We start from the raw sequence: 144,179 nt of genomic DNA, 5'->3' as shown, positions 1-144,179 counted from the left end.
TACCTTCCACAGTGTAAGCACTGGTTAAAAAGATGTCCACATATAGCACAATTTGATAGGGTAAAAATTTAAACAGAACATTTTTGGCAAAATTTCTCGATGAGTATATGGCAGAAAATTGCGATAATACTGCTGAGATTCAAACAACTCATACAAATGCCTTTGTTTAATAAGTAAATCAAATTTGTTACTGAAATAAGAATAAGGCAATTCGTCTTGCTCAGTAGAAATTTTTTCAAATTCTTCTTGCATTGTGTGCAGTATAGCTGAAATTGTGGATTTATAGTATTTTTCTCATCTTCTGAATTTTGGAATAGGTAGTTCTAATATGAATCTATGGACTTTGTTTGAAAATTGGAGTAGTATATTCGCCATTAATCATGTCGAAGCGTACTCGAACAAAAAATGAAGGAGTTTGTTGCTAAACTGAACTACAAAACAGACCCCTATAAATGTTTTTTTTTTCAAGTTTTATGGGCACTATTACAGTGCAATACACACTTTCTGAAGAAGAATATTCTAATCTCATTTTTGCGCATTGTTTACCACAGCTGCAAATGTGCTGGGCAAGAGATGCTTTTCTTTCTTTTTTTTTCTTCCTCACACTTTATGTAGTACTTTCTTGTACCACTTAAAACCTTTTCGTGAGAGAAAATTGGCAAAAGGATTGCAGCTTGTTGCTCTCAAATGGAATGGGATTAGTGCTGTCCTAATTTTTCAAAGGTCCATCATGAGTCAATGGGACATACACGTCCACTTTTCTCTTGTAAAGTAATAGTCTTATTTTGGTCAAAATTGCTTCACACTATTTCAGGCACATTCATTGGATATTCTGCAGGCATATTTTTTGTTACTATTTGAAAAATATAAATGAGCTCACAAAAGGTTATCTGGTATAATAACCTGTATCTCTTGAAACTTCCTATTGGCTGCACTGAGAGGTTTTTAGCACACTTAATTTTGGAATGAGATACTTGTTCAGTCAATATAAACTTTGCTGGACAGTTACTATAAACAAGGAGACAAATTAACTAATCATACCAATGATAGTACAGTCGAAACCCGCAATAACGAAATCGCCGAGGAAACAAAAAATTTCGTTTTTTCGAGAATTTCGTAGCCGCGAGTATGAGACATAAGAACAGTGATACGGCCAGCAGAACGAAAATTTATAGCCAGAAGTCGGTCAACTTACTTTTCCGACCCTTGCCATGCAACAACTTCAAAGCTCTCCCTTCGCACTGGAAAAAGTAGTCCATTGCTACATCGTCGACATGTGCACCGAACAAGGAGCGAAGGGTGCCCAGCGCATCCAAAACAACCCGCGGGTTGGGTTTCTCCGCATGCGTCTCTTCTTGGTCCTCGGTGTCATCAGCTTTGCACACGCTTTCGATAATGGCCTCGTCGGTCAATTCCTCGTACACGAGTACGTCGTCATTGGCGCGAACGAACGCATCAACGGTGAGTTCATCTGGGATGTCGATGGCTCGAAGTTCCCCCCAGGCGTTGGTCAGGGATAGAGGCACTGCACTGCCACCACTCTCGCCGTCAAGTGCGCCTTCGTCCAAATCTTGAGGCCGAAGCGCAATCCGTGCAAGACACTCGCACGGTGGTGATTAAGGCAGCGGGTTTGAAGCAGTTCTCAATCTGGCGGTACCCATGCTAGTGCGGCAAAAGCAGACGTTTACAAATTTTCAGTGCGCATAACACGCATACGGGCATATTTTCGACAGTTGACCTTTGGCGGGAAGGTGAAATAAGGCCCGCACCGTGGTAGAAAATTCGTTATTGCAGGATCGCTGTCCGAAAACATTTCATTGCCGCGAAATACGTAATACATGCGCTTCTATGAACGTTCGCCAGGGATCCGGAAATATTTCGTTGCCGCAGGGATTTCGTACTTGCAGGACTGTACATACATATTCACATAAGAAATAACTCAAGACTACATTAAAAGAAAATTGCTTCACAGCATACTTACTAGTATGTCTTTTTTACAATACATTACACAGAAAAACTGGTCATCTCTATACTGCACCGACGTAGGTACAATGAGCTCACAGAGAAGTCACATATAACAGTTTTAGGCAATATTATGACTTAAAAAAAAGCTTAGTTGCTTAGTTTATAATAAACATTATATTTGGCTCCCAATGTCAGTTTTAGGGAGCCATGAAATGCACAACATCAGTGTTTGTTACAATGGCACGAAATGTGTATCTTTCATCTGCGCTTGGCACAGTATCACCAGGATTCCAGCATTAACTGGATGTCATTTTTTTAAAGAGCCAAAACTCCGTGGAGACATGCACAAGTTGAAAGAAGTCAAATGTTTTGCACTTTAGTGCAGAGCGCACTCAAGAGTGTGATTGAAAGCTGGAGCTTGTCACTTGATGTCATCTGCACACCTTGGTCGAAACTCAGTGCCAATGCTTCATCCAAGAATGCCTGCCTGTTTTCCATCGGGATGCGTGCTACGAATGGGATGGCCCAGCCCAGAAACTCTGCACATAGCAGAAATTGCAGCTTTTCTCTCTTTCAGGCTGCTCAGCAAACTTGGCACTGCTCATTTTTAAAATTACTTATTTGTCTAGCATAAAATACAAGTGGTAGCTATTTAGCACCACTATGCCAAAAATACCTTCATTAAAAAGCTACTTCAATGATCTTGGCAAGTATCGATAGCTTTTCGAAGCAGATGTAAAAAAGTTAAGGAAAATGCTAGAACACAAGATAAAGATCACAATAGTTTCTTCAAAGTGACTGAAAAAAGGAAAAAAAGAATGTACTGCGTTTAAAGGTGAACCAGCCATCAATTGTTCATGATGTTCAATAACACTTTATTCAGAAATATTGGCCCTTCTTTAGAACCAAATCTGTTGCATAGCTTTCATTTCATCGCTTGTTGAAAGACACCAGGACATCCATGAACAAAGCTTTGCTTGGAAATGAGTTTTCTATTTGTTAAGTCAACATGTTTGGTAGTTCTTAGTTTCTTTGTTAAGTGTTTAAAATCTTTTAACAACCTGGTTCACCAATGAGGGTTATCATACTTTTTCATGTACATAAAGGGGGATTGTGAAGCCACTACTGTCAGTAAAGCCTCTTTTCATATCTGCATGGCAAGTCCAGATAAAACACTGTAAGTTTGCATGTCCAGCGTGGCACTGCAAACTTGAGTGTACACCTTCTTATAATATACATTATGTCAAATTTTTTTGCAAACATTCAAGGGGCATTCATAAAGTTTTATTATCTATATCATAAGTTTATAAACGGCATACACAGTGGGTATCAAAATGGATGTGCATCTGTCTAGCTTTAGCGTAATATAAAGCTTTTGTTCTTTATAATACCATGCGACACCACTGTGATATCAAAACAAAAATGGCAGCATCCATCGTGAATGTCCGGGCCACACAGGACAGGAGATAGTGATGCATGCAGCCTCCTAAGGCTAAAAAAATTTTTGCCTCACCAGCCATATCCACATCATCTTGAGCTAAGTGACTTATTTTTTTATTTTTTTTTTCTTAAAGAATACGCTTTGTGGGGACGTTTTCAGAACCATGAAGAAGTCATCGCTTCTCCGAGTTTTTAGACGTACAGGCAGGTTCCACCCAGAACTGGCACATGATGTGTCGAATTCGGTGTATTCAGCACCAAGCACCTTAACAACGAAGCTTATGTCAACCTATTCGGAAGTCTGAAGACGAAAAGTTCCACTTGAATGGTCTGCACTAGCACATGCATCATAGGCAGAAGTTTTGGGTGAAGATTATACACAGAAATAATAAATTTTCACTGAAATGTCATTTATTTGTTGCTCTTGTTTCATGCTAAGACAATGAGTGCTATGAATGAATTTTGTACTAGTCGAATTAGCTAGATGTTTTATTCTGTAATTCATCATGCACTAGACTGAAGGTCATACACATTAAAAAGAAAGAAATTCTTGGGTAACTGAGTATATGGCATGGTTATTTTGGATAATCACCTGGCTCCATGGCTGTGAAGTGAAAAACAGTAAAATTAATAGTTTAAAAAATTAACAAAATGGGCTAATTATTTGAAACATCACTTTGTTTAGAGTGCTAGTTACTTGAAATTGTTTCAAAGTGTATGGCTTTGTTCTTTTCTCTAGATTCTGTGCATACAAATTAAGACAATTAACAAAAGCTGGAATCTATCTTCAAGCTATTGCTCCATGCCAATTTCGAGCATGTAAGATTATATATTTTCAAAAGCTGCTTATAGATTTAGCATAACAGTACATCAGTCCACATTAATGACACTTTAAAATTGAGTGTTGCAACTATGTCACTTTGTTCTCTTCCATATACTATATGAAAACAAGCCCAATTAATCATAATATTTATTTCAGGCAACTATTTCTTTGCTGTCTTATATCCTGAGTACTTCCAACACATTGGCTGAGCATCTCTATTCTCGTGAGCATTGAGTCATGCAACTACTTTTTAAAAATATTCTTGATTCTTGTTACGTGGTAGGCCCTGTATATATATCTCAGTATAGCCCTTTTACCCGCAAGCCCATGATCTGTTATCTTGTTTCTATCGACAACGTGAACCTTTCGTATATGAGATGTCACCGATTCCTGGGCGTCATTATCAACAGAGATCTCTCGTGGAGTGCTCACATCTCGCACTTGAAGAAGAGGCTCAGCTCTATCACACACGTGATGAGATTTCTCGCTGGTAAAACGTGGGGCACATCAGTGTCATCTTTGCTTCAGCTGTACAGAGCGCTCTTTTTGGGATATTTGCGGTATAGCACGCCCGTGCTTTCCAACGCCGGAAAAACTAACATCAGGGTCCTGCAAAGCATTCAAGGCCAAGTCCTCCACACATGCTTGGGGCTACCTCGGTGCGCTAATACGTTGGTAACAATTGGTATTGCTAAAGACCATCCGATCACGACATATATAACTGTCGACACACTCCGGACACATATCCGTCACATATCCAGAGTGCCTAACCACCACCTCTCTAGCTTGCCACTAAAAAGACCAAAGGCAGCGTTTTCCAAAGTTGTTGCGGCTAACCAGAATTCCATCTCGTGGAGATTCTCGCCCGCAACCATACCACTATATCCAGAGTGGTGCATAAAAAGACCGACTGTGCACCTTGAAGTGCCGGGGATATCTAAAAAGGCAAGCCTGTCATCTGCAGCCCTCAAGCAGATCTCACTGGACCTTTTGCATTTGTCGTATGCTAACCGAATTCGTGTTTACACGGACGGTTCGGTCTCGGGAAGTTCGACAGGTGCCTATGTCTATCCATCTCGATCAATCACCGTCAAATTCAAGACATCACACGCCACGACATATACGGGATCCGAGCTCGCCGCTCTTCGAGCCGCTGTGGAGTTTGTTACGCAAGAATCCCCTAGTAGATGGGCCATTTTCTGCGACTCCAAGGCAGCTCTTCAATGCGTGCGAAGTCTACGACGTGAAAACTACCACCAGATGGTGTATCGTATTAATGAAATTTGTCATTGCGCTGCTGATCAAGGACACAACATTCTTTTACAATGGTTGCCGGGCCACTGTGGCATCAGTGGTAACCACCTCGCCGACGACGCTGCCCGATGTGCCCACGATGGAGCGCCCACACTGTTAATACTCTTGTCAAGAGTAGACGCAGCTAGAGAACTTCGTCACATCGCGCATAATGCTACGCTTGCGCACTGGAATTCTCCATTTAACTCCAATCATCGCCCTAAGAATCTTAAGTCATTACTCCAGAAACAACTGCCATCCAAGATTTCTCGACGTGACGCTACAATGCTGTGCCGGCTGTGGACTGGGGTAGCGTTTACTAAGTCATTCAGCCATCGCATTGGCATGGCGGATTCATCCATTTGTGAAAGCTGCAACTGTATAGAGACTATTGAACATCTCTTGTGCCACTGTACCCATTTGATGAAGATCGCCGGACTCTCCAGTGTGCCTTGAATAGACTCGATGACCGGCCATTTAATGAAGCAAAGATCTTAGGAGCCTGGTCGCGCAGCACATCAGCACAGAAAGCTACACGAGCCCTCCTGAGATACTTGTCAGCAACTTCATTGAGGGACCGCCTGTGAAACTGGGCATTGTGTGTGTGATGTGACATGTGTCTATCTTTCTCTCTCTCTTTTACTCCTCTCTCCCCCTCTTCATGTGTAGGGTAGCAAACTGGACCCACAGTCTAGTTAACCTCCCTACCTTTCCTACATTCCTTCTCTCTCTCTCTCTCCCTCTCTCAGTATAACACCCAACTTTTTTTTTTTTCAAGAAGGATATGCATATATTGACGTTTTGTTTTCTACCCGAATTTCGCAGCCAAATAATACTTTTTGGCCTGCATCACTCAATAAAACACTTGCCCTAGAGAAAAAAAATGAGAAAGCACAGTTGCATAAATACAGGAACAAGCTACTGTGCAGACATCCTATCAGACAGCCTATAAGTACAGACAAAGGAAGCAAACATTTGCATTAAGTGTTTTATTGAATAACACAGACCAGAGATTACGACCTTGCTGTGAAAGTGCTTAAAGACAAAGCAATGTAAGAGCTATAAAATTGTTTAGAATACAGACACATGCCACTGCAGCATTCCCCAGTCTTCCATTTTTTCAGAAAATATTCACAGAACATCATAAAAAAAAGCTTGTATGACCTCAAACATATAAAAATACCTACCTTGAAATTGCTTACTGCTGTCAAAAGTAGCCTCTGTGGTGTCAAGTTTAACGGTATTCACTTCCATGCCAGCTTCTTTTGCTGCTTTTTTAAACGTCTCCACAGGTTCCTGCCAGTGGCTCTGAGGTGGTACCAGCCGCATTGCATCCTTGTGAAGTTAGGAGAAAAAGCTCATGACGGCTACAAGTTTGCAATAATATATATATATATACTATCCTGCACAGAATAGTTTTAGCAGTCCAAAAACCATCAAGGCAGAAACTTGATTGATTGATTGAATGTGGGGTTTAACATCTCAAAACCACCATATGATTATGAGAGACGCCGTAATGGAGGGCTCCGGAAATTTTGACCACCTGGGGTTTTTTAACATGCACACAAATCTGAGCACACGGGCCTACAACATTTACGCCTCTGTTGGAAATGAAGGCAGAAACTTATCAATTTATTTACTCCTTAAGAATAAATTATCTACACTACCGCAAGAAATGTACCTGAAAACATGTTTGTTCTAAAATTTTCTGTAGCAGCCTTGAAAAAGCCTAGTCCACTTGTTGATATGACGTCTTCCACAATCATTGATATGTCGTTTTCCGTTCAAGAATTTTCATCCCTTCAAGCTTCCACCTTCCCCTGAACTTCGCCCTCTTTTGCATGAAATACAGCAGTGGCATAGCCAGAAGAGGTTCAACTCACCCTCATCCCCCTCACCACCCACTGTCACATAGTTTCTTCCTTGTGTGTCTTGTCTCGAGCACTGCCTCGCATGTAAGATGAACTCTCACCAATTCACCCGACTTTTAACTTTAATGTGCAGAGACAATTAAATCGGCTCAGTATTTGCTCAGAATCCTCCCGCTATGTCCATAACCGCCTCCCAGCAAAAACCCAAGTTCCGTTCCTGATGAATAATTGGTGGGCCACCCATCAGGTGTGGACCTGCACAGCCCCAAGCAATGACACCACAGCTAGTGCCTGATGCATCCACAAAGTTCATGGAGCTGTTTTCATTACACGCACTCATTCATTAGATGATACCAACACCAGATCAAGGATGATTCCACACAAAGATTTAAAATGGCTTTGGCAACATGCAGGCCCTATTTGGTATTTTCGCAAGCATATACAGTAAAACCTCGTTAATGCGAAGTCACTGGGGTCGTGAGAAAGCTTCGAATTAAGCGGGTTTTCGAATTAACAGAACATTCAAGAAGTGGGATGCAAGGAACTTAGAACTATTCAAAGTAATCGGTGTTCGTCGTTCAGCTCCAAAGGTTATGTTTTCCAGCAATAACTGGTCTTCATTTTGCTGCGAACATAGACGAACGGTGCGCCTCGCTGCTGCCAGCGAGAAAAAAAAAATAAAGAAAGCGGTCGTGATCGACTGAAACGTGCGCCAGCAGAAAACAAGACATCTTCACTGCAACACAGTAGCGACACGCGGGCAGCATATCGCTTGCTCCACGTTGCGTCAGCGCGTCATGATGCGACCATTCGCACATTCTTTCTATTATAATTATGAATTTATTAATCACCAGTATGACGAAGCGCACGATGTGTTTTGCCTGAAAAAAAAAAATAGCTTTGATACTTTCAAACTTAGTTTTCGAAGTAGGTGTTGCTGGCAAGAACTCCGCCAGCAGTGCAAAGACGCGAATTGCTGGAGCAACCGGCAATCGGGGGTTCGCATACATCGCCGTTTTCGCTAAACTGTCATTTATTAATTTCGTTACAATCCCAGAAATAATGGGTAAACCATGACCCGCTGACGTTGCGAGAAACATGCAATAAACTGCCCGCGTGTCACCACTGTGTTGCAGTGAAGCACAGCCCGTTTTCCGCAGGCGCACTTTTTGATTGACCACGAGACTGTTTTTTTCTTCTTTACTTTTTTTGCGCTGAAATTAGCGAGACTGGAGTGCTTTAGCTGCCACTCATTAGTATCGATAGCCTTGTGGTTATTAATAGCCGTGGTTCCGCAGATTCGCGGCGAAATCGGGATCTGGAACTGGCACATGGCACCCAAAGTTTTCGAATTAACCGGACTGGTGCCGGCCACCGCTTCAAATTATCCACCCAAACTTACATTGCAAAAATCTGGACCGCGGGACTCCTTCGAATTATGCGAAATTTTGAAATAACCGAGTGCAAATTAAGGACGTTTTACTGTAGAAGCGTTTCCTCGGAAAGGGACCAAGAGTTCAAAAAAGATGCAGTTCCTTGGACAATGCTCCACATAATCGTCCACTAATGGACAACTGAGTGCCAGCATTCTTTAATTGAGTTTATTTGAGAACATGGTGTACTGTACCAGAAGTATAGCACATGCAACAGTTGTGACTATCCACACATGTGATTCTGTGCAGATATTACTGTGCACTAGTAAATAGCAACAGCCGAGCTTCAGTCAACATAACAGTACTTCATGGCCTGGTCAGATCAAATGGACAGCTGAAAACTTAAGCATGCATCGACTGATATGTGGGGTTCAATGTTCCAAAACCACCATATGATTATGAGAGATGCCGTAGTGGAGGACTCCGGAAATTTCGACTACCTGGGGTTCTTTAACGTGCACCCAAATCTGAGCACATAGACCTACAGCATTTTCGCCTTCATCGAAAATGCAGCCGCCACAGCCGGGATTCGATCCGGCGACCTACGGGTCAGCCGCTGAGTATCTTAGCCACTAGACCACTGCGGCATGGCACTTAAGCATACATCTTAGTAATGTATGCTGGCAGTACAGCAAATCATTGGGTCAGCCCAGTGTCCTTTTATGGCTGTCCTGATAGAATGTGAAAGAAGGCTGGTAACAGGTAGTGAAAATATTAGTTTTATGCAGATGCCACCGGTGTGTGCCAGTTTTACCTCTGCATTATCTATTCGATTCTCTGCTATCAAACAATAATTTCAAATCCACTATGCAGTGATTATTAGTGTCCACTTCGTGAGACAATTCACTCAATACATAATGAAAATCTGCAGATGTGTGGGCAGAACAGAGTTAATGTTGCTGGGAACTTTTCAACTTGACTATGAATGAAAATAACTGTGAGTTGACGTGTTGAAAGTTATGTGCATAAGCACATTTGCTTGTAGTGAGAGTTCATGCATTTGCACTGATGCTTTTAGAGTCCTAGTCAGTATCACAATAGCAGTGAAGTAAAAGAACAACAACATTCACCGGTAAGTGCTTGAACACATGTTTGACTAAACATACTCGCATGTAGGCCTTCCAGCGGGGACTGCTTGAGAGCTGTTCGAGTACATCAAAGAGACAACAGCGCACAGGCAGGAGCAGAACACAGCTGCCTTTAATGTCTAGCAGTATTGATGCTTGGCTTAGTCCATTGCCTTCGGTGCACGGCAAAGCACCACCATAGTGGAAGAGCTTGTTGAATGCCCCTCGCATCTCTACAGGTACACTGCACAATAAGAGAAGACATTTTAGGACTGCAGCTGACAATGACTAAACACAGCTAAAATGAACAAGTAAGGGAAGGCCTCATGAGTGCTACATCTTTCTTTTTATATGCTATACTTTGCAGGTTACTGCACTTTTGAGTCAACTATCATTACTATACAAGCAATAAATTTTATTCACACAACAATTGCGTGCATCACACCTTTTATATACGACAAATCCTCACCAAGTCTGACAAAAAAGAAGGCATAATTAAATGTGTTATTTTGATTTATAAAACATTTATTGTCATCACAATATTTCATGTTTGCCTACTTGACTGAATCCTCAATCTAAACACCACACTTTTTGAGGTCCTCAAGAATTTTGTAACTGGCTGCTAATTACAATATGCACAAACTTTAAAGCTACAATGTGAGAATCACGGGTAAAAATACTTTCACTTTGTGTCATGAAAATTACAATCATACATAACAAGTGCTAGCTATGTTGGGAATAAAGGTCTAGCTATATTGTGAATCAGAGCCACTAAGCTAACTCGGATGCTTTCTGCTAATCAAATGCTGATGTATACTTGGCTAGCACTATTCACAAATCCGCAATCAATGATGCACATGTTCCTAGAATACTGACACCTTTTTTTTGTTATTCATCAGTACTAAATGATGCTCTGGGACAAAAAATCAAACAAAAAGTACTGTCAAATCTAAGAGAACCCTAAAAAATTTAATACAGCAACATTGCTGAAACCACTTTTGCTGCGGCTCTGAAGTTAGGTTGTACTGCAATCTCATGACCAGAAGGTGATTAAATGGTAGCAGCACACTGCAGCGTTTTGACCCTTGCTTTGGCTTGCTTGGTCCCAATATCAGTTGCATTAACGAATAACAGCATAAGATGCCACATCTTAAGTTTATCAAGAGAATAGAGAATTCAATCATGCAAAATTTATAAACACAATTATACTGTGCTCACTTTCTAAATTATTGTGTAGGCACAAAAACTACACAAAGAAAATGCAAGTGCCCTAATCGTGATAAAACACATTCTGACTGGTTGCACATTGAAAATTCCAAGCAGTTGTTTTCTATATGTAGGCCGTATTGAGCATTTTTTCAAAAATCTAGAAGACTGTCAAAAAACAAGCAACAGCCTTCCATGCATCAAAACATGTAATAAATTGCTGCTTGTTCATTTCTGTTTGATTCATGAAAAAAAGTTAAAGGGACCCTAAAGCTTCGCCTTTAGGAGTTGAACACGATAGTGACATGCTGTTCCTAGTGCGCACTTCAAACACTTAGTGCATGAAACCGTTTCGAATTTGCTATGCACCCACTACGTGGCCTCAAGGGAATAGGCGCAGTAGCGTGTGTGCCTTTTCTAATGGGGTACCGACTTTCAAGCACGGAGCCTTTAAAATCATCACATATTCTGACGCTATTTGCAATGGACGCTTGTACCATGCATTATTATAGCAATATTTCATGTTGCAATGTTGAGTTGAGTTGTTGGTTTGAATGAACTTTATTTGTCAAACAGTTGTTGCTCTGCCCGGGGCTAAGCTGTCAGGGACACATCGTTCGAGGAACATCTTCCGCGGACTTCAGCGATGGTCCTGGCCCACTGGACGGCCCACACCTGGTCTTCAAGGGCCTTGCTGAGAAGGGCGGCTTGCCATCGCTTAGCAAGACACCCCATGTTGCAATGTGAAGCATGTATACACGACGCATGTGTTTTTGAAGCATGAAAGCTACTTTCACTGCATTTTCAAGCACAGGAAGTTCTTTTCACTGTTTTCACAAGCAAAGGTGTGGCCGAGTGGTGGAACATCTGCTTTCCACACAAAACACCCGGGTCTGATCCCCGCTTGGATCCGAACAACCCTTGTTCAGTCTTCAGTATGCTCCAGCATTTTTTATCATTTATTTATTTTATTTCCATCATTCCCGGTTTTTCGATCATGCATAAGATGATGATTTTTCACCCACAACCAACAATGCTGACACCGGAATTCCTACGAAATGAGCTCTTTGATGCTATCGCGTTAAAGGACGTAGTTGCTATGTGAGTGCTCAGCTCAGTTGCAAATTAAATGCATATACATGGCCAGTAGGTAACACCCATGCTTCAGTCATGTACCCTGAAGAACCTAATATGAAAACTATTATACAGGCAGTTTCAGCTTCCTTTCCAAGGTTGTATGGTATTGTGGCGTCATGACTCGGAATGTGATCACATGAGAGGGCTGCTACTGCTGCTTGTTCTTCATAAACTAAACTGGTAGTAGAAAAGCTGTTATGTAAAAGTCTTATGTTTATTAGACATTAGCATCAGGGTCGACCGGTAGCTTGATAAACAGCTCAATTAACAAACTCCGAGCACAAGTGGCATCCACGAGCAATACATGATTGACAGACTCACTCGATGTTACTGGAGGGTGTGCCCCGACCACTATGGCATTCCTCTTTACTACAGTCATAAGAAATTATTGAGAGTGCTCCGAGGCATGACAGCAATTTTCTACAGTTCTCACGTCCTGAATAATCATTTAAAGCAAGAGAAAAAAAGCATGAAATATCTTTAAGGTATTTGTTTAAATCTGGCACCTTTATGAAATAGTTTGTATTACTCAAATGAGGCAATACAAACTCTATTAACACAATATCAGGACTGTATTATTTGCCCAAATAAGCATGGTTTTTAATTATAATGGTCATGCAGGTACAATTAGCAAAACAGAATATTTTTTTATAACCTTTACCCTAAAATGTCATCAGGTTAAAGGTAAGCATTAACCAATGCAGGGCTGCTTTATAGAGCTCTGCTAAAAGATGTTTAGTCTGAAATTGCTTGTATCCACATATTTGGACAGTGGCAAGGAACGTGCCACGGAGTGTGCATTACGGAGTGTGCAGTGGAAGTTGGAGGCAGGGTAGTTAGACAGGACACTGGCAAGCTTTCCCAGGAAACGAAGAATCTCATTAAGAAGCGTCAAATCATGAAAGTCTCAAGTACAACAGACAAAATAGAACTGGCAGAGCTTTCGAAGTTGATTAATAGGCGTAAAGTATGCGATGTAAGAAGGTATAACAGGGAGAGAATTGAACACGCTCTGAAAAACGGAGGAAGCGTCAAAGCAGTGGAGAGGAAACTTGGGATAGGCAAAAATCGGATGTATGCACTAAGGGACAAAGAAGGCAAAATAACTACCAATATGGATAGGATAGTTAAGATAGCGGAGGAGTTTTACAGAGATCTGTACAGTAGCCGGGACAACCACGACTTTAATACTATAAGAACTAGCAGTAACCCAGATGACAACCCACCAGTAATGATAGAAGAAGTCAGAAAAGCCTTGGAGAGCATGCAAAGAGGCAAAGCTGCTGGTGAGGATCAGGTAACATCAGATCTGCTGAAAGATGGAGGACAGATTGTGTTAGAAAAACTAGCCACCCTTTTTACGAGGTGTCTCCTGACGGGAAGAGTACCAGAGCCTTGGAAGAACGCTAACATCATCTTAATACATAAGAAAGGAGATGACAAAGACTTGAAGAATTACAGGCCGATTAGCTTGCTCTCTATAGTATACAAGCTATTTACAAAGGTAATTGCTGACAGAGTAAAGAAAACATTAAAATTCAATCAACCAAAGGAACAAGCAGGATTTCGAACAGGCTACTCAACAATCGACCACATTCATACTATCAATCAGGTAATAGAGAAATGCTCAGAATATAACCAACCACTATACATAGCCTTCATAGATTACGAGAAGGCGCTTGATTCAGTAGAAATATCAGCCGTCATGCAGACACTGCGGAATCAGGGCGTCGATGAAGTATATATAAACATCCTGGAAGAAATCTACAGGGGATCAACTGCTACTATAGTGCTTCATAAAGAAAGCAACAGAATACCAATCAAGAAGGGTGTAAGGCAGGGGGACACAATCTCCCCAATGCTATTTACCGCGTGCTTACAGGAGGTTTTCAGAAGCCTAGAATGAGAACAGTTAGGGGTAAGAGTTAATGGAGAGTACCTTAGTAACCTGCGCTTCGCCGATGACATTGCATTGCTGAGTAACTCAGGGGACGAATTGCAACTCATGATTACGAAGTTGGACAAGGAGAGCAGAAAGGTGTGTCTTAAAGTGAATCTGCAGAAAACGAAAGTAATGTACAACAACCTCGGAAAAGAGAAGCGCTTCAAGATAGGTAATAGTGCACTTCAAGTTGTAAAAGACTATGTCTACTTAGGGCATGTAATAACCACGGAGCCGAACCACGAAATAGAAGTAACTAGAAGAATAAGAATGGTGTGGAGCACATTTCGCAAGCACTCTCAAATTATGACAGGTAGATTGCCACTATCCTTCAAGAGGAAGGTATATAGCAGCTGTATCTTGCCGGTACTTAGCTACGGAGCAGAAACCTAGAGACTCACAAAGAGCGTTCACCTTAAATTGAGGACGACGCAACGAGCAATGGAAAGAAAAATGGTAAGTGTAACCTTAAAAGACAAAGGAGAGCAGAGTGGGTTAGGAAATAAACGGAACTAAGGATATCATAGCTTGAATCAAGAAGAAGAAATGGACATGGGCCGGGCATGTAGTGCGTAGACAGGATAACCGCTGGTCGTTAAGGGTAACTAACTGGATTCCCAGAGAAGGCAAGCGGGTTAGAGGGAAACAGAAGGTTACAGGTGGGCAGATGAGATTAAGAAGTTTGCAGGTATAAATTGGCAGCAGCAAGCACAGGACCGGGTTAACTGGCAGAACACGGAAGAGGCCTTTGTTCTGCAGTGGACGTAATCAGGCTGATGATGATGAAGGAATGTGCCTGGAATTCCCCCTTTTTATGAGTAGATAACACGCTGCTGAACCACTGCTGATCCTCCAAAGATACTGGCCAACTTTGTGCATCATCCTTTTACTCAGGCTTAGGACATGCCCCTTTTCAAAACCGAACAGAATCATCCTTTTTGTGTCACACCTTTCAATGTTTGACATAAGATTTATGTCGAACCATCAAAGGCCAAACATAGCTTGAAAAACCACAATGTAACATTCAGACTGCATAACTTCTGAACTCTAAAGCATTCATATTCTAAACAGACCTCTCACCAATCACAACAATGCTTTCTTGCTACTAAAGAATGTGCACAACACTATTATTTCATTATTAGGACCCGAGTGTTCCACACTACTACACTAAAAAATTTTAAAAACTGCAGAAAATCTTCAAATTCTTTTACCTTATGTGTAGATCAGGAACATGGCAGTATGAGATGTCTCTGTGGTGAGAATGCTGCTGAGCATACAGAATGGCCTCTGAAGCTCTGTCAACTGCGAGAAGGCGGGCAAAATGGGCCTCGCACAAGGGCTGTAATACTTGCCGGCTTATCAGGCCAGGACCACAACCAAGTTCCAGTACTTGCTCCTGAGGGACAAAAAATCTTGACTTTTTCATATGATAATGACAATTAAGGACCAAGACAGGCCTAGTTTTGGGTATAATAGCAAACAATAAATTTGGTGCCTAAAAGAAACATTTTTAGGCGATGGTAGCATTACATTTCTTTTCATTTCATCATTTCAGTACATTGAGTTGGTTTTAAAGGTATTAAAGCTGTATTATATCAATTTTATCTATTTTAGATATCTGGACAGATGCAGTTTACATATTTCAGATATTGTTCATCATTGCTCAGCTTCAGCTGTAAACTTGATAGTTATTTCCTTTCTTTGTATTTCAATTTTCAATAATTTTTATTAAACAAACAGTGCTCTATAAAGTCTGCTTCCAACAGGTAATACATTTTACTAGCTGTTTCATAAAAAAAAAACCTCTGTGTTTCCAACTTATCCTGAGAGTATCACAGTGGGTTAAACTTCCTCTTAACAGATGGGAAGGGCAGGAAAACTTGAAATTGCCATCTAATATATCTGAAAATCCGACTTTTCCATGTCTGCCATTATGGCGCAACCGTTACAGTGGTTGGCTGCTGATCTGAAGGTCGCAAGTTCAATTCCGACCATAGCAGTCGCATTTCATTGAAGTCAAAATGCTAGAGCCACGAGTACTGTACAGTGTCAGTGCATGTTTATAACAGCAGATGGTCAAAATCTCCTGAACCCTCCACTACGATTATTATTATTGCTCGCCTTGTCATCTTGGTGTATTTCAAACCCAAATACACACATAAAAAAGCAGATCCTACAATGACAAATTTGTATGAGCAAAGTATCTACAAGGACACTACAACATTATTGTTTGTTGACACTGGTTAATGACCTATTCTATAACGATACTTCAGCTAGGCCATGTGGCATCTACCAGCCTCTCACCTAAGCTGTGCATGTTTCCATAAGCAGGCTTTCCAACAAATACAACCCGCCTCAACAAAGGCAGCCACAATCTGTTTTAGCAATGTTAAAGTTGAGACATGCGTTGGGAAAACTTTGAACCACGCAGGGAACTGAGAGCAGCACAAATATTATAAGCTTGCATGTTTGACACCTTCAATATGATTCCAGCATAAGGACCTTCATCTTGGTTCAGTCAAACTAGAGCTGTGACAAAGCAGCCTTTTATGAGATTAGTTGTCTGTTTCAATGTAATCAGACGACTATTTATGAGCTTCAGTATTCTACACAGTGCGAGCAGGCTTCTTAAAACTAACCTGAAAAACCTCATTACTAACCTGAGAAATCCATGCCATCCTAGAAGCATAATTGGTGTACTCTTGTCGGATGTACTTTAAAGGCAGTGGAAATGAAGCTGCCTTGTCCATTCTTGCACACAATGTAGCTTCTGAAACCAGTAGAGATCTACTAATTCTAAAGAATCAGTGTAAGCTCCTATAACCAAGATACACTACGTCTTATATTAAATAAAAGGATAAAAATAATTTACTATGTCCTTGGCTGCCTAGAAACTGCATGCTTTTAAAAGCTAACATCAAAACTGATGCTAAATATTTTAACCAGGAACTACTAATATGCTGGATTACTTCCTGAAAGAAATGTCAAAGTAAACTGCTAAAGTTTAATACTGACCATATACACTCAAACTTCATTATAATGAAATTGCATCTTACACAAAAATTAATTTGTTATAACCAAACATTTGTTATAAATGTATATTCCTAACACTATATTTATTGAAAGACTATTCATTTACTTCAATATAACTAATATTTTTTATATATGGGTTCTATATATCGAGGTTTAAGTGTAGCTCTGTTAACTGTACATTAAAATCTCAGAGTGTGAACTTTTACATTCCACCTGTGTTGTAACTTATATCTTATGGTACATTAAAATAATGACATTTTTCCACATAGCTGAAGGCTGTGAGGTTTCTTTTTCACCAACATAAAAAATGTAAGCTGAACTACTGTGCATTTTACTCCTAAAAATGAAATCATTACTTGTGAATTTCTTTATAAACTGAATGAATTTTGAGTAACAGTAGAAACATGAACATGGATGCATTGTATGAACTAATAGACATTGCATGCATGAATTCATAACATTCAGCAAACATTTTGCTTCTGTGAATTGGAAATATCCTAAATACAAAGTTTAACAAATCATCAATACCAGAATGGCAATCATAACGATGTAGCACATGCTATATATTACACAGATAATTTAACGATGAATGGTCATATTTATGATGTCACCATCTGCCACATCTAGAAATTTGTTAATAGTAAAAATATGCACATTAATTACGTGCACATTGACATTACATGCACATTAACAAAGAAATACTTGCCATCTTTTAACAAATTAATACACAGCAGGATTTTAAATGATAGCTATCTCTAATTAGAAATAAGAAGTTTGAGACCTGGTAATTATTCCATTTAGCCAAAAAAATTATAGCACTAATTACCTTCAAGTAACCTAACAAACTTTCAGTTCAGCTTCTTTCAGTTAGCTTTCAATAATTTCAATTTTAGTTAACTTTCAATGTTTATTTTCTGTTTTGGTGAACTCCATCAATATTATATTCACATTTTGCAAATACTGAATATAAAAGAATTTTTGCACTATCTCTCTTTAATCTTACAAAGAAATGCACTGCTGTTTCATTTACCACATCTAGGTGCCTTTCTTGAACACTGTGGGAGGACACTCCAGTTTTCTAGGTTTTTTTTTTTTTTTTTACGTTGCCTCTTTTTATATTCTGCACAATCCACACCATTCTCTTTCACAGACATTAGCGTAGCAAGTGCTTCATACAGATTTTTTTTATTTAGCATGCTTATTTGCATCTCCGTTATTATTTGTAAACATACTGTTTCCATCTCTTACTTTTGTATGGCTGTTCCAGGCAATGAGATTCATAAATTGAATGCACCAACCTTATAATCAGCAATATAGTGCCCTAGTACAGAATCTCATGCACACATAATGTACAATTTGTTCTTATCAAGCAGTTTTTTGTTTAGCAATGCTAGTATGTATAGAATGCTAAATTATCAAAATGAATAGCACTCGACATCTACACAGTAAAATTTTGTTACAATACTTTCACATGGTCAATTATTTTGAATATAAGCATTATACAAGTTATTTTGTGTACAAACCATAGTTATTCTGCATGCAAGCATTAGTACTCATAATTTTTTATAGTGGCAAAAAAATTATTTACTAAGAAACCAACCCAAATGAATTAAGCAAAGCTGTGAACGGTCACCCATGAGGCATTAATACAGATGGAATCCCGAAGTTGTTATCAAAGGCCTTGTTATGTTATGCTACACATATGTGCCGAAGTGTGAAATAAACAAGGATTATGCGTAGAACACAGGAAGACGCTGTCTCGTGTCTCCACCAGCACTCTTCTTTTTCCACTGGTTTGTAGGGATGGAAATTTACCAAGTTATTTCCAACCGCGAGTGAACATGGTACACTATGAGCTCTAGTGTATACATATACTTGCTAAAGCAGCTCGTACAGATTCTATTTTAAAAAAATGATTTTATCGAGACAACTTACAACATCCCTGTAAGAAGATTACTAGAGTGATTTATGCCATTTATTCTTACAGGATGTAGCATTAACAGCAACAGTATTAAAAAGAACAGAACTTGCAAGCAGTCACATCCAACATACTGCATTGCAATAGATCAGAATAAATGTTCTAAGCACTTCAAGGTTTGATTAGTGCAGAAAATATTTTTACAACTATTTCAGTTACACGGCAATACTATTAAAATTTAAAAAATTGCCCGGTATACATACACTAAGCTGCTGAAGAATATATTTAATAATTGAATGTCATAAAAGACAGATAACCAGTGCTGATCATATTTGTGTGTGTTTTCTTGTGTCTTGACTTTCGTGAACTTTGCGAGATATCACACCAACTTGCCCAAATCAATGCATTCCCAAGCTGGAGAACATGCTCTTGGCTCAATTTGCCCAGGAGACAAAATTATACAGAGATGCTGCCACATTATGCAGAGATGATGCAAGTGTAGGCACATATCTGGTACTACCTACTCTAAATTAGAATTCTTCAATAACTTTAAAAATGGCTTTTAAACTAGTAAAAATGTCCTAGTATGTCAGTGCATGGCTACACTCATTGGTTATTTAAAATTACTAATTTCTGTAGGGTGCCTTGTTGAATTCATTTTTCAAGTCAGAAAGAACCTTTACTATAACTGTTTGGCTTGTGAAATCAGAGAAAATGGCATGTATTGTTCACAGAAAATACGAGTCTTTTTTTGATGAAGTTTTCATTACATGCACAGCAGAGGTTCAAGGCATATGCATCTTTACATTTTTAGAGCAACAATAAAATGTATAAGCACTTGAAATATGTTTAGCATTGCTAATGATTATTGTTCATTTCTAACACTTGTACTGGCGTTTACATACATAAGAAACACTTGCGCTCAAGCAGTAGCTATGAAATGAAATGTTCTTTTTTTTTTCCAAAATGTAAACCTACTGATTATAGCATTTTTGTCGTTTCGTAGCCGTACGCAAGTTCAAGTACGCATGCAGAAACGCTTCCACGCGATTATTTAAATTTTGTAACCACATATTTACATTCCTTCCAGTGAAATAAAAGTAAGAAATAAAGATGTACAAAGGAAGTTATTTGGCCCAGCACTTGTAGAAACAGCGCGTTATTCATTGGCCGGGCATAAGACCAGGCTCTCCCACGTGCGTCTTCGGGAGCGAGCGCCATAAGTGCCGACGGTTAACCAACTAATTTTGTGACGAACAGAATGCATGCCACACGGCTAATTACAGCCATGCTGCGATCTCTTAACACGCGTGTAATGCTGACTTCTAACATATCGGACAGCACTTATTGGCAACCACGCGCCGTCAGCTTTAAGAGTTGAAAGTTTGAAGGTCGAAGAACTCTTGGAACCAACCGACGGGCTCTATTTCAAGCTTATCCAGTGAAGATCTTGCAAAATATATAACGTACCTTCCGAGCTATGTCAAAGCACCTGGCCTTTTTTTTTTCTATCCACCCTGGAAAACGTAGAAACAGCTGCGTCTCAGAGAGCCACTTGTGCGTCTCAGTTTAGCGATTACTTCCTCAAGTAGATAGCAGGCACTACGAGCGTATGCGGTGATTACCTGACGCAAGCACCAGCAATCGCGCGTTTCGCGACTGTCGCGACGCGCGCTTTACTTGCAGCGCCTTGATGGCAGCTTCTAGGTCGCATATTGCAAAAGTGTTTTCTTGGTATCCTTTATCGCAGATTGCAATGCGAGCAGGCGCGCTGTATGCAAACCTACTGCTACCACACAGCAGTGTCTTAGCTACCGTCTCGTTTTCAATTGGATCAAATGTTGGATAATATATTGGCTAATTTTTCCCGCTTGAGACTATAGAGCTGTGGAATACGAGTGCAGAGGAGTGGACGATGCGCAGCAAACATCATTCGTTCAAGGTTGACACAGCGAACGCATGTGTGTACATGATATTGTCACAACTACCATGGCAACCAAATTAATTAGAAACAAAAACACACGCATATGCAAAAAGGAGACTACATTAAAAGTACAAATAAAGAAATTTAAAATTTATATATATATAAAATACAATCTTTGAGTGAATTGGGAAATTATTTGCTGCGGAGCTAATTAAAGCATTATTCAAGAAAAAGCGTTGTTCTAGCCAATAAAAAAAACGCAGTTTGGGGCACGTGACAAAATGTCAGCTAATCAGACACGGCCACCGGTACCGTTGTACTAGGAATCTTCGATTTGGCTTGCACTAGTTCAGAAAAGTGCAGGTGCAGAAAAAGCGGTGCCAAGCGGTGCAGTGAGCGTGCAGCGCCGGTCGAGCAAGTGCAGGTGCAGCCTCAACCACGCCTCGGCACTAGCCGACACTAGCGCGCGACGGCTACAGCCAAAACGAAGGCGTGAGTTGACGTGAGTGCAGGCCGGAGAACACCTTGTAGTGTAAGCCTAAAATAGCCGCCTCCGCCGCCTTGTCCGATCAATACACGGCCGTGATGGCACTTCTTGTGACTGCGATGGAATTGCTGGACTCGAGCAGCGACGACGATTCCGTCAGCGGTGCCGTTTGCAGTGACTGCGACGATGAGTACGACGATGCGTGCATCTTGGTCGCGTGCGCGTTGGTGCGCGACGATGCCAACCGTGTACCCGGGTACGAAAGCATTATCGGCAGGTACCATGAGTATGAATTCAAGCGCCTCTTCAGGCTGTCCAGGGAGACTTTTGATAGTTTCAGGGCCAAGTTCAAGACTTCAGCCTTCTACCCAAGGGCAGTGCAAGGCCGCCAACAAATCAGTGCCGAAAAAACATGCCTCATAGCGCTTGTGTACCTAGGCTCACAAATATCTATGTACGCCATAGGCGACAAATTCGATGTTACCGAGTCGTCTGTTCATGTTTGTGTGACACGGGTCGTTCACTTCTTACACGCTATTAGCGATGAGATAATTTGCTGGCCTAGTAGCGCGGAAGTGACCCGCATAAAGAACGGCTTCCTCGCCAAAAGTAAAGGCAAGGGCCCAAGAAACACCATCGGCTGTATCGATGGATCACACATCGGGATACTCACTCCAAGCGAATCTACGCAGTCTTACTTCAACCGGAAAAAGTGGCCTTCGATAATCCTGCAAGGAATCTGCGACGACAGGAACAAGTTGCTGAACGTGTTTATTGGGTTTCCAGGTTCGGTTCACGACGCCCGTGTCCTGAGGGAGAGCCCCTTCTTTGCACGCGCAATTCAGGAATGTGAAGACAATTATATACTGGGTGACAGTGCATATCCACTGATGCCATGGCTCATGACCCCATTCAAGGACAATGGAAGTTCTTTTCCTACGTGGAAAAAGAGCTTCAATAAACGACACAGTCAACAACGAGTGCTTATTGAGAACACCTTCGGCCTGCTTAAACAGCGTTTTAGGAGGCTCTACCTTGTTGATGCAAAAAGTGTGCAACAGTGCTGCTATATAGTTATGGCTGCGTGTGTGCTACACAACATGTGCAACGATGAAAGGGACTTCCTTGAGGAACTTGCAACGCTTCCCCAAGAAGAAGATGTGGGCAATGATGAAAGTGAAGGAGATTTTGATTGCAGTCTGCCAGGCTACAGTCAGTCTCTGCGAGAGTTCATTGCAAAGGAACAGTGCTAGAAGTTCATCTTTGCTTCGCGATTTATTCAGTGTGCAAATGTTTTGCGAAGTGGGGTGCCGCGTCTAGAAGCAATGTTTTTTTTTAACAAATTAGATGGAGTAGACACTGCTAGTGTTATAAAAGTTTATTGCCCATATTATAACCCGTCCTTATTTGAGAGTACGTCGATCAACCGATCGAATCGCTGCATGCGCTCATCATGCCGCTTTGCCTTTGCCTCTTCCCATTTTTTTCTTTCCTCCAGTTGTTTCACTGCTGCCTCCTCTTGCTTAGCTCTCGAAGCTTGCATTTTTTCTAATGCCTCCAAGAGCGGCGTGACTTGGGACCTACTCTGGCGCTTCCTTTTTGGCGTTGTGCTGCTCCGAACTTTGGATGCTGTGTTGCACTCGACTGGGACTGCTGCATCTTGAGGTGCTTCAGTGATGCTGGTGCTGTTGAAAGTAATTGTACAGGTGCCATGTCATTTCCAGGCTACAGCACAAATTAAGTAATTTTTACTTACTCTGGACTTGCACTAGGCAGGATTGTTTTTCCAGGCTCCAAGAGCAGCCTTGGATTTACACTATGTTCTTTTTCCAAGACTTCTGCCAGCTCTCTGTAATAGACACTATGAGAATCACTGAAGATATGAAGACACAATCGTAACTTACTCTTCATATTCACAGTTCACACGGTGGTGACCTGAAGAATTGTTGTCTTTTTTTGACTTTTTATATGCTCTGTCCAGCGACTTCCATTTGTTTTCCACTTGTGTGGCAGTCACGTTGCACAAGAACTCCGTATTGATGGCCTCAGCCAACTTCTTCCACAGAAGCCTTCTTGTGCTAAACAAAAAAGCAAAGCACAGTTAGTAGGAAAGAAGGAAGCGACGTAACGTGACCCAAGTCTTGCAGTAGCACATGAACCTTTCCTTAGTACTTCATATGTGTAGCTTTCAGGGATAATTGCTAGGGATGTTCGATTATTCGAAAATTTTGGATAATGAATCAAACAGCACTGTATTCGGTTCCTAAGTCGAATCGAATTGCACATATTCTAAGTAACAAATATTCTTTTAATAATCGGCACTGGCGGGAGAACCCCAAAACAACGAAACAGCTACAAGTCATTCTTTCAATCCCTAATGTGACCTGTACGCAGCCCAAGCTTTTGCAAGACTACCTACACTATATTGATTGTCGAATGAATGCGCTTCTGAAAGCTCCATTCTTGCTCAATTTTTACTGCACTTTAGCTGTATCGCATTTATCAGCTCCTGTCTTCGTCTTGTAATAACCAAAGGTGGGAACTACGAGTGCTTGCAGCTTCACGACTAGCAACAGATACAAGTTTTGCGTTTGCGTAAATTGTTCTTGCAGATGTAAATTTCAACGCCCATTGTTATCCGCTTTTAGTGCGCAGGCCATGTTGTGATGACGGGTTGATCTGCTCCGTTACATATTTAGTTGTATCTGCAATGTTTGGTTGTAAATTGTTTTGTTTTTGTGTCCCAATTTTATTTAAAGTGAGGTGACAAAGTCTCACGTTGATAACGCTAGTCAATGCCGTAGTTGAACCTACAATTACAAAATGTTACGAATATTCTAGTTCCTGCTGCATACGAGATTACCTTAGTTTTCGTAATTGTGGTATTTTGAGTAGATTCAAACTGACTGTAATGGCCTTTGTCGAAAGTTTGTGACTATTTGTTTCAAATAAAATGTTCTGTTCTAAGGCTGTTTTGAAAATGGTCTACTTACTATTCAAACAGTATTCAATTACTATTTGTATTCTATTTGGTGCCATTACTATTTGACTCTTACTTGATTAGGTTCCGAAATTCACTATTCACACACTTCTGATAACTGCGAACGTTCTTTTTGTGCGGGAAGCATTATGTTGGAGAAGTTGAACATTGTGTAAATCACTCTTTTGGATCATAAAGCTTCACTAAGGAGACAGCCATATTCTAACCTGTCTTTGCATTGTAAAACATGCAGCTGCGCAACCTTGTTTGCTGACACGACGGCGCAGTCTAGGTTCAAAGATAGGGTAGCACGTGTCAAGAAGCATATCTCTTTTAACAATGAGCTGCACCATCTTGAAAAGTGGCAGTGCGAGAGAAATGCGGACAGACAGTGAAGACACAAGGACTGCAGGGCGAGACTTGCTAGAGATGTGCCTCAGAATAACAACATGCAATTCCCTCTAGTGCAAATTCTCAAGGCAGCACTACACTTGCAACATGGCTTGAGCTTGGAGGTGCTGCACCTTTTCGGCAAGACAGCGGTTGTGCAATGCCCAACACAAAAGCACCGTCGCTGTTTTTGAAGATCACTTGACTTAATGAAACATTACGAATGCCTTCGTTGTGTATATATGTGCGTGACTATACATACTGTTTGTGTGTATATGTAAACGTATATGTCACAGTCAGGCGCATAGCCAAAATTTTTTTTCAGTGGGGGGGGGCAGTAAAATGTAAATTGCTGGCAGTAAAATGTAGGCAACAATAACCATCGCCATTGTGAACTTCATGCGCCCTTATCTTGTTGGTGCTTGCCTAGAGTGAAACGGAATAATAAAAAGCTGCAAATAATTTTGGACATAGGATGACATACCGAAGTGCCCTGGTTTTTCCCACCAAGTCCTTCATTTCCGAGTATTTGGCGATGAAGAACCTTGTTTTTCGGGCGCTCCAAAGCTCTTCCACATCTTCAGCCGACGCGGCTGCTGCTGGAAATGCGGCTAAAGCCCCATCGCTGTCAACGTCGCCGTCGCAGGCAGGAGAAGGCGTCGGCGGTTGTGCCGGAGGGGGGTCATTTTCACGATTCCCTGCCATGAACCGCAACGTAACGCGCTTGCCGTCTGCAAGGGCGAAAACCAAGATTAAAAATACCGACATAGCATAAGCAATGCTACGAGGCTGTTTGCTGACCGACTACGACTCCTGGCCGCTAACCACGTTTTTTGGCAATGCATGCAGCCTGACTTACCTGATGCCTCATAGACGTAACCGTTGGCGTCCGTCATAAATGACCCGTCGGGATTGTGAAGTGCCTTAACTTCCTTTTGAACGCCCTGAACAACTATTTGCAACGTCGTCTGCTCTGGCCTTGGGGGGACGCCCGCCATGCTGCACTACTCTGCACCTGCTTTGGAGTGCGTGCACGCCGGTACAGAACTCGTCAGGAACTAGGCTTACACCTAGACAAAACGAGGGAGCCAGTGCAGAGGGTGCGACAGAGGGCGCGCGCTGCTCCGGCAAAACGAGGACGAAGGTGCTGCACCCTTTGAACTGGTTCAGCCGGTGCAGCCAAAACGAAGAGACCAACTGTTTTCCTATCGCCCGCGTCGCTCGCTCTTGGCGCGTGTTTGATTCCAATTTATGCGAGTTACAGGCGTTAGTAGATCACATTTAGTCTTTCCGTGAACCTGGCAGGTGCGGGACCTCTGCCCTCCAAAGCCAACCGGAGACTGACAACTGTCACGTTTCTTGCAAGCGTTTACCATGAATCGCACCGGTGTCGCCTCGGCGTGAGTTTAATAAGCACCGCTCTTGGCGTCGTGTTTGGATTCGGTCGCTATGCCTAATGTCTTGTGCACTTTCAGGTTTAATTGCCCTGTCTGCCTAGGGCCGAGCCAGAGCCTGGTATTCGGCCTGTGCCAGCACTTCGTGTGCGCGTCCTGTCTGTACGAACCAGTCGACAAAAGTTTGAGGCCTGTGTTTTTTTTCTGTCCAATCTGCAAAGATGCGTTGGCATTCCCATTATCCTGGTAACTGATGGCGGTGACCTTGGATACGCCTGTTTCCGCTCACTAGTAGCTAATATAGTCGGACGTCTCAATTGCGTTAACGTGAGTTTCGTTTTCATGCAGCCCCCGCTTTCTGGACACCACTAAAGAGATGATGAAGATTGTTGGCGTCGTAAAGTGCCCCCGGAAACGGTGCGGCGAAGAAATGTGGGCTTCGGACAAGAAAGAACACGAGAAGTAAGTCGCACTTTAGCAGTGACAGTCTGTTAGCTCGCGTGTTGCTTATGCAAGCTACAGTTGCCTTGCCATTTGCTCTGATACAGACGCGTGTTGTGCGTTGACTTCGCTTTTCATTCATCAGGCGCCCCGTGCCTGCAGAGTATTTAGACGCGACTCTTGCCACTGCGCGATAAGCATCGGGGAAGAGAAAATTCCGATGCGCAAAGCAGGCATAACGCGAAACGCGGGGAAATCGTAGTGTTTGCGCGAGCCCACGATTTTGCGTTCACGTTTTCATTGTGTCGTGAGAATGCGTTTTGCAGTTTTGTTCTAACGAGAATTCGCGCTTGCTCGAAGAACTGCTGTTGACGGTGAACTGAAACACTTTGAACTTACGTGTTTTCGTTGGTTCCTGTCAATCATCTTATTGAACTCTGCTTTGCTGAAGTTCAGTTGGTGCTACGTAATGCTCCAGGAGCGAGGGTCGTCACCTTGGACAACTGCAGGAGTTGTCCAGCAGCTAATGCGTTGCGTTGCCGAGCACAAAGAGTGCCAGTTAGATTCCACACTTTAGGAACTGCCCTTCAGTGGAGTCGAAATACAAAAACAGTCGTGTTCTGTCGTGAGAATCTTGAAGGGGAACTCTGAAATTGCCTGATGGAGTCCATGCAGTGTCTACATGCAGGTGGAAAGCATGAAACTGCAAAGGGAAAGATGCCTTTCGCAAACCAATACTGCAAATTTGTATGTACAGTCGAGTGCATAATTTTAGAGACCACGGGAGCGCGTGCCGAGGCGCATCGCTACGCCTCTGGCGGCTGCACGGCTCTGCCCGGGAACGCGTGCTGCGAACGCTCGTACCATATCACCCAGCAGCCTGCCTTTTCGCTCGTTTCAACGGCGCGCATCTCCAAACGATGCGGACGACGCAAGGTGCCACTTCTGCAGTCGCTGTGCAAGCACCGGTACTCCCGAGCGATAATATAGCGGCGAAAATGCCTCTAATGTAATAGCATGGCTCTAGCGCGCCGTGCAATACCCTTTCTCCCTTGATGCAGCGCAGAAAACATGTAGTTTCTCAGCTTTTATCAAACGAAGTTGCGTGATATGCTCATCTTGCAGTGATGAATTTTGTGCTCTGTATGGAGACGTTATGCTAGCTCCATTTCTTGGTGCGAATATCGCGTGTCCAGAATGAATAGCCAAGAAATGCGATAAACAGTTTATTCTTATAAGCCAGGAAAAAAAAGAAAACGATAGCTATAACTGCTATCCAGGAAAGATCACTACTTTCAGTATTCATTCAAACGCCCATCGGCGGCAATCATTTGCGCCACACGAGATGGCATCGAATTGTAAAGCGCGGCCACGATCTCGGGGCAGGAACAAAGTGCTTCCCACTCCTCCTGTATGGCCGCGAAGAGGGTCTCCTTCGTTGAACTTCCGAGATTCCGCGCCGCAAGTCGGCGTTTCACGAGACCCCAGATATTTTCAATGGGGTTCAGGTCCGCTTCTACAGGTGGCCATTCCTATGTGCGAACAGCAAGGCCCTCAAGCAAAGATTTCACACTGCGAGCAGTTTGAATCGGGCTCCTGTCATGCTGGTACACGAAACAACCATCCTTGAACGGCCCATTCACGACATAAGGAAGCAATTCTCTCTCTATTATAAGGGAGTACGTGGAGGCTGAAAGGTTCCTATCGATAAGAAACCGTGGTCAAAGTCCTTCCCTGGTCATAGCGGCTCAGACACTCGTGGAGCATCGGCCACTGGCAAAGACCGACTGCGTGTACTGTGGTGAATACCTGCCGAAGAAGGAAATGCTTGATTGGTTACACGGATTTATAAGAACGACAATGGCACATAGTCACTTTATCCCCGAACAATTTCGTCTTACTTGAAGAACCATATAATGAAATTTTAATTATGCGAGATCGCCAAGATGGTGCGCAATATTCGACATGTTCGTAAGGCGCCCTCAGTGCGTTCCAGAAGGCTTCGCAAACTGAACTGCATTTTTCTAAGGTAATCAGGTACAATATACAAACATTGGCTAAGGTGCTTAAGTTTGGCGAGCTGCTCACGATAAGAAGTAACACAGCTTAAAGAGAATCAAAGCTAAGCAACGTTCTACAGCAAGTTCGAAGACAATAAAGTGCTGCGCTTTACTTGCCTTAACCACAACGTAATTAAGGCGCACTGTAGTGGGTGACCTGCCATTAATTTTTTCCAGCTGCCGTTACTTACCCTGTGCACTACTCTTTCAACACATTCAATGGTAAATAGTACAAGGATGACATTAATGTAGAAGACAAATCGCAAATGTTACCTCGAGTTCATTAGACGCCATACTCACCGTTCCTGATCCTAGCGACTTGAAAACGTCGATTCATTGCTGAACACGACTTCTCCCCACTCTTCCGATCCCCATGTCTGCACAGAACGTGCAAACTGCAGTCGCATGGATCTTTGCCTGTCCGTGATGTGGGGCTTCTGGGCCGCGACGCAGTTGGCAAGCCCTGCTTCTGCCAACCTCCTACGGATAGTCCAGACGGACGCGTTGAGATGCAACGCATCTTTATGACTTTCGCTGTTATATGGGGATCAGCTACTACGGCGGCGATAATTAGCCTGTCCACTTCATCTGTGTATCTTGACCTTCCTGCACGGTCTCTGTCACTGATCCCCCCCTGTTTGTCGGTACGCTTGGATGGCACGACTCGCCGCATTTCTTGACCTTTGAAGGAGCCGGCAGATGACCCGCTGAGAAAAGCCTTGGATGCTTAACTCTACGATGCGTCTCCTTCCATCAGCTGGTACTCGTGGCGACATTTTTGAAGACGAATGTGGGGGCCTTGAAACCCCCGATCTTGTACTCTTTCGAAAATGGCACTGTCCAATGGCTGTCTAATAGCTGGGCTGTGCCGCGATATGCTGCCATTCAACTTTTGCTGTACGAGATAATTTCTTATCGTCACCAAGCCCGAAAGACCACGAAACAAGGCAAAGAATTGACAAAAATGACAAAATGGTACTGCGCCTGCGTCGTAAGCACGCGTGAAACTGCTGAGTGCCCAATTTTTCTGAGAGTTATAATCGCATTTCCACGCAGTCAGTAATGTGTACAAAAGGAGCGGTGTGCCGCCGTGCGAGGTATTTGGTCGAACAGCTTAAGGAATTAACTTTTGTTTCCTTGTGGGGCCTCCAACATTTGAGCACTTTGAACTGAAATGTGCTCGCCTGTAATTCACTGCAGTAATTCACTCTGGTCCTTCTGGCTTGACTTAAGTTGATTGATTATGGTGTCGCCAGACCGAAAGCGCGTTGGTTGTGATGGTCCTTGCAGGTATTGCATCGCGAAACGGTCGTCGGCGCGGGGCGGTGGCTCCCCAGCAAGTGCTAGCACTAGCCAGAGGCCCACCACCCGCCAGAGCAAGTAGACGAGGAGCAAGTGCTCTCTCAGGGTCAAGAACTGAACGTAGCATCTGGCCTGCCTTACTTGAAAATTTCTTTTTAGGTAAGCAGCGTCTGAGAAAAGTTTGCAAATTTTAAGTATTTAACCTCTTCACTACCAGCGTCCACATTTGTAGACATGACTTCTTAAGGGGCACACTGCGTCTGAATACTTTATTAAAACTTCTTTATCTATTTGAATGAATCCAGCGAAATTTCGTATATTTGTGTGCCGATTTTAAATGTTTTTTCCAGTACAATACATAGTTTTTATATTTTGAGTGGGATTTCGGGAGCCATAGTTTTCCTAAACTGAGAGAATTAGAATAGAATGAAAGACATTGGTATGACCTGGAATGAGTATAAATGCAAGGAAACAAAAATTGATGATCTAAGCTCATTTAAACAAAAGTTGTGGTATGTTGAATATATGTGCGTACGAATGGCTAACATGCCCAGGACTATATGCACGTGAGTGCCAAATAAAGTGAACAGTGCCGTCTGTCTACAAGCCCATAAGCATGAACTGCCATGTTTTTTGGGGGACACAAAAACAAAACCATTCGTACCCCAGCCTCTCAGCTAATGGGTGCTGGCTTTTTATCTTCATTCTGTTATAGCCTATTTGGGGTCTTGATTGATGCACCACACTCTTGGAACTCACGAACTTTGTTCAACTGCACTTACAAACAATATCGCCAGCTGAAGCAAACACACTCAACCCTCGACATAATGAACGTGTATATAAGGAAATATTGGTTATAACCAAGTAAATAAAGAATAGTCTAGCAATGGTGTCGGATATACCTTTATAACACATTTTTGGATATAACACATTTTGAGGTAAGATGCAATTTTGTTATAAGAAGATCTTAGTGTACGTCACTAGTGACACGCTAAACAGCATTGTACAATATTTTAACATACTGGAAACACAGCACCGCGACCGCCAATTCGGTGTGGCCGATTCGCCACGAGGGACCCGTGGGAGTGGACAGACGGTCTGGCGTCCGTGGATCTTCTTCAGGAGACATTCATCCCCATCGCCGCCCCAAAGCCAGAGAGACTCCCCAACGTTTTCTGTGCGGCCAACTAGCCTTGCCGCCGGGCTGTACTGCTGGTTCTACTATGCTAATTATAATGATGATGATGAACCCACGTAGTCACTGCGTCACCCATTGCTCGGAGGCTGTTTAACCTAACTTGGCATATCTGCGAGAAGTGTGGGGGTGCTATCGCCCCCTGTAAAGTTGTTTGTGCCCCATGGTGAAAATGAATTTACTGGGAGAGGTGGTTGGCTCTTAAAGTCTGCATACTTATTTTTCAGTAAAAATGAAGTAATTTCTGTCTCAATGCAGTCGCAAACATAAGATACTCAATTCCAAGAAACGTTATGGATGCATTATGTCAAAAGTACAAAAAGATGCTTTCAATGGTTACCTAGTAATTTGGAGGCTTATCTTTTCACATGAAATCAAGACTATTTATTATTATTACATTAATGGAATGCTGACAAGATTTTGCAAAGCTGAGCTTACTCTGCCATACAAATCTCCTGTGTACAGAAATTGCTCTGAGCTAGTGCTACGTTATATGTTATGAGCAAGTGCTTATAACGTATTTTATTTTTGTATTAGTCGATTTTCCCGTGGCATATCGGCCAACATTGACAGCAACTTGACATCGGTGTACAGTATCGACTCCAGCGACTTCACACAGTGCTCCAGCTAGTTGTGATGACGTCTGGTACCTAAAGATTCAAAATTGGCCCTTGTGCATAGCCAAAACACTCAAAATTGCTGCCCATATGTCGCCAACAGAGCAGCCGTGCGGAGCGGCGGTTAAAATGTCACAATATGTTGCACGTGCCTGCCGTGACTGATGTCAAGGCACAGTTGGAACTGAAAAGTGTAAACCACACCGTGCACACATTTTAGTTGCGACCACAGGTTAGGCACTAAATGATTAGACAGGGCCTTGCTGAAATGGCGAATGTATGTGGTTACTTTGTTTTATGAGCTTTTAATGGCGTGTCAAATGGGAACTTCTGATCATAACAGTACTAGATAAGCATTGAATCCCCCGATCGATTCCTTTGCACAAGCTGTAAGAAGAGCCAATCACTTTATTGAATTTGACCACAGAACTACTGAAGCATCACAACAGCATCCAAGATGAAATGTCGATACTTCACAGAGTTCCAGACAGCTTGGAGTTCGCTGTAAATTTTATGTGTTTGCTATTGGCCACAGAGCGCTTCATTGACAGTTTGAGATCTTTACCAGTATAGTATGATATACGTCCATTATAGTGGAATCTTCAAGAAGTACCGAAGCACTTTCTCAATAAATCCAGTATTATGTTCAGGTGGATATTCATTTTTCTTTTATGTTATTGAGGAACATTTCACATGTATTGTTTTACGAGATGAAAATGAAATTCATAATTTGTTATATCCATGATTATTACTAGATTATTCTTATTTAAAACTTGAAGTGCAATGGAAAGATATTTTAGTTGATTTTATAGTAAAATCGCAATAATTTAAATGCTGATGATTCCATACCTTTAGTTAATTAATCGAAATTCGGTATTTTGGTTGGCCCTCTATTCTTTCAATGTACAGTAGACTCTCAGTAAACAGAACCTGAAGGGACCGGAAAAATATGTTCAATTTAACAGGAGTTCCGTGTACTAAGAGATGGACATGGCTGCTGATTACAAGCTGAAAACAAGCATTGCAGAGGCAATAGTTCCATTTAGGCAATAGTTACGTTTAACAGATTTCCATTTACTGAGTGTCTACTATATTTAAAAGCCTCTTAATTCAAACTCCAGTATTCTGTTAATTCACACTTTCTGCAGGTTCATTCCTGAAAATATCAAGTGCTTTTCCACTACTATTTAAAAATTAGTGTGCTTATATAAGCACAGTCTAAAAATGAAAAATAAGTATTGGAGGCTTTCAAAAAAAAAAAAAGGCTTTGCGAGTAAACAAATGTATAAAACGAAACACACCTTCGTTTTCAAAAGCAAACCAAACAGAAAAGCGTGTCTTGTTAGTCGGAACTATCATTACAAAACAGTCGTAAAATTGGCATGAGGTGCTTCAGCAACAGCTTCAAATTGCTGCTCCTGCTTTCGCCAATTACAGCTTAACATCCCCACTTTTTGTTTCATTACAACAAACTGCGGTCAATCTGAGGACACTAGGACGTTGGGTTTTTCGCAAGGAAATTACGGTGGAGCGAATGTCACGAGAAGTGCAAGCATTTAGAACACGTGCAGGATCAGTGCAAATGAATGTAGTGCACAAGTACACAACACTGACAGCGATAACATGGTCTCGGAGTGAAATCACCGACAAAAAATATTAAATATGCGCGCATTGGCAAAAATAATTTCCCGGTCATCACCGAGGAACTTGCCCAAAATGACGCCTTTGCCGGTATGGCTGTTCTCACAGCACTACGTTAACTAATAAAAACGTGCTAGAAAGAAAACGCACTGCAGAGGACCACGGCAATCATCGGATGAAAACTGCTAATATGCGCATCGGCTGCCCCCGTTGCTCCCGTCGAACCGCAGCAGCGCAGGGAACAAGCAGCGCATGTTTTCCGCTTCGTCACCGATAAGAGAATCCATAACGGAACTTGCATGGCACCACGATCGCTAAACAACTTTAGTGCTTAGAAGTACTGTGCACTACGTGAAATTCAAATTTCATCTTTTATCTATATAGAAACGAACACATTTTTGCGAAAATAGTGGCTCTCTTCACTTTAAATTTTGAGCTTTCTATGGTGCCGCTAGCGGATTTTTTGGTGTCCCCGAGGGCAGATTTGAACGGAGCCACTATGGTTGTTCTTTAGTTGGCGATTTTTTTCGCCCCCCATTGGCAATGGGTGGAACTTGAGACTTTCCCCGAGGCCTTGTAAACCGTGATGCTTCTCAGCTGGTATAGAGAGCTTTGTGCTGAAGACACATACCTGTAGCAATGAAGAAGTGGGCGATTCACGATTTCTTTAAAAGATCTGATCAGCAGAAAATGGCCTATAAACTTGTGGACTTTGTATCTCTGCTTTCTGTGCACTGCGTTCAGTAGCATTTAAAAACGCTTGAAAAATTTTTAAATTTGATAAAAGCAATGCGTAATCATATTGTGTGACGTCACGTCACCCAGAGTCATTTATCTGAGAACTTCTGATAATTCAAACTTCTTGATCATTCAAATGAAATTGAGAGGTCTCTTCGAGTTTGAATAAATGAGAGTGGACTGTACTTTGATATTCATAATGTCTGTGTGGTCTTGTGAGGGTCAACAGTATACAAGATGAGAATATTTGGTTGTGCCTACTGGATAAAAATATTGGGGCTGAATACTTTAAAAGCCCACCTCAAGTGTGTACGTTTATTCCATCTCTTCCAAATTATCTACAAGCTCTGTTTTCGGGGGCTAGAAATGGGCCATGTGTGTTTCTTTTAATAGGTGCGACTATTTTATCATGCATGTTTCTTTCATAGTTTCTTTTAAAAGTGGTTCCATGAGTTGAAATTATACTGAAATGCCTCAATAAAATAAATGTATATATAAAATGCTCCATAGCTAATAAAAAGTATGTTGTGCAATGCAAGGCAATGTATGTAGACACACATTCACAGGTATTGTAGTGTAAGTGTGCAACAATCCTACTGTTCAAGCATTATTAACATCCATATCTAATAAAAAAATAGGTTGTGCAATGCAAGGCAATGTATGTAGACACACATTCACAAGTACTGTAGTGTTAGCGTGCAGCAATCCTACAGTTCAAGCATTATTATCTCGTATATGCCCAAACTTGGGAAAATTGACAAAACTGATTTATTTCCCTAAAATGTTTGCGTCTACGACTTCAGAAAACAGAATAAAGCTTTTGTTAAAAAAAACTCGTTCGAATAATAGTTTTGGAGCCATCCTATATGTAGGACACCATTGTTTTACACACTGCGACCAAAAAAAAGTGCCTATCACTGTCATATGAAAGTTACTGCATACCCAATAACTGACGTACAATCTACAAAAATATCAGCTGCACTGAGAACAATTTGACTCTGTTTTTTTTTTTTTTTTTTTTTTTTTTTTTTTTGCGGTATGGCATTCAGTTACACGCACACGAAGTAGCCATTTTGTGACAGCAAGCTCCTAAGTATTTTTAGCCCAGCGATCACCTAGACACGCATTTGACGAGGTTAGGGCATCATAAAGACGCCCTTCGTGGTGTCCTTATGATGCTTTACGCATGGGAATCGCAATCGAAGACCTGCATGTCACTACTCTTTTAACATACTATATTAAGACCTCATTTTAGCATTCATCTTGCATGAAAATAAGTTTGTTATATCCGAAAATTTGTTATAAATGTATACTGTCTCTTGCAATTTTTCGCTTACTTTGTTATAACTGATATTTCGTTATAACTAGATTTGTTATGTTGGGGTTTGACCATATTGTGAAATTACCGTGTATAGAGTTATCGAAAAAAGAATATACCAGAAAGCTTTGTCACCTGAAACTGTCACAAATATTTAATTTCAGGTTCCTCTGCTGAAGTGTACCTGGAGAGGGAGCAAGAAGAGGAGGAGGTCTTCTTTGCATTTATAAAATAATTAATCAGCCAGTATTTTTTATTTTATATGCGTATGTACAAACAATTTTTTATTGTGGCAATTAGCGTTTTATGCTAGACTGTCTTCTATGTTTAGTTTCATTTCGAGGCTAGTCTCTTTTGTGCTAGTCAAGTGCATTACCATTTTAATGCACAATGTGTGAAATCTTGTTGGCGTTCTAAACGATTGTGATGTGTGAAAAAAAAAGTGTTAAACTGTGTGTTTTATGCGTACAAAATCGTACAACTGATATTGATTGTATCGCTCAATTTTTGTAGGAAAAAAAAGGTATGCTTCTGGCATTTTACTCTAGTCCTGAATGTACAAAGAGAAGAGTGCTTTACCTCCCTCCCAGCCGATGCCTCTAAAAACTCTTGTGATAAGGTACTGTGCTCACGGTACACAACTCAACATCAAAACTTGAATAGCAAGTAATTTGTGCAATTACATGAAACAACCACATCGTATCGCTACGAATCTGGCCCCCAAACAAGTTGTTAGCACAGATGTAAGTGTACAAGCCAGTAGTACGTAGATGTGCCACAAACTAAAGCCCATGAAAAATGAAGTATATGCATTTCATCATGTGAGCACTGTACAACCTCGCTTTGTGGGCGACCCACTTTGTAGCCAAGTTGCAAGTGGTATGTACGACTGTATCGTTGCGTTGTGATTTTATAAATAAATAGCTATTTTCCAGCATGTGATGGCTGTTTTCCAGCTGGCTGGCTGGTTTTGAGAGGGTGTATAGATCCACCACCAACGATCTGGTGCGTATCGAGGCAGAGATTCGAGACACTTTGGTCCACAAACGATATTCCTGGATATCGAGAAGGCTAACGACACAACATGGCATTTTTGCATATTAAGAGACTTGTCTCACCTGGGTGTGCGCGGTAGAATGCTTTCCATAATCGAGACTTACTTGTCCAATCGGACATTCTGTGTCCATGTGGGAAGTGTTCTCTCTCAAACATTTGTGCAAGAAACGGGAGTACCGCAAGGCGGTGTACCTAGTTGTGCACTTTTTATCAAAATGAATTCCTTGCACATTCCCATCCCCGCAATATGTTCTATTGTACGTATATCGATGACGTCCAGCTTGGCTTTAAGTCATGCAAACTGGCAATGTGTAATCGGCAGGTTCAAATAAGGTCTCTAAATGGGCAGAAGAAAATGGATTCCGACTGAACCCTCAAAAAAAGCACGTGTGTTGTTCTACCGAAAGAGAGGCATGCACTCGGAAGCTGACATTCAACTGAATGGTCAACGCCTGTCTGTTAATGCCGAGCATAAATTTTTGGGCCTAATCTTAGACCACAGGCTAACCTTCATACCACACATCAAGTACTGAAAAACAACGTGTAAAAGCCATCAATGTTCTAAATGTGTTCTCATATACTATGCCGGGTAATGACAGGCAAAGTCTTGTGAATTTGTATAGAAGCCTCATTCGCACACGCTTACATTATGGGGCCGTTGTTTATCAGTCTGCTACTCAAAGTGCTTTGAAGATGCTGGACCCCGTGCACCATTTGGGCATCCGCATTTCTACGGGTGCTTTTGCACCAGCCCCGTAGAAAGCCTTTACGTTGATTCAAATGAGTGGTCGCTTCATCTGCAGAAAACTTGCATGTCCTTTGTATATTACCTTAAGGTGAAAGCAGAAAAAAAGCACCCCTCGTACTCCACTAATAATGATTTGTCGAGCTCCATTCTGTTTCAAAAGAGACTTTTGATGAGGCAGCCCTACTCAATTCGCCTGAAAGGTCTAGTTGAAGAAACTGGTGTGTCACTTGAACACAGTTTAATGGCTCCTGTAGCATACCCGCCACCGTGGCAGACTATAGAGTGCCATGCGTCTTTCCTTGAAGTTGCAAAACACGCGGCCATTGCCCATATCCGAACATACTTGAACATACTTCCTGGAACTTCAACATAAATACACACGTCCTGAGTACTTTACAGATGCCTCTAAGTCTAACTTCTCTGTCCTACGCTGCTGTCGACCTATCTTTCTAGGATGCTCGCCCTCTACATCCAGACACAAGTATCTTCCAAGTGGAAGCTTACGCGATACTTGTGGCCGCTAAACACATCAAACAATTACAACTACAAGAAGCAGTAATGGACTCCCTCAGTGTAGTAACAGCTCTGCAAACTCTTAAAAAACAGAAAAACCCTGTCCTCATCTCACTTTACTCTATTTTATGCACACTCTACACACTCAAACATGTTCTAGTGGTCTGGGTGCCAGGGCACTGCGAGATCCAAGGCAATGTGATAGAGATTCAGCTTGCTGCATCCGTGCACAAAAGCACTTCCTCTACACCCATATCAATCCATGCCCTTGATCTTAAACCGTCTGTCAAACGAAAGCTCGGACTACTGCCAGAGCAAGTGGGATAGACACACACAAAACAAATTACACGTTATTAAGCCACACCTTGGTCATTGGCCGCCAGTATATGCGCATGATGGGAAGTTATCAGAAGAAGAGGAAGTGTGTGAGGACAGTTGTTACTGTCACTCGCATGATGATAAAAGTGATAATCTTTAGCGAACTATACTTTATAAGAAACCATCCAAAAGCATGAAAACAGTGAAAGAACCAAACAGGACAAGGGCAGGACTAACAACTAAATATTTGTTAAAGAAAGCCCCCACACACATGAACCATCAGCGCATGCCTAAGTGGGCTATCTGAGCCTATTGCGTTGCACATTTAACTATACAAAGCCAAGAATGAAGCATGTCAAGGTGTCGCAAACAGCGCATTTTCACAAATCCAAAGTATCGACACCACGTGCGCCCGTTAACTAAAAACTGAGGGTTCGCATCACATATGTCACGTTGCCTTTTTTTATTATATTGATAGGCTTCACAACTTGCATATTAATTTTTTTTATTTCTCAATTCCTTTTTTATGGCACCCTGATTTGAAGTCGGGGGCGCGCAGCTACAGCCTTAGATATATGGGGTTTAACATCCCAAAACCACCATATGATTATGAGAGACTCCGTAGTGGAGGGCTCCGGAAATTTTGACCACCTAGGGTTCTTTTACGTGCACCCAAATGTGAGCACACAGGCCTACAGTATTTCCGCCTCCATCGGAGCAGCTAGAGCCTTTGCAGCGCAGATGTACGTGAGTTTCGAAATTTTTTTGTCGTGCGGCCCTGTCTACAAAGGTCAGAAGAACCAATCAGCTTCAATGACAGACTGCATGAACACCACATTCTACTCCCTACAGGCACTGGTGGAAACTCGCCTCTGCACTGCAATGGCTCTACGTCCTTGATTTCAAATCATTAAGTGTCATTGCAAAGGAATAAAAAATAAACTTGAACGTAAAGTATTAAAAGCCTTCAGAATAAAATAAAACATGGCAAAGCGTCATGTGTAAATCATCCATCAGTTTTCCTTACAAATAAAGAATTCGCGTTGCTTCATAGTGATTGCACGGTAGCGTTTACTCTGTAGTGGTTTATGAAAATGTGCTGTTTGCAACACCTCAACACCTGTGCACTGTCAGGTGTTCAACTGTGAAATGACACAGATAGCATAATTTATGCACGCTTTGCTAGGTTGTGTGTGGGCTGGCTTTATGCAATAACCATTGTGAGTGAAGTCCAAGGCTTGCTATCTGTGGTTGTTCTCATTTGCTGTCTTGGTGTCTTTCGTTGGATTCCTCTTCCGTATATTCTGAAGCAACTCGCACAGCAAGCTGCGTTAGTGTTGTACTGTTTCAAACACCGTTGAGAAAAATCGGCATCTAGATATAGTTAGCCGAATTTAGTCGAAGATAGAACACGCGTGAAGTAAGGCGCAGATTACTCGCTTTTATTGTCTGACGAGTGCATGACAAAGTGGAGCAAACAGAAGAAATTACGTACTTAGTGTTTTATCTGCATGTATTCATGTTCTGTGCAGTACTTCACACGAAGTTGATGGTGATCCTAATCTTGTCCAACGGTCGACCTTGCTGAACCTGCCAACTGGATCAATTGTTTGATAGAGCATACTTCATCTGTTAACTGTGTTGATCGTCTCTTTCTCTCTTCATTGAAGGCTGTGATCCGATTACTTAACGGACTTTTTCTGAATACGCATGCCGCAAACAGCTGGATCTACTCGTTTATAAGGAACTATGAGCAACTGCTTTCATACGCATTCAGCTCAGTTCAGTTTATTACCTTAATGGTCCCCCTTTCTTGTCAGGGCATTACATTAGGAGGTTTCTACATTAACTAGTGCTGATCTTCCCCTTTGAACTGTAAATGTTCCTTCACTCGCTTTCACAGTCGTGTTGATTGCAATTCCAATACCGCCTATCCACACCTTTTATTCATACATGATTGTGTGCAAGGGAGCATGTAGACTCGATCGTCAGCCAGAATATGTTGGTATATATAGTCCTCGCCAAACACTGCCGTTTGCTGTCACTGACCTGTATTCACTAAATTAAAGTGAGCTTGAAAGTTGCTTAAAACTTACGTTTGAGTCCAACACTACCTTCCTACGTTGTTATAGGAGTACTGAACAAGTTTAATAGCGAAGCTAAGCTGTTATTAGATCACAACTCGGGTCACGCACAGTTGTCCGCCGCCACTGGTGTCCGTAACCACATTCCATGAAAATAAAAAAACAGCATTAATGGCACAATGAGGCTCGAACCCGGGTTGATGTCGGAAAGCAATTGTGTTAATATGACTTATAAAGCGTTTTCAAACAGCAAAAGATCATTTGAACAGTCGTTGCACAGTGCGAACAGCATAGTGTGTGGGTCATCCAATGCTCCAACCCATTACAAAAGATTGTTCTTGTTCAGCCATTAACTGTGGCGCATACCCACTTCAGGCATAATTCCTCATCGTCGTCAGCCACTGCATGAACAATTGCACAAATTTCCTTGCAAGTGTTTAAGACACTACGCTTATCAGAAAAATGATGAAAAATAGCACAGCGAATGCTGGCTTACCACCCTAAAATTTTTATTATTAATGCCGTAGTGGGTATCAAGCAAGTGTACTCGCAGCAGTTACGCAATGAGTGTTTAAAAAAGGCTCTGAAAGGCCGCTCTTCTAGCTTTCGCTGCGACTGTGCTGCGCCTTCCGCGCAGGCCTGACGTTTTTTCTGATCCAGTTATTTAACTGTAACCGGCAGACAAATTGATTGCGATGCGTTTACTAAAGGGCAGAATGAAGAAAGGACCAACAATTTACTGGTGACAGAATAAACTGCCAAAGAAAGCCATGTTTACTAAAAAAAAACTTGATCGTTGCGTCCAAAACGAAAAAAAAAAAAGAACAGCGACGGCGCGCCGACATTTCGGCGCACACCTCTATATACGGGCTCTGTATATAAATTGGCAGAGACTGCTGCACCGCGCACGAGCCACCCCCACGCAGAAACGGCTGCTGCGCCGCACGGAAGTGACGTCATGCATTTTTCGGTTAGGCACTTTGTTTCAATAGTCGGGAATGTCTAGCGGTACGTCTAGACATAACGATAAAAACCGGTAAAGTTACGTCCAAACAAAAAAGTGAAAAAAAAAAATATTTGTTAGGTTTACCGTGACGACAATACAAAATTGGCTTGTTTGCCATCTTGAACAGATCGGCAGCTGTGGCGTAGTTGGTTAAAGCAACACATCAACTGGCGAGGTCGGTGGTTCAAGTCCCATTGCAGTTTATCTTTCGTAGTTTTTCTTTTTTTGTTCACGCATGTATTGTTTTAACATTTGCGCCTCCTCATCAGCCCGACTTGCTGCTGCTGGTGGTCCCGTCCACAGGCCCTATAATATTGGATCTCCGATGACTCTTGCAGAATTGACTATATTTATTATGATAACGTGTTTTGCGAATTAGTGCTCTTAATCGGCGAGACGCAAAAAGACACAAGAAACTCTAATGCAGCTAGCTGCATTGGTTTCTTCGGCACAGGTGTCAGGAATATTGATTTCCACGGTTTATCGAAGTTTTGATGACAGGAAGGTGCACTGCAACGTAGTCTCGGGCAATTTTTTTTATGTCGCTCAGTGTACCATCACCTGACGAGGTAACCGGCAGGCCGCTTTCTTTAAAAATACTTACGTGTCACCGCAATGTTCTAGGCGATCAGCACTTGATAAACAATGCCCAAGGGCAAGTGCCGACGGCGTTAGCCCATCTAACTACAAAACAGCTTGTCTGCCTTGCTCAATAACACTCGCGGCCTGTGACAGCACGGGAGCATTCACGTAGCAACGGATGAGAACGGCCGTACGTGTTCGCACTTGACGAAACAGACAGCAATGCAGTAGCTCTGGCCTTCAGAGATCACAGGCTTCGTAAGAACAATACAATGAAGTTGGTGCCATCCACCGTATGAACACTTCGCCGACGCACTGGGGTTTCATGCATGTGCGTCCGGTCAGTCACACGTGAACTGTGCGAAAGCATGTATTTCATCGTCGACCTTGTCCTTCGCGACAAGCAAAACTCGGCAGCAAGAACACTTTCACCTTTGACAACACCACGCTTGGCATTGCAATCTAGAAAATGCAGTACGTCCAACAACTGTAATCCGCACATCATACTGAGAAACTTTATGGCGCACAACTGGCTAACCTCCCTGTCCTTCCTCATTTATTCCTCCTCCTCCTTTATGGCGCACACACTCAGATGAAGCTGCGGCGCGGTGGACGGCCGTGCTAGCTCCAACCACCAGGTTCAACTAAGCATCCAGCAATCACATGAAGCAGCGACGACACTCCAGACCTCCTTGGGAGTGGCCTAGGCCATGGCCACGATTTCATCGGAGTTCAGTAAAAACAGTAAATGCATGTGAATGCAATCAAAGCATTTGATTAAAAGCTCATGTGTGCATTCTTCATAGAGGCTCTTCTTCTGCCATTTTGAATTTTGGTCCACAATCGAGCAAAAGCTCACTTTCAAATCTTCTCTGTTTCACTATAGAAAGAGGGGGGGGGGGGGGGGGGGCTTGTTTCAAAATTTATGGTACTGCAATATGAATACTACAGGTAACAAATTTCTGAATCAAGTCGGGTAAAAGTTGATATGCCCTGCCAAACATTTTTCTTGTCCAGCTTTTCTTGCTGTTATATTATATTTGTACTTAATAGAATGGTACAGTGATCTCCCATTGATCATGTTAGGACAATAAAAACTGCCCTGCTGCGGTGGTATAGTGGCTAAATGCAGTCGACGCAGGTCGCGGGATCGAATCCCGGCTGCGGCGACTGCATTTTCTATGGAGGCAAAAATGCTGTATACCCGTGTGCTCAGATTTCGGTGCCCATTAAAGAACCCCAGGTGGCCAATATTTCTGGAGTTTTCCACTACGGTGTCTCTCATAATCATATGGTGGTTTTGGAACATTAAACCCCAAATATCAATCAATAGCATATCAATGAGGACAATAAAAACCGGTTAGATGTTAGAGCTCGAACTGTCTTTTAAGTAACTTGCAGACTAGCCATTTACAAACTTTAAATGACTAGATTGCAATAACTGCAACTGCCAACCTTGAAAGTCTACCTGAGCTAGAATATATTTTCAAACCGTGGGTAGTATAGTATCGTCGTGATGTGCAGACTGTTCTTTCAGTTTTATTAGTTCAGCTTTTAGAAAAGCTTAAACTACAGAGATATTGTCGACAACTCACAATTTGATTATACAAGTAAGCTACCATATAATATAGGTTGACCTTGTTTTTTTCCCGGTGAATGTTACCTATAATTAGCTATTGACCTTGACCAACAAAACTCTATATTTGTCGTCAATGGTAGCAAAAGTACCTAGCTAGTGAATTTTCACTGTTACATCCGCCGCTTTTCAAGCAGTTCCAACTTCACTGGTAAATTACTTAGGTATATTTTCAGTAAACCGCCACATCACAAAAAAAAGAAAGAGAGAGAAGAAAAAATATTAGGAACTCTAATAACATTCGGATATCACCATGAATGTTGCCAATTATAGTTCAGACTTAGCCACCACCATAGCTGCACACGATGGCACATTCTGCCAAGATATTTCTGTCAACATATGAAATTGTGCACATGAAAATGGCGTCATACATGGAGCCATAATCACTATGTGGTTCTGTCGCCAACAGCTGAAGGCATTAAATAACTAAATACAAGCAGCACACTTCATGACAACTGACAAACACAAGATATGCAAAAACAATGCAATCACATTGCAGGAAGCTTAAAGTAACCTCCAATCATGATGAGCCTATGCCAACACGAAAGCTTTTAGGTGGCTAAAAAAAAATGAAAAAGCTTCAAACAGCAAGACAATTGACACTTTTTCCTAACTCCTAGGGCCACATGTTCCTGATGAGCATTGTCAGGTTCTAATAGTAATAATATTCTGTTTATTTTTTTCTAAAAAATAGTCAAATAAAGATTAACAAATGGTCATGATGATCGGCTTACTGGTCGGTGCTATTTGTATGATCCTGAAAAAATGGAGAAAACAACTTTATGAATCATCGCCGCAAATTCTGGATGCCATTAATCTAGTCTCGCACGATGCCTTCAGAGTCCGATGCACAAGAATCTCAAACAGCAGCACCACTGCTTGTCAACAACAGCAGTGATCAAGATAATTTTCGAAGCACCTCTGTATCCCAATAGATTGTTAGAAGTGGCTTCAATATTGTGCTTCTTTTTCTTCTATTCATTCTTTTTTTGTTTAGAGTTATGAACTTACTAACAAACATTAGTGGCCAGAAAATATTTTTATCGCAAACTATACCTTCCACAGTTTAAGCACTGGTTACAAAGATGTCCACATATAGCACAATTCGATAGGGTAAAAATTTAAACAGAACATTTTTGGCAAAATTTCTCGATGAGCATATGGCAGAAAATTGCAATAATACTGCTGAGATTCAAAGAACTCATAAAAATGCCTTTGCTTAATAAGTAAACAAAATTTGTTACTGAAATAAGAAATGATACCCTTGGAATAAATTTTCAGACAAAAATCATTCAGATGAGACTGTGAAATTCAGAAGGCTCTTAAGTGACCAAAAATTGTTTTCTCCAAAATATTGCAGGGAATTCATTGTGTTCAATGCAATAAATCAGCATGACACTTTAGAATGTACTTGAGATGGTCGCCAAAATGGCTGGGACATTCGGCATGGAATGAACTTCTGCCTTGCCTTGCTTCTTTCTTCCTTTCCCTCTTCTCTAATTTCATGATGCTTTCTGTTTCTTATACTTCTCTGTATAAGCAGACGGAGCTATGCTTGGTGTTTGGATACCACAGTTTAGACAAGCACTAACACCTTTGACTGAACCCTCTGAGAAATAATGGGACGAATATGTCCCACTTTTTTCTCTTTAGTATAAGCTTCCTCTACTGCTGCGCCCTGCAATCAGAGCTATAATGTTCTGTTACCATAGGTAAGAAACATATAGAAAACAAAGAAAAAATATTTCACAAGTTTAAAATATGTCAGAGACACATTTAGTTGCAATTCGTCTTGCTCAGTAGAAATTTTTTCAAATTCTTCTTGCATTGTGTGCAGTATAGCTGAAATTGTGGATTTATAGTATTTTTCTCATCTTCTGAATTTTGGAATAGGTAGTTCTAATATGAATCTATGGACTTTGTTTGAAAATTGGAGTAGTATATTCGCCATTAATCATGTCGAAGCGTACTCGAACAAAAAATGAAGGAGTTTGTTGCTAAGCTGAACTACAAAACAGACCCCTATAAATGTTTTTTTTTTTTTCAAGTTTTATGGGCACTATTACAGTGCAATACACACTTTCTGAAGAAGAATATTCTAATCTCATTTTTGCGCATTGTTTACCACAGCTGCAAATGTGCTGGGCAAGAGATGCTTTTCTTTCTTTTTTTTTCTTCCTCACACTTTATGTAGTACTTTCTTGTACCACTTAAAACCTTTTCGTGAGAGAAAATTGGCAAAAGGATTGCAGCTTGTTGCACTCAAATGGAATGGGATCAGTGCTGTCCTAATTTTTCAAAGGTCCATCATGAGTCAATGGGACATACACGTCCACTTTTTTCTTGTAAAGTAATAGTCTTATTTTGGTCAAAATTGCTTCACACTATTTCAGGCACATTCATTGGATATTCTGCAGGCATATTTTTTGTTACTATTTGAAAAATATAAATGAGCTCACAAAAGGTTATCTGGTATAATAACCTGTATCTCTTGAAACTTCCTATTGGCTGCACTGAGAGGTTTTTAGCACACTTAATTTTGGAATGAGATACTTGTTCAGTCAATATAAACTTTGCTGGACAGTTACTATAAACAAGGAGACAAATTAACTAATCATACCAATGATAGTACAGTCGAAACCCGCAATAACGAAATCGCCGAGGAAACAAAAAATTTCGTTTTTTCGAGAATTTCGTAGCCGCGAGTATGAGACATAAGAACAGTGATACGGCCAGCAGAACGAAAATTTATTGCCAGAAGTCGGTCAACTTACTTTTCCGACCCTTGCCATGCAACAACTTCAAAGCTCTCCCTTCGCACTGGAAAAAGTAGTCCATTGCTACATCGTCGACATGTGCGCCGAACAAGGAGCGAAGGGTGCCCAGCGCATCCAAAACAACCCGCGGGTTGGGTTTCTCCGCATGCGTCTCTTCTTGGTCCTCGGTGTCATCAGCTTTGCACACGCTTTCGATAATGGCCTCGTCGGTCAATTCCTCGTACACGAGTACGTCGTCATTGGCGCGAACGAACGCATCAACGGTGAGTTCATCTGGGATGTCGAGGGCTCAAAGTTTCCCCCAGGCGTTGGTCAGGGATAGAGGCACTGCACGGCCACCACTCTCGCCGCCAAGTGCGCGTTCGTTCAAATCTTGAGGCCGAAGCGCAATCCGTGCGTGACGCTTGCACGGTGGTAGTTAAGGCAGCGGGTTTTAAGCACTTCTCAATCTGGCGGTACCCACGCTAGTGCGGCAAAAGCAGATGTTTACAAATTTTGAGTGCGCATAACAAGCATACGGGCATATTTTCGACAGTTAGCCTTTGGCGGGAAGGTGAAATAAGGCCCGCACCGTGGTAGAAAATTTGTTATGCGGGATCGCTGTCTGAAAACATTTCATTGCCGCGAGATACGTAATACATGGGCTTCTATGAGCGTTCGCCAGGGATCCCGAAATATTTCGTTTCCGCGGGGATTTCGTACTCGCGGGGTTTCGGTATTGCGGGTTTCGACTGTACATACATATTCACATAAGAAATAACTCAAGACTGCATTAAAAGAAGATAGCTTCACAGCATACTTACTAGTATGTCTTTTTTACTATACATTACACAGAAAAACTAGTCATCACTACACTGCACCAACGTAGGTACAATGAGCTCACAGAGAAGTCACATATAACAGTTTTAGGCAATATTATGACTAAAAAAAAAAGCTTAGTCGCTTAGTTTATAGTAAACATTATATTTGGCTCCCAATATCAGTTTTAGGGAGCCATGAAATGCACAACATCAGTGTTTTTTACAATGGCACGAAATGTGTATCTTTTATGTGTGCTTGGCACAGTATCACCAGGATTCCAGCATTAACTGGATGTCATTTTTTTAAAGAGCCAAAACTCCGTGGAGACATGCACAAGTTGAAAGAAGTCAAATGTTTTGCACTTTAGTGCAGAGCGCACTCAAGAGTGTGATTGAAAGCTGGAGCTTGCCACTTGATGTCATCTGCACACCTTGGTCGAAACTCAGTGCCAATGCTTCATCCAAGAATGCCTGCCTGTTTTCCATCGGGATGCGTGCTACGAATGGGATGGCCCAGCCCAGAAACTCTGCACATAGCAGAAATTGCAGCTTTTTTCTCTTCCAGGCTGCTCAGCAAACTTGGCACTCCTCAGTTTTAAAATTACTTATTTGTCTAGCATAAAATACAAGAGGTAGCTATGTTAATACCACTATGCCAAAAATATCTGCATTGAAAAGCTACTCCAATGATCTTGGCAAGCATCGATACCTTTTCGAAGCAGATGTAAAAACGTTAAGTAAAATGCTAGAACACAAGATAAAGATCACAATAGTTTCTTTAAGGTAACTGAAAAAAGGAAAAAAAGAATGTACTGCGTTTGAAGGTGAACCAGCTATGAATTGTCCGTGATGTTCAATTAACAATGAAGGAAACCAAGCATGAACAGTTGGTGTTCAATAACACTTTATTCAGAAATATTGGCCCTTCTTTAGAACCAAATCTGTTGCATAGCTTTCATTTCATCGCTTGTTGAAGGACACCAGGACATCCATGAACAAAGCTTTGCTTGGAAATGAGTTTCCTATTTGTTAAGTCAACATGTTTGGTAGTTCTTAGTTTCTTTGTTAAGTGTTTAAAATCTTTTAACACCCTGGTTCACCAATGATGGTTATCATACTTTTTCATGTACATAAAGGGGGATTGTGAAGCCACTACTGTCAGTAAAGCCTCTTTTCATATCTGCATGGCAAGTCCAGATAAAACACTGTAAGTTTGCATATCCAGCGTGGCACTGCAAACATGAGTGTACACCTTCTTATAATATACATTATGTCAAATTTTTTTGCAAACATTCAAGGGGCATTCATAAAGTTTTATTATCGATATCATAAGTTTATAAAAGGCATACACAGAGGATATCAATATGGGTGTGCATCTGTGTAGCTTTAGCGTAATATAAAGCTTTTGTTCTTTATAATACCATGCGACACCACTGTGATATAAAAACAAAAATGGCAGCATCCATCGTGAATGTCCGGGCCACACAGGATAGGAGATAGTGATGCATGCAGCCTCCTAAGGCTAAAAAAATTTTGTCTCACCAGCCATATCCACATCATCTTGAGCTAAGTGACTTCTTTTTTTTTTTTTTCATAAAAAATACGCTTTGTGGGGACGTTTTCAGAACCATGAAGAAGTCATCGCTTTTCCGAGTTTTTAGACGTACAGGCAGGTTCCATCCAGAACTGGCACATGATGTGTCGAATTAGGCGTATTCAGCACCAAGCACCTTAACAACGAAGCTTATGTCAACCTATTCGGAAGTCTGAAGACGAAAAGTTCCACTTGAATGGTCTGCACTAGCACATGCATCATAGGCAGAAGTTTTGGGTGAAGATTATACACAGAAATAATACATATTCACTGAAATGTCATTTATTTGTTGCTCTTGTTTCATGCTAAGACAATGAGTGCTATGAATGCCTTTTGTACTAGTCGAATAAGCTAGATCTTCTATTCTGTAATTCATCATGCACTAGACTGAAGGTCATACACAATAAAAAGAAATAAATTCTTGGGTAACTGAGTATATGGCATGTTTATTTTGGATAATCACCTGGCTCCATGGCTGTGAAGTGAAAAACAGTAAAATTAATAGTTTAAAAAAATTAACAAAATGGGCTAATCATTTGAAACATCACTTTGTTTAAAGTGCTAGTTACTTGAAATTGTTTCAAAGTGTATGGCTTTGTTCTTTTCTCTAGATTCTGTGCATACTAATTAAGACACTTAACAAAAGCTAGGAATCTATCTTCAAGCTATTGCTCCATGCCAATTTCGAGCATGTAAGATTATATATTTTCAAAAGCTACTTATAGATTTAGCATAACAGTACATCAGTCCACATTATAGACACTTCAAAATTGAGTGTTGCAACTTTCTCACTTTGTTCTCTTCCTTATACTATATGAAAACAAGCCCAATTAATCATAATATTTATTTCAGGCAACTATTTCTTTGCTGTCTTATATCCTGAGTACTTCCAACACATTGGCTGAGCATTTCTATTCTCCTGAGCATTGACTCATGCAACAAATGCCATCTACAGGTCAAGTGCTGTCTGCTGCACTGCCAACAAATCACACTATAAGCAGCTAAACTAAGATTACAGAATTTAGCATCACTAAACCATACTGCATTCAGTATGCAGAATGAACTGCAACTCTACCCATTGTAGGAATGCCCCTTTAGCTGTGACAACAACTCTCTGGTAGATTCACCGGTGCAGTCTATTTATTGCAACAGTATTCTTTACAAGTCCAGAGTGTAACACATTCACATCGCTAGATCGTGTTATTTAAACAATTTTGTATCTAGAGGCAAATTCACTAGCAGGTGCGACCAATGTCATTTATGAGTGCAATGCTACCTATTTCTGTTCCAAGCTATTCAAGGAAAAATTTTGTGCCTCACTTTGCGAAAATTATCAGGGTAAATCACTCTGAGAAACTTTATTTCTTGGTTATTATAATTAAAGTGAGAAGCAAAATTTCACAGGATACATGTGGCATGTATCAGCAAATCAACAGCATAAAAATCTTTTAATTATTCAGCTGACTGAACATCTGGTTGAGACAATCTGCTGACTTGCTAGCATAAGTCTGAAAATATCTAAGGCAGGCACAAAAAACTAATATTATAATACTAACATAATTATCCACATGCACATGAGAAAATGGCAGAGAGCTCATTCACAAATGCTGTTCCCCTTTTTTACAGCCATCAAGAGGGTAGGAGGTACCAGGCAATGCCTATTGTACAATTGCATTTGAAACTTTAAATGTAGAGCATAACTTAAGTGGTAAAAAACACACAGAACCAAATAATTATTGAAGATCAATAAATACATTACTTGAATTCAATTAATAGAGCTAAAGAATACACATAATACAGGTTACAGTGTGGGGGGATTATAAAGGGCCATGTTATGGTCAAGTTGCTAATTAGTAAGAGAAAAAAATATGAATAGCCAAAGAAGAAAAGGCATACTAATTATTAAATCAAATTTTAAAACTTATGTCATTAATAATTCAGAAAAAAGTTTCATGTTCTACATCAGAAGTTTTCAAGTAATACAGATGCAGGGCTGTCACTGGGAAGCAAGAAAGTGACATCTATGACAATTTCTTGGCAGATATGACAGAAAAATTGCAGTATAATTACTAAACTTCATAAACCTTACACAAACACATTTGCTTCTCATATGAAGCAAATTTGGCATTGAAACGTAAAACAATACTCTTAGAGTAAACATTCTTACAAGCAACATCCACACAACTTTCCAGGAAATTAAGAAGTATTCCATGTGACCAAAAAGTTTTTTTCTCTTAAAAATATTCTAACAAGTCTGTTTTCAATGAAATAAATAAGAAATATTTTTTAAGTACATTTAAGATGGTTGCCAAAATGGCTAGAATATTTTGCATGAAATACCCTTTCCAGTGTTGTGAAATGCACTTGGCCCTCAAGGAAATATTAAAAAGGTTGAATAATTTATTTTAATTATTTAATGAATTCAGTGCAATATAAAAAAACATCCAAGTGAGTGCCAAATGACTGCATACTATATGTCCTTGGTTTCATTTACCTGTGCTGAACTACTTTTTAAAAACATTCTTGATTCTTGTTACGTGGTAGGCCCTGTATATATATCTCAGTATAGCACCCAACTTTTTTTTTTTCAAGAAGGATATGCATATATTGACGTTTTGTTTTCAACCCGAATTTCGCAGCCAAATAATACTTTTTGGCCTGCATCACTCAATAAAACACTTGCCCTAGAGAAAAAAAATGAAAAAGCACAGTTGCATGAATACAAGAGCAAGCTACTGTGCAGACATTCTATCAGGCAGCCTATAAGTACAGACAAAGCAAGCAAACACTTGCATTAAGTGTTTTATTGAATAACACAGACCAGAGATTACAACCTTGCTGTGAAAGTGCTTAATGACAAAGCAATGTAAGAGCTATAAAATTGCTTAGAATACAGACACATGCCACTGCAGCATTCCCCAGTCTTCCATATTTTTCAGAAAATATTCACAGAACATCATAAAAAAAAGCTTGTATGACCTCAAACATATAAAAATACCTACCTTGAAATTGCTTACTGCTGTCAAAAGTAGCCTCTGTGGTGTCAAGTTTAACGGTATTCACTTCCATGCCAGCTTCTTTTGCTGCTTTTTTAAAAGTCTCCACAGGTTCCTGCCAGTGGCTCTGAGGTGGTACCAGCCACATTGCATCCTTGTGAAGTTAGGAGAAAAAGCTCATGACGGCTACAAGTTTGCAATAATATATATATATACTATCCTGCACAGAATAGTTTTAGCGGTCCAAAAACCATCAAGGCAGAAACTTGATTGATTGATTGAATGTGGGGTTTAACATCCCAAAACCACCATATGATTATGAGAGACGCCGTAATGGAGGGCTCCGGAAATTTTGACCACCTGGGGTTTTTTAACGTGCACCCAGATCTGAGCACACGGGCCTACAACATTTACGCCTCTGTTGGAAATGAAGGCAGAAACTTATCAATTTATTTACTCCTTAAGAATAAATTATCTACACTACCGCAAGAAATGGACCTGAAAACATGTTTGTTCTAAAATTTTCTGTAGCAGCCTTGAAGAAGCCTAGTCCACTTGTTGATATGACGTCTTCCACAATCATTGATATGTCGTCTTCCGTTCAAGAATTTTCATCCCTTCAAGCTTCCACCTTCCCCTGAACTTCGCCCTCTTTTGCATGAAATACAGCAGTGGCATAGCCAGAAGAGGTTCAACTCACCCTCATCCCCCTCACCACCCACTGTCACATAGTTTCTTCCTTGTGTGTCTTGTCTCGAGCACTGCCTCGCATGTAAGATGAACTCTCACCAATTCACCCGACTTTTAACTTTAATGTGCAGAGACAATTAAATCGGCTCAGTATTTGCTCAGAATCCTCCCGCTATGTCCATAACCGCCTCCCAGCAAAAACCCAAGTTCCGTTCCTGATGAATAATTGGTGGGCCACCCATCAGGTGTGGACCTGCACAGCCCCAAGCAATGACACCACAGCTAGTGCCTGATGCATCCACAAAGTTCATGGAGCTGTTTTCATTACACGCACTCATTCATTAGATGATACCAACACCAGATCAAGGATGATTCCACACAAAGATTTAAAATGGCTTTGGCAACATGCAGGCCCTATTTGGTATTTTCGCAAGCATATACAGTAAAACCTCGTTAATGCGAAGTCACTGGGGCCGTGAGAAAGCTTCGAATTAAGCGGGTTTTCGAATTAACAGAACATACAAGAAGTGGGATGCAAGGAACTTAGAACTATTCAAAGTAATCGGTGTTCGTCGTTCAGCTCCAAAGGTTATGTTTTCCAGCAATAACTGGTCTTCATTTTGCTGCGAACATAGACGAACGGTGCGCCTCGCTGCTGCCAGCGAGAAAAAAAAAATAAAGAAAGCGGTCGTGATCGACTGAAACGTGCGCCTGCAGAAAACAAGACATCTTCACTGCAACACAGTAGCGACACGCGGGCAGCATATCGCTTGCTCCACGTTGCGTCAGCGCGTCATGATGCGACCATTCGCACATTCTTTCTATTATAATTATGAATTTATTAATCACCAGTATGACGAAGCGCACGATGTGGTTTGCCTGAAAAAAAAGATAGCTTTGATACTTTCAAACTTAGTTTTCGAAGTAGGTGTTGCTGGCAAAAACTCCGCCAGCAGTGCAAAGACGCGAATTGCTAGAGCAACCGGCAATCGGGGGTTCGCATACATCGCCGTTTTCGCTAAACTGTCATTTATTAATTTCGTTACAATCCCAGAAATAATGGGTAAACCATGACCCGCTGACGTTGCGAGAAACATGCAATAAACTGCCCGCGTGTCACCACTGTGTTGCAGTGAAGCACAACCCGTTTTCCGCAGGCGCATGTTTTGATTGACCACGAGACTGTTTTTTTCTTCTTTTCTTTTTTTTGCGCTGAAATTAGCGAGACTGGAGTGCTTTAGCTGCCACTCATTAGTGTCGATAGCCTTGTGGTTATTAATAGCCGTGGTTCCGCAGATTCGCGGCGAAATCGGGATCTGGAACTGGCTCATGGCACCCAAACTTTTCGAATTAACCGGACTGGTGCCGGCCACCGCTTCAAATTATCTACCCAAACTTACATTGCAAAAATCTGGACCGCGGGACTCCTTCGAATTATGCGAAATTTTGAAATAACCGAGTGCAAATTAAGGACGTTTTACTGTAGAAGCGTTTCCTCGTAAAGGGACCAAGAGTTCAAAAAAGATGCAGTTACTTGGACAATGCTCCACTTAATCGTCCACTAATGGACAACTGAGTGCCAGCATTCTCTAATTGAGTATATTTGAGAACATGGTGTACTGTACCAGAAGTATAGCACATGCAACAGTTGTGACTATCCACACATGTGATTCTGTGCAGATATTACTGTGCACTAGTAAATAGCAACAGCCGAGCTTCAGTCAACATAACAGTACTTCATGGCCTGGTCAGATCAAATGGACAGCTGAAAACTTAAGCATGCATCGATTGATTGATTGATATGTGGGGTTCAATGTTCCAAAACCACCATATGATTATGAGAGATGCCGTAGTGGAGGACTCCGGAAATTTCGACTTCCTGGGGTTCTTTAACGTGCACCCAAATCTGAGCACATAGACCTACAGCATTTTCGCCTTCATCGAAAATGCAGCCGCCACAGCCGGGATTCGATCCGGCGACCTACGGGTCAGCGGCCGAGTATCTTAGCCACTAGACCACTGCGGCATGGCACTTAAGCATACATCTTAGTAATGTATGCTGGCAGTACAGCAAATCATTGGGTCAGCCCAGTGTCCTTTTATGGCTGTCCTGATAGAATGTGAAAGAAGGCTGGTAACAGGTAGTGAAAATATTAGTTTTATGCAGATGCCACAGGTGTGTGCCAGTTTTACCTCTGCATTATCTATTCGATTCTCTGCTAGCAAACAATAATTTCAAATCCACTATGCAGTGATTATTAGTGTCCACTTCGTGAGACAATTCACTCAATACATATTGAAAATCTGCAGATGTGTGGGCAGAACAGAGTTAATGTTGCTGGGAACTTTTCAACTTGACTATGAATGAAAATAACTGTGAGTTGACGTGTTGAAAGTTATGTGCATAAGCACATTTGCTTGTAGTGAGAGTTCATGCATTTGCACTGATGCTTTTAGAGTCCTAGTCAGTATCACAATAGCAGTGAAGTAAAAGAACAACAACATTCACCGGTAAGTGCTTGAACACATGTTTGACTAAACATACTCTCATGTAGGCCTTCCAGCGGGGACTGCTTGAGAGCTGTTCGAGTACATCAAAGAGACAACAGCGCACAGGCAGGAGCAGAACACAGCTGCCTTTAATGTCTAGCAGTATTGATGCTTGGCTTAGTCCATTGCCTTCGGTGCACGGCAAAGCACCACCATAGTGGAAGAGCTTGTTGAATGCCCCTCGCATCTCTACAGGTACACTGCACAATAAGAGAAGACATTTTAGGACTGCAGCTGACAATGACTAAACACAGCTAAAATGAACAAGTAAGGGAAGGCCTCATGAGTGCTACATCTTTCTTTTTATATGCTATACTTTGCAGGTTACTGCACTTTTGAGTCAACTATCATTACTATACAAGCAATAAATTTTATTCACACAACAATTGCGTGCATCACACCTTTTATATACGACAAATCCTCACCAAGTCTGACAAAAAAGAAGGCATAATTAAATGTGTTATTTTGATTTATAAAACATTTATTGTCATCACAATATTTCATGTTTGCCTACTTGACTGAATCCTCAATCTAAACACCACACTTTTTGAGGTCCTCAAGAATTTTGTAACTGGCTGCTAATTACAATATGCACAAACTTTAAAGCTACAATGTGAGAATCACGGGTAAAAATACTTTCACTTTGTGTCATGAAAATTACAATCATACATAACAAGTGCTAGCTATGTTGGGAATAAAGGTCTAGCTATATTGTGAATCAGAGCCACTAAGCTAACTCGGATGCTTTCTGCTAATCAAATGCTGATGTATACTTGGCTAGCACTATTCACAAATCCGCAATCAATGATGCACATGTTCCTAGAATACTGACACCTTTTTTTTGTTATTCATCAGTACTAAATGATGCTCTGGGACAAAAAATCAAACAAAAAGTACTGTCAAATCTAAGAGAACCCTAAAAAATTTAATACAGCAACATTGCTGAAACCACTTTTGCTGCGGCTCTGAAGTTAGGTTGTACTGCAATCTCATGACCAGAAGGTGATTAAATGGTAGCAGCACACTGCAGCGTTTTGACCCTTGCTTTGGCTTGCTTGGTCCCAATATCAGTTGCATTAACGAATAACAGCATAAGATGCCACATCTTAAGTTTATCAAGAGAATAGAGAATTCAATCATGCAAAATTTATAAACACAATTATACTGTGCTCACTTTCTAAATTATTGTGTAGGCACAAAAACTACACAAAGAAAATGCAAGTGCCCTAATCGTGATAAAACACATTCTGACTGGTTGCACATTGAAAATTCCAAGCAGTTGTTTTCTATATGTAGGCCGTATTGAGCATTTTTTCAAAAATCTAGAAGACTGTCAAAAAACAAGCAACAGCCTTCCATGCATCAAAACATGTAATAAATTGCTGCTTGTTCATTTCTGTTTGATTCATGAAAAAAAGTTAAAGGGACCCTAAAGCTTCGCCTTTAGGAGTTGAACACGATAGTGACATGCTGTTCCTAGTGCGCACTTCAAACACTTAGTGCATGAAACCGTTTCGAATTTGCTATGCACCCACTACGTGGCCTCAAGGGAATAGGCGCAGTAGCGTGTGTGCCTTTTCTAATGGGGTACCGACTTTCAAGCACGGAGCCTTTAAAATCATCACATATTCTGACGCTATTTGCAATGGACGCTTGTACCATGCATTATTATAGCAATATTTCATGTTGCAATGTTGAGTTGAGTTGTTGGTTTGAATGAACTTTATTTGTCAAACAGTTGTTGCTCTGCCCGGGGCTAAGCTGTCAGGGACACATCGTTCGAGGAACATCTTCCGCGGACTTCAGCGATGGTCCTGGCCCACTGGACGGCCCACACCTGGTCTTCAAGGGCCTTGCTGAGAAGGGCGGCTTGCCATCGCTTAGCAAGACACCCCATGTTGAAATGTGAAGCATGTATACACGACGCATGTGTTTTTGAAGCATGAAAGCTACTTTCACTGCATTTCCAAGCAGAGGAAGTTCTTTTCACTGTTTTCACAAGCAGAGGTGTGGCCAAGCGGTGGAACATCTGCTTTCCACACTAACAACCCGGGTCTGATCCCCGCTTGGATCCGAACAACCCTTGTTCAGTCTTCGGTATGCTCCAGGATTTTTTATCATTTACTTATTTTATTTCCATCATTCCCGATTTTTCGATCATGCATAAGATGATTTTTCACCCACAACCAACAATGCTGACACCGTAATTCCTACAAAACGAGCTCTTTGATGCTATCGCGTTAAAGGACGTAGTTGCTATGTGAGTGCTCAGCTCAGTTGCAAATTAAATGCATATACATGGGCAGTAGGTATAGTGTAGTGGGGAATTCGCAAGGCAATGACTAGTGGGACCATCGCTGAGTGCGAAGCGCGAGCGGGAGCACGAGCTGTAGACGCTGGACTGCCCGAGCATTTGTTTCCGTACCGGCTGTCGTTTAAGTCCTCGCATGTCTCCCGCCAATCTTATCGATGTAATCGTCAAAGGTGTACGAACACTCGCACTCATCGATACCGGTGCCGCGATATCTGTGATTAGTCAAAGACTCTGCCGCTCTCTTAGTAAAGTGACGATGCTTTCTCCCGTGGTTTCTTTTAGTACTGCGAGCGCCCAACAAATTGAGCCCGTCGCGGCATGTACAGCAAAAGTGGTTATTCGAGACGTGTTGTACATTATTGAATTTCACGTGTTGGCTTCATCTTCCCACGATGTCATCCTAGGATGGAATTTTTTATCACGTCATCACGCCGTCGTGGACTGCGCTCGGGCCGAAGTGGAGCTGTTACCGTTTCGTGATGCGCCTTCTGTTAATGCGGCCGTATCTAGTGTGGCTAACCTTGTCGTCGCGACGGACATAGACCTTCCTCCTTTCAGCGCCCAGTTTGTCCCTGCCTGCTGTGCTTCACTTTCTGACGCTACCGTCCTATTCACGCCATCTGACATCTTCGGTAGCCGCCACCACACATCGCTGCCATTCGCCGTTCTTGAGTTTTGTCAAGACACTACCGGGATATTTATTTCCAATCCCAACTCGCGCCACCTCAGTTTGCGCCGCAACGAGACGCTCGGCCACATTCAGCTTATCGATGAAGGTACTATTGTGCCTGCCGATTTCTTCGACACCAAGCCGAATATGGAGCTGAACGCGTTGGTTCCTCACTTCGCCTCGAACAGCGTGTCTACCGATGCATTTCACCGTTCTATTGACAGCCATCTCGCCCCGGCTCAACGAGAGCAGCTTGTTAACCTGCTGCACGAACTCAAGCGTTCGTTTGACTTTCCCCAAGCGGTGCTAGGAAGAACGAACACCGTTGTGCACACAATTGACACAGGAAAGAGTACTCCTTTGCGCCAGCGCCCTTATCGTGTGTCACCAGCGGAGCGTCGGGTAATCGCAGAACAAGTAGACGACATGCTACAGCGTGGAGTCATCGAGCCTTCTTGTAGCCCTTGGTCTTCCCCAGTTGTACTCGTCAAAAAAAAGGATGGTTCAATCCGATTCTGCGTAGACTATAGGCGCCTAAACAACATCACGAGGAAAGATGTTTACCCTCTTCCCCGCATAGACGACGCTCTTGATTGTCTCCAAGGTGCAGAATTCTTTTCCTCGCTTGACCTTCGCTCGGGTTATTGGCAGGTCCCAATGGCTGAGTCTGATCGTCCAAAAACAGCGTTTGTCACATCGGATAGCCTCTATGAATTTACCGTGATGCCATTCGGACTCTGCAATGCGCCTGCCACATTCGAGCGAATGATGGACAGCATTTTACGCGGTCTCAAATGGAACATTTGCTCGTGCTATCTTGATGACGTTGTGGTTTTTTCACCCAATTTCACTTCGTATCTCACTCGTCTGCGTAAGATTCTACAGTGCCTTACAAACACCAGGCTTCAGCTTAACCTGAAGAAGTGTCACTTCGGGGCTAAACAACTCACCATACTTGGTCATGTCGTCTCGAAAGCCGGCATTCTACCCGACCCTGACAAGCTTCGTGCTGTTGCTGAATTTCCTAAGTCGACTACTGTTAAAGAACTACAGAGCTTTGTGGGCCTGTGCTCCTATTTTCGTCGCTTTGTCCGGAACTTTGCTTCCATCATCGCTCCACTCACCAAACTCCTTGCTGGCCCTGCAGATCTTTCGAATTGGACAGCAGCCTGTGACGAATCCTTCGCAACACTGCGCCAACTCCTTACCTCACCACTCGTGCTGCGCCATTACAACCCTACTGCGCCAACCGAAGTACACACGGATGCAAGTGGCGTTGGCCTTGGTGCAGTACTGGCGCAACGCAAGCCAGGTTTTACGGAATATGTGGTCGCCTATGCCAGCCGCGCCCTAACTAAGGCAGAAGCCAACTATTCTGTTACAGAAAAAGAGTGCCTCGCGATTGTGTGGGCGTTAAACAAGTTTCGCCCCTATTTGTACGGCCAAACTTTTGATGTGGTAACTGACCATCACGCACTCTGTTGGTTGGCTTCGCTGAAAGATCCTTCCGGCCGCCTCGGACGTTGGGCACTACGCCTCCAGGAATTCGACATACGCGTCGTCTACCGATCGGGGCGAAAGCACTCTGACGCAGATGCGCTTTCACGATCACTCGTGAAATCTGATGATACGGATATATCAGCCCTGGACCTTCCCCTCTCTGCCGTCAGCGTCACAGACATGCCATCCAAACAGCGAAAGAACCCTTGGATTGCCTCGCTCTTGAATATGCTTTCTGACGCATCAACTTCCAGTTACCCGCGTGCTCTTCGCCGCCAAGCAACGCATTTCGCCATACGGGATGGCCTGTTATACCGTCGCAACTATCAAGTGGCGGGTCGTAAATGGCTGCTAGTCATACCCAGCCATATCCGGTCTGATATCTGCAAATATTTTCATGCTGAACTACAACACGCACACGCCGGTGCGCTAGAGACGTATGAGCGGATCCGCCAACGTTATTACTGGCGGGGTATGTACACGTTCGTACGCAAACACATTCGCTCATGTTCCCTGTGTCAGCTGTGCAAGACATTTTTTTCATTCACCCGGTAAACTGCAGCCTTTACCATGTCCTGCACGCCCATTTGACCGTGTTGGGATTGACCTATATGGCCCGCTACCGTGCTCTGTTGGTGTTAATCGATGGGTGGTTGTGGCTGCCGACCATCTGACAAGGTACGCCGAAACGGCAGCGCTACCTTCGGCTGGTGCTCGTGACATTGCAACCTTCATCTTGCATCGGTTTGTTCTTCGTCATGGTGCACCACGGGAGCTCCTGAGTGACAGAGGACGCGTATTTTTGTCCGAAGTTCTGCAACAGCTGCTACATTCATGCCGTACGGTACACCGCACATCAACAGCCTACCACCCTCAGACGAACGGCCTAACGGAACGTTTCAACAGAACCCTTGGAGACATGCTCGCTATGTATATTGATTCCGACCACTCCAACTGGGACGTTGTTCTTCCTTTCGTGACGTACGCCTACAATACGGCGATTCAATCAACAACAGGCTTTTCTCCATTTTTTCTTTTATATGGTCGTGACCCATGCAACACACTCGACACAATTCTGCCATACAATCCTGATGCCTCCGACTTCAGCCCAGTTTCTGAAATGGCCTAACATGCCGAAGAGTGTCGTCAGCTTGCACGGTCCTTCACAGTCGATAACCAAGCCCTCCAAAAAGATCACCACGACCATGATCTTGTTCAAAATACCTTCCCCGTCGGTTCTCTCGTGTGGCTCCGACTGCCCTTCCACTCTCCTGGACTCACTCCCAAGTTTGCACCGAAGTATACGGGCCCTTACCGCGTCATACAGCACCCTTCTTCTGTCCCCTATGTAATTGAACCGCTCAAGCCATCCACGGACAAACGCCGCCTTGGTCGTGAGACGGTCCACGTCAGTCGCCTGAAGCCCTGTTACGACCCTCCTGTTCTCTCGTCACCTTGAGTCGCCACGATGGCTCGTCTTCGTCGCCGGGGCATTGTAGTGGGGAATTCACAAGGCAATGACTAGTGGGACCATCGCTGAGTGCGAAGCGCGAGCGGGAGCACGAGCTGTAGACGCTGGACTGCCCGAGCATTTGTTTCCATACCGGCTGTCTGCCTTTTACCTGGCGTCACTATTAAACCCCCTTGCAATAGCAACATCCAAGCTTCAGTCATGTACCCTGAAGAACCTAATATGAAAACTATTCTACAGGCAGATTCAGCTTCCTTTCCAAGGTTGTATGGTATTGTGGCGTCATGACTCGGAATGTGATCACATGAGAGGGCTGCTACTGCTGCTTGTTCTTCATAAACGAAACTGGTAGTAGAAAAGCTGTTATGTAAAAGTCTTGTGTTTATTAGGCATTAGCATCAGAGTCGATCGGTAGCTTGATAAACAGCTCAATTCACAAACTCCGAGCACAAGTGGCATCCACGAGCAATACGCGATTGACAGACTCACTCGATGTTACTGGAGGGTGTGCCCCGACCACTATGACATTCCTCTTCACTACAGTCATAAGAAATTATTGAGAGTGCTCCGAGGCATGACAGCAATTTTCTACAGTTCTCACGTCCTGAATAATCATTTAAAGCAAGAGAAAAAAAGCATGAAATATCTTTAAGGTATTTGTTTAAATCTGGCACCTTTATGAAATAGTTTGTATTACTCAAATGAGGCAATACAAACTCTATTAACACAATATCAGGACTGTATTATTTGCCCAAATAAGCATGGTTTTTAATTATAATGGTCATGCAGGTACAATTAGCAAAACAGAATATTTTTTTATAACCTTTACCCTAAAATGTCATCAGGTTAAAGGTAAGCATTAACCAATGCAGGGCTGCTTTATAGAGCTCTGCTAAAAGATGTTTAGTCTGAAATTGCTTGTATCCACATATTTGGACAGTGGCAAGGAATGTGCCACGGAGTGTGCATTACGGAGTGTGCAGTGGAAGTTGGAGGCAGGGTAGTTAGACAGGACACTGGCAAGCTTTCCCAGGAAACGAAGAATCTCATTAAGAAGCGTCAAATCATGAAAGTCTCAAGTACAACAGACAAAATAGAACTGGCAGAGCTTTCGAAGTTGATTAATAGGCGTAAAGTATGCGATGTAAGAAGGTATAACAGGGAGAGAATTGAACACGCTCTGAAAAACGGAGGAAGCGTCAAAGCAGTGGAGAGGAAACTTGGGATAGGCAAAAATCGGATGTATGCACTAAGGGACAAAGAAGGCAAAATAACTACCAATATGGATAGGATAGTTAAGATAGCGGAGGAGTTTTACAGAGATCTGTACAGTAGCCGGGACAACCACGACTTTAATACTATAAGAACTAGCAGTAACCCAGATGACAACCCACCAGTAATGATAGAAGAAGTCAGAAAAGCCTTGGAGAGCATGCAAAGAGGCAAAGCTGCTGGTGAGGATCAGGTAACATCAGATCTGCTGAAAGATGGAGGACAGATTGTGTTAGAAAAACTAGCCACCCTTTTTACGAGGTGTCTCCTGACGGGAAGAGTACCAGAGCCTTGGAAGAACGCTAACATCATCTTAATACATAAGAAAGGAGATGACAAAGACTTGAAGAATTACAGGCCGATTAGCTTGCTCTCTATAGTATACAAGCTATTTACAAAGGTAATTGCTGACAGAGTAAAGAAAACATTAAAATTCAATCAACCAAAGGAACAAGCAGGATTTCGAACAGGCTACTCAACAATCGACCACATTCATACTATCAATCAGGTAATAGAGAAATGCTCAGAATATAACCAACCACTATACATAGCCTTCATAGATTACGAGAAGGCGCTTGATTCAGTAGAAATATCAGCCGTCATGCAGACACTGCGGAATCAGGGCGTCGATGAAGTATATATAAACATCCTGGAAGAAATCTACAGGGGATCAACTGCTACTATAGTGCTTCATAAAGAAAGCAACAGAATACCAATCAAGAAGGGTGTAAGGCAGGGGGACACAATCTCCCCAATGCTATTTACCGCGTGCTTACAGGAGGTTTTCAGAAGCCTAGAATGAGAACAGTTAGGGGTAAGAGTTAATGGAGAGTACCTTAGTAACCTGCGCTTCGCCGATGACATTGCATTGCTGAGTAACTCAGGGGACGAATTGCAACTCATGATTACGAAGTTGGACAAGGAGAGCAGAAAGGTGTGTCTTAAAATGAATCTGCAGAAAACGAAAGTAATGTACAACAACCTCGGAAGAGAGCAGCGCTTTGAGATAGGTAATAGTGCACTTGAAGTTGTAAAAGACTATGTCTACTTAGGGCAGGTAATAACCGCAGAGCCAAACCACGAGATTGAAGTAACTAGAAGAATAAGAATGGTGTGGAGCACATTTCGCAAGCACTCTCAAATTACGACAGGTAGATTGCCACTATCCTTCAAGAGGAAGGTATATAACAGCTGTATCTAGCGATATCATAGCTTAAATCAAGAAAAAGAAATGGACATGGGCCGGGCATGTAGCGCGTAGACAGGATAACCGCTGGTCGTTAAGGGTAACTAACTGGATTCCCAGAGAAGGCAAGCGGGTTAGAGGGAGACAAAAGGTTAGGTGGGCAGATGAGATTAAGAAGTTTGCGGGTATAAATTGGCAGCAGCAAGCACAGGACCGGGTTAACTGGCAGAACACGGGAGAGGCCTTTGTTCTGCAGTGGACGTAATCAGGCTGATGATGATGAAGGAATGTGCCTGGAATTCCCCCTTTTTATGAGTGATAACACGCTGCTGAACCACTGCTGATCGTGCAAAGATACTGGCCAACTTTGTGCATCATCCTTTTACTCAGGCTTAGGACATGCCCCTTTTCAAAACCGAACAGAATCAACCTTTTTGTGTCATACCTTTCAATGTTTGACATAAGATTCATGTCGAACCATCAAAGGCCAAACATAGCTTGAAAAACCACAAAGTAACATTCAGACTGCATAACTTCTGAACTTTAAAGCATTCATATTCTAAACAGACCTCTCACCAATCACAACAATGCTTTCTTGCTATTAAAGAATGTGCACAACACTATTATTTCATTATTAGGCCCCGAGTGTTCCACACTACTGCACTAAAAAATTTTAAAAACTGCAGAAAATCTTCAAATTCTTTTACCTTATGTGTAGATCAGGAACATGGCAGTATGAGATGTCTCTGTGGTGAGAATGCTGCTGAGCATACAGAATGGCCTCTGAAGCTCTGTCAACTGCGAGAAGGTGGGCAAAATGGGCCTCGCACAAGGGCTGTAATACTTGCCGGCTTATCAGGCCAGGCCCACAACCAAGTTCCAGCACTTGCTCCTGAGGGACAAAAAATCTTGACTTTTTCAAATGATAATGACAATTAAGGACCAAGACAGGCCTAGTTTTGCGTATAATAGCAATTAATAAATTTGGTGCCTAAAAGAAACATATTTAGGCAATGGTAGCATTACATTTCTTTTCATTTCATCATTTCAGTATATTGAGGTTGTTTTAAAGGTATTAAAGCTGTATTATATCAATTTTATCTATTTTAGATATCTGGACAGATGCAGTTTACATATTTCGGGTATTGTTCATCAATGCTCAGCTTCAGCTGTAAACTTAATAGTTATTTCCTTTCTTTGTATTTCAATTTTCAATAATTTTTGTTAAACAAACAGTGCTCTATAAAGTCTGCTTCCAACAGGTAATACATTTTACTAGCTGTTTCATAAAAAAAAAAACCTCTTTGTTTTCAACTTATCCTGAGAGTATCACAGTGGGTTAAACTTCCTCCTAACAGATGGGAAGGGCAGGAAAACTTGAAACTGCCATCTAATATATCTGAAAATCTGACTTTTCCATGTCCGCCATAATGGCACAACCGTTACAGTGGTTGGCTGCTGATCTGAAGGTCGCAAGTTCAATTCCGACCATAGCAGTCGCATTTCATTGAAGTCAAAATGCTAGAGCCACGAGTACTGTGCAGTGTCAGTGCATGTTTATAACAGCAGATGGATAAAATCTCCTGAACCCTCCACTATGATTATTATTATTGCTCGCCTTGTCATCTTGGTGTATTTCAAACCCAAACACACACATAAAAAAGCAGATCCTACTATGGCAAATTTGTATGAGCAAAGTATCTACAAGGACACTGCAACATTATTGTTTGTTGACACTGGTTAATGACCTATTCTGTAACGATACTTCAGCTAGGCCATGTGGCATCTACCAGCCTCTCACCTAAGCTGTGCAAGTTTCCATAAGCAGGCTTTCCAACAAATACAACCCGCCTCAACCAAGGCAGCCACAATCTGTTTTAGCAATGTTACAGTTTAGACATGCGTTGAGAAAACTTTGAACCACGCAGGGAACTGAGAGCAGCACAAATATTATCAGCTTGCATGTTTGACACCTTCAATATGATTCCAGCATAAGGACCTTCATCTTGGTTCAGTCAAACTAGAGCAGTGACAAAGCAGCCTTTTATGAGATTAGTTGTCTGTTTCAATGTAATCAGACGACTATTTATGATCTTCAGTATTCTACACCGTGCAAGCAGGCTTCTTAAAACTAACCTGAAAAACCTCATTACTAACCTGAGAAATCCATGCCATCCTAGAAGCATAATTGGTGTACTCTTGTCGGATGTACTTTAAAGGCAGTGGAAATAAAGCTGCCTTGTCCATTCTTGCACACAATGTAGCTTCTGAAACCAGTAGAGATCTACTAATTTTAAAGAATCAGTGTAAGCTCCTATAACCCAGATACACTACGTCTTATATTAAATAAAAGGTTAAAAATAATTTACTATGTCCTTGGCTGCCTAGAAACAGCATGCTTTTAAAAGCTAACATCAAAACTGATGCTATATATTTTAACCAGGAACTACTACTATGTTGGATTACTTCCTGAAAGAAGTGTCAAAGTAAACTGCTAAAGTTTAATACTGACCATATACACTCAAACTTCATTATAATGAAATTGCATCTTACACAAAAATTAATTTGTTACAACCAAACATTTGTTATAAATGTATATTCCTAACACTATATCTATTGAAAGACTATTCATTTACTTCAATATAACTAATATTTTTTATATATGGGTTCTATATATTGAGGTTTGAGTGTAGCTCTGTTAACTGTACATTTAAAATCTCAGAGTGTGAACTTTTACATTCCACCTGTGTTGCAACTTATATCTTATGGTACATTAAAATCATGACATTTTTCTACATAGCTGAAGGCTGTGAGGTTTCTTTTTCACCAACATAAAAAATGTAAGCTGAACTACTGTGCATTTTACTCCTAAAAATGAAATCATTACTTGTGAATTTTTCTATAAACTGAATGAATTTTGAGTAACAGTAGAAACATGAACGTGGATGCATTGTATGAACTAATAGACATTGCATGCATGAATTCATAGCATTCAGCAAACATTTTGCTTCTGTGAATTGGAAATATCCTAAATACAAAGTTTAACAAATCATGAATACCAGAATGGCAATCATAACGATGTAGCACATGCTATATATTACACAGATAATTTAACGATGAATGGTCATATTTATGATGTCACCATCTGCCACTTCTAGAAGTTTGTTAATAGTAATAATATGCACATTAATTACGTGCACATTAACATTACATGCACATTAACAAAGAAATACTTGCCATCTTTTAACAAATTAATACACAGCAGGATTTTAAATGATAGGTATCTCTAATTAGAAATAAGAAGTTTGAGACCTGGTAATTATTCCTTTTAGCCAGAAAAATTATAGCACTAATTACCTTCAAGTAACCTAACAAACTTTCAGTTCAGCTTCTTTCAGTTAGCTTTCAATAATTTCAATTTTAGTTAACTTTCAATGTTTATTTTCTGTTTTGGTGAATTCCATCAATATGATATTCACATTTTGCAAATACTGAATATAAAAGAATTTTTGCACTATCTCTCTTTAATCTTACAAAGAAATGCACTGCTGTTTCATTTACCACATCTCCACTAGGTGCCTTTCTTGAACACTGTGGGAGGACACTCCAGTTTTCTAGTTTTTTTTTTTATGTTGCCTCTTTTTATATTCTGCACAATCCACACCATTCTCTTTCACAGACATTAGCGTAGCAAGTGCTTTATACAGATTTTTTTTATTTAGCATGCTTATTTGCATCTCCGTTATTATTTGTAAACATACTGTTTTCATCCCTTACTTTTGTATGGCTGTTCCAGGCAATGAGATTCATAAATTGAATGCACCAACCTTATAATCAGCAATATAGTGCCCTAGTACAGAATGTAATGCACACATATTGTACGATTTGTTCTTATCAAGCAGTCTTTTGTTTAGCAATGCTAGAATGTATTGAATGCTAAACTATCAAAATGAATAGCACTCGACATCCACACAGTAAAATTTTGTTACAATACTTTCACATGGTCAATTATTATGAATATAAGCATTATACAAGTTATTTTGTGTACAAACTGCAGTTATTCTGCATACAAGCATTAGTACTCATAATATTTTATAGTGGCGAAAAAATGATTTACTAAAAAACCAACCCAAATGAATTGAGCAAAGCTGTGAACGGTCACCCATGAGGCATTAATACAGTTGGAATCCCGAAGTTGTTATCAAAGGCCTTGTTATGTTATGCTACACATATGTGCCGAAGTGTGAAATAAACAAGGATTATGCGTAGAACACAGGAAGACGCTGTCTCGTGTCTCCACCAGCACTCTTCTTTTTCCACTGGTTTGTAGGGATGGAAATTTACCAAGTTATTTCCAACCGCGAGTGAACATGGTAAACTATGAGCTCTAGTGTACAGCTCGTACAGAGTCTATTTAAAAAAAATGGTTTTATCGAGACAACTTACAGCATCCCTGTAAGACGATTACTAGAGTGATTTATGCCATTTATTCTTACAGGATGTAGCATTAACAGCAACAGTATTAAAAAGAACAGAACTTGCAAGCAGTCACATCCAACATACTGCATTGCAATAGATCAGAATAAATGTTCTAAGCATTTCAAGGTTTGATTGGTGCAGAAAATATTTTTACAACTATTTCAGTTACACGGCAATACTATTAAAATTAAAAAAATTGCTCGGTATACATACACTGAGCTGTTGAAGAATATATTGAATAATTTATTGTCATAAAAGACAGATGACCAGTGCTGATCATATTTGTGTGTGTTTTCTTGTGTCTTGACTTTCGTGAGCTTTGCGAGATATCACGCCAACTTGCCCAAATCAATACATTCTCAAGCTGGAGAACATGCTCTTGGCTCAATTTGCCTAGGAGACAAAATTATGCAGAGATGCATAATTTTGCAGTATGGGCTTTTGCAGTATGGGAACATGCTTGAGCATGTTCTCAAGCTGGAGAACATGCTCTTGGCTCAATTTGCCTAGGAGACAAAATTATGCAGAGATGCTGCCACATTATGCAGAGATGATGCAAGTGTAGGCACATATCTGGTACTACTTACTCTAAACTAGAATTCTTCAATAACTTTAAAAATGGCTTTTAAACTAGTAAAAATGTTCTAGTATGTCAGTGCGTGGCTACACTCATTGGTTATTTAATATTACTAATTTCTGTAGGGTGCCTTGTTGAATTCATTTTTCAAGTCAGAAGGAACCTTTACTATAACTGTTTGGCTTGTGAAATCAGAGAAAATGGCATGTATTGTTCACAGAAAATACGAGTCTTTTTTTTGATGAAGTTTTTATTACATGCACAGCAGAGGTTCAAGGCATATGCATCTTTACATTTTTAGAGCAACAATAAAATGTATAAGCACTTGAAATATGTTTAGCATTGCTAATGATTATTGTTCATTTCTAACAATTGTACTGGCGTTTACATACATAAGAAACACTTGCGCTCAAGCAGTAGCTATGAAGTGAAATGTTCTTTTTTTTTTTCCACAAAATGCAAACCTACTGATAATGGCATTTTCGTCGTTTCGTAGCCGTACGCAAGTTCAAGTATATATATATGTATACGCATGGAGAAACGCTTCCACACGATTATTTAAATTTTGTAACCACATATGTACATTCCTTTCAGTGAAATAAAAGTAAGAAAGAAACAAAAATGTACAAAGGAAGTTATTGGGTCCAGCGCTTGTAGAAACAGCGCGTTATTCATTGGCCGAGCATAAGACCATGCTCTCCCACGTGCGTCTTCGGGAGCAAGCGCCATAAGTGCCGACGGTTAACCAACTAATTTTGTGACGAACAGAATGCATGCCACACGGCTAATTACAGCCATGCTGCGATCTCTTAACACGCGTGTAATGCTGACTTCTAACATATCGGACAGCACTTATTGGCAACCACGCGCCGTCAGCTTTAAGAGTTGAAAGTTTGAAGGTCGAAGAACTCTTGGAACCAACCGACGGGCTCTATTTCAAGCTTATCCAGTGAAGATCTTGCAAAATATATAACGTACCTTCCGAGCTATGTCAAAGCACCTGGCCTTTTTTTTTTTTTTCTATCCACCCTGGAAAACGTAGAAACAGCTGCGTCTCAGAGAGCCACTTGTGCGTCTCAGTTTAGCGATTACTTCCTCAAGTAGATAGCAGGCACTACGAGCGTATGCGGTGATTACCTGACGCAAGCACCAGCAATCGCGCGTTTCGCGACTGTCGCGACGCGCGCTTTACTTGCAGCGCCTTGATGGCAGCTTCTAGGTCGCATATTGCAAAAGTGTTTTCTTGGTATCCTTTATCGCAGATTGCAATGCGAGCAGGCGCGCTGTATGCAAACCTACTGCTACCACACAGCAGTGTCTTAGCTACCGTCTCGTTTTCAATTGCTCGCCGATCAAATGTTGGATAATATATTGGCTAATTTTTCCCGCTTGAGACTATAGAGCTGTGGAATACGAGTGCAGAGGAGTGGACGATGCGCAGCAAACATCATTCGTTCAAGATTGACACAGCGAACGCATGTGTGTACATGATATTGTCACAACTACCATGGCAACCAAATTAATTAGAAACAAAAACACACGCATATGCAAAAAGAAGACTACATTAAAAGTACAAATAAAGAAATTTAAAATTTATATATATATAAAATACAATCTTTGAGTGAATTGGGAAATTATTTGCTGCGGAGCTAATTAAAGCATTATTCAAGAAAAAGCGTTGTTCTAGCCAATAAAAAAAACGCAGTTTGGGGCACGTGACAAAATGTCAGCTAATCAGACACGGCCACCGGTACCGTTGTACTGTTTTCCTATCGCCCGCGTCGCTCGCTCTTGGCGCGTGTTTGATTCCAATTTATGCGAGTTACAGGCGTTAGTAGATCATATTTAGTTTTTCCGTGAACCTGGCAGGTGCGGGACCTCTGCCCTCCAAAGCCAACCGGAGACTGACAACTGTCACGTTTCTTGCAAGCGTTTACCATGAATCGCACCGGTGTCGCCTCGGCGTGAGTTTAATAAGCACCGCTCTTGGCGTCGTGTTTGGATTCGGTCGCTATGCCTAATGTCTTGTGCACTTTCAGGTTTAATTGCCCTGTCTGCCTAGGGCCGAGCCAGAGCCTGGTATTCGGCCTGTGCCAGCACTTCGTGAGCGCGTCCTGTCTGTACGAACCAGTCGACAAAAGTTTGAGGCGTGCGTTTTATTGTTGTCCAATCTGCAAAGATGAGTTCGCATTCCCATATCGCTGGTAACTGATGGCGGTTACCTTGGATACGCCAATTTCCGCTCACTAGTAGCTAATATAGTCGGACGTCTCAATTGCGTTAACGTGAGTTTCGTTTTCATGCAGCCCCCGCTTTCTGGACACCACTAAGGCGATGATGAAGATTGTTGGCGTCGTGAAATGCCCCCGGGAACGGTGCGGCAAAGAAATGTGGGCTTCGGACAAGGAGGAACACGAGAAGCAAGTCGCACTTTATCTGTGACAGTCTGTTAGCTCGCGTGTTGCTTATACAAGCTACAGTTGCCTTGCCATTTGCTCTGATACAGACGCGTGTTGTGCGTTGACTTCGCTTTTCATTCATCAGGCGCCCCGTGCCTGCAGAGTATTTAGACGCGACTCTTGCCACTGCGCGATAAGCATCGGGGAAGAGAAAATTCCGATGCGCAAAGCAGGCATAACGCGAAACGCGGGGAAATCGTAGTGTTTGCGCGAGCCCACGATTTTGCGTTCACGTTTTCATTGTGTCGTGAGAATGCGTTTTGCAGTTTCGTTCTAACGAGAATCCGCGCTTGCTCGAAGAACTGCTGTTGACGGTGAACTGGAACACTTTGAACTTACGTGTTTTCGTTGGTTGCTGTCAATCATCTTATTGAACTCTGCTTTACTGAAGTTCAGTTGGTGCTAGGAGCGATGGTCGTCACCTTAGACAACTGCAGGAGTTCTCCAGCAGCTAATGCGTTGCGTTGCCGAGCACAAAGGGTGCCGGTTAGATTCCACACTTTAGGAACTGCCCTTGAGTGGAGTCGAAATACGAAAACAGTCGTGTTCTGTTGTGAGAATCTTGAAGGGGAACTCAGAAATTGCCTGATTGAGTCCATGCAGTGTCTACATGCAGGTGGAAAGCATGAAACTGCAAAGGGAAAGATGCCTTTCGCAAACCAATACTGCAAATTTGTATGTACAGTCGAGTGCATAATTTTAGAGACCACGGGAGCGCGTGCCGAGGCGCATTGCTGCGCCTGTGGCGGCTGCACGGCTCTGCCCGGGAACGCGTACTGCGCACGCTCGTACCATATCACCCAGCAGCCTGCCCTTTCGCTCGTTTGAACAGCGCGCATCTCGAAACGATGTGGACGACGCAAGGTGCCACTTCTGCAGTCGCTGTGCAAGCACCGGTACTCCCGAGCGATAATATAGCGGCGAAAATGCCTCTAATGTAATAGCATGGCTCTAGCGCACCGTGCAATACGCTTTCTTCCTTGATGCAGCGCGGAAAACGTGCAGTTTCTCAGCTTTTATCAAACGAAGTTGCGTGATATGCTCATTTTGCAGTAATGAATTTTGTGCTCTGTCTCGGAGACGTTATGCTAGCTCCATTTTTTGGTGCGAATATCGCGTGTCCAGAATGAATAGCCAAGAAACGCGATAAACAGTTTATTATAGGAAAAAAAAAGAAAACGATAGCTATAACTGCTTTCCAGGAAAGATCACTACTTTCAGTGTTCATTCAAACGCCCATCGGCGGCAATCACTTGCGCCACACGAGATGGCATCGAATTGTAAAGCGCGCCCACGATCTCGGGGCATGAACGAAGTGCTTTCCACTCCTCCTGTATGGCCGCGAATATGGTCTCCTTCGTTGAACTTCCGCGCCGCAAGTCGGCGTTTCACGAGACCCCAGACATTTTCAATGGGGTTCAGGTCCGCTCCTACAGGTGACCATTCCTATGTGCGAACAGCAAGGCCCTCAAGCAAAGATTTCACATTGCGAGCAGTTCGAATCGGGCTCCTGTCATCCTGGTACACGAAACAACCATCCTTGAACGGCCCATTCAAGACGTAAGGAAGCAATTCTCTCTCTATTATAAGGGAGTACGTGGATGCTGAAAGGTTCCTAACATTAAGAAACCGTGGTCAAAGTCCTTCCCTGGTCATAGCGGCTCAGACACTCGTGGAGCATCGGCCACTGGCAAAGACCGACTGCGTGTACTGTGGTGAATACCTGGCGAAGAAGGAAATGCTTGATTGGTTACACGGATTTATAAGAACGACAATGGCACATAGTCACTTTATCCCCGAACAATTTCGTCTTACTTGAAGATCCATATAATGAAATTTTAATTATGCGAGATCGCCAAAATGGTGCGAAATATTCGACATGTTGGTAAGGCACCCTCAGTACGTTCCAGAAGGCCTCGCAAACTGAACTGTATTTTTCTAAGAAAATGAGGTACAATATACAAACATTGGCTAAGGTGCTTAAGTTTGGCGAGCTGCTCACGATAAGAAGTAACACAGCTTAAAGAGAATCAAAGATAAGCAACGTTCTACAGCAAGTTCGAAGACAATAAAGTGCTGGGCTTTACTTGCCTTAACCACAACGTAATTAAGGCACACTGTAGTGGGTGACCTGCCATTAATTTTTTCCAGCTGCCGTTACTTACCCTGTGCACTACTCTTTCAACACATTCAATGGTAAATAGTACAAGGATGACATTAATGTAGAAGACAAATCGCAAATGTTACCTCGAGTTCATTGGACGCCATACTCACCGTTCCTGATCCCAGCAACTTGAAAACGTCGATTCATTGCTGAACACGACTTCTCCCCACTCTTCCGATCCCCATGTCTGCACAGAACGTGCAAACTGCAGTCGCATGGATCTTTGCCTGTCCGTGATGTGGGGCTTCTGGGCCGCGACGCAGTTGGCAAGCCCTGCTTCTGCCAACCTCCTACGGATAGTCCAGACGGACGCATTGAGATGCAACGCATCTTTATGACTTTCGCTGTTATATGGGGATCAGCTACTACGGCGGCGATAATTAGCCTGTCCACTTCATCTGTGTATCTTGACCTTCCTGCACGGTCTCTGTCACTGATCCCCCCTGTTTGTCGGTACGCTTGGATGGCACGACTCACCGCATTTCTTGACCTTTGAAGGAGCCGGCAGATGACCCGCTGAGAAAAGCCTTGGATGCTTAACTCTACGATGCGTCTCCTTCCATCAGCTGGTACTCGTGGCGACATTTTTGAAGACGAATGTGGGGGCCTTGAAACCCCCGATCTTGTACTCTTTCGAAAATGGCACTGTCCAATGGCTGTCTAATAGCTGGGCTGTGCCGCGATATGCTGCCATTCAACTTTTGCTGTACGAGATAATTTCTTATCGTCACCAAGCCCGAAAGACCACGAAACAAGGCAAAGAATTGACAAAAATGACAAAATGGTACTGCGCCTGCGTCGTAAGCACGCGTGAAACTGCTGAGTGCCCAATTTTTCTGAGAGTTATAATCGCATTTCCACGCAGTCAGTAATGTGTACAAAAGGAGCGGTGTGCCGCCGTGCGAGGTATTTGGTCAAACAGCTTAAGGAATTAACTTTTGTTTCCTTGTGGGGCCTCCAACATTTGAGCACTTTGAACTGAAATGTGCTCGCCTGTAATTCACTGCAGTAATTCACTCTGGTCCTTCTGGCTTGACTTAAGTTGATTGATTATGGTGTCGCCAGACCGAAAGCGCGTTGGTTGTGATGGTCCTTGCAGGTATTGCATCGCGAAACGGTCGTCGGCGCGGGGCGGTGGCTCCCCAGCAAGTGCTAGCACTAGCCAGAGGCCCACCACCCGCCAGAGCAAGTAGACGAGGAGCAAGTGCTCTCTCAGGGTCAAGAACTGAACGTAGCATCTGGCCTGCCTTACTTGAAAATTTCTTTTTAGGTAAGCAGCGTCTGAGAAAAGTTTGCAAATTTTAAGTATTTAACCTCTTCACTACCAGCGTCCACATTTGTAGACATGACTTCTTAAGGGGCACACTGCGTCTGAATACTTTATTAAAACTTCTTTATCTATTTGAATGAATCCAGCGAAATTTCGTATATTTGTGTGCCGATTTTAAATGTTTTTTCCAGTACAATACATAGTTTTTATATTTTGAGTGGGATTTCGGGAGCCATAGTTTTCCTAAACTGAGAGAATTAGAATAGAATGAAAGACATTGGTATGACCTGGAATGAGTATAAATGCAAGGAAACAAAAATTGATGATCTAAGCTCATTTAAACAAAAGTTGTGGTATGTTGAATATATGTGCGTACGAATGGCTAACATGCCCAGGACTATATGCACGTGAGTGCCAAATAAAGTGAACAGTGCCGTCTGTCTACAAGCCCATAAGCATGAACTGCCATGTTTTTTGGGGGACACAAAAACAAAACCATTCGTACCCCAGCCTCTCAGCTAATGGGTGCTGGCTTTTTATCTTCATTCTGTTATAGCCTATTTGGGGTCTTGATTGATGCACCACACTCTTGGAACTCACGAACTTTGTTCAACTGCACTTACAAACAATATCGCCAGCTGAAGCAAACACACTCAACCCTCGACATAATGAACGTGTATATAAGGAAATATTGGTTATAACCAAGTAAATAAAGAATAGTCTAGCAATGGTGTCGGATATACCTTTATAACACATTTTTGGATATAACACATTTTGAGGTAAGATGCAATTTTGTTATAAGAAGATCTTAGTGTACGTCACTAGTGACACGCTAAACAGCATTGTACAATATTTTAACATACTGGAAACACAGCACCGCGACCGCCAATTCGGTGTGGCCGATTCGCCACGAGGGACCCGTGGGAGTGGACAGACGGTCTGGCGTCCGTGGATCTTCTTCAGGAGACATTCATCCCCATCGCCGCCCCAAAGCCAGAGAGACTCCCCAACGTTTTCTGTGCGGCCAACTAGCCTTGCCGCCGGGCTGTACTGCTGGTTCTACTATGCTAATTATAATGATGATGATGAACCCACGTAGTCACTGCGTCACCCATTGCTCGGAGGCTGTTTAACCTAACTTGGCATATCTGCGAGAAGTGTGGGGGTGCTATCGCCCCCTGTAAAGTTGTTTGTGCCCCATGGTGAAAATGAATTTACTGGGAGAGGTGGTTGGCTCTTAAAGTCTGCATACTTATTTTTCAGTAAAAATGAAGTAATTTCTGTTTCAATGCAGTCGCAAACATAAGATACTGAATTCCAAGAAACGTTATGGATGCATTATGTCAAAAATACAAAGAGATGCTTTCAATGGTTACCTAGTAATTTGGAGGCTTATCTTTTCACATGAAATCAAGACTATTTATTATTATTACATTAATGGAATGCTGACAAGATTTTGCAAAGCTGAGCTTACTCTGCCATACAAATCTCCTGTGTACAGAAATTGCTCTGAGCTAGTGCTTCGTTATATGTTATGAGCAAGTGCTTATAACGTATTTTATTTTTGTATTAGTCGATTTTCCCATGGCATATCGGCCAACATTGACAGCAACTTGACATCGGTGTACAGTATCGACTCCAGCGACTTCACACTGTGCTCCAGCTAGTTGTGATGACGTCTGGTACCTAAACATTCAAAATTGGCCTTTGTGCATAGCCAAAACACTCAAAATTGCTGCCCATATGTCGCCAACAGAGCAGCCGTGCGGAGCGGCGGTTAAAATGTCACAATATGTTGCACGTGCCTGTCGTGACTGATGTCAAGGCACAGTTGGAACTGAAAAGTGTAAACCACACCGTGCACACATTTTAGTTGCGACCACAGGTTAGGCACTAGATGATTAGACAGGGCCTTGCTGAAATGGCGAATGTATGTGGTTACTTTGTTTTATGAGCTTTTAATGGCGTGTCAAATGGGAACTTCTGATCATAACAGTACTAGATGAGCATTGAATCCCCCGATCGATTCCTTTGCACAAGCTGTAAGAAGAGCCAATCACTTTATTGAATTTGACCACAGAACTACTGAAGCATCACAACAGCATCCAAGATGAAATGTCGATACTTCACAGAGTTCCAGACAGCTTGGAGTTCGCTGTAAATGTTATGTGTTTGCTATTGGCCACAGAGCGCTTCATTGACAGTTTGAGATCTTTACCAGTATAGTATGATATACGTTCATTATAGTGGAATCTTCTAGAAGTACCGAAGCACTTTCTCAATAAACCCAGTATTATGTTCAGGTGTATATTCATTTTTCTTTTATGTTATTGAGGAACATTTCACATTGTTTTACGAGGTGAAAATGAAATTCATAATTTGTTATATCCATGATTATTGCTAGATTATTATAATTTAAAACTTGAAGTGCAATGAAAAGATATTTTAGTTGATTTTATAGTAAAATCGCAATAATTCAGATGCTGATGATTCCATACCTTTAGTTATTTAATCGAAATTCGATATTTTGGTTGGCCCTCTATTTTTTCAATGTACAGTAGACTCTCAGTAAACAGAACCTGAAGGGACCGGAAAAATATGTTCCATTTAACAGGAGTTCCGTGTACTAAGAGGTGGACATGGCTGCTGAATACAAGCTGAAAACAAGCATTGCAGAGGCAATAGTTCCATTTAAGCAGTAGTTGCGTTTAACAGATTTCCATTTACTGAGCGTCTACTGTATTTAAAAGCCTCTTAATTCAAACTCCAGTATTCGGTTATTTCACACTTTCTGCAGGTTCATTCCAGAAAATATCAGCTGCTTTTCCACTACTATGTAAAAATTAGTGTGCTTATATAAGCACAGTCTAAAAATGAAAAATAAGTATTGGAGGCTTTCAAGAAAAAAGGCTTTGCGAGTAAACAAATATATAAAACGAAGCACACGCATGGTAAATCCATAGAATACAGAACCAATTTAGAGAGGGGAAACTGTAGTCTTGACAACGGTACGCAAGATAAGCAGCGGTGGCACATGGAACAGCGGAGGGCAACCAAGAGATAGCGTTGAATGAATAGAAATTGGAAAACAAAAAGTTTTGTTTTAGGGACGAAAAAAACGGCCGCGTTCTTTTAATTCCGTAGCAGGTGCGTATGCGCCTACGCGGTCGCCGACGCCGATTCTTTATTCTGTGCCTATCTCTTTTGAACAGAACTGAACGAAAGAGACCGGGACTCGTGCAGGTCCAGGGGTGTCTTGGTATCTTTTGTTCACTTGTTTTAGGCGCATTGATACGCCCAGCAGCATATCAAAGCACCCTTTGGAACCAAGTACCTGTGCATACAAAGGTTACATGAAAACGAAAGTCATTCATTGGCAGCTGGCACCAGTAAAAACATTTCATGAGAGAGTACAGGGAACAATATTTTTTGATGGCAAACCAGCAATCATTTTTCAATGCAAAAAAAAAAAAAAACTATCGTGCTAGAAGCATTATCAGGAGTTCCCAAACGGCACACCTTCGTTTTCAAAAGCAAACCAAACAGAAAAGCGTGTCTCGTTAGTAAGAACTATCATTACAAAACAGTCGTAAAAATCGTCGTGAGGTGCTTCAGCAACAGCTTCGAATTGCTGCTCCTGCTTTCGCCGATTACAGCTTAACATCCCCACTTTTTGTTTCATTACGACAAACTGCGGTCAATCTGAGGACACGAGGAGGTTGGGTTTTTCGCAAGGAAATTACGGTGGAGCGAATGTCAAGAGAAGTGCAAGCATTTAGAACACGTGCAGGATCAGTGCAAATGAATGTAGTGCACAAGTACACAACACTGACAGCGATAACAAGGTCTCGGAGAGAAATCACCGACAAAAAATAACAAATATGCGCGCATTGGCCAAAATAATTTCCCGGTCATCACCGAGGAACTTGCCCAAAATGACGCCTTTGCCGGTATGGCTGTTCCCGCAGCACTACGTTAACGAATAAAAATGTGCTAGAAAGAAAACGCAACGCAGAGGACCACGCCAATCACCGGATGAACACTAACTGCCAATATGCGCATCGGCTGCCCCGTTGTTCCCGTCGAACCGCAGCAGCGCAGGGAACAAGCAGCGCATGTTTTCCGCTTCGTCACCGATAAGAGAATCCATAACAGAACTTGCATGGCACCACGATCGCTAAACAACTTTAGTGCTTAGAAGTACTGCGCACTACGTGGAATTCAAATTTCATCTTTTATCTATATAGAAACGAACACTTTTTTGCGAAAATAGTGGCTCTCTTCACTTTAAATTTTGAGCTTTCTATGGTGCCGCTAGCGGATTTTTTGGTGTCTTCGAGGGCAGATTTGAACGGAGCCACTATGGTTGTTCTTTAGTTGGCGATTTTTTCGCCCCCCATTGGCAATGGGTGGAACTTGAGACTTTCCCGAGGCCTGGTAAACCGTGATGCTTCTCAGCTTGTATAGAGAGCTTTGTGCTGAAGACACATACCCATAGCAATGTAGTAGTTGGCGATTCACGATTTCTTTAAAAGATCTGATCAGCAGGAAATGGCCTATAAACTTGTAGACTTTGTATCTATGCTCTCTGTGCACTGCGTTCAGTAGCATTTAAAAACACTTGAAAAATTTTGAAATGTGATGAAAGCAATTTGTGTGACGTCACGTCACCCAGAGTCATTTATCTGAGAACTTCTGATAATTCAAACTTCTTGATCATTCAAACGAAATTGAGAGGTCTCTTAGAGTTTGAAAAAATGAGAGTGGACAGTACTTTGATATTCATAATGTCTGTGTGGCCTTGTGTGGGTCAACAGTATACAAGATGAGAATATTTGGTTGTGCCTACTGGATAAAAATATTGGGGCTGAAAGCTTTAAAAGCCCACCGCAAGGGTGTACGTTTATTCCATCTCTTCCAAATTACCTACAAGCTCTGTTTTCGAGTGCAAGAAATGGGCCATGTGTGTTTCTTTTAATAGGTGCGACTATTTTATCATGCATGTTTCTTTCATAGTTTTTTTTAAAGTTGGTTCTATGAGTTGAAATTATACTGAAATGCCTCAATAAAACAATTGTATGTATAAAATGCTCCATAGCTAATAAAAAGTATGTTGTGCATTGCAAGGCAATGTATGTAGACACACATTCACAGGTTAAGTGTGCAACAATCCTACTGGTCAAGCATTATTAACATCCATAGCTAATAAAAAAATATGTTGTGCAATGCAAGGCAATGTATGTAGACACACATTCAGAAGTACTGTAGTGCCCCGCCGCGGTGGTCTAGTGGTTAAGGTACTCGGCTGCTGACCCGCAGGGCGCGGGTTCGAATCCCGGCTGCGGCGGCTGCATTTCCGATGGAGGCGGAAATGTTGTAGGCTCGTGTGCTCAGATTTGGGTGCACGTTAAAGAACCCCAGGTGGTCTAAATTTCCGGAGCCCTCCACTACGGCGTCTCTCATAATCATATAGTGGTTTTGGGACGTTAAACCCCACATATCAATCAACAAGTACTGTAGTGTTAGCGTGCAGCAATCCTACTGTTCAAGCATTATCTCGTATATGCCCAAACTTAGGAAAATTAACAAAACTGATTTATTTCCCTAGAATGTTTGCTTCTACGACTTCAGAAAACTGAATAAAGCTTTTGTTAAAAAAAACTCGTTCGAATAATAGTTTTTGAGCCATACTATATGTAGGACACCATTGTTTTACACACTGCGACCAAAAAAAAGCGCTTATCACTGTCATATGAAAGTTACTGCATGCCCAATAACTGACGTACAATCTACAAAAATATCAAAAATATCAGCTGCACTGAGAACAATTTGACTCTATGTTATTTTTTTTTTGCGGTATGACATTCAGTTACACGCACACGAAGTAGCCATTTTGTGACAGCAAGCTCCTAAGTATTTTTAGCCCAGCGATCGCCTAGACTCGCATTTGACGAGGTTAGGGCATCATAAAGACGCCCTTCGTGGTGTCCTATGATGCTTTACGCATGGAAATCGCAATCGAAGACCTGCATGTCGCTACTCTTTTAACATACTATATTAAGACCTCATTTGAGCATTCATCTTGCATGAAAATAAGTTTGTTATATCCGAAAATTTGTTATAAATGTATATTGTCTCGCAATTTTTCGCTTACTTTGTTATAACTGATATTTCGTTATAACTAGATTTGTTATGTTGGGGTTTGACCATATTGTGAAATTACCGTGTATAGAGTTATCGAAAAAAGAATATACCAGAAAGCTTTGTTACCTGAAACTGTCACAAATATTTAATTTCAGGTTCCTCTGCTGAAGTGTACCTGGAGAGGGAGCAAGAAGAGAAGGAGGTCTTCTTTGCATTTATAAAATAATTAATCAGCCAGTATTTTTTATTTTATATGCGTATGTACAAACAATTTTTTATTGTGGCAATTAGCGTTTATGCTAGACTGTCTTCTATGTTTAGTTTCATTTCGAGGCTAGTCTCTTTTGTGCTAGTCAAGTGCATTACCATTTTAATGCACAATGTGTGAAATCTTGTTTGCGTTCTAAACGATTGTGATGTGTGAAAAAAAAAGTGTTAAACTGTGTGTTTTATGCGTACAAAGTCGTACAACTGATATTGATTGTATCGCTAAGTTTTTGTAGGAAAAAAAAGGTATGCTTCTGGCATTTTACTCTAGTCCTGAATGTACAAAGAGAAGAGTGCTTTACCTCTCTCCTAGCCGATGCCTCTAAAAACTCTTGTGATAAGGTACTGTGCTCACGGTACACAACTCAACTTCAAAACTTGAATAGCAAGTAATTTGTGCAATTACATGAAACAACCACATCGTATCGCTACGAATCTGGCCCCCAAACAAGTTGTTGGCACAGATGTAAGTGTACAAGCCAGTATTACATAGATGTGCCACAAACTAAAGCCCATGAAAAATGAAGTATATGCATTTCATCATGTGAGCACTGTACAACCTCGCTCTGTAGGTCGCCCACAGAGCGAGGTTGTCAAGTGTCTGCAAGTGTTATGTATGACTGTATCTTTGCGTTGTGATTTTCTAAATAAATAGCTATTTTCCAGCATGTGATGGCTGTTTTCCAGCTCGCTGGCTGGTTTTGAGAGGGTGTATAGATCCACCACCAACAATCTGGTGCGTATCGAGGCAGAGATCCGAGACACTTTGGTCCACAACCAATACTTCCGCGATATCGAGAAGGTTAACGACACAACATGGCATTTTTGCATATTAAGAGACTTGTCTCACCTGGGTGTGCGCGGGAGAATGCTTTCCATAATCGAGACTTACTTGTCCAATCGGATATTCCGTGTCCATGTGGGAAGTGTTCTCTCTCAAACATTTGTGCAAGAAACGGGAGTACCGCAAGGCGGTGTACTTAGTTGTGCACTTTTCATCAAAATGAATTCCCTGCACATTCCCATCCCCTGCAATATGTTCTATTGTACGTATGTCGATGACGTCCAGCTTGGCTTTAAGTCATAGAAACTAGCAATGTGTAAGCGGCAGGTTCAGCTAGGTTTAAATAAGGTCTCCAAATGGGCAGAAGAAAATGAATTCCGACTGAACCCACAAAAAAGCACGTGTGTTGTTCTACCGAAAGAGAGGCATGTACTCAGAAGCTGACATTCAACTGAATGGTGAACGTCTATCTGTTAATGCCGAGAATAAATTCTTGGGCCTAATCTTGGTCCACAAGCTAACCTTCATACCACACATCAGGTATTGAAAAACAACGTGTAAAAGCCATCAATGTTCTAAAAGTGTTGTCATATACTACGCTGGGTAATGACAGGCAAAGTCTCGTGAATTTGTATAGAAGCCTCATTCGCGCCCGCTTAGATTATGGGGTCGTTTATCAGTCTGCTACTCAAAGTGCTTTGAAGATGCTGGACCCGTGCACCATTTGGGCATCCGCCTTTCTACGGGTGCTTTTGCACCAGCCCCGTAGAAAGCCTTTACGTTGATTCAAATGAGTGGTCGCTTCATCTGCAGAGAACTTGCATGTCCTTTGTGACCTTAAGGTGAAAGCAGAAAAAAAGCACCCCTCATACTCCACTAATAATGATTTGTCGAGCTCCATTCTGTTTCAAAACAGACCTTTGATGAGGCAGCCCTACTCAATTCCCCTGAAAGGTCTAGTTGAGGAAACTGGCGTGTCACTTGAACACAGTTTAATGGCTCCTGTAGCATACCCGCCACCGTGGCAGACTATAGAGTGCCATGTATCTTTCCTTGAAGAACAAAACACGCGGGCATGGCCCACATCCGAACATACTTGAACATACTTCCTGGAACTTCAACACAAATACACATGTCCCGAGTACTTTACAGATGCCTCTAAGTCTAACTTCTCTGTGTCCTACGCTGCTGTCGGCCTATCCTTCTAGGATGCTCGCCCTCTACATTCAGACACTAGTATCTTCCAAGTGGAAGCTTACGCGATACTTGTGGCCGCTAAACACATCAAACAATTACAACTACAAGAAGCAGTAATGGACTCCCTCAGTGTGGTAACAGCTCTGCAAACTCTTAAAAAACAGAAAAACCCTGTCCTCATCTCATTTTACTCTATTTTATACACACTCATACAACATGTTCTAGTGGTCTGGGTGCCAGGGCACCGTGAGATCCAAGGCAATGTGATGGAGGATCAGCTTGCTGCATCCGTCCACGAAAGCACTGCCTCTACACCCATATCAATCCATGCCCTTGATCTCAAATGTCTGTCAAACGAAAGCTCAGGGACTACTGCCAGAGCAAGTGGGATAGACACACACAAAACAAATTACACGTTATTAAGCCACACCTTGGTCATTGGCCGCCAGTATATGCGCATGATGGGAAGTTTTCTCCTAGAAGAAGTGTGTGAGGACAGTTGTTACGTCACTCGCATGACGATAAAAGTGATAACCTTTAGCGAACTATACTTTATAAGAAACCATCCAAAAGCATAAAAACAGTGAAGGAACCAAACAGGACAAGGGCTGGACTAACAACTAAATATTTGTTAAAGAAAGCCGCCACACGCATGAACCATCAGCGCATGCGTAAGTGGGCTATCTGAGCCTATTGCGTTGCACATTTAACTATACAAAGCCAAGAATGAAGCATGTCAAGGTGTCGCAAACAGCGCATTTTCACAAATCCAAAGTATCGACACCACGTGCGCCCGTTAACTAAAAACTGAGGGTTCGCATCGCATATGTCACGCGTGAAGTTATAGAACACGCGTGAAGTAAGGCGCAGATTACTCGGTTTTATTGTCTGACGAGTGCATGACAAAGTGGAGCAAACAGAAGAAATTACGTACTTAGTGTTTTATCCGCATGTATTCATGTTCTGTGCAGTACTTCACACGAAGTTGATGGTGATCCTAATCTTGTCCAACGGTCGACCTTGCTGAACGTGCCAACTGGATCGATTGTTTGATAGAGCATACCTCATCTGTTAACTGTGTTGATCGTCTCTTTCTCTCTTCTTTAAAGGCTGTGATCCGATTACTTAACAGACTTTTTCTGAATACGCATGCCACAAACAGCTGGATCTACTCGTTTATAAGGAACTATGAGCAACTGCTTTCGTACGCATTCAGGTCAGTTCAGTTTATTACCTTAATGGTCCCCCTTTCTTGTAAGGGCATTACATTAGGAGGTTTCTACATTAACTAGCGCTGACCTTCCCCTTTGAACTGTAAATGTTCTTTCACTCGCTTTCACAGTCGTACTGATTACAATTCCAATACCGTCTTTCCACACCTTTTATTCATACATGATTGTGTGCAAGAGAATATGTAGACTCGATCGTCAGCCAGAATATGTTAGTAATATATAGTCCTCGCCAAACACTGCCGTTGGCGCTGTCACTGACCTGTATTCGATAAATTAAAGTGAGCTTGAAAGTAGCTTAAAACTTACGTTTGAGTCCAACACTACCTTCCTACGTTGTTATAGGAGTACTGAACAAGTTTAATAGCGAAAGCTGTTATTAGATCCCAACTCGGGTCACCCACAGTTGTCCGCCACCACTGGTGTCCGTAACCACATTGCATGAAAATAAAAAACAGCATTAATGGCACAATGAGGCTCGAACCCGGGTTGATGTTGGAAAGCAATTGCGTTAATATGACTTATAAAGCGTTTTCAAACAGCAAAAGATCAATTAAACAGTCGTTGCACAGTGCGAACAGCGTAGCGTGTAGGTCGTCCAATGCTCCAACCCATTGCAAAAGATTGTTCTTGTTCAGCCATTAACTGTGGCGCATACCCACTTCAGGCATAATTCCTCATCGTCGCCAGCCACTGCATGAATAATTGGCACAAATTTCCTTGCAAGTGTTTAAGACACTACGCTTATCAGAAAAATGACGAAAAATGGCAGAGCGAATGCCGGCCTACCACCCTAAAATTTTTATTATTAATGCCGTAGTGGGTATCAAGCAAGTGTACTCGCAGCAGTTACGCAATGAGTGTTTAAAAAAGGCTCTGAAAGGCCGCTCTTCTAGCTTTCGCTGCGACTGTGCTGCGCCTTCCGCGCAGGCCTGGCGTTTTTTCTGATCCAGTTATTTAACTGTAACCGGCCGACAAATTGATTGCGATGCGTTTACTAAAGGGCAGAATGAAGAAAGGACCAACAATTTACTGCCAAAGAAAGCCATGTTTACTGAGAAAAAACTTGATCGACGCGTCCAAACCCCCCCCCCCCCCCCCCAAAAAAAAAAAAAAACCCCAGCGACGGCGCGCCGACATTTCGGCGCACACCTCTATATAGGGACTCTGTATATAAATTGGCAGAGACTGCTGCGCCGCACGGAAGTGACGTCATGCATATTTCGGTTAGGCACTTTGTTTCAATAGTCGGGAGTGTCTAGCGGTACGTCTAGGCATAACGATAAAAGCCGGTAAAGTTACGTCCAAACAAAAAAGTGAACAAAAAATGTTAGTTAGGTTTAGCGTGACAACAATACAAAATTGGCTTGTTTGCCATCTCGAACAGATCGGCAGCTGTGGCGTAGTTGGTTAAAGCAACACATCAACTGGCGAGGTCGGTAGTCCCATTGTAGTTTATCTTTCGTAGTTTTTCTTGTCTTGTTCACGCATGTATTGTTTTAACATTTGCGCCTCCTCATCAGCCCTACTTGCTGCTGCTGGTGGTCCCGTCCACAGGCCCTTTAATATTGGATCTCCGATGACTCTTGCAGGATTGACTATATTTATTATGATAAAGTGTTTTGCGAATTAGTGCTCTTAGTCGGCGAGACGCAAAAAGACACAAAAAACTCGAATACATCTAGCTGCATTGGTTTCTTCGGCACAGGTGTCAGGAATGTTGATTTCCACGGTTTATCAAAGTTTTGATGACAGAAAGTTCGACTGCAACGTATTCTCGGGCAACTTTTTTTACGTCGCTCAGTGTACCATCACCTGACGAGGTAACCGGCAGGCCGCTTCTTTTAAAAATACTGACTTGTCACCGCAATGTTGTAGGCGATCAGTACTTGATAAACGATGCCCAAGGGCAAGTGCCGACGGCGTTAGCCCATCTAACTACAAAACAGCTTGTCTGCCTTGCTGAATAACATGCACGGCCTGTGACAGCACGGGAGCATTCACGTAGCAACGGATGAGAACGGCCGTACGTGTTCGCACTTGACGAAACAGACAGCAATGCAGTAGCTCTGGCCTTCAGAGATCACAGGCTTCGTAAGAACAATACAATGAAGTTGGTGCCATCCACCGTATGAACACTTCGCCGACGCACTGGGGTTTCATGCATGTGCGTCCGGTCAGTCACACGTGAACTGTGCGAAAGCATATTTATTTGATTGTCGACCTTGTCCTTCACGACAATCAAAACTCGGCAGCAAAAACACTTTCACCGTTGACAACACCACGCTTGGCATTGCAATCTAGAAAATGCAGTACGTCCAACAACTGTAATCCGCACATCATACCGAGAAACTTTATGGCGCACACACTCAGATGAAGCTGCGGCGCGGTGGACGGTTCTTTAAATTTTGTAACCACATATTTACATTCCTTTCAGTGAAATAAAAGTAAGAAAGAAAGATGTACAAAGGAAGTTATTTGGCCCAGCACTTGTAGAAACAGCGCGTTATTCATTGGCCGAGCATAAGACCAGGCTCTCCCACGTGCGTCTTCGGGAGCGAGCGCCATAAGTGCCGACGGTTAACCAACTAATTTTGTGACGAACAGAATGCATGCCACACGGCTAATTACAGCCATGCTGCGATCTCTTAACACGCGTGTAATGCTGACTTCTAACATATCGGACAGCACTTATTGGCAACCACGCGCCGTCAGCTTTAAGAGTTGAAAGTTTGAAGGTCGAAGAACTCTTGGAACCAACCGACGGGCTCTATTTCAAGCTTATCCAGTGAAGATCTTGCAAAATATATAACGTACCTTCCGAGCTATGTCAAAGCACCTGGCCTTTTTTTTTTTTTTCTATCCACCCTGGAAAACGTAGAAACAGCTGCGTCTCAGAGAGCCACTTGTGCGTCTCAGTTTAGCGATTACTTCCTCAAGTAGATAGCAGGCACTACGAGCGTATGCGGTGATTACCTGACGCAAGCACCAGCAATCGCGCGTTTCGCGACTGTCGCGACGCGCGCTTTACTTGCAGCGCCTTGATGGCAGCTTCTAGGTCGCATATTGCAAAAGTGTTTTCTTGGTATCCTTTATCGCAGATTGCAATGCGAGCAGGCGCGCTGTATGCAAACCTACTGCTACCACACAGCAGTGTCTTAGCTACCGTCTCGTTTTCAATTGGATCAAATGTTGGATAATATATTGGCTAATTTTTCCCGCTTGAGACTATAGAGCTGTGGAATACGAGTGCAGAGGAGTGGACGATGCGCAGAAAACATCATTCGTTCAAGATTGACACAGCGAACGCATGTGTGTACATGATATTGTCACAACTACCATGGCAACCAAGTTATTTAAAAACAAAAACACACGCATAAGCAAAAAGGTTACTACATTAAATATACAAATAAATAAAATATGAAATTTATATATATATATATATATATATATATATATATATATATATATATATATATATATATATATATATATATATATATATATATATATATATATATATATATATATATATATATATATATATAGATGAAATAGATGATTAGAGTTTCAAGTTATAAACTTCGAGAATAGTGCAGTATAGGAAACAAAACAATAAAATATTTATTTAATCCTAACAGTTTCGGCTGGTGGACCAGCCTTCTTCGGAGGATGTAAGTGAAATGATACAAGTTCCCGTAGCAGAGGGTCACTTTCACAGTTTAAAGACCCTCCAAAAAAAAGAGACAAACGGGCGAACGAGGTAGCAACAGACAACAAGAAGCAGAAGGAGGAGAGGAACTAGAAAGGAGCGATGGAGAGCCGCCGGAAACGAGCGGGTAATTCTGGCATTGTTACTGGGTGTAGGTAAGACGCGCCGCCAGCGGAGGCGACCAAGAAAAACGGAAAAATGTGGAACATGTTGCCGCTTACTCGCATCCCACACATGGATCGAGTTTAAGTTCACGTGGTTCGGCGGCTGGCCCGTGGCATCGGGCCACACACACACACACACACGCACGCACGCAAGCGCGCGCGCGCGCGCGAAGCATACAACTCGCTCCAGCTTTCGGAATATAATGGCCACGTTGGAAAGCTAATGTGCCCTCTCCCCCTCCCTCCACCTGCCCTCTCTTGCAGAAAAATGTACATCCAGTCATACTGAAAATAAATCAATGGGTATTCTTGTAAAGGATGAACAAACAAAAACGTAAACAAAAAAATATATAAAAATAAATAATACTAAAAAAGTACTCAGAAATGAAAATAAAGTTTAATAATACTAACACACGCCGTTTGGTTCACGTAGCATCCAATTCGTTTAGTTTCACGCGCTATATTGACCAACTTGCGTGTGCGGCTTCCCGTATGTATAAATAAATTAATTGAGTAATTCAATTTCTGTGTTTCACGAAACGTCGCGGAGGCACGTCAGTCGCCCAGGGCTCTCGTTGATTCCGTGGGTAAGTGATCTGAATTTCTTTATAAAGTATGACTCCCGCTGTTCGCGCTCCCGTGTGTTCTGGAAGCCGGATTGTAGGAGTATGACACTTACGCATTCGAAAGAGTGACCAGGAAGATTGATATGTTTGGTGAACGGCAAATTGGGGAGGCCCTTTACGTGTGCCCTGTGGTTGTTGAAACGCAAACGGAACGCGGTTTCCGTGTGTCCAATATATTCCTGTTTGCACACCTCACAGCGAATTTTGTATACCACATTGGCTGAGTCACAGTTAAGGTCGTCTTTAATTTTGTACACATAGTCTGAACAGGAGGCTTCGGCCGTATCTGTGGTCACCATGTGTGTGCACACCCTGCAGCGAGGTTTCCTGCACGGTCTACAGCCCTGATGGTGGTCGGATTTGTGTGTTTTCGCCCTATATATATATATATATATATATATATATATATATATATATATATATATATATATATATATATATATATATATATATATATATATATATATATATATATATATATATATATATATATATATATATATATATATATATATATAATACAATCTTTGTGTGAATTGGGCAATTATTTGCTGCGGAGCTAATTAAAGCATTATTCAAGAAAAGGCGTTGTTCTAGCCAATAAAAAAAACGCAGTTTTGGGCACGTGACAAAATGTCAGCTAATCAGACACGGCCACCGGAACCGTTGTACTGTTTTCCTATCGCCCGCGTCGCTCGCTCTTGGCGCGTGTTTGATTCGAATTTATGCGAGTTACAGGCGTTAGTAGATCACATTTAGTCTTTCCGTGAACCTGGCAGGTGCGGGACCTCTGCCCTCCAAAGCCAACCGGAGACTGACAACTGTCACGTTTCTTGCAAGCGTTTACCATGAATCGCACCGGTGTCGCCTCGGCGTGAGTTTAATAAGCACCGCTCTTGGCGTCGTGTTTGGATTTGGTCGCTATGCCTAATGTCTTGTGCACTTTCAGGTTCAATTGCCCTGTCTGCCTAGGGCCGAGCCAGAGCCTGGTATTCGGCCTGTGCCAGCACTTCGCGTGCGCGTCCTGTCTGTACGAACCAGTCGACAAAAGTTTGAGGCCTGGGTATCATTGTTGTCCAGTCTGCAAATTTGAGTTGGCATTCCCAGATTGCTGGTAACTGATGGCGGTGACCTTGGATACGCTAGTTTCCGCTCACTAGTTGCTAATATAGTCGGACGTCTCAATTGCGTTAACGTAAGTTTCGTTTTCATGCAGCCCCGTCATTCCGGACACCACTAAGGATCTGATGAAGATTGTTGGCGTCGTGAAATGCCCCCGGGAACGGTGCGGCAAAGAAATATGGGCTTCGGACAAGGAGGAACACGAGAAGTAAGTCGCACTTTAGCTGTGACAGTCTGTTAGCTCGCGGGTTGCTTATGCACACTACAGTTGCTTTGCCATTTGCTCAGATACAGACGCGTGTTGTGCGTTGGCTTCGCTTTTCATTCATCAGGCGCCCCGTGCCTGCAGAGTACTTAGACGCGACTCTTGCCACTGCGCGATAAGCATCGGGGAAGAGAAAATTCCGATGCGCAAAGCAGGCATAACGCGAAACGCGGGGAAATCGTAGTGTTTGCGCGAGCCCACGATTTTGCGTTCACGTTTTCATTGTGTCGTGAGAATGCGTTTTGTTTTGCAGTTTCGTTCTAACGAGAATCCGCGCTTGCTCGAAGAACTGCTGTTGACGGTGAACTGGAACACTTTGAACTTACGTGTTTTCGTTGGTTGCTGTCAATCATCTTATTGAACTCTGCTTTACTGAAGTTCAGTTGGTGCTAGGAGCGATGGTCGTCACCTTAGACAACTGCAGGAGTTCTCCAGCAGCTAATGCGTTGCGTTGCCGAGCACAAAGGGTGCCGGTTAGATTCCACACTTTAGGAACTGCCCTTGAGTGGAGTCGAAATACGAAAACAGTCGTGTTCTGTTGTGAGAATCTTGAAGGGGAACTCAGAAATTGCCTGATTGAGTCCATGCAGTGTCTACATGCAGGTGGAAAGCATGAAACTGCAAAGGGAAAGATGCCTTTCGCAAACCAATACTGCAAATTTGTATGTACAGTCGAGTGCATAATTTTAGAGACCACGGGAGAGCGTGCCGAGGCGCATCGCTGCGCCTGTGGCGGCTGCACGGCTCTGCCCGGGAACGCGTACTGCGCACGCTCGTACCATATCACCCAGCAGCCTGCCCTTTCGCTCGTTTCAACGGCGCGCATCTCGAAACGATGTGGACGACGCAAGGTGCCACTTCTGCAGTCGCTGTGCAAGCACCGGTACTCCCGAGCGATAATATAGCGGCGAAAATGCCTCTAATGTAATAGCATGGCTGTAGCGCGCCGTGCGATACGCTTTCTTCCTTGATGCAGCGTGGAAAACGTGCAGTTTCTCAGCTTTTATCAAACGAAGTTGCGTGATATGCTCATTTTGCAGTGATGAATTTTGTGCTCTGTCTTGGAGACGTTATGCTAGCTCCATTTTTTGGTGCGAATATCGCGTGTCCAGAATGAATAGCCAAGAAACGCGATAAACAGATAAAGCCAGGAAAAAAAAAGAAAACGATAGCTATAACTGCTATCCAGGAAAGATCACTACTTTCAGTATTCATTCAAACGCCCATCGGCGGCAATCACTTGCGCCACACGAGATGGCATCGAATTGTAAAGCGCGGCCAAGATCTCGGGGCATGAACGAAGTGCTTCACACTCCTCCTGTATGGCTGCGAATAGGGTCTCCTTCGTTGAACTTCCGCGCCGCAAGTCGGCGTTTCACGAGATCCCAGACATTTTCATTGGGGTTCAGGTCCGCTCCTACAGGTGGCCATTCCTATGTGCAAACAGCAAAGCCCTCAAGCAAAGATTTCACACTGCGAGCAGTTTGAATCGGGCTCTTGTCATGCTGGTACACGAAACAACCATCCTTGAACGGCCCATTCAAGACATAAGGAAGCAATTCTCTCTCTATTATAAGTGTGTACATGGAGGCTGAAAGGTTCCTATCGATAAGAAACCGTGGTCAAAGTCCTTCCCTGGTCATAGGGGCTCAGACACTCGTGGAGCATCGGCCACTGGCAAGACCGACTGCGTGTACTGTGGTGAATACCTGGCGAAGAAGGAAATGCTTGATTGGTTACATGGATTTATAAGCACGACAATGGCACATAGTCACTTTATCCCCGAACAATTTCGTCTTACTTGAAGATCCATATAATGAAATTTTAATTATGCGAGATCGCCAAGATGGTGCGAAATATTCGACATGTTGGTAAGGCACCCTCAGTACGTTCCAGAAGGCCTCGCAAACTGAACTGTATTTTTCTAAGGTAATGAGGTACAATATGCAAACATTGGCTAAGGTGCTTAAGTTTGGCGAGCTGCTCACGATAAGAAGTAACACAGCTTAAAGAGAATCAAAGCTAAGCAACGTTCTACAGCAGGTTCGAAGACAATAACGTTCTGGGCTTTACTTGCCTAAACCACAACCTAATTAAGGCACACTGTAGTGGGTGACCTGCCATTAATTTTTTCCAGCTGCCGTTACTTACCCTGTGCACTACTCTTTCAACACATTCAATGGTAAATAGTACAAGGATGACATTAATGTAGAAGACAAATCGCAAATGTTACCTCGAGTTCATTGGACGCCATACTCACCGTTCCTGGTCCCAGCGACTTGAAAACGTCGATTCATCGCTGAACACGACATCTCCCCACTCTTCCGATCCCCATGTCTGCACAGAACGCGCAAACTGCAGTCGCATGGATCTTTGCCTGTCCGTGATGTGGGGCTTCTGGGCCGCGACGCAATTGGCAAGCCCTGCTTCTGCCAACTTCCTACGGATAGTCCAGACGGACGCATTGAGATGCAACGCATTTTTTATGCCTTTCGCTGTTATATGGGGATCAGCTACTACGGCGGCGATAGTTAGCCTGTTCACTTCATCTGTGTATCTTGACCTTCCAGCACGGTCTCTGTCACTGATCGCCCCTGTTTGTCGGTACGCTTGGATGGCACGATTCACCGCATTTCTTGACCTTTGAAGGAGCCGGCAGATGACCCGCTGAGAAAAGCCTTGGATGCTTAACTCTACGATGTGTCTCCTTCCATCAGCTGGTACTCGTGGCGACATTTTTGAAGACGAATGTGGGGGCCTTGAAACCCCCGATCTTGTACTCTTTCGAGAATGGCACTGTCCAATGGCTGTCTAATAGCTGGGCTGTGCCGCGATATGCTGCCATTCAACATTTGCTGTACGAGATAATTTCTTATCGTCAGCAAGCCCGAAAGACCACGAAACAAGGCAAAGAATTGACAAAAATGACAAAATGGTACTGCGCCTGCGTCGTAAGCACGCGTGAAACTGCTGAGTGCCCAATTTTTCTGAGAGTTATAATCGCATTTCCACGCAGTCAGTAATGTGTACAAAAGGAGCGGTGTGCCGCCATGCGAGGTATTTGGTCAAACAGCTTAAGGAATTAACTTTTGTTTCCTTGTGGGGCCTCCAACATTTGAGCACTTTGAACTGAAATGTGCTCGCCTGTAATTCACTGCAGTAATTCACTCTGGTCCTTCTGGCTAGACTTAAGTTGATTGATTATGGTGTCGCCAGACCAAAAGCACGTTGGTTGTGATGGTCCTTGCAGGTCTTGCATCACGAAACGGTCGTCGGCGCGGTGCGGTGGCTCCCCAGCAAGTGCTAGCACTAGCCAGAGGCCCACCACCCGCCAGAGCAAGTAGACGAGGAGCAAGTGCTCTCTCAGGGTCAAGAACTGAACGTAGCATCGGGCCTGCCTTAATTGAAAATTTCTTTTTAGGTAAGCAGCGTCTGAGAAAAGTTTGCAAGTTTTAAGTCTTTAACCTCTTCACTACCAGCGTTTACATTTGTGGACATGACTTTTTAAGGGGCACACTGCACCTGAAAACTTTATTAAAACTTCTTTATCTATTTGAATGAATCCAGCGAGATTTCTTATATTTGTGTGCCGATTTTAAATGTTTTTTCCAGTACAATACATAGTTTTTATATTTTGAGTGGGATTTCGGGAGCCATAGTTTTCCTAAACTGAGAGAATTAGAATAGAATGAAACGCATCGGTATGACCTGGAATGAGTATAAATGCAAGGAAACAAGAATTGATGATCTAAACTCATTTAAACAAAAGTTGTGGTATGTTGAATATATGTGCGTACGAATGGCTAACATGCCCAGGACTATATGCACGTGAGTGCCAAATAAAGTGAACAGTGCCGTCTGTCTACAAGCCCATAAGCATGAACTGCCATGTTTTTTGGGGGACACAAAAACAAAACCAGTCGTACCCCAGCCTATCAGCTAATGGGTGCTGGCTTTTTATCTTCATTCTGTTATAGCCTTTTTGGGGTCTTGATTGATGCACCACACTCTTGGAACTCACAAACTTTGTTCAACTGCACTTACAAATGATATCGCCAGCTGAATCAAACACACTCAACGCTCGACATAATGAACGTGTATATAAGGAAATATTGGTTATAACCAAGTAAATAAAGAATAGTCTAGCAATGGTGTCGGATATACCTTTATAACACATTTTTGGATATAACAAACACATTTTGAGGTAAGATGCAATTTTGTTATAAGAAGATCTTAGTGTACGTCACTAGTGACACGCTAAACAGCATTGTACAATATTTTAACATACTGGAAACACAGCACCGCGACCGCCAATTCGGTGTGGCCGATTCGCCACGAGGGACCCGTGGGAGTGGACCGACGGTCTGGCGTCCGTGGATCTTCTTCAGGAGACATTCATCCCCATCGCCGCCCCAAAGCCAGAGAGACTCCCCAACGTTTTCTGTGCGGCCAACTAGCCTTGCCGCCGGGCTGTACTGCTGGTTCTACTATGCTAATTATAATGATGATGATGAACCCACGTAGTCACTGCGTCACCCATTGCTCGGAGGCTGTTTAACCTAACTTGGCATATCTGCGAGAAGTGTGGGGGTGCTATCGCCCCCTGTAAAGTTGTTTGTGCCCCATGGTGAAAATGAATTTACTGGGAGAGGTGGTTGGCTCTTAAAGTCTGCATACTTATTTTTCAGTAAAAATGAAGTAATTTCTGTTTCAATGCAGTCGCAAACATAAGATACTGAATTCCAAGAAACGTTATGGATGCATTATGTCAAAAATACAAAGAGATGCTTTCAATGGTTACCTAGTAATTTGGAGGCTTATCTTTTCACATGAAATCAAGACTATTTATTATTATTACATTAATGGAATGCTGACAAGATTTTGCAAAGCTGAGCTTACTCTGCCATACAAATCTCCTGTGTACAGAAATTGCTCTGAGCTAGTGCTTCGTTATATGTTATGAGCAAGTGCTTATAACGTATTTTATTTTTGTATTAGTCGATTTTCCCATGGCATATCGGCCAACATTGACAGCAACTTGACATCGGTGTACAGTATCGACTCCAGCGACTTCACACTGTGCTCCAGCTAGTTGTGATGACGTCTGATACCTAAACATTCAAAATTGGCCTTTGTGCATAGCCAAAACGCTCAAAATTGCTGCCCATATGTCGCCAACAGAGCAGCCGTGCGGAGCGGCGGTTAAAATGTCACAATATGTTGCACGTGCCTGTCGTGACTGATGTCAAGGCACAGTTGGTACTGAAAAGTGTAAACCACACCGTGCACACATTTTAGTTGCGACCACAGGTTAGGCACTAAATGATTCGACAGGGCCTTGCTGAAATGGCGAACGTATGTGGTTACTTTGTTTTATGAGCTTTTAATGGCGTGTCAAATGGGAACTTCTGATCATAACAGTACTAGATGAGCATTGAATCCCCCGATCGATTCCTTTGCACAAGCTGTAAGAAGAGCCAATCACTTTATTGAATTTGACCACAGAACTACTGAAGCATCACAACAGCATCCAAGATGAAATGTCGATACTTCACAGAGTTCCAGACAGCTTGGAGTTCGCTGTAAATTTTATGTGTTTGCTATTGGCCACAGAGCGCTTCATTGACAGTTTGAGATCTTTACCAGTATAGTACGATATACGTTCATTATAGTGGAATCTTCTAGAAGTACCGAAGCACTTTCTCAATAAACCCAGTATTATGTTCTGGTGGATATTCATTTTTCTTTTATGTTATTGAGGAACATTTCACATGTATTGTTTTACGAGATGAAAATGAAATTCATAATTTGTTATATCCATGATTATTACTAGATTATTCTTATTTAAAACTTGAAGTGCAATGGAAAATTATTTTAGTTGATTTTATAGTAAAATCGCAATAATTCAAATGCTGATGATTCCATACCTTTAGTTAATTAATCGAAATTTGATATTTTTGTTGGCCCTCTATTCTTTCTATGTACAGTAGACTCTCAGTAAACAGAACCTGAAGGGACCGGAAAAATATGTTCCATTTAACAGGAGTTTCGTGTACTAAGAGGTGGACATGGCTGCTGAATACAAGCTGAAAACAAGCATTGCAGAGGCAATAGTTCCATTTAAGCAGTAGTTACGTTTAACAGATTTCTATTTACTGAGCGTCTACTGTATTTAAAAGCCTCTTAATTCAAACTCCAGTATTCGGTCAATTCACACTTTCTGCAGGTTCATTCCAGAAAATATCAGCTGCTTTTCCACTACTATGTAAAAATTAGTGTGCTTATATAAGCACAGTCTAAAAATGAAAAATAAGTATTGGAGGCTTTCAAGAAAAAAGGCTTTGCGAGTAAACAAATATATAAAACGAAACACACGCATGGTAAATCCATAGAATAAAGAACCAATTTAGAGAGGGGAAACTGTAGTCTTGACAACGGTACGCAAGATAAGCAGCGGTGGCACATGGAACAGCGGAGGGCAACCAAGAGATAGCGCTGAACGAACAGAAATTGGAAAACAAAATTTTTTTTTGTTGTTGTTTTATGGACGAAAAAAACGGCCGCTTTCTTTTAATTCCGTAGCAGGTACGTATGCGCCTACGCGGTCGCCGAGGCCCATTCTTTATTCTGTGCCTATCTCTTAACAGAACAGAACAAAAGAGAACGGGACTCGTGCAGGTCCAGGGCTGTCTTGTTATCTTTTGCCCGCTTGTTTTAGGCGCATTGATACGCCCAGCAGCATATCAAAGCACCCTTCGGAACCAAGTACCTGTGCGTACAAAGGTTACATGAAAACGAAAGTCATTCATTGGCAGCTGGGACCAGTAAAAACATTTCATGAGAGTACAGGGAACAATATTTATTGATGGCAAACCAGCAATCATTTTTGCTGTTCCCACAACACTACGTTAACGAATAAAAACGTGCTAGAAAGAAAATGCAACGCAGAGGATCACGTTAATCATCGGATGAAAACCAACTGCCAATATGCGCATCGGCTGCCCCGTTGCTCCCGTTGAACCGCAGCAGCGCAGTGAACAAGCAGCGCATGTTTTCCGCTTCGTCGCCGTCACCAATAAGAGAATCCATAGCAGAACTTGCATAGCACCTGATCGCTAAACAAGTTTAGTGCTTAGAAGTACTGCGCACTACGTGGAATTCAAATTTCATCTTTTATCTATAAGAAACAAACACTTTTTTGCGAAAATAGTGGCTCTCTTCACTTTGAATTTTGAGCTTTCTATGGTGCCCCTAGCGGATTTTTTGGTGTCCCCGAGGGCAGATATGAACGGAGCCACTATGGTTGTTCTTTAGTTGGCGATTTTTAGATGCGGAAGCATCTTATACTCGCGCCTTGTAGTGCGCCGTCCGCGCCGTCCGCACCGCTTCTCGAACATTCGACAGCTGACGCGCGCGCATGCGCCGTCGCGCCGTCGCCCACTCTTCCACCATCTGTGCATCCCTTCCTCCTCTACACACCGCGCGCGCTTCACTCCTCCACCATCTGTGCACCCTTCCTCCTCTACACACCGCGTTCGACATCTACAATTCTCTTGATTCTCCAGTGGACGCGCATGTGGCGTCGCGCTTCGAGAACATTCAACAGCTGACAGTGCATGCGCCGTCGAGCTGTATATATACTCAAGGTCGGCGCTCGCTCGCTCAGTTGCCGCTCGTCGGTTGGTTTGTACGGCGCGTCGACGTCCAAGGTCGCGGTGAAATGAATTCCAACGAATCCACAAACACAATGATCGACGTCCCTTCGACCAGCGCCGCCCTTTCGCATACGTGTGTACGTGTTCACTCATTTAACACCCCCTCCTACAACCACGTTAACCAATTTAGCCATCGACCCAAGTAAGTCGCAATTTAACACCCCATTTCTCAACCACGTTAACCAATTTAGCCATCGACCCAAGTAAGTCGCACTTTAACACCCCGTTAACCAATTATATGCTCCGCATCCTCCTCAGTGTTCCCCCGAGGGAAGCTGCGGGCAATTTTTTTCGCCCCCATTGGCAATGGGTGGAACTTGAGACTTTCCGGAGGCCTGGTAAACCGTGATGCTTCTCGGCTGGTATAGAGAGCTTTGTGCTGAAGACACATACCCATAGCAATGAAGTAGTTGGCGATTCACGATTTCTTTAAAAGATCTGATCAGCAGGAAATGGCCTATAAACTTGTGGACTTTGTATCTCTGCTCTCTGTGCACTGCGTTCAGTAGCATTTAAAAACACTTGAAAAATTTTGAAATGTGATGAAAGCAATTTGTGTGACGTCACGTCACCCAGAGTCATTTATCTGAGAACTTCTGATAATTCAAACTTCTTGATCATTCAAACGAAATTGAGAGGTCTCTTCGAGTTTGAATAAATGAGAGTGGACTGTACTTTGATATTCATAATGTCTGTGTGGTCTTGTGTGGGTCAACAGTATACAAGATGAGAATATTTGGTTGTACCTACTGGATAAAAATATTGGGGCTGAAAGCTTTAAAAGGCCACCTCAAATGTGTACGTTTATTCCATCTCTTCCAAATTACCTACAAGCTCTTTTTTCGGGGGCAAGAAATGGGCCATGTGTGTTTCTTTTAATAGGTGCGACTATTTTATCATGCATGTTTCTTTCATAGTTTCTTTTAAAGTTGGTTCCATGAGTTGAAGTTATACTGAAATGCCTCAGTAAAACAAATGTATATATAGAACGCTCCATAGCTAATAAAAATTATGTCGTGCAATGCAAGGCAATGTATGTAGACACACATCCACAGGTACTGTAGTGTAAGTGTGCAACAATCCTACTGTTCAAGCATTATTAACATCTGTAGCTAATAAAAAAATATGTTGTGCAATGCAACGCGATATTTGTAAACACATTCACAGGTACTGTAGTTTAAGTATGCAACAATCCTACTGTTCAAGCATTATTAACATCCATAGCTAATAAAAAAATATGTTGTGCAATGCAAGGCAATGTATGTAGACACACATTCACAAGTACTGTGAGCAATCCTACTGTTCAAGCATTATTATCTCGTATATGCCCAAACTTACGAAAATTAACAAAACTGATTTATTTCCCTAAAGTGTTTGCTTCTACGACTTCAGAAAACAGAATAAAGCTTTTGTTAAAAAAAACTCTTTCGAATAATAGTTTTGGAGCCATGCTATATGTAGGACACCATTGTTTTACACTCTGCGACCAAGAAAAAGCGCTTATCACTGTCATATGAAAGTTACTGCATACCCAATAACTGACGTACAATCTACAAAAATATCAGCTGCACTGAGAACAATTTGACTCTATGTTATTTTTTTTTTTTGCGGTATGACATTCAGTTACACGCACACGAAGTAGCCATTTTGTGACAGCAAGCTCCTAAGTATTTTTAGCCCAGCGATCACCTAGACTCGCATTTGACGAGGTTAGGTCATCATAAAGACGCCCTTCGTGGTGTCCTTATGATGCTTTACGCATGGGAATCGCAATCGAAGACCTGCATGTCACTACTCCTTTAACATACTATATTAAGACCTCATTTCAGCATTCATCTTGCATGAAAATAACTTTGTTATATCCGAAAATTTGTTATAAATGTATACTGTCTCTTGCAATTTTTCGCTTACATTGTTATAAGTGATATTTCGTTATAACTAGATTTGTTATATTGGGGTTTGACCATATTGTGAAATTACCGTGTATAGAGTTATCGAAAAAAGAATATACCAGAAAGCTTTGTCACCTGAAACTGTCACAAATATTTAATTTCAGGTTCCTCTGCTGAAGTGTACCTGGAGAGGGAGCAAGAAGAGAAGGAGGTCTTCTTTGCATTTATAAAATAATTAATCAGCCAGTATTTTTTATTTTATATACGTATGTACAAACAATTTTTTATTGTGGCAATAAGCATTTTATGCTAGACTGTCTTCTATGTTTAGTTTCATTTCGAGGCTAGTCTCTTTTGTGCTAGTCAAGTCCATTACCATTTTAATGCACAATGTTTGAAATCTTGTTTGCGTTCAAAACGATTGTGATGTGTGAAAAAAAAAAGTGTTAAACTGTGTGTTTTATGCGTACAAAGTCGTACAACTGGTATTGATTGTATCGCTCAATTTTTGTTGGAAAAAAAAAAGTATGCTTCTGGCATTGTACTCTAGTCCTGAATGTACAAAGAGAAGAGTGCTCTACCTCCCTCCTAGCCGATGCCTCTAAAAACTCTTGTGATAAGGTACTGTTCTCACGGTACACAACTCAACATCAAAACTTGAATAGCAAGTAATTTGTGCAATTACATGAAACAACCACATCGTAGCGCTACGAATCTGGCCCCCAAACAAGTTGTTGGCACAGATGTAAGTGGACAAGCCAGTAGTACATAGATGTGCCACAAACTAAAGTCCATGAAAAATGAAGTATATGCATTTCATCATGTGAGCACTGTACAACCTCGCTTTGTGGGCGACCCACTTTGTAGCCAAGTTGCTGCAAGTGTTATGTATGACTGTATCGTTGCGTTGTGATTTTATAAATAAATAGCTATTTTCCAGCATGTGATGGCTGTTTTCCAGCTGGCTGGCTGGTTTCGAGAGGGTGTATAGATCCACCACCAACGATCTCGTGCGTATCAAGACAGAGATTCGATACACTTTGGTCCACAAACAATACTTCCTCGATATCGAGAAGGCTAACGACACAACATGGCATATTTGCATATTGAGAGACTTGTCTCACCTGGATGTGCGCGGTAGAATGCTTTCCATAATCGAGACTTGTCCAATCAAACATTCCGTGTCCATGTGGGAAGTGTTCTCTCTCAAACATTTGTGCAAGAAACGGGAGTACCGCAAGGCGGTGTACCTTGTTGTGCACTTTTTATTATCAAAATAAATTCCTTGCACATTCCCATCCCCCGCAATATGTTCTATTGTGCCTATGTCGATGACGTCCAGCTTGGCTTTAAGTCATGCAAACTGGCAATGTGTAATCGGCAGGTTCAGCTAGGTTTAAATAAGGTCTCCAAATGGGCAGAAGAAAATGGATTCCGACTGAACCCACAAAAAAAGCACGTGTGTTGTTCTACCGAAAGAGAGGCATGCACTCAGAAGCTGACATTCAACTGAATGGTCAACGCCTGTCTGTTAATGCCGAGCATAAATTTTTGGGCCTAATCTTGGACCACAGGCTAACCTTCATACCACACATCAGGTATTGAAAAACAACGTGTAAAAGCCATCAATGTTCTAAAAGTGTTGTCATATACTACGCTGGGTAATGACAGGCAAAGTCTCGTGAATTTGTATAGAAGCCTCATTCGCGCCCGCTTAGATTATGGGGTCGTTTATCAGTCTGCTACTCAAAGTGCTTTGAAGATGCTGGACCCGTGCACCATTTGGGCATCCGCCTTTCTACGGGTGCTTTTGCACCAGCCCCGTAGAAAGCCTTTACGTTGATTCAAATGAGTGGTCGCTTCATCTGCAGAGAACTTGCATGTCCTTTGTGACCTTAAGGTGAAAGCAGAAAAAAAGCACCCCTCATACTCCACTAATAATGATTTGTCGAGCTCCATTCTGTTTCAAAAGAGACCTTTGATGAGGCAGCCCTACTCAATTCCCCTGAAAGGTCTAGTTGAAGAAACTGGTGTGTCACTTGAACACAGTTTAATGGCTCCTGTAGCATACCCGCCACCATGGCAGACTATAGAGTGCCATGCGTCTTTCCTTGAAGTTACAAAACGCGCGGCCATCGCCCATATCCGAACATACTTGAACATACTTCCTGGAACTTCAACACAAATACACACGTCCTGAGTACTTTACAGATGCCTCTAAGTCTAACTTCTCTGTGTCCTACGCTGCTGTCGACCTGTCCTTCTAGGATGCTCGCCCTCTACATCCAGACACAAGTATCTTCCAAGTGGAAGCTTACGCGATACTTGTGGCCGCTAAACACATCAAACAATTACAACTACAAGAAGCAGTAATGGACTCCCTCAGTGTGGTAACAGCTCTGCAAACTCTTAAATAACAGAAAAACCCTGCCCTCATCTCACTTTACTCTATTTTATGCACACTCGAACAACATGTTCTAATGGTCAGGGTGCCAGGGCACCGTGAGATCCAAGGCAATGTGATGGAGGATCAGCTTGCTGCATCCGTCCACGAAAGCACTGCCTCTACACCCTTATCAATCCATGCCCTTGATCTTAAACCGTCTGTCACAACGAAAGCTCAGGGACTACTGCCAGAGCAAGTGGGATAGATACACACAAAACAAATTACATGGTATTAAGCCACACCTTGGTCATTGGCCGCCAGCATATGCGCATGATGGGAAGTTATCAGGAGAAGAGGAAGTGTGTGATAGGCTATATTGATAGGCTTCACAACTTTCATATTATTTTTTTTTTATTTCTCAATTCCTTTTTTTATGGCACCCTCATTTGAAATCGGGGGTGCACAGCTACAGCCTTAGATATATGGGGTTTAACATCCCAAAACCACCATATGATTATGAGAGACTCCGTAGTGGAGGGCTCCAGAAATTTTGATCACCTAGGCTTCTTTAACGTGCACCCAAATGTGAGCACACGGGCCTACAGTATTTCTGCCTCCATCGGAGCAGCTAGAGCCTTTGCAGTGCAGATGTACGTGAGTTTCGAAATTTTCTTGTCATGCGGCACTGTCTACAAAGGTCAGAAGAACCGATCAGCTTCAATGAGAGACTGCGCGAACACCGCATTCTACTCCCTACAGGCACTGGTGAAAACTCGCCTCTGCACTGCAATGGCTCTACGTCCTTGATTTCAAATCATTAAGTGTCATTGGCAAAGGAATAAAAAATAAACTTGAACGTAAAGTATTTAAAGCCTTCAGAATAAAATAAAACATGGCAAAGCGTCATGTGTAAATCATCCATCAGTTTTCCTTACAAATAAAGAATTCGCATTGCTTCATAGTGATTGCACGGTAGCGTTTACTCTGTAGTGGTTCATGAAAATGTGCTGTTTGCAACACCTCAACACCTGTGCACTGTCAGGTGTTCAACTGTGAAATGACACAGATAGCATAATTTATGCACGCTTTGCTAGGTTGTGTGTGGGCTGGCTTTATGCAATAACCATTGTGAGTGAAGTCCAAGGCTTGCTATCTGTGGTTGTTCTCATTTGCTGTCTTGGTGTGTTTCGTTGGATTCCTCTTCCGTATATTTTGAAGCAACTCGCACTGCAAGCTGCGTTAGTGTTGTACTGTTTCAAACACCGTTGAGAAAAATCGGCATCTAAATATAGTTAGTCGAATTTAGTCGAAGATAGAACACGCGTGAAGTAAGGCGCAGATTACTCGGTTTTATTGTTTGACGAGTGCATGACAAAGTGGAGCAAACAGAAGAAATTACGTACTTAGTGTTTTATCCGCATGTATTCATGTTCTGTGCAGTACTTCACACGAAGTTGATGGTGATCCTAATCTTGTCCAACGGTCGACCTTGCTGAACCTGCCAACTGGATCGATTGTTTGATAGAGCATACCTCATCTGTTAACTGTGTTGATCGTCTCTTTCTCTCTTCATTAAAGGCTGTGATCCGATTACTTAACGGACTTTTTCTGAATACGCATGCCGCAAACAGCTGGATCTACTCGTTTATAAGGAACAATGAGCAACTGCTTTCATACGCGTTCAGCTCAGTTCAGTTTATTACCTTAATGGTCCCCCTTTCTTTTAAGGGCATTACATAAGGATGTTTCTACATTAACTAGCGCTGATCTTCCCCTTTGAACTGTAAATGTTCCTTCACTCGCTTTCACAGTCGTATTGATTGCAATTCCAATACCGTCTTTCCACAACTTTTATTCATACATGATTGTGTGCAAGGGAATATGTAGACTCGATCGTCAGCTAGAATATGTTGGTATATATAGTCCTCGCCAAACACTGCTGTTGGCGCTGTCACTGATCTGTATTCGCTAAATTAAAGTGAGCTTGAAAGTAGCTTAAAACTTACGTTTGAGTCCAACACTACCTTCCTACTTTGTTATAGGAGTACTGAACAAGTTTAATAGCGAAAGCTGTTATTAGATCACAACTCGGGTCACCCACAGTTGTCCGCCACCACTGGTGTCCGTAACCACATTGCATAAAAATAAAAAAACAGCATTAATGGCACAATGATGCTCGAACCCGGGTTGATGTCGGAAAGCAATTGCGTTAATACGACTTATAAAGCGTTTTCAAACAAAAGATCAATTAAACGGTCGTTGCACAGCGCGAACAGCGTAGCGTGTAGGTCGTCCAATGCTCCAACCCATTACAAAAGATTGTTCTTGTTCAGCCATTAACTGTGGCACATACGCACTTCAGGCATAATTCCTCATCGTTGTCAGCCACTGCATGAATAATTGGCACAAATTTCCTTGCAAGTGTTTAAGACACTACGCTTATCAGAAAAATGACGAAAAATAGCAGAGCGAATGCTGGCCTACCACCCTAAAATTTTTATTATTAATGCCGTAGTGGGTATCAAGCAAGTGTACTCGCAGTAGTTACACAATGAGTGTTTAGAAAAGGCTCCGAAAGGCCGCTCTTCTAGCTTTCGCGGCGACTGTGCTGTGCCTTCCGCGCAGGCCTGGCATTTTTTTCTGATCCAGTTATTTAACTGTAACCGACAGACAAATTGATTGCGATGCGTTGACTAATGGGAAGAATGAAGAAAGGACCAACAATTTACTGGTGACAAAATAAACTGCCAAAGAAAGCCATGTTTGCTAAAGAAAAACGCATCGAAAGAAAAAGGAACAGTGACGGAGCGGTGACCAGCTGGCGTCGGCGGCGCGCCGACATCTCGGCGCACACCTCTATATACGGACTCAGTATATAAATTTTGGCAGAGACTGCTGCGCCGATACTATTATTATTATTAAACTTTCTCCAATTCTATTATGCCTCAGAGTGATGTGTATCTTTGATGTTTCAGGACTGTGTGTGCAAGCAGACTCCCTTGGTCTTCAAACCCATTGCTATTTTCAAAAACAGAATTGTCACGGCATACCTTAAATTCTCTGTCACTTAATTTTGTGTGCACAAAATGAATGATCAGGTTACAGGTAGCTTATCCTCATCTTGAAGTAGCCACTGTGACAGAGGGCTTAATAAAGAGGATTGCCGCTTCATCAAGTCTATATAAAGCTGCCAAAGCAATAACAGCAAGAAAAGAGTTATAGGTAATCTATATATCCTTCGCAGAGGCTGAAAAAAAGCAGGAAGTAGACACATATAATTAAGCTTGTTTTTATGGATGCCATAGGGGAGATGTCGCTGCACACAGAAATAACTAGCAGATAAACGACAAAAGGTGAAGAGACCATAGGCCTATCAGCCGGGGGGGCAAGCGAGGCTGAGCCTCCCTCCCTCACTGCAAAAAGTTAGCCCCCCCCCCCCCCAGTTTCTACAGTGGTCACTGTCGGCTGCACAGTTTCGGCTGCACTGTCGGCTGTAATCACTTAAATATATTGTTATGAGAAAAAGAAAATAATTTAAGGCAAAGGTGCAATATAGCAATAATTTTGCGAAATATTAGCAGTGACAATTTGCCTTGAAGGCTCTCTGCGACTCTCTCGGGCCTGTTCAGCGCTAGCTCTGCAGAGCAGGTTAGCGCTGAACGAGGGCCCTATATTATTACATCACTTGTTCATGTTTTTATTCTGCTGCGACTGGCCGATGCATTTATAGATGGGAACGAACAAACTACTTATGGACTGGTGAAAGCATTTGCTGCTTCAGGAAAATCATTTTTGTTTCATCGAAAAAGATGACCGTCACTGCTGCTCTGTCCAAGCTGCTGTGAGCACATGATTGCGACTAATATTTCCGAATATTTTAGTTTTGCCGTACTGGAAGCGCCAAGAAAGGTTTCTGCTTTAATCTCTGATAAATCTTATCAGCCTTGCTTATGGCAACTTGGAGTGATGGAGGCAGCTTGGAAAGTGGCGACGAATAAAGCAGTGGACGCGAGCTCAGTGAGAAGCTGAGATAATTAGATAGAAATGATTCCATCATTCCTTGAGGATTGCTTCAGATTAAAAACTGAATTTTTTGTAAGCTGTTTTAAATCATTAAAACATTACACTCAATGATGAAACATTTACTGTTGAGGAGGCTGCCATCAACATAATTGTAGTCATGTAAGAAGCTGTGAGGTAATGAAAAGTGGCACATGCAATATTATTATACATGCATCACAAACATACATGTATTCCCTAAATGCATGCTGTTTAAAAGTTGCTGTCCTTTTCTTACGCTATTGAACGAATGCTTCGTGTATGAAAAATTGCATGAGCCAGTATGTGCGTGTGTGTTTATACACACACACAAACACACACACACACACATACTGGCTCACAAGTGCCCTAGGTTTGCCCCCCCCCCCCCCCGCATTCGCAAAACGGTACGCCGCTGGAACAGACATTTCTTTTCTACAACACATCAATAAATATACAGACAGAGGCACTGGCTTGGTGGTAAATAAATGCAGCTGTAAGTGCATTAAACAGGCATGCTGCTGTGGAACTAGAGATAATTCAAGCATAAAAGGTCATTAATAAAGGATCACTGTCCAATATTTTGTTGCAATGTCATAATTGTATGCACACACCAAATTTCGATGAATGTGCAGTTTCATACCAACACAAGAATTAATAAATGTGCCTCATGGTTAAGCCCATGGATATCAATAGTAATGGAAGCACATGTGTGAGCCAGCCTTTGATTAACCTGCATAAAGAAATGAAATGGTTAAGCAGTTATTTTCTGCATACACTTGCATGTGTCTACAATTTATGGCTAGAGCTGCAGTTCCTGAGCATGCACAAATAAGTTTTGTGCCCTCACACTTCTTCACCAAGGTATCCCCTCAGTTCACAGGCAGCATTCGTGTTGTCTGGTTTTCTTTTCTTTTGTCTATGTGAACGCCTTGTGTACCCTCATGATGAATCCTACCCAATTAGCACAACTTTCTGTAGTACTCCCTTAGCCAGAATGGAACTGTTGAACCTCGATATACACAACATGAATATAATGAACTATAAGAAAAAAAAAATGAGAAGGGTAAACTTAACATTCTTTTTGCTGATTTCAATGGGCAGTGAACATAGGTTTACAACAAATATTAGGCATGATGAGGTTTAACTGTAGCAGGCTAGGGTCACATCACTAAGATAGGCACTGAAATCTGTCTCAAAATTTTTTTCTTCAGGAAAGTTACTGAAAATGTCACTGCAATCTTGACAAGCACACTGCCTGTCATTCTATGTTGTTTGTTGTTGATTGTGTACTGTACCTAAAAGTAAATTATTGTTAATAACATAGTATGTACAGACAATGTAGCGGTGCCTCTTCTTTGTCTGTGGCTTATTGTGCTTATCATTCTCAACTATGCACAATCGGTGAATCTTGTGTCACAGTACCCTTGAATATTGTTAAAATTTGTTTATGAAGTACTCCGACTGACATATTGCTACAATAAATACAATCAAATAAAAAGAAAAAAAAACCGACAGAAATTACATATGATCGCTGAAAAAAATATCACTGAAGCAATGCAGTGCCATAACACGTATTGCCAGTGCTGAAGCACGTTATGTATGAGGCATATACTGCAGCAGGGCTCCTTTAACATACTTCTCTATGGGCACACTTCAACTTCTAGCAGCACTGCCTAAACATAACCTCACAGCCTTGTAGATGCACTGGTGCATGGGAAAGGCTGAGAATTGTTTCCTCACACTAGCTAAATACTCATTGACAAACTCACAGACAAACTAATTCATGAATTGACACACTTAGACCAGTCTCTCAGGCTGAGCCCAGGTGAGCCTTCCTAAGCATAATTTTGAAAAGTTTGAGTTTTAAGAGAGCTAAACAAAAATTATATTTCTGAGTGAGTTCTGTTTTGCAAACTTATGCCAGTAGTACAATTCCTAGTAACTACATTCACATAAAAGGTGGAGCTCTATCACTCACAATAGGTTACTGTGGATTAACCATCAGATTTCAATGAAAGCATCTACAACTTTACTCTAGTGCTCTATCCACTAGAACCTATGTCACATGCAGTGTTTGAAGTCTCGCGTCACCGAAGGGGAGGACTCTAGTTAGCAAAGAAGGAGAGGAAAGTAAAGAGAGAGAGAAAAAGTGGCCAATTGTTTTATACATTGCTTTCTAGAAACTAGGCTTGTGCAAATATTCAAACGAATATTACTATATTTGAATTCACTATGATTTAAATTTAAACCGTTGAAAATTTCAAAGTATTCGAAATGAACGAATAAATGTATATTAATCTGCATGTAACCCCTTGTAAAGGTGGTTTCACTGCAGTAAATGTGTGCTAAGCCATGAAAATAGTTATCCAGAAAAGATCCGCACTGCCGCAAAGCCCCACTTCAGGGTAAGTGAACATACTACCCTCACATCAATTCATCATTTTGCAAGTTCAAAAGCTTGTCATACTGGCTTATATGCTCCGAGTATAGTGCATTTGAAAACATGACATATTTTACAAGTTGTTTAGGGAGTAAAGCCACATATAGTATTATATCTTACAAATTATCACTTCCATCCTAGTGCAACTCATACCCTGCTACTATTCAAAGTTGTTTCCACTTCCTTTGAAGCAAAAAGAATTGCATTTCACAGACCTTGCTTCGATTTTCAAAAAAATGTTGAGCAAGTTAGTTGGGTCTTGACAAATATGCCCATTCTTCTTTATGATATAATATTCAAATTCAATTAGAAAATATTTGACAAAAATCACTATTTGCTTCTAACCTAAAATTCACTATTTGCACAAGCCTACTATAAACCAGAGAAATAAGTACTAATTTTGAACTTCTTGTATCGTTTTGTCTCGCATATTAGAAAACATGGCAATAGTTCTTGACAAAAATTATGATGAAAATTTCAAAATAGAGAAGATATGTTCCAACCACTATTGACAAAGAATATAGCAAATGGTTGCCCACCTCAAATTCATGTAATCTTTACTTCCTAGAAAAGAGGGTCTAAAATCTCTTACCTGTACTGGTGAGGAGTCCGAGATCATCCACCCCCTCCCGAGACCTCCCAATTTTAAGCACGGCCATATGTAAGGTTCCTATGTGATGCCTTCTATTCACAGTAGCACATGATGCACAAACACGAAGTGTCATTGAATGTTTGAGAAACCGTGAAGCTTTTACGCATTTTATTGTTTTCCTTGTGAGGCAATTTGTCTCTTTAACCTATTACAAATGCTACAGCTGTATTGATGCAATGTGTGCTATTGCAAGCTCGCAGTTCTATTGAACACTCTAGTTTACAGTGCCTAGCTTGTCCTCATGACCACCCGTCCAGCAGTGCTGAATTGTGCATGTGGTTTCTACAGAGTTCTATTTCAGGCAGCCATAAGCTACAGAATTGGGATCACGACTGTCCAGAAATATTTGCGGCTGATGGTGGCATGCAAAGTTGATTAAAGCCGAGTAAATGGCATATGGAATCATTTTCCATTTACAGATTCATTACTTCCAGGTGCTACTATTATAAAGAAGTAATGTAATTTCAGTCATTACTTTAAAATAACTTGGTGTTCATTAGTAGTGCTGAAGTATATTTACAGAAAGAACAGGTTGATTTTTGGTAAGAAATTTTTATTTTATGTCCATTAATCTGAAAAATGTCATAATAAGAGGTTCATGGTAATGAGATTCTACTATATGTAAAATCTGATATTTCACATATATGATCATAGAATAAGTTTCATGTAGTCGAATAAATCTTTCGCCTTTCATGTAGTGAATGCAGTGTTCTGGAATAATTTGTAGTTTGCGTACCAGGTTGACACTATATATTAAAAGAGCAGTGATTTGCATGTTATTTTTTAATCATTAATTTATTAGTAAAGGATGCGTATTTAAGTTACATTTCTTGTGTACAACCTATACGAATAAAAATTCGACAGATCCCACATACCTCGGGAATCGATGTTATGCATAGCATGTGAATGGAAGATAACTGTGTTGTAATTTTTTATTGATAGAAACGTTACGAAGTGGCACTAAAGATATGTACAAATGCATGCACTGACATACAGTGAACAGCCACACATGTTTTATACAACCAGTTGTTTGCAGTTGCATCAATGCCAACAGCATCATGGATATTAGCGACACCAGCAGTGGTAAGCCGATATGAGGCGCTGGTGTTTGCGAGTATGGTAGCCCCGGACACTACTACACGGGTATATAAACTTCAGCGGATGGCACCCAACTACAACTGACATCAACTCAAAGTGACAGCTGTATCATAGGAGTACATATGTAATGTAAATAAAATTATATGGGCAGCACATGCAATCAGAATTGACATTTCATTTCATTTCAGGTCTATTTGAATAGTTCAGAAACCTGGCGAGATTTTGTGGTAGAATATCAGATGGCCATGCAGAATGCTGGGGTTCGATTCCAGCTGGGACCCTGATATTTATTATTTGCATTTATTGGGTCAATGCTGCCAATGTTGACTTTTTATTAACGCCCACGTGTTAAAATTACCCACGTCTGTTTTCCGCATTCCTGAGTAGATATGAACTGTCAATTACCTGTGGCACATACCCGCCCGCGGATGTGCGCCACACGTCTGGCAAAAAGGGTAAGACTACATACGCGACGGCATTGCGACATTATTCATGTCATCACTAGCGAGTCATATTTGTGAAACCATTTTACCCTCCCATACTAATTTTTGTATACCACAAGCTAATGGCGTGATCACGAGAGAACCCAGACGTAGGTGGCTAGATAGCTAGCTACGTAGATAGACATTCAAAGTGCTTGCAGTACGCAAAGAAATGCTTTGCATTTAATAACACATGTACCATTCAAAATGGCATCTAGTAGACCTTAACAAGGCATATCGAGGAATCATTTCCGAGTGGGGACCTAAGGGGACAATTGTGACCATAGTGAAATATTTCTAGTCATTTGTTTTTGTGGCTCTTGACATCCAGTATATAATAGTACAAACATGTACAAACAATATTATGACAAATGTAAGTTTCATTGCGGAGTATAAAGCCATGGCACCATTACTCGGGAATACCGGAAATTCTTAACCATCCCCCTGGGCACGTTAGGTGCCTTGCACCCTTACCTTTCTGTTTAGCAATACCAATATTTCCCATCTTGGAAAAGCATCAGTCAAGGAACAATGCATACATGCTGGTATTGCAACCATTTGCCAAATAACTTGAGGGTAACAAGTACTTTAGCCTACCAGCTGTAGCGACCAACCATATGGGGGAAGACAAAAAAAAAAAGCATTTAGCTTAACCAGAACAAATATCTAGTTTGCTGCTTTACATGTACGGGGAGGAAAATTACTAGACAAATAAAGAAAGGGAGATAATAGTATGCATAAATATTACTACTTCTATAGCTATAATATCAATGAGAACAAATAGACAATAAATAATGTGATAGAAAGAGTAAGGCTTGTTATTAAAAGTAATTGTAATGTAAATGTGAAGAAAAGTGGACGAAAAGATAACTTGCCACTGGCAGGATCGGAACCTGTGACCTTTGAATAACGCACCCGATGTTCTACCACTGAACTATGATGGCGGTCACCCCTCTGTCCACTTTATAGAATTTATATGTGCATTTAACTGTGGAAGATTCAGTCAGCTGCAATCTGGTAACAAGATAACATACTACGTGATGCCACAACAAGCAATAAGGGTGTTCCAGATTTGCCGCAGTGTCATCAGGTTGCGCTGACTGAAGCTCCCATGTTTAAATACATATAAACCTTATAAAGTGGAATGAGGGACGACCGCCACTATAGCTCAGTGGTAGAACATCGGGCGCATTATTCAAAAGTCACAGGTTAAGATCCTGCCAGTGGCAAGTTATCTTTTCATCCCCTTTTCTTTCTTCACATTTACATTACAATTACTTCTAATAACAAGCCCTATACTTTCCCTGGTATCACTGTCTGTTTTTTTTCTCATTATATTGTCTAAAAAACAAAACGAGCCCTTTAATTTACACTTATGTAGCTCTAACTCAATAATACATAAAGACAAAATATCACATAGTAGTCACTCAAATCAATCATTCATTCACACATCTATTCACTTTTGAAAAGTTCCCACGAAAATCTCTAAACTTTAGTAAATGTGCGCTTTTATTACACAAATAACATGAAAAAGAAAACAAAGCATGAAACCCGAAAAAAGCAATGGTACAAGAGTGCAGAAAAAAAGGGAAGCAGTCAAGGTTAGAAATCGGGCAAAGAGCAAATACACAAGCTGAAAATGCAAAGTATTTCGTTGTGCTACAATATATGTAATATCAACGTTGATACGCATTGAATGCACCTTAAATATACTGAAATTACACAAATATGGCATCACATGCAGAAAGTTATAGTCAAAATAATGCAAGAACCCATGCAATCAAAGACCATAAAGAATTTGATGCTTTCGCTATTTTTTTTAAATATAAAGGCACTGTAATCCTGTTTAGGATTAAAAATAAACAGAAACTAGAGATCTCATGTGTTCACAGATGCAGGACCATGGTCCTGCATCTGCGAACCTTTCCAACAATTATGTAACCATCATGAATCATGTCACTCAATGTCTCCAACAATTATGTCAACCACACGATCAAGAAGCCGGCCATCAAGGTGGCGCTGCAGCAAGTCGAGTATATAAGTTTCATCCTGGAGATGATTTGAGGCCACCGCTCGTTCTAAATGACGCACATTCACTCGGAGGCGCTTTATTTCGTGCCACTGCTTCTTGACAATGCCCACCAGCCTTTCTCTGCAATGAAATAAATCAGCATGCCGGTTCACTGCATAACACAAGTACATAGTACAAGCCAAATGACATCAAAAAGTGCAGTGCAAGCACCTCTGAGAAACCGTAGTTTCAATGGCACATTATCTGGTTATTGTTTCCACAGATGCCTTTTGTCACACTAGCCAAAATAGACACTTCTAAGAAGAAACGGCAGGCAGGCGCATTTCACATGCAACAGTGTATCAACATTACTATTTTCAAAAACAACAGTAGCCTTTTAGCTATCCCAAATGCATAGCCCAAAGGCCTATTTCGAGCTCGTCTGCGTTATAGAAAAGGAGGCCTCAAACTCATGTGGGAGAAAAACGAGGCCATCGAGATCTAGAAGGAGAGAAACGTGCGTCAGTATAGCATCAGTGGTTGTGACAAGAAAAAAAACATCGTATCTCTCTCTCACTCACTCTTCATGGAAATGACACCTGGTACCAGTCACTGCTGGGTATCTGTAAGTGACTGTACATGTTTGGCTATTTATTTAGCCATGCGCCCAGAAATTAAATTTGTGTTGAAATAGCAACGTCCTTGTATGTCTTCTCTTTGATCCTTGTTTTTAGTTCTGCTACTCAAACCAGTCTTAGCTATAATAACTAGCGATGCTGAATCATAAACCCGGTTTATGGATTTCTTCCACCATAGCTGCACTGTATTTCTAGAGAGTTTGTAATTGAAAATGATGGTCTATTTGCCTCTACAAGCTTACTGACAACCCTTCACATCAATTATGGTGGCTTTCCACAAGGATATGCCAAATGCTTCTTTATATAATATACTTTTATATGAGGATACACTTGAACTACCGGAAGGGAAAAAAGGCAGAAGTGCGCACAATATACTCTTTTGAAGTTTCCAGATGAACGACACAAATCAGACACAGGTAAACTACGACATTTTGCTCCATTTTGAATAACAGCTACAGTGTGCCTTGATGAAACTGCAGGCATAAATTGTTTTTGTTTGTTTCAAATAGCATTCGCTGGACCTTTATGCATGTGCACTGCTCATCGTGATAACTTGCAGGAAGTCACAAGATGATTTGCCTGCTCTCTAATACCTGGTATCACTTTTCTTAACAAGTCAGGTAGAGATTAGAAGTCAGCATTGTGCAAGGGCTTCAATAAGGTGTAGGCTTGAATAAAGGTGTTAGTTGCTTTTATCAGCAATTGAAATTTTTGCAAGATTGTAAAATAAATATATAAAATAAAAATAAACAGAAAAAGCTGTTTTTCCTGTTGCTCAAAAATTTTTAGAAATTTAGCATATTACTTATTAATGTAGAATGTGCTAAAAAAATTTACATCAAGCATCTCTTCTAGCTTAGGAAACAAACCTCAAACATCAAGGACTGAACCTCAGGCAGCAATGATAAAAAACATGGAAGCACATTATATGTACAAGCTAAGTCACCATCACTGACAATGAAAAACTTTGTGTACACTGCTTTAGTTGCTATGCACTGTCCACTATAATGGATTCTTTTGGACAAATAACTATCAACTATGGTCAGCATATTACCTCGGACACTTAGTTGTGAAAGGTCTCGCAGTATGCTAAAGTGCCAGGTGATATCGCAAGCTTTTTCCATATCGAGAAACAGCGGAAGAAACAAGTCATTATGGACAAAAGCATTACGAATCTGCGCTTCGATTCGTAAGAAATGGTTAGTAGTGGATCTGCTTTCGCAAAATCCGCACTGATATGGGTCCAGTAGATTGTTTCTAGGAAATGTAGAAGCCGGTGGTCAATCATCTTCTCCAAAAGTTTACATAGGCAACTTGTCAATGCAATCGGCCTGTAACTTGCAACAGAAGATAGATCTTTTCCTTTCTTTAGAATCGAAATTATAATGGCTTGTTTCCAGACAGAGGGAATCTCGCAGAAAAACCAAACGGCATTATACAAGTTGAGAAGGGCTTTTTGAGTTTCAGGGGACAAATGTTTTAACATTTCATATACTACACGGTCAGAGCCTGGGGCAGGGTTATTGCAGCAGCTTAGAGATGCCCGTAGCTGAGCTAAAACAAAAGGTTCATTATATGCTTCATGGTTTGTAGATTTGCATTCTAGTTTCTGTTTTTCGATTACTGTTTCAAAGGTGAACATCTTTGACAGATATCTGTCTGGCAGGGTGAACTTTAATACTAATAACATAAGTTCCCCAGCCAAGTTATAGTCCAAACATAAAAGGTAAGGACTGTGCACTGACTCGACGTTTTGGGACCAATTTGGTCCCTTCTTCAGGCGGGACTGCTCGGTCGGCTCAGACGATCGCGATTTCTCTTGGCAGTGTCGCCCTCTACATCGTCCTTCTTTTCACCGTTGTTGTTGCTGCGGTAAGGTTCTAGTTGAGTGGTTAACATTTCCAGGACTTGTTTGTAGTGCCAGAACTCTAAAAACTGTATTTTTGTGTGGCTACCCTTCGTGTCGATGACCCGGGCATCATCAAAATTGATGCGGTGGTCCATCTTTTCACTGTGTTCAGCGAGAGCGTTTCGTGCGGCGTTGAAGTTACGCACATCGTTTTGATCTCGTATTTTTTCGGGGAAGTTTTTCGTCTCACCGATGTAGGTGGCGGGACAGTCTGTACACGAAATTTCGTAGACCAGTTCGAAGAACCTCTCTTTCGACAGACGGTCTTTGGTCTGGTCGCAGCAAGATTCGCACAATTATTGAGACGGGTTTGTGCACCACATGAATGCCCTCTTTCTCCAGTACCCAGGACAGCTGCTTGCTGATTCCCGGCACGTATGGGACAGAGATGCGGTAGGGTTGTTTTGAATAGGCCTCATTGTTAGGGTTATCCTTCTCAGAAGGCAGGTGGGGGGCAGTTTCGCGGTAGCCAAGTCGCTGGCGTACTCGACGAATAAAGCTTCTCAGGTATCCATTGTCCAGCAGGTCAGCGGTGATCGCTTCTTCTTAGAGATGGACGTTTGAGCTTCTCCATGTACCGAAAACCTATGCACACCCGGACCGTATCTGCAGTTCACTTCTAACCACCCGACCGCACACAAAACATCACTGGTCAAGGCACTCCTGAATCACGCAAGGGTCATCTGCAGCTCCAAAAAAATGCGAAAAAAAAAGACGAAGCGATCACCACTGACCTGCTGGACAATAGACACGCGAGAAGCTTGCTTTACTCGTCGAGTACGTTAGCGACTTGGCCACCGCGAAACTGCCCCCCACCTGCCTTCTGCGAAGGATAACCCTAACAATGAGTGAGGCCTATCCGAAACAACCCTACCGAATCTCTGTCCCATGCGTGCCGGGAATCAGGGAGCAGCTGTCCTGTGTAATGGGGAAAGAAGGCAGTCATGTGGTGCACAAACCCGTCTCAACAATTGGGCGAATCTTGCTGCGACCAGACCAAAGACCGTCTGCCGAAAGAGAGATTCTTTGGGCTGGTCTACGAAATTTCGTGTACAGACTGCCCCGCCACCTACATCGGTGAGACAAAAAACTTCCCCAAAAAGATACGACATCAAAACGATGTGCATAACTTCAACGCCCCACGAAACGCTCTCGCTGAACACAGCAAAAAGATGAACCACTGCATCAATTTTGACGACGCCCGGGTCACCAACACGGAGGGTAGCCACACAAAAAGACAGTTTTTAGAGTTCTGGCACATACAAACAAGTCCTGGAAATGTTAACCGCTCAACTCTAACCTTACCCAGCGTATACATGCACAGTCTACAGAACCAGTTGAGAAAACACTGCAGCAACAACGGTGGAAAGAAGGACAATGGAGCGGGCGACACTGCCAAGAAAAATCGCGAGCTTCAGAGCTGACTGAGCAGTCACCCCTGAAGAAGGGACCAAAATGGTCCCGAAACATCGGGTCAGTGCACAGTCCTTACCTTTTATGTTTGGACTATACTTTGGCTAGAGAATTTATGTTATTAAGATTACTGTTTCGTATCGTTGGAATGATGTAGTATAGTGCGACGAGCTGGAGACCTGTTCGAAGTGTGCATCGAGAGAGGTCGCCTGGTCCTCCATGCTGTCACCTTGTGTGTTCACAAGTGGAAGTGGATGACATTGCTATCCTACTACCTTACCGACCACGTTCCAGACTTTCGCCTCCAGTGTATATGAATCGATCCCGGATTAAAATTTATACCAACTCTCCCTTCATGCCTGTCTGCGTGTTCCTCTGCCTTGAGACTTAATGTTCTTGAAGCTGTCACGGTTTTCGCCTTTGGATAAGTTGCAAAGCAACCTCCATGCTTTATTTTGCTTTTTTTTAGTTTTTCGACAATCGCTGTTCTACCAAGAGACGTGTCGTTTTCTGGACAGTCCAGTTTGTAGGATACACTTAGCGACTACATCAATAAGAAGAGCTGTAAAGTACTCTAAAGCAGCATCTATGCTTAGGAGACACATATCAAACCACCTAGTGTGAGTAGCTTTCCAAAACTGTACCCAGTTGGCCTTGTCAATTAGCCATCTTGGAATATTTACAGGAGCTTCTTTACCTATTTGTGTGCTCAGAATTATCAGAAAGTAGTCGCTTCTGTAAGGATTGTGAATGACTTTCTATGTGAGGATGGGTAGAAGCATCGGGGATGTGATGCTCACATCTATGGACGAGTAGGTATTAATGGCCAGGCTATATGTTGGCTGCTTACGATTCAAGAGACGCGCCGGATGAAAAAAGGAATTGTTCGATTAGATGTCCTCGCGCATCACAGCGAAAGTCACCCCATAAATTACTGTGCATCAAAATCCCCAAGAACCAAATAAGGTTCTGGAAGTTCATCTATTAGGGCCTGAAATTCATGTTTTTGGAGCTGATGCGGGGGGGGGGGGGGGGGTATGTAAAGAGAGCAAAAAGTGATAAGTTTATCGAAAAAGGATGGCTTGAACACCCACTGCCTCAAGGCACATTGAAACGGTAAGTGTGAGCATGCAATTCCTTAGTCAACAATTATGGCAACGCCACCAAATGATGCAACAGCATCATCCTTTTCCTTTCAGAATATAACGTAGTGGCGCAGAAAGTTCATGTTCTTGGATTTTAAATGTGTTTCTTGTACACACAGCACTTTTGGCAAATGTTTGTGTAAAAGTTCTTGGATGTCATCGAGGTTTCTGAGCAGTCCTCTGATGTTCCACTGTAATATTTGAATCTCCATTTTGTGTGTAAATAAATGCTGTGTGTACTGCAAGAAGTATTACTTCAAGTTTGGGAGCCCTTCTTGGGCCCCGTTATGGTGATTTTTGCTTTTCTGTGCACTCCAACGAGCTGCACCAGTCCTTTAGCACTTGAAGTGCCACTGGAGTTGCTGTTGTGTCCATCGCCTTGGCAGAGGCGCTGGATGTCCGCTCGTGAGTTACACGTGCAGGTGTTGGATTTTTGGGACACTCCGCCTGCACAGAAGATACCGTGCATGCAGGTCCTAGGGGTCTGCATGCTTCGTAGTGACGGAGCAGCATTGGCTGCTGCTTCCACTGAGGGGGCGAAAAGCGCTGCCGCCCGTCCAATGTGTGTGGTACGTGCGGACGCCGTGAACTTTTGTGGCACTGCCCCCTTGCGTCCCACGTCTGCGAATGAAGGACCCTGACCAGAAGAAAGGAGTTTTCACGCCTCCTTGAATAAAATGTTTTCTGTCACCTTCAAAGTAAAGACTTCTTTTTCCTTTTTCCATGTGGGACAGGCTCGGGAATACGCTGGATGTCCATTGTCGCAATTTCCACAGTGGGGAGCTTCTTCACAGTTGCCTGCAGGGTGATCATCTGAACTACACTTGGCATAGGTTTCACGGCCGCGGGAACTCTGAGAGCCGTGACCGAAACGCTGGCACTTAAAGCAACACCGTGGGTTCGGGATGTAGAGTTGCACATTCAACTTCAAGTAGCCCATTTCGAGAAATTCAGAAAGGATACTGGTGCAAAATATCACAATCAGGTGTTTTGTTGGGACTTCCTTATTATTACGCCTGATTTTTACTTGGTACTTGTGTCACCTGCTGGTCCTTCCAACGCTCGAGGAGCTCACCTTCAGTCAGGCCGAGCAAGTCTTGATCAGACACAACAACTCCGGAACTGTTAAGGGAACGGTGTGGTGTAATTGAGATAGGGGTGTTTCCAAATTATTATAGTTTTGAGAGGTTTTCATATTGAGCCTGACTTTTTTACTTCGAGGAGGAGATCCCCAATGGCCATTTTTGTAGCCTGATAACCCGAACCAAGTGTAGTGGTGAGGCATTTAGAGACAACAAAAGGCGAAATTGTTCTGGCGTTCTTTTCGGCAGTTTCACAATGAATTACATGGTAACGAGGAAAGTTTCTTTCGGTCTATTGATATAATTGAAAATGTCTTCGGTGCGCCCTCTCTTCGAGAGAGGATGATCGTGGAATGGAGGGAAAGAAGTAGAAGCCATAAAATAGTTGTAATTTCGGCAGCCATGCCAGCCGCCCACCATAAAGCCCAACAAGGAGACGTAACAGGTCCTAAAATTGTATGAGGCATGCCAACTGTGCCCAACACTGAGCACATAGGCAAGGTTAACCCTTGCCGGGAGGAAAAATTGGAAGTAAAAAAGGGAGAAGTAGATAGGACCGATAAAAAAGTGAGAGATAAAGATGAAGTTGTAGGGGAGAGAGATAGGAAAAGGCAACTGCCGATTTCCCCTGGGTGGGTCAGCCCAGCAGTGCCATCTAAGTGAAGCTGGGGCCAAAGGGGTGTGTTGCCTCAGCCAGGGGGCCTTAGCAGTCCTATTACCCGGCGTTGGCTCAACCCCCTTTCCCCGGACACGGCTAAGCCACGCACCGCAACGCGTGGGAGGGAGTGGAAACCCCTTGTTGGCTCGGGTCCGTAGTGTTGCCACACACCAAACGCCTGCTTACACTGACGCCCCTGTGGAAAAAGTAATCAAGGCTGACCGTTTGCTGTGCCGGGTAGTTTGCGGCTCCAAGGGCTATGTTTTATAGCAATACCAGGTCGAAATTTCAACCAAACAAGGAGGAACGTCGAGCCTCGCCACTGCTAGCGAAAAAAAAAAAAAAGAAAACAATAATTGTCATCTGAAATGCGTGCCTGCGACAAATAAGACACAGCATATCATGTTACGACAATCCGCCCGACTCTTTAGTAAAACAAAAAATTTAATACTAGACAGTGTGACAAAATTCGTGATGTGTTTTAGCTGAAAAACATGATGATTGAAGCTTTTGAACCGAGTTTTCAATGTAGGCGTTGCAGGCAATAACTCTGCCAGTAGTGCAAGTGTGGAAATTTCTGGAGCAAGCGGCACTCGGAGGTTTGCATAGATCGCGAATTTTTCCACTGTCCTTTAATAATTTCTTTATATTTTCAGAAAGACTGGGTAAATCATGCCTCACAGACTTTGCGAGACGCATGCAACAAGCTGGCCGTGCGTCACCGCTGTGTTGCAGCGAACCATGACCTATTTTGCGCAGGCGCACATTTTGATGTAAGTAATCAAAGGACCATTTTTTTTACAACTTTATTTTCTTAAGCAGGAAGTATCAAGGTTGGCATGCTTTAGCTTCCACTCATTAGTATTGCTAAGTATATTACCTAGTGGCTCTTAAGATTGCCATTCCCGTGGTTTTGTGGCGAAATCGGGATTGGCAATTTGCACACCTGCACCCAAAGTTTTTGAATTAACCAGACTGGTGCTGACTGCCGCTTCAAATTATCCAATCACACTTACATTTAAAAACATGGGACCACGCAAATACTTTGAATTAAGTGGTATTTGAGACCTCAAAGTAAGTAATAATAATAATTATTGGGTTTTAACGTCCCAAAACCACCATATGATTATGACAAACACCGTAGTGGAGGGATCCGGGAATTTTGGCCACCTGTGGCTCTTTAACGTGACCCTAAGTCTAAGCACACAGGCCTCGAACATTTTTGCCTCTATCAAATATGCGGCCGCGATGGCCGGGATTTGATGCCGCGACCAGCGGGTCAGCAGCCGAGTGCCTTAGCCACTAGACCATCCCAGCGGGTACCTCAAAATATGTGCTTAGATGTTTTTTGCAACACCTATTGAGGATTATGTAAAAGATTTTGTTATTGGAGGGAGTTGTATCTAGCAAATATTTTCCAATATACCATTTTCAAATGCATTATATACAAGCACAGTAATGGACGATCTGGTGGCATAGGCTGCCGCTAAAATAATTTTTCTTATTAAATGTGGAAGTCAACCTGCCCTGCTCCAAATTATTGTGCCAGTGTTACGCTAAACCAATGAAGCAGAGAAGAAAAATCTTGACAAGTCCACAATACTTGCATGAAAAAATGACAGACGGGATATTGTTTGAAAGGCTTATTGCTTTGTTAAACACAATCAAATGAACCCAACAGACAATTAAGCCAAGAAAGCATAGGATATATTATTTGTTGCTTTCAGCTGTGGTGTAGCAATTATGACACAAGCTGAAATTTATGTAGATGAAAAAAACACCCTTTCCATCGATGAGGCCCTAACCCACAACCTCCAAACGATGCGTCTAATGCTCCACCAATTCAGCTTTGATAAAGAGTGTTTCCTTGTCTACTTTGTTGGGTATTTCTGGGTGTGCATTCCCTGGAAGTGTAACATGCACAAAAGAGACCATCCAGACTATGCAGCTGTCAGTAAAGATAAGTGAAATGCACAAATTTATTAAACACAGGCAATAGAGAAAGAGCACAAACTAAGAGGCTTATACACAAGGTTCAACTTGAAGTGAGTAAACCACAGCGAGCAATAAAAAAGAGAATGATAGGGGTAACCTCAAGAGACAGGAAGAGAGTAGAGTGGGTCAGGGAACAAACAAGTGTTAAGGATATCAAAGTTAAAATCAAGAATCAGGGTTGGGCACATAATCCATATACAAGATAACCACTGGTCACTAAGGGCAACTGACTGGATTCTAAAAGAAGGCCAATCTGTAAGGGGGAAGACAGACAGTTAAGTATCCAGATAAGATTAAGATGTTTGTGGGTACACTTTGGCAGAAGCAAGCACAGGTCTGGGTTGATTGTTTTGCACACCACCATACTTCAGACAAAATGTAAGGGTATTTGCTGTTTGTACAGAAATATTATTTAGCAGTTTCTTAATCAGATAAACAAATGCTGGAATTCACATTTTAATATCTTTAAAAAACAGCTAAATGAATCGGCAATCCAGCCAAGGCATACTTAGAATGACAAAATAGTTTGGTCTTTCTTTAGTAACTTGTTTATTCCACTTGGGCACCAACAGAAATATGATGGCACTTCAGTTCTCAGGTTACTGAAGTGTACACTCAGGAAGAGTTTCCAGTGTATAAAGGAACTGCAGGATGCTTTACTTATGTGGCAATATTCACAAGATATGCAAAATGTTTATTACTAGCATTTGAAAAATCACACCTTTATTTTGTTAAGGTGTCTCTACTGGCCTAGTTTTAAAAGTTTTTTGGGAAGAACAGCAGCTTACAGTTTCACCCCCATCATGAATTTATTTACCGTACGAATCCAAAACAGTGTGTGGTTACATTCTGACTTGATTTGATTGATTGATGTGTGGAGTTTAATATCCCAAAACCACCATATGATTATGAGAGACGCCGTAGTGGAGGGCTCCGGAAATTTCGACCACCTGGGGTTCTTTAACGTGCACCCAAATCTGAGCACACGGGCCTACAACATTTCCGCCTCTATCAGAAATGCAGCCGCCGCAGCCGGGATTCGATCCCGCGACCTGCTGGTCAGCAGCCGCAGGTCCTTAGCCACTAGACCACCGCGGCGGGGCCATTCTGACTTGAAAACTTTGGCATATAGGAACCCAATGCTTACCTTCCAAATGTAGGCAGAGCAGCCATTTCATAGTCTTCCACATTTTCTTGTTTTCTTTCCTCACCACTTCCAGCTTCCTGGGGTGCTGCCTTGCTTTGTTTCCCTGCAGATGAAGTGTTTCTACTGAGTAAAACATGTAATAGAAATAACCATCATAATGCACCAGACATAACATGCTACAACTTTTGCCAGTACACATGTTTGTATTATATCAATTTCATATACTATGCCACCTTATTCTAGAAGAAACACTTCAGCTCAAATTTTATGCTTGTTACAAAGTCCATAAGCAGTTGTGACACTAAGCTACTATTATTAATTTTTAAGAATACTGAAATTCAGCAATCATGTTCTCCAAGTCCTGAGATTTTTTTTTCTACATCGGAGTCCTAATTTCTAGCACTTCCTTCGTGCAAAAGAACAAGAAATGACCACACACAATGGCGTGCATAAAACTCGTTGCTGTCTTATTTCTTTTCCACATCATGCTAGTATGCATTCACGCTGGCTTAGCAGTGCGACACTTTCCTTGCTAAGTAAGAAAGAAGCTTTCCTAAATCAACCGATACAATATGAAATAGTCAGCCTTGCTTTGATATAAGTAAATAACAATAACACGATAACTTACACTCCCTCACCCCTTTACACACACACACACACACACACACACACACACACACACACACACACACACACACACACACACACACACACACACACACACACACACACACACACACACACACACACACACACACACACACACACACACACACACACACACACACACACACACAATTGAAACTTAATTTACCAAAGTGATGGGGGCACTCGAATTACTTTGTTAAATCAGGAGGTTAATAAAATTGAGAAAAATATTTTTAGTTCTACGAAATCTACAATTGTAATGTAGATACCCGAAACCACTGCGGCATTTTGTTTGCAAGTAATACATGCTTGCGTATGTGAAAAAGTTAGCGAGGGTAGTGCGAGCAGGAATTACTCCCAAGCCTTGGGGACTCAGGCAAGGTAGATGGCCACATGAAGCTACGACAAGCTGCCGACATTCAGACAAGAACTAATGCAGTTGATTTGCGAGCAGACAGAGCAAGAAAGTTCCAAGGAGAGGATCAGTGCCATCTGTCACATAAACCCTTAATAAACAAAAGCGACCACCGCGTTCATGTGGAAGTATTTGCAGGAATAACAAACCAGTACCGCCCAGAGTATTTTCATATGTAAAAGCGCTACAGAATGTGGCATGCAGCCTCATCAAAATAAAACTAGTGTCATGACTAGGGTGGCAAATGTTGTACTAATACAATAGCTTACAGAACGCATAAAAAAAAAAGCCACCTTTATAAAAATTGGACAGGAAATATTGCATTGTCACTTGTTTATTTCCAAAACGATTCCGTTAAATTGAGACAAGTTCTATGAAAGCTTCATTAATTCTAGTTGATGAAACATTGAACCATATGGGTGCCTGTGAGGGAATGAAAATTTCTTTGCAAGATCGGGATATTCGTAAATTTGGGTTCTGTTACATCAAGTTCAAACTCTGCGTGAGTGGGTTCAAAAATACGTGAGAGTGTCTATGTACTGGATGCCCCAGTTGTCTCTAGCCAGACGCTGAAGCAATCTATGATGATGCAACCAAACGCATGCTGATAACTATGCCACGAAACAAGTCACTAGAGTTTTCTTTTCTTTCTTAATTGTCTAAATAGAAATTTTAATTAACTAACTTTTGACGCAGTGAATTTCCTCCCCTTTCCCGTTATCCTCCACCCCTTCCGCACCAAAGAGCTGTGGGACGATGCTGTCTGCGACGGGCATCCCGAGGTCCGCCAGGCCTTAGTTCAACGGGCCAGGTTGGTCGCCGAGATCGTCATTGGGAACACGAACTAGGGTTCCTTCCCACATGCTTTGCTTAAATGTAGTTAATAAAATGTTTTCTCGCTCTCTGTGGAAAGAATCCAATGAGAAAGTGGTAGATCAGCTTGTAAAATATCCAATTAGACAGTTGCCAACTTTATATCTGTCATCTATTAGTCTTTTTCTGCTTACTACAGATGTCCGCAAAATAGAAAAGAATATCCACTTTTGTGCCATGATTACAGTGCTCCCTAACATCCCACGTGCAAATGAACACAGAACTTGGCCGTGTGTGCTGCCTCGACAGGACAGCGATGATGGTGGTGGCAGTGCGATGACAGGTTTTACAAGTGGCAACACAAGCGACAAGCTTATCGCTGTCACGACCTCTTGTGAGGGGAGCATATCGTTTGTACACAGAACGTAAGGCAGCATTGCAATCATAGCTTGCCTAGACACTCAAGCAGGGCATCAGAAGAAAAACACAAAAAGCCAAACCTCATAAACGCGAAAATGCACGCGACAGCGACAAGCAATGCTATGAGCGACGAAACGGGGCGTTCGCATGACATGTCGCATAGTAGTTTTCGCGCGATCACTCGGTTCTCCAGATTTGGAAACCGTCGCCCATCGCCCGGAAGTGCTGTGGTCAAGGCACCGAAAAGGATGTACATAAATGACGTACTGCCGGTTCTCCTCATGTGCCGCGAAATTGCCACCTCCTTTCACTCGCCTCTCCGCCCGAGTCACGCATGCACATAAAAAAAAGTGCTGCAAGGCAATAATAAACACTTTCCGTTCCATCACACAACAATATATCTTATTTTTAAATTGCATACAGCTCACTACGCGGTTTTCTTCGTACGAGTAGACGGCCTCACGCCAGCAACAGTGGAGTTCGCTCGCCGAAGCTGTCGCGTGAATGAGGTTTGCCTGCGCTAGCGACTGTTTGCACGCAGGCGATCTACGTCGCGTCCCTCGTCAATGTCGTGAGCATTTTCGCGGTTATGAGGTTTGGCCTTAATAATTATAGATAAGGCATCAAACTATCTAATCAGGCATTTTGAAAATAGATCAACAATTTTTTTTCCACAGAACTCTTGGCTATCTTTGTGGCTGCAAAGTTAGTTGATTAGGCAATTAAGCAGGAAAACAAAAACATTACTTACTCCATCATGCAACAGTAAGCAACATGCATTGGGTTGCGTCGTCATATTTTAAAAATCTGGCTAAATATAGCTGAGCAACCCTGTTTTACTATATAGTTTTTTAATGCGATACAGGTTTTTCCTTAAGAACTATAATAGCTAGGCATTTGTCTTCACATGTGATTTCTAGGCCGAGGCGGAAAGATTTTGCTACTAATTAGATCCTTCAGAAATGACTAACAAAAATAGTTCAATTAAATTTTTTATTATCTACTTTAGGGCAGCTGTTTCTATGGTGAAGTTATTCAATGTCACAAATTATGGCGAGCCCTTTTAAAAATTGAAAATGTTGCGCATAGTTTCAGGAATACACAGGCGAATACCGCGATAACAGAGAAACCGAAACTGAACACAACGGGTGCGCCGGAAGGGCGACCCTTGTGCTGCATCACGCACGAACCCCCTTTATATTGTTACGAGTAACTTGTTTAATGATCTATTTACAGCGCACAGAACTTGACGAGCAAGGTGGCGCCAGACCAGCATAAAAAAAAAAACTCACTTCGTCCTCCTCTTTCATGCAGCCGTGTTTAGCGGCTGTTATGTATCATAACCCCCGGTGGTAGAAGCACCGTCCCAATGCTAAATTTACGCAGATGATGTCGAAGGGGGGTAATAGGGCTTTAGCCGAGCCACATGAATGGTGTCGCTCGGAGCTGACGATGACTTTGTTGGGTCGGTTGGAACAATCTCGTACATGACGTCTGTCACTTGGCGAACGATACGGAATGGTCCAGTGTAGAGCGACAACAGTTTTTCAGACAGTCCCACACGCCGAGTAGGTGACCAGAGGAGCACGAGAGAACCCGGAGAAAAGTGCACGTCTCTATGATGAGAATTGTAGAGCTGTTGTTGGCACGTCTGTGAAGCCTGTAGACAGTTACGGGCGACTTGGCGCGCGTGGTCGGCGCGGGCAATGGCTTCCGCAGCATATTTAGTGGCCGCTGGTAGTAAAGTGTCTAAGGGTAGAGTTGGGTCCTGGCCATATAGTAGATACATGGGCAAATAGCCGGCGGTGTTGTGACGAGATGAATTGAAGGCGAACATCACATACGGCAAATGAATGTCTAAATCCTGGTGGTCTGGCGCAATGTATTTGGCAAGCATATCGGTTAGGGTCCTGTTAAGGCTCTCCGTGAGGCCATTTGACTGGGGATGGTATGAAGTAGTAAATTTGTGCTTGGTATACCAAGACCTCAGGATTTCATGAACGACAGCTGATAAGAACGTGCGGCCACGATCGGTGAGAAGTTGAAGGGGAGCACCGTGCACTAATATTATGTCGTACAGCAGAAAGTCTGCAACGTTGGTGGCGCAGCTGGTCGGGAGTGCTCGTGTGATTGCGTACCGTGTCGCGTAGTCCGTGGCAACAGCAATCCGTTTATTTCCAGCTGTGGAGAGTGGAAAAGGGCCCAACAGGTCGAGACCAACTCGAAAGAAAGGCTCGTTGGGAACGTCGATCGGCTGAAGGTAGCCGGCTGGGAGGGCAATCGGCGTTTTGCGACGCTGACAGGGCTCACAAGCGGCGACATAGCGTCGAACAGAGCAAGCAAGTCCAGGCTAAAAAAACCGACGTCGTACCCGATCGTATGTGCGAGAAACGCCCAAATGGCCCGTCCAGGGTGCGTCATGAAGTTGATGCAGGACAGTGGAACGCAGGTGCGCTGGGATGACAGGAAGTAAGTCTGATCCGAAGGAATCAAGGTTACGGCGATATAGGATCCCGTCTTTCACCAAAAACATTCGTAGGGATGGGTTGCGAGACGTTGACTCCAGTTTGTCAATGATGGCTCGTAAAGAAGCATTCTGACGTTGCTCTTCGCCAATGTTCAACAGCTGCGACACGGAAAAAGCGACACGATAAGAAGGCTCAGCTGAGTATACGGCAGGAACAGCATGTAGGCCGACATTCGATAGTTCTTGACGAACGACCGCTTGTATTAAAGAGATCGTGGTCGGGGAAGGCGCAGGCGTCGGTAATGGCGTGGCTACCGGTTGTCAGGGTGTCTAGCAAATTATTATTTTAAGATTCCCTGACTTTTCCAGGTTTTCCCTGACAATTTCAAGTGAAATTCCCTGACCTCTGCATAGGCGGCAATACATGTAAGATCATTAGTGCAGACGACAAAACATTGTTTTATTTAGAGCGCAAACATAAATCATTCACCGCAAATTGTAGTCGCTGACTAGAGTATTATTGCACAAAGTCTATGCAAACACACATCGGCTTCTGCTGTTTGTGTCAGCCACTGCACAAGAGTTCTTGAAGCACTCATCTGTTACTTCTTAAGAGCATCTATTTTTTCTTGCAGGAGACTAGCTTCCGTCAGCGAGTCACTAAGCAGCCTTCCCTTCTTTTCTTCCAGTTCTTTGACATGAGCAGCCACTCTTTTCTTGTTCTTCTGAACACCTGACTCCACTCGTCTTTCTGCTTTATTTTTCTGCAGTTCCTCTCTGAAGACGCTGTAGGAATTCCGAACCATCTGCAGCATCTTGTCAGTAATTAGAACTTTTTCCACGCCGCCTACCGCCAACACGGCATCATGCACCAGTCGTTGTGCTATCAGCGAGTCTTCTTTCAAGTTTTCGACAAGGCATTCTTTCTTGACCGAGAAGCCTCTTTCTACGGCAGCGTTGCCGTGATACAAACAGAGGATGATCTTGATAAAAGACAGCAGCTCTTTGTGATCATGTGAGCAGAGATCTGGCCACAGAATGTCCAGCCTCTGCTCTTTCCTGTCAAAATTTTTCAATTTTTCTTGGTTGAGGCTCGATGAACAGACCTCTATGTAAGAACGATGGGCCCGCTCTCCTTGCAGACCAGTCATCCACTGCTGCTCTGACAGCACTTCAAGTGCCAGGGTCAATCGTTTTGGGCCAGCCTCCGGAGACAATGCAAACGTGGGGTTCAAACAGCTGGCACCCCTTGTTAGCTTGTACTTCAATGGTGACCTCTCCACCACCTTCTGACAGCACGCTTTAAGAAAGGAAACACAGTCTTTCTTGAATTGGTGCAAAGTAAGCTGTGGCATTTTGGGCACCTTGCGGAGCTAATTCTTCGCAGCGAACCCAATGTCGAAGGTAGGTACGGGTATACAGTTCTCAAGCTTCTCTAAGTCAATCTTGAGCAACTTTTGCGGGTGTGTCTGCAGCAACAAGCACTTCCTTCTTGACAATCCTTGCAAGCAGTGACCGCAGTATATTGTGCAGTGCAGTTGAAAGAAAGGGCACCATTGGATTGTCAGCCTGAAATTCTGCCAAAAATGGCTCCAGTTCCTCACAAATTGACAGCATGAAGGTCAGTTTTACTGGCAACAGCTGATCACTCACTGCGTTCGCAACAGCACTGTAGCTAGAGCATGTAGGCTGCTTCTTTGCCTTCACAGAGCCCTTCACAAACTTCACCAGGTTAGGAAGAAGTTCTAACGGCCTGGTGATCACCTTCCCATTTTCGAGCCACCAGACAGCACAGAATTTGAGGGGAAATAGTGCACTTCCTGTAAAGGTGACGTAGTCAGCACGACGTGCAGGCACACATTTGAACAAGTTGTAGCTGCTGCGAAGAAAGCCTGTCACATCCCAGCCAGTTGCAGCATGACCTGCCTTGTATGCTCCATTCATTACGTGCAGCCCGCAACTCCCAATATCTAGGATATTGCGACTCTCATCCAACTCCTTGAGTTCCTCCTTCAGTGACCTTAGGAACTTCATGTTCACATTCGGCCCATCCATTGAAACTTGTAGTATCTTGGCTTGCTTGAGCTCTTCTATGGCCTTCCTGAATGCATATGCCAGGTCCTCCACACAGGTGTGCCCCAAGAAGCATGAAGTTAGGTACTGCGTTTTCACAGTGCCATCAGTAGTGTAATCCCAATATCGGACGAGCACATCCATCTGTTGCTTCTGGGTCACTTTGTTCAGCGACTCGTCAAATGAAACAACTAAGAACGGCACACCGGCAAGGCTTGATAGAAGATTCTTACGAAAGTAAGGCACAATACCGTGGCAAATCGTATACCCTACCTTGTCCTTCCCTAGATGAAGTTTTTCAGCGACTTCACATCCCGGAAACATGAGAGGGAAGTACGAGGCCGACGCCGCTGTTGACCGAAAAGATCCGTGAGTCGCTACCGCGTTTAAGCACCACATTATTTCGCTGTGTTCGAAAGGCGCACGATGCTTTGGGCTACGCGGCAGGCTTTAGCTTGTTCGAGACGTCGGCATTTTTTAAGGATTGTGTCGATGCTCGAGACGTTGTTAAAAACCAGCAGGTTGAAAGCATCGTCAGCAATGCCTTTCAAGACGTGGTTAACCTTTTCGTCTTCCGACATGCACTGGTCGGCCTTGGAACAAAGGGCCAAGACGTCAAGAATGTAGGAGATGTAGGATTCGGTAGAAGACTGGGCCCGTGTGGCAAGTGTCTTCTTCGCAGCGAGCCGACGACCAGATAAATCGCTCGTTTTGAGCGATTTATCTGGTCGTCAGATAAAGAGCTCGTTTCATAAAGAGCTCGTAAACATAAAGAGCTCGTTTCGTGGGAACTCCGGTGTCAGCATCGTTTGTTGTCAGCAAAAAATCATAATTTTATGCATGACCAAAAAATCGAGAAGGATGCAAATAAAATAAATAAGTGATAGAAAATCCTGGAGCAGAGTGGGGACTGAACCAGGGTTGTTTGGGTCCAAGTGGGGATCGAACCCAGGTAGTTTGCGTGGCAAGCGGATGTTCTACCACACAGCCATGACTCTGCTTGTGAAAACAGTGAAAAGAACTTCCTCTGCTTGGAAATGCAGTGAAAGTAGCTTTCATGCTTCACAAACACATGCATCCTGTATACATGCTTCAAATTGCAACATGAAATATTGCATTGATTGATATGTGGAGTTTAACGTCCCAAAACCACCATATGATTATGAGAGACGCCTCAGTAGAGGGCTCCGGAAATTTAGACTACCTGGGGTTCTTTAACGTGCACCCAAATCTGAACATGAAATATTGCAGTAGTAATGCGTGGTACAAGTTCACATTGCCCATTGGCGTCAGAATATGTGACTATCATTGTGGCTCCGTGGTTGAAAGCCGGTACCCCACTACAAAAGGCACACCTGCTACTGCGCCTATTCCCTTAAGACCATGTGGTCGGTGCATAGCAAATTTGAAAAGGTTTCATGCATTAAGTGTTTGAACTGTGCACTAGGAACAGGATGTCGCTATCGCATTCAACTCCTACATGCAAAGCTTGATTCATTTGATTGATATGTGGGGTTTAACGTCCTAGAACCACCCTACCATTATGAGAGACGCCGTAGTGGAGGGCTCCGGAAATTTTAACCACCTGGGGTTCTTTAACGTGCACCCAAATCTGAGCACACGAACCTACAACATTTCCGCCTCCATTGGAAATGCAGCCACCGCAGCCGGGATTCGATCCTGCGACCTGCGTGTCAGCAGCTGAGTATCTTAAAAACTAGACCACCGCGGTGGGGCTACATGCAAAGCTTTAGGGACCCCTAAGTTTTTATCAATTATTTCACAATTTGAAAATTTTGATCTTAAATGAATTTTTCTGGAGCAATGCATAGGCCTCTATGCGAATATCTAAGCACAGAAGCCCTGAATGATGGCAGTATCGGAAAATCAAATAACAGACAGAGTTTCCACATTGTAATTTGAAAGGTTCTTTTCACACACAAAAAAGGAAGAATACAGGCAACAGAGCCAAGAGGTGAATAAATGTCTACTTCATTACAGAAGGGACACAAAGGAGAAATCGCAAGACCAGTTTGGTGTAATATTAATTTGGTGTTGGGAATCAACATTCCAACCTTGTCGCTGCAACTCTTATCATTTGTGTTTTCCTCAGTCTTTCTCACCACTTATTAAGTCTGAGCACAGGAACAAAAGATCTCCAAGTAGGGAGAGAAAGCACAGGTCCTGCAAGGAAAGCCTTAGTCGAAGCACCTGCCATTTGATATAATACTAGCCCTTTGTGTTCATCCAACAAAACTAGATACAGTATAATAATAATTGCTGAGGTTTAATATTCCAACACTACAATATTGTTATGGAAAAGAAGAGACGCCGTATCGACGAGGCTGTGGATGAGATGTATTTCAAACCAGCGGTAATGGCGTGACGAGTTGACCAGCGATCGAGCGGAGACAACCCTTCGTCTTCCTCGTCAGGCAAACACACGCGCGCCGCCCTCTAGAATATCAATATGCATGCATGTAGCATAATCCCCGGCGGCAGAAGCGCCGTCTCCGCACATCTAAATGTCAACGTCACTAGGAGACTGGTAGGGCTTCAAGCGCGCAACATGTACAATATCGGTAGCTTGTTGGGCACATGAAGGCGACGGGGCGACAGGACCGATTTCATATGTTACAGGAGTAACCACACAAAGGACTCAGAATTGATCTGTGTAGCAAGAAAGCAGTTTTTCTGACAAGCCAACTTGACGGGTAAGAGACCAGAGCAGGACCAAAGAACCGGGCGGAAAGTGTACGTTGTGGTGTCGTTGGTCATACAAACGCTGTTGCTTCTCTTGAGAGGTCAGAAGGCGAGTACGGGTGATTTCGCGTGCGTGAGCGGCCCGAGTGATAGCGTCCATGGCATATTCACTGGTCGGTACTGCAGGGGCCGGTATGATGGTGTCTAGAGGCAATGTTGGTTCTTGGCCAAACAGCAGAAAAAATGGAGAGTAATCGGCACTGTCATGGCGCAAAGAATTGTAGGCAAATGTGACGTACGGCAATGCAAGATCCCATTCGGTGTGGTTGGTAGAAACATACTTAGCGAGCATGTCTGAAAAAGGTCGATTTCTGCACTCCGTGAGTCCATTGGTTTGCGGAAGGTATGACGTAGTCAGCTTGTGTCTCGTTTGACAGGACTGCAAGATGTCGGCTAAGACCTTTGACAAAAAGGTGCGGCCACGGTCTGTAAGCAGCTGCCGTGGGGCTCCGTGTTGCAAAATCACGTCCTTGAGGAGGAAGTCAGCAACGTCTGTGGCGCAGCTTGTTGGAAGAGCTCGTGTGATGACATAACGCGTGACGTAGTCGGTGGCAACGGCTATCCACTTGTTACCCGAGGAAGACCAAGGGGAAGGGCCAAGTAGGTCTAAGCCAACGCGGAAGAACAGTTCTGACGGAATTTCAAGTGGTTAAAGGCATACGACAGGAAGTGTCGTTGGCGTTTTGCGGCGCTGACATTTCTCACAAGTTGCAACGTATCTTTTGACTGAGCGTGCAAGCCCTGGCCAAAAAAAGCGTCGGGGTATTCGGTCGTAAGTGCGTGACACACCAAGGTTACTAACAGTCGGAAGGTCATAAAGTTCATGTAGAACTGCCGAGCGAAGGTTTTTCAGAATGACAAGCAGCAGGGCCGGTCCATCAGGCTCAAAATTTTGGCGGTATAATATACCATCGTGGAGCACGAATGAGGGATGGGACTGATTGGAAGATGGTGATTCGAGGCGCTCAATGATAGCACGCAAGGATGCATCATGGCGCTGCTCGTCACCAATGCATGTCATTTGCGAAATGGGAAAAGACGCAAGGGTCGGTGTCGGTGTCAGGTACAGTGCTCGACTCAGCAACCGGATAACGGGACAGGCAGTCTGCGTCCTGATGTAGGCGTCCGGACTTTTACGTCACCGTGTAGATATACTCTGGCAGTCGCAGAGCCCAGCACCCGAGCCGGCCAGTAGGATCCTTCAGTGATGTAAGCCAACATAGAGCATGATGGTCAGTTATCACAGAGAAATTTGTATCATATAAATATGGGCGGAACTTTCAGACTGCCCAAACAAGAGCAAGACATTCACGCTCTGTAATGGAATAGTTGTGCTCAGCAGCTGTGAGGAGGCGGCTAGCGCAGGCGACAACTTGGTTGTGTCCCCGTTGGCGTTGGGCTAGGACGGCTCCGATCCCGTGACCCCTAGCATCGGTTCGGACTTCTGTCGGAGCGGATGGGTCAAAGTGAGCCAATATAGGTGGAGTCGTCAGTAGCGTGATTAGGTGAGAAAAAGCAGCAGCTTTGTCGGCACCCCACGTAAATGTGACGTCTTTCTTCAGAAGCTCAGTGAGGGGTCGATCGATGGTTGCGAAATCTTTCATAAACCTTCTAAGTAGGAACAAAGTCTTACAAAACTCCGGACTTCTTTGACTGACTGGGCTACAGGAAAACTAGTGACTGCAAGAATTTTCTCCGGGTCCGGCTGCACACCAGAGGCGTCGACAAGGTGGCCCAACACCGTAATTTGCCGGCGCCTGAAGTGGCACTTCGGTGAGTTTAACTGAAGGCCTGCCGTGCAGAATATGTTGAAAATAGCTGACAAATGCTGAAGGTGGGTCTCAAATGTTGGGGAACATACAACGACATCGTCAAGATAACCATTTGAACCCTTGTAGCAGAGAGTCCATCATGCACTTGAATGTGGCTGGGGCGTTGCATAGCCCAAACGACATAACCTTGAACTGATATAGGCCGTCGGGAGTTACAAACGCAGTCTTCTCTTGGTCTTTCTCGTCCACCGCAATCTGCCAATAGCCAGAACGTAGGTCAATTGAAGAAAAGTATCGTGCGCTGTGAAGACAATCGAGGGCGTCATCAAGTGGGGGCAAAGGATAAACGTTCTTTTTCGTGATACTATTCAGACGACGGTAATCCACGCAGAAGCGCCAAGTGCCATCTTCCTTTTTAACGAGCACAAAGGGGGACGCCCAAGGGCTCGAAGAGGGTTCAATAATTCCTTTGGCTAGCATCTTGGTGACTTCTTGTTAAATTACTATACGCTGAGTGGCAGACACCTGGTATGGTCACCGATGAATGGGATGAGAATCAGCTGTGTTAATGCGGTGCTTCACAAGTGAAGTCTGGCCGAGTGGACGGCTGTCTATGTCGAATATGTCGCGGTATCAAGCCAGAAGGCGGCATAGCGCGGCTGACTTCTCAGGCTTGAGGTCCGCGGCGATCATGGAGTGTAAGGTAGCATCGAGGCACGTGGAATCCTGCGAGTGACGTGGGTGATCGGGACATACGTCTGCCGCAAAACAGGTGACGGGGTCGTCAATCAAGGGTCTTAGCGTGGCGACCGATATTCCTTGAGGTAGCACTTGTTTTGTAAAACCAAAATTGATAACAGGTAAATACAAAAAGCTCAGGAGCGCTTTCAACGCGTGTTTTGCTGACATGAGCGAATTTGAGAAGGATCCCCACACAGTGGCACGTGAGTCACTTTGTTGCCTTGTACATTGTATACCTGTGCATGTGTGTGTTTTCTTCAATGCCTTTCTTCAAAACACAAAAGCATGTTCATGCAATTTCCTTTGTTTTTAATGATCTCTAAGTCAACACCTCCATTTTCACTTTGTAGTATCAGCAACAACATCGGACCAAGCGAACATGGTTCAGTTTAGGCTTGTGCGAATAGTGAATTTTAGGTTCTAAGCGTATAGTAATTTTGGAGGAGTAATTTTTAATCAAATTCGATAATATATATCGCATGTTATAAAGAAAAGTTACCACAGGGGCGTCTGGGTAAGCAGGCATTTGGTGTGTAACGACACTGAGACGTCCCCACTACGCCACCGATCGCCAAAGAGAGGGAAGACCACTCAACCCCTTGTCTATCCGGTTCCCCCTTGGCTATGTGTCTCAATCATTTCTCACGTACAGGGATTCGTGCTGGGGCCGGGAAGTAAGAGTCGCTACGACCTGTTTCTCTTTACCGATTCATTTAATTTAATAGCAAGTGCAAATGGCGTACACACATACTGTCCGTGAATTACATCTCTGTTACACGAAATTGTAACACATCAGCAAATACTCGCGACACGCAAAACAGGATACATAAGTTAAGTAACTGTGACAATACAAGGGTGCCTCAATACAAAGTAAACACACGACGACACAAATGATAAAGTCGTTAATTAACAAAACCGTGCAATGTCTCAATTCGCCACCTCCCTTTCCGCAAAGCTAATCTAAATAAGATGCATAAAGTCCGTCTCACGAAAGGTCCAAGTTGACGGGGGCCTCGGAGCTGGCCGAGTCGGGGCTCAGGGCTTTTTCCTGGGGTCATTGTCCGATTCGTCGGCGCCTTCATCGTCTTCATCACCGTCGCTTTCGTCGTGCCTCTCAGTGATTTCCATCTTAGTCCTCTTTCTTAATGCTCCATTCACTCGCCTCCTATCCCCAACTTTCATTCCTCATCGTACCGTCCTTGCCCCAGTCATCATCTCATCGCCCCTCATCGCTATCTCTTAGCACCGTTATCTTCCTTTTCCATTCCGTCTCTCTACCATCTCGAGCTCATCGCATCGTATCTCCAACTCTCCTCGCATCGTAACTCTGACCTCTTTTTGTAGGACCTGACTCCGCCCTACCGGGGCACCAAACCAATCGCCACTATCCACGCGGCATATTTCTCTGTCAGTCGGTGTGTGTCATCTTCGACGGCCGCTCCCGCGGCCCGCACCAGTAGAAAACCCTCTCCCAAACAAAGCCGAGCAAGTAAAAATGTATAAACTCAAGCCTCAGGGAGAATGATGGGCGAGCCGTCCGAAGACACTTTAATTACGGGCGAACAATGGTCCCGATGCTTCCGGTACTTGGTGAGCCGATGTCCAGACCAAGTCTCAACGTTTCCATGTAGCTCGGTGTCTCCCGCGAAATTCTCCGTAGCCGCCGCTTCTTCGTCATTCACCGCCGTGGGCGGCCATTCGCGCAGCACGCAGTAATGAGCCCTGGAGCCACGGAGGCTGACGGAAAGTCTTACTGGACCCGGCACAAGCGCCGCGGCTGCGTCGCATTCCCCGAACCAACAAAAGGTGCTCTGCTGCTCCCCCATGCCACAAATCTGAAGGGTGCGCGCCGATTATCTCCACCGTACACTGTCACACGGTCTGTAGACGACAAGGCGCCGCCCGGTCCTCGTGTTTGCGCGGGGGAGCTCGTGAGAATAGTAAAAATAATCCTTCTGGTACTTCACTCCAGAATGCCCATTCGTTACACCGGTTTTCTTTTCCTTTTTTTTTATGCGTGGGTTTGAGAAACGAGCGTACACCTCTAGAAAGGAGCGGGGTTCAGTCCGTGTTTGCGGGGACGTCACAACACCACGAACCCGAGCTAACGGGGGGGTTCTCACCAAAAAAGGATTGGCCGCCCTGGTGCAGTATCTGGCCACTGCCTCCCACATGCAAATGTCAATTAACTCACGGCTCCAGTCCCCAGCAGCTGCGAAGCAACTGACCACGGCGGCGGTCAGATCTGCAACGCAGCAGAGGGTGCTAAGAATCTCTGGATCCGGACGGGCCGCCATTCGAACCTGAACTTGGCAACGTTTAACGCTAGAACCTTATCTAGCGAGACAAGTCTAGCTGTACTATTCGAGCAGCTAGAGGGTGTTAAATGGGATATAATAGGGCTATGTGAGGTTAGGAGGACAGATGAGGCCTATACAGTGCTACAGAATGGGCACGTCCTTTGCTATCGGGGCTTGGCTGACAGAAGAGAACTGGGAGTGGGGTTTCTAATTCACAGAAACGTAGCTGGCAACATAGAGGAATACTATAGCATTAATGAAAGGGTGGTAGGTATCGTAATTAAACTCAATAAGAGATACAAGATGAAGATAATACAGGCTTATGCGCCTATATCCAGCCATGATGACGCTTCAGTTGAAAGCTTCTATGAATATGTGGAATCGGCAATGAGTAAGGTAAAAACACAGTATACTATACTGATGGGAGACTTTAATGCAAAGGTAGGAAAAAAGCAGGCTGGAGACCAGGCAGTAAGAGATTATGGCAACGGTACTAAAAATGCCAGAGGAGAGCTACTAGTAGAATTTGCAGAATGCAATGATTTACGGATTTTGAATACCTTCTACCAAAAACGAGGAAACCGTAAGTGGACATGGAGGAGCCCTAATGGCGAAAATAAGAACGAAATAGACTTTATAATGAGGGCACACCCAGGTATTTTTCAGGATGTGGAAGTGGTTGGCAAGGTACGATGCAGTGACCATAGAATGGTACGGTCTCAAATTCACCTAGACTTGAAGAAGGAACGACAGAAAATGATACGCAAGAAGCCAATCAATGAGCTAGCACTGAGAGGGAAAGTACAGAAATTCAGAGTCTCGCTTCAGAACTGGTACTCGGCTCTTATTGAGGAAACCAACCTTAGCGTAGATACAATGAATGATAATCTGACGAGTATCATTACGGAGTATGCAGTGGAAGTCGGAGACAGGGTAGTTAGACAGGACACTAGCAAGCTTTCCCAGGAAATGAAGAATCTCATAAAGAAGCGTTAAAGCATGGAAGTCTCAAGTACAAGAGACAAAATAGAACTGGCAGAGCTTTCGAAGTTGATTATTAGACGTAAGGTATGCGATATAAGAAGGTATAACATGGAGAGAATCGAACACGCTCTGAAAAACGGAGGAAGCATCAAAGCAGTGAAGAAGAAACTTGGGATAGAAAAAAATTGGATGTATGCACTAAGGGACAAAGATGGCAAAATAATGACCAATACGGATAGGATAGTTAAAAAAGCGGAGAAGTTTTATAGAGATCTGTACAGTAGCCAGAACAACCACGACCTTAATACTATAAGAACTAGCAGTAACCCAGATGACACCCCACCAGTAATGATAGAAAGTCAGAAAAGCCTTGGAGAGCATGCAAAGAGGCAAAGCTGCAGGTGAGGATCAGGTAACATCAGATCTGCTGAAAGATGGAGGGCATATTGTGTTAGAAAAACCAGCCACCCTGTTTACGAGGTGTCTCTTGACGGGAAGAGTACCAGAGTCTTGGAAGAATGCCAACGTCATCTTAATACATAAGAAAGGAGATGACAAGGACTTGAAGAATTACAGGCCGATTAGCTTGCTCTCTATAGTATACAAGCTATTTACAAAGGTAATTGCTGACAGAGTAAAGAAAACATTAAAATTCAATCAACCAAATGAACAAGCAGGATTTCGAACAGGCTACTCAACAATCGACCACATTCATACTATCAATCAGGCAATAGAGAAATGCTCAGAATATAACCAACCACTATACATAGCCTTCATAGATTACGAGAAGGCGCTTGATTCAGTAAAAATATCAGCCGTCATGCAGACACTGCGGAATCAGGGCGTCGATGAAGTATATATAAACATCCTGGAAGAAATCTACAGGGGATCAACTGGTACCATAGTGCTTCATAAAGAAAGCAACAGAATACCAATCAAGAAGGGTATAAGACAGGGAAATACAATTTCCTCAATGCTATTTGCCACGTGCTTACAGGAAGTTTTCAGAGGTCTAGAATGAGAACAGTTAGAGATAAAAGTTAATGGAGAGTACCTTAGTAACCTGCGCTTCGCCGATGACACCGCATTGCTGAGTAACTCAGGGGACGAATTGCAACTCATGATTACGGAGTTAGACAAGGAGAGCAGAAAGGTGGGTCTTAAAATTAATCTGCAGAAAACGAAAGTAATGTACAACAACCTCGGAAGAGAGCAGCGTTTTGAGATAGGTAATGCCCACTTGAATTTGTAAAAGACTATGTCTACTTAGGGCAGGTAATAACCGTGGACCTGAACTACAAGATTGAAGTAACTAGAAGAATAAGAATGGGGTGGAGCACATTTGGCAAGCACTCTCAAATTATGACAGGTAGATTGCCACTATCTCTCAAGAGGAAGGTATATAACAGCTGTATCCTGCCGGTACTTAGCTATGGAGCAGAAACATGGAGACTTACAAAGGGTTCAACTTAATTTGAGGAAGACGCAGCGAGCAATGGAAAGAAAAATGGTAGGTGTAACCTTAAGAGACAAGAAGAGAGCAGAGTGGGTTAGGAAACAAACGGGGTTAAGGATATCATAGCTTAAATCAAGAAGAAGAAATGGACATGGGCCGGGCATGTAGCGCGTAGACAGGACAATCGCTGGTCATTAAGGGTAACTACCTGGATTCCCAGAGAAAGCAAGAGTGTTAGGGGGAGACAGAAGGTTAGGTGGGCAGATGAGATTAAGAAGTTTGCGGGTATAAATTGGCAGCAGAAAGCACAGGACCGAGTCAACTGGTGGAACATGGGAGAGGCCTTTGTCCTGTAGTGGACGTAGTCAAGCTGATGATGATGATGAATATGTTCGGTTAGAGGCCATGGTTACAGCGGAGTGTGGGACAGTAATGTCACACGCCAGGAGAACATCTGGAATCGGCATCACGATTTAATCACCGTCGAGCACAGGAGAGGGTGTTGCCAATTCATTGAATATGAGAGCTTTGGGTGGTATCCGGAAGAAGTCAGTGGCGCACAGGCTGTTTGGGAGTATAGGTGAGAATCCGGGAGAAGAGGAAGTTCTAGGCAGCGAGTACCAGCGGCACAATCGATCAGAGAAGAATGCGCCGATAAGAAGTCCATGCCGAAGATTAGGTTGTGAGGGCAATTTTCAAGTACCGTAAATAAAACGAGGACATGGCGTCCCGCAATGCTAACACGAGCGGTACATATTCCAGAGAAGGCCACAGTTCCACCATCAGCGACACGGGAGGGCTTTAGTCGCTGTAGACGTGAGGACTTTTTTGAGTAGGTGACAGAGATGAGCACTCATTATGGACACTTGAGCTCCAGCATCAACTAACGCCGTTAAAGAAATACCGTCCACATACACCTCAATAAAGTGCATATTAGTGGGGAGCGTCAACGGAGGATTTCGATCAGTCGCATTTGATGCAGCACTATCTCCCGGAGCTGCATGATCTAGTTTTCCGTCCAAGAGAATCCATAGTTGACCGGCGATGGATAGCGGCGTGGTTGGGGCAATGGGGAACGGCGGCGATAAGGTTACTGCAAACTATCAGTGGAGCGGCTGCTAGGGACGTCGGAAGAAGGGTACACACGACTCTGCGAATACCGACGGGAGTCGTCGTATGGGCAAGAAGAGGAAAATGGGCTTCAGTTTGAGGGTGTCCAAGTGCTGCGGCATTAGCGGGAGATATGGCCAATTCGCTGGCAGCGAAAGCAGATCGGTTTGTCGTCTGCAGTTCTCCATTTTGTCGGATTGCGGGATCGCGGAAGAAAATGTGAGTCATGGCGTGGTGCATTTATTGTCATTGGTCTGAAGGCGAGTCAGGAGACAGAGCAGGCCACAGAAAAACTAAGCTTTGAAATTTCCTGCCTCACGACGGCTTGAATAACGGAGACCGCCGGATGGGTTTGTGCGGCGCCATTGTCGAGTGGATGTGGAGGAAATGGTGCCGGACTTGACGCCTCAAGCTCTCATCGAACTATATGTGTTAAGCTGTCCTGCATGGGTGGTGCGGCACCAAGGTCGGTGCAGGTTGATGTAACAGCCGTGTTTGGTAGCCATGTAAATTGAGGCAGAACACGGCGGCTGTCGGCCATTTCGAAGCGGCGACATTCCTTAATAATCATATCTACGGTCGTGACGTTGGTGTACACGAGCAAGTTGAAGGCACCGTCTGCGATGCCCTTGAGTATCTGGCCCACCTTGTCACTCTCTGTCATTTGCTCATCCACTCTCCAGCACAACGCGAGCACATCCTGTATGTACGAGACATACGACTCAGTTGAGGACTGCACACGAGTGGTGAGTTCTTTTTGCGCTTCCGTTTGGCAACCGGACGGGCCCCCAAAGATGTCGCGTAGTCGCTCCTTGAAGATATTCCAGCTGGTGAGCTCGGTCTCATGGGCGTTGAACCAAACACGTGGAGTGCCATCCAAGTAAAATATTACGTTGGTGAGCATCATGGTAGGGTCCCATAGGTGTGTCTGGCTAATATGCTCGTACATACGGAGCCAGTAGTCAACATCAAGCCCAGGTTGTGCGGAGAATGTACCGAGATCACGGGGGTAGAGAATCATCAGGTATGTAGTGGCTGGAGCTACAGATGGAGATGCTGATGGGTTGTTGTCATTGGTAGCCATGGCCGGAGTCTCAATGGTGCGGCAACTGCGAAGCTTCGTGGTGAGGACAGGGAACGTTCCACCTTCACCAAATATGTTATGGAAAAGAAGAGACGCTGTGTCGACGAGGCTGTGGATTAGATGTATTTGAAAACAGTGCTAATGGAGTGACCAGTTGACCAGCGATCGAGTGGAGATAACCCTTCGTCTTCCTCGTCAGGCACACATGCGCGTCGCCCCCTAGAATATCAATATGCATGCATGTAGCAATATGTCTATGAGAGATGCCGTAGTGGAGGGCTCCGGGTATTTCGACCTATGGAGTTTTTTTGCACTTCTAATAGACATAGCTTTCGTAATGTGGAACCATCAGTGTAAAGCTCATAGATCTGTATAACTGTTGTCTTACGCCCATAGGTTGGCAAACTCACTCGAGTTGGCTCACTTAGACTCGGATTAAGCCACGAGTCTGAGCAAATTAGGGTGAATTATATCTTGACAAGTTTCAGCCCGAGTCTAGTGGGGAAAAATTTTGGGCAGGCCAAGTGGGCCACAAGTGCAAATTACATTTTTGAGTTAGTTCTGTCTTTTTTATCCGATCTATTTTTGCCCTCACTTTGCAAGCAACTAGCGTGGAGTAGTTAGCAAAGAACACCATCCTCTTGCATTGTGCGCTTGCACAGTCACTCCTCAAGGACCACTTAATCTTTCTCAATTTCTCAGAGTGGGTCAGTGCCAGTTTTCCTAGGAGCATCACAATCATCATTTTGCCAAGTAGTACATGGCTACAAAAGTAAAAACTGAAAGCTAGATACGTGCAGTGCAAACTGTGTTCAAAAGTGTGTGTTGACACGGTACAACGGCACAGGCAGGAAGTGTTTTAACCATTGCTGTAGTGTCAAATGTAAATAAGGAAAAAAAAAAAAAAACGTTAGGCCTGCGCGGAACACGCAGCACAGTCACAGCAAAAGCTGGAAGAGTGGCCTTTCAGTGACACTCTTTGGGTAACTGCCACAATCACACTTGCAGGGTACAAACTATGTCATAAATCATCATCATTATTGTGTAGTAGGGACGCAGTCGCCATGCCGTCATTTATTTTTCTGAAAAGCATTGTCAACGCTACTCCCTAGGAAGAAATTTTATGCAAATTTTTGCTGGTCTAAATTCGCGGAGCCCACCACTCCGGCGTTTCTCAAAATCATATCACAGTTTTGGGACATTAAACCTCAGCAATCAGCATCATACTGTGTCTAGTTTGGGTGGATGAACACAAAAGGCTAGTATTATATGAAGTGGGTGTGCGCCACGGGAAATAGGTGCACAAGAACAAGCTTTTTGTGATGAGTTAGAGCATTCGGCGACCCACTCGTTAAGCAATTCGCATTGTGTGACGGCCTGGTTGTTCCTTCACCGCTCTAAAGAGCGTTATTACTCGTACTAACGCGATTCCTTTTCCGACATGAAGCCTCCCTCGTGTAAGTTTGCAATGAAGTTTCAAGCATCAGCGTGGCTCAGTGGTAGACGCGCAGGGCAGCCGGGTTTATTTTGTCCCTAGTGTTCTGCGCGACAGTGGTTATGGACACTGGCGGCGCACAACTACGACCCTTGCCGCGATATCATAACAACTATCGCTGTAAAAAAAATGTTGAGCAGTTGTTGAATGAGAAGCTAGTGCACTTCAGCGTACGCTTACGGAGAGCCGACTCACCGACCGATGCCTCGGGCTCCAAGGGCAAAGGAAACAGCGTTGGAATGGCGTTCCAAAGAAGCTGCTTGGGCGCGTTCACGTCATTCCCATCTTTAGGAGCCATGAACTGGGATTGCCGAAAGTGTTTTTCGCAAAGGAGAGCTCCACGCCGACGCAGAGATTGACGAGCGCACTCAGACAGGTTATCGTGACCACTGTTCACGCACCACTGAGTTGACCTGTGACAAAACATAGATTGAGTGATTAACAGAAACCAATACTAATCAGAAGTTTTGTGAAAAAATTTGCAGTTACTGCCAGTAATTAAATTTAGTTCAAATATCATACACACTTACAGAAATCGATCTCTTGGGAAGGTAAAAAATTGCAAACTTGGATTATTATCCATAGAATTTTTACAGTTCAGAGCCCAACAATGGCGTGGTATAATGGTTACTTTCCCCCGTGTTCTCATCTTAATAAAAGTCAAGGTAGTCAAATCGCTAACGTTGCTTAATGCTTACAAGAAACTAGGCTCTGTTATAGCTCTGTGACTAGGCAAGTGCAGCAAGCGCACCCACAGAACAGGCTACCACAGAACACCGACCGTACTTGGCTGCAAGTGGCTTTGACCTCCTTGAGTTTACCAAAGTGTAAAAACTTTTTAACACCGTTAGTATGCTGTGACGTTATATAAATATAATAACTAATTTAACTGGTATAACAATCAATTTATATTTTTCATTATCATTTTAGTATGGTGAAAGTAGTGAAGGTAGTGAACATAGGATACAGAAGGTCACGCTAGAGATAATAGATAAATACAAATATCTGGGCGTACGGATAAGCAATGGGACCGAGTACCTAAAGAAACACGAAATATACGTAACGACTAAAGGTAACAGGAATGCAGCAGTGATGAA

General features: G+C 42.7%; 7 protein-coding genes and 1 long non-coding RNA gene across 22 annotated transcripts in view; 4 read left to right on the top strand and 4 right to left on the bottom strand.

Annotated features, from left to right (window-relative positions):
* Window positions 1–11,899, top strand: part of LOC142775976 (uncharacterized) — a 50,081-nt gene extending 38,182 nt beyond the window's left edge. Inside the window, exons 1-2 of one of the 2 annotated variants that reach the window (XM_075878646.1) lie at window positions 1,329–1,461; window positions 11,675–11,899. In XM_075878646.1, the coding sequence (XP_075734761.1) occupies window positions 1,396–1,461; window positions 11,675–11,845 (237 nt within the window). In that variant the 5' untranslated portion in view covers window positions 1,329–1,395 and the 3' untranslated portion in view covers window positions 11,846–11,899. Of the gene's footprint in view, window positions 1–1,328; window positions 1,462–11,674 lie in introns of those variants that run through there. The other variant, XM_075878645.1, reaches the window with a different exon arrangement.
* Window positions 1–16,941, bottom strand: part of LOC142761690 (juvenile hormone acid O-methyltransferase-like) — a 27,978-nt gene extending 11,037 nt beyond the window's left edge. The window contains exons 1-5 of one of the 2 annotated variants that reach the window (XM_075878635.1): window positions 16,838–16,941; window positions 15,389–15,573; window positions 9,932–10,136; window positions 6,709–6,856; window positions 1–2,504 (exon numbers count right to left, since the gene is read on the bottom strand). The exon at window positions 1–2,504 is cut by the window's left edge and continues 11,037 nt beyond it. In XM_075878635.1, coding sequence (XP_075734750.1) covers window positions 2,326–2,504; window positions 6,709–6,856; window positions 9,932–10,136; window positions 15,389–15,573; window positions 16,838–16,927 — 807 coding nt within the window. In that variant the 5' untranslated portion in view covers window positions 16,928–16,941 and the 3' untranslated portion in view covers window positions 1–2,325. Of the gene's footprint in view, window positions 4,010–6,708; window positions 6,857–9,931; window positions 10,137–15,388; window positions 15,574–16,837 lie in introns of both variants that reach the window. The other variant, XM_075878636.1, reaches the window with a different exon arrangement.
* Window positions 16,942–26,012: 9,071 nt separating this feature from the next.
* LOC142761733 (uncharacterized) lies at window positions 26,013–36,552 on the top strand. 2 transcript variants are annotated; one of them, XR_012887200.1, is made up of 5 exons: window positions 26,013–26,309; window positions 26,385–26,549; window positions 26,652–26,765; window positions 30,095–30,265; window positions 35,780–36,552. XR_012887200.1 is itself a non-coding variant. In XM_075878641.1 (4 exons), the coding sequence occupies exons 1-4, from the start codon at window positions 26,284–26,286 to the stop codon at window positions 35,790–35,792; spliced, it is 318 nt and encodes a 105-aa protein (XP_075734756.1). In that variant the 5' UTR covers window positions 26,013–26,283; the 3' UTR covers window positions 35,793–36,552. The 2 variants fall into 2 exon arrangements, 1 of the variants encoding a protein (XP_075734756.1); XM_075878641.1 differs by lacking the exon at window positions 30,095–30,265.
* A 10,730-nt stretch (window positions 36,553–47,282) lies between these two features.
* LOC119187490 (juvenile hormone acid O-methyltransferase) lies at window positions 47,283–70,059 on the bottom strand. 4 transcript variants are annotated; one of them, XM_075878638.1, is made up of 6 exons: window positions 69,413–70,059; window positions 65,536–65,662; window positions 64,086–64,270; window positions 54,961–55,165; window positions 51,732–51,879; window positions 47,283–47,662 (listed from the first exon to the last, which is right to left on the bottom strand). In XM_075878638.1, exons 2-6 carry the CDS (start codon window positions 65,623–65,625, stop codon window positions 47,484–47,486), a joined length of 807 nt encoding a protein of 268 aa, XP_075734753.1. In that variant the 5' UTR covers window positions 65,626–65,662; window positions 69,413–70,059; the 3' UTR covers window positions 47,283–47,483. The 4 variants fall into 4 exon arrangements, with proteins under 4 accessions (XP_075734753.1, XP_075734752.1, XP_075734754.1 ...); XM_075878637.1 differs by having other exon boundaries at window positions 65,536–65,645; XM_075878639.1 differs by lacking the exon at window positions 47,283–47,662 and adding an exon at window positions 48,023–48,367 and having other exon boundaries at window positions 65,536–65,645.
* Window positions 70,060–70,079: 20 nt separating this feature from the next.
* LOC119187491 (uncharacterized) lies at window positions 70,080–81,406 on the top strand. Of its 4 annotated transcripts, none has more exons than XR_012887205.1 (5): window positions 70,080–70,398; window positions 70,474–70,554; window positions 70,741–70,854; window positions 74,157–74,327; window positions 80,627–81,406. XR_012887205.1 is itself a non-coding variant. In XM_075878644.1 (4 exons), the coding sequence occupies exons 1-4, from the start codon at window positions 70,373–70,375 to the stop codon at window positions 74,248–74,250; spliced, it is 399 nt and encodes a 132-aa protein (XP_075734759.1). In that variant the 5' UTR covers window positions 70,080–70,372; the 3' UTR covers window positions 74,251–74,782. The 4 variants fall into 4 exon arrangements, 1 of the variants encoding a protein (XP_075734759.1); XR_005111858.2 differs by having other exon boundaries at window positions 70,474–70,638; XR_012887204.1 differs by having other exon boundaries at window positions 70,474–70,638; window positions 70,741–72,453.
* LOC142775977 (uncharacterized) lies at window positions 76,369–87,318 on the bottom strand. Of its 2 annotated transcripts, none has more exons than XR_012887207.1 (3): window positions 86,766–87,318; window positions 80,598–80,646; window positions 76,369–77,661 (listed from the first exon to the last, which is right to left on the bottom strand). It is a non-coding gene; the product is annotated as an uncharacterized LOC142775977 (long non-coding RNA). The 2 variants fall into 2 exon arrangements; XR_012887206.1 differs by lacking the exon at window positions 86,766–87,318 and adding an exon at window positions 84,258–85,018.
* A 926-nt stretch (window positions 87,319–88,244) lies between these two features.
* Window positions 88,245–103,423, top strand: LOC119187461 (uncharacterized). 5 transcript variants are annotated; one of them, XR_012887202.1, is made up of 6 exons: window positions 88,245–88,411; window positions 89,230–89,324; window positions 89,400–89,564; window positions 89,667–89,780; window positions 93,088–93,258; window positions 99,609–100,386. XR_012887202.1 is itself a non-coding variant. In XM_075878643.1 (5 exons), exons 1-4 carry the CDS (start codon window positions 89,299–89,301, stop codon window positions 99,619–99,621), a joined length of 318 nt encoding a protein of 105 aa, XP_075734758.1. In that variant the 5' UTR covers window positions 89,074–89,298; the 3' UTR covers window positions 99,622–99,655; window positions 103,271–103,423. The 5 variants fall into 5 exon arrangements, 2 of the variants coding, with proteins under 2 accessions (XP_075734758.1, XP_075734757.1); XR_012887203.1 differs by lacking the exon at window positions 88,245–88,411 and adding an exon at window positions 103,271–103,423 and having other exon boundaries at window positions 89,078–89,324; window positions 99,609–99,655; XM_075878643.1 differs by lacking the exons at window positions 88,245–88,411; window positions 93,088–93,258 and adding an exon at window positions 103,271–103,423 and having other exon boundaries at window positions 89,074–89,324; window positions 99,609–99,655.
* Window positions 103,424–109,739: 6,316 nt separating this feature from the next.
* On the bottom strand, window positions 109,740–143,853 carry LOC119187496 (uncharacterized). Its single transcript, XM_037435626.2, has 4 exons — window positions 143,613–143,853; window positions 143,278–143,495; window positions 122,542–122,644; window positions 109,740–112,695 (listed from the first exon to the last, which is right to left on the bottom strand). Exons 1-4 carry the CDS (start codon window positions 143,729–143,731, stop codon window positions 112,500–112,502), a joined length of 636 nt encoding a protein of 211 aa, XP_037291523.1. The 5' UTR covers window positions 143,732–143,853; the 3' UTR covers window positions 109,740–112,499.
* Between the last annotated feature and the right edge of the window lie 326 nt (window positions 143,854–144,179).

This window comes from Rhipicephalus microplus, chromosome X (genome assembly GCF_043290135.1).
Source record: "Rhipicephalus microplus isolate Deutch F79 chromosome X, USDA_Rmic, whole genome shotgun sequence".
Lineage (NCBI taxonomy): Eukaryota > Metazoa > Arthropoda > Arachnida > Ixodida > Ixodidae > Rhipicephalus > Rhipicephalus microplus.
Note: the sequence above shows the minus strand (reverse complement) of the source record. Positions and strands in the feature narration are given on the sequence as shown.

Excerpts from the sequence above, each read along its gene's own strand:
- LOC119187490 (XM_075878638.1), bottom strand. The coding sequence starts at position 65,625 with ATGGACAAGGCAGCTTTATTTCCACTGCCTTTAAAGTACATCCGACAA. Across the intron at positions 64,271-65,535 it reads GGATGGCATGGATTTCTCAG|GAGCAAGTGCTGGAACTTGG; the intron begins GTTAGTAATGAG and ends TTTGTCCCTCAG. Across the intron at positions 47,663-51,731 it reads CAGCAGTAAGCAATTTCAAG|AGTTTCTGGGCTGGGCCATC; the intron begins GTAGGTATTTTT and ends TGCTATGTGCAG.
- LOC119187491 (XM_075878644.1), top strand. The coding sequence starts at position 70,373 with ATGAATCGCACCGGTGTCGCCTCGGC. Across the intron at positions 70,399-70,473 it reads CGCACCGGTGTCGCCTCGGC|GTTTAATTGCCCTGTCTGCC; the intron begins GTGAGTTTAATA and ends GTGCACTTTCAG. Across the intron at positions 70,855-74,156 it reads GACAAGGAGGAACACGAGAA|GTATTGCATCGCGAAACGGT; the intron begins GCAAGTCGCACT and ends TGGTCCTTGCAG.
- LOC119187496 (XM_037435626.2), bottom strand. The coding sequence starts at position 143,731 with ATGAGAACACGGGGGAAAGTAACCATTATACCACGCCATTGTTGGGCT. Across the intron at positions 143,496-143,612 it reads TTCCCAAGAGATCGATTTCT|GTCAACTCAGTGGTGCGTGA; the intron begins GTAAGTGTGTAT and ends GTTTTGTCACAG. Across the intron at positions 112,696-122,541 it reads GCTCTGCCTACATTTGGAAG|AGAAAGGCTGGTGGGCATTG; the intron begins GTAAGCATTGGG and ends ATTTCATTGCAG.
- LOC119187461 (XM_075878643.1), top strand. The coding sequence starts at position 89,299 with ATGAATCGCACCGGTGTCGCCTCGGC. Across the intron at positions 89,325-89,399 it reads CGCACCGGTGTCGCCTCGGC|GTTCAATTGCCCTGTCTGCC; the intron begins GTGAGTTTAATA and ends GTGCACTTTCAG. Across the intron at positions 89,565-89,666 it reads TTGGCATTCCCAGATTGCTG|CCCCGTCATTCCGGACACCA; the intron begins GTAACTGATGGC and ends GTTTTCATGCAG.
- LOC142761733 (XM_075878641.1), top strand. The coding sequence starts at position 26,284 with ATGAATCGCACCGGTGTCGCCTCGGC. Across the intron at positions 26,310-26,384 it reads CGCACCGGTGTCGCCTCGGC|GTTTAATTGCCCTGTCTGCC; the intron begins GTGAGTTTAATA and ends GTGCACTTTCAG. Across the intron at positions 26,550-26,651 it reads TTGGCATTCCCATTATCCTG|CCCCCGCTTTCTGGACACCA; the intron begins GTAACTGATGGC and ends GTTTTCATGCAG.